General features: G+C 33.6%; 1 protein-coding gene across 1 annotated transcript; it reads right to left on the bottom strand.

Annotated features, from left to right (window-relative positions):
• Positions 1-12,666: 12,666 nt before the first annotated feature.
• Positions 12,667-13,677, bottom strand: LOC107417188 (signaling peptide TAXIMIN 2). The gene is made up of 2 exons (XM_016025779.4): positions 13,478-13,677; positions 12,667-13,069 (listed from the first exon to the last, which is right to left on the bottom strand). The coding sequence occupies exons 1-2, from the start codon at positions 13,573-13,575 to the stop codon at positions 12,946-12,948; spliced, it is 222 nt and encodes a 73-aa protein (XP_015881265.2). The 5' UTR covers positions 13,576-13,677; the 3' UTR covers positions 12,667-12,945.
• Between the last annotated feature and the right edge of the window lie 130,502 nt (positions 13,678-144,179).

Here is a 144,179-nt window from a genome sequence, read left to right as displayed (position 1 = left end):
TCGAGTTACAAAAGAATCTTGCTATGATGTCTAAACTCGTTGCAAATTTTAGAGTTCAAGCTGTACCTTGTGAATGGTGTGGAGTAAATCACTCAAGTGAAAGTTGTCAAGTGGGGAATTCTTTTGCTTCAGAAGACTCAATTGAAGACTTATCAAGAAGACAATATAATCAATTTGCAAATTTTGGGATTCAAGCTATAACATGTCAATGGTGTGGAGGCAATCATTTAAGTGAACATTGTCAAGTGGGAAATCCTTTTGCTCCGGAGGAGCAATTCGAAGACTTTCCCAACACATAATTCTGGATGGAGTGATCGACAAAGTTATTCAAGGTATGACAATTCAGATCTTTCAAGTTATCAAGTGAGTACATCTTTGATCGAGTGTATGGAAAGGCATAGGGAAACATTTTCTAAATGTTATGATGCGATTGGCAAGTTGCAAAATCAATATTCTCCAAGTACAAACTTTCAAGTTCAATTGGAGCAATCAATGACAACTTTTTCACAAGGATCTCAAGAAGACTTGGAAATTAACATGGAGATTACTTGTAATAAGCAAGTTGATGAATTTGAATCCTTTCAAGAGCCACATAATGATGACAAATTTGAGGAATATGAAGAGGTGTCTATAAGGAGTGAAATGCAGCAAGAATCTTCAATTTTGGATAATTTTAATGAGGTACACACACATGACCAAGATTGCCCACCACAAGAAGTTTCCCAACACACTATCATTAGTTCATGGGAATTTTCTAATTTTCCTTCAAATTCATTGCAAAAAGGGCTTAAGGATCATGAAGAGGATAAGTCAAGGAATCAATCAAGCCAAAATTTGGCCAAATCCGATGAGGATAAAGCTATGGCCGCACTTCAAGAAGATTGCTTACCAACAGAGACTAAATCTCAAATTCTCAAGCCAAATATTGAATTTTCAAGAGCCCAAGATGTATATCCATGCTCCAAAAATTCAATTGAGGTTGAATGCATCCCCAAAAGGAGACAAACAAAGCATTTTTGGACCTAAAAGAATCCAATCGTCCAAAAAGAAAGTTCAATTCATGCTTTTAGTTCAAATTGAGACTTATATAGGACAAGCAGTTAAAAGTTTGCTAAGGCCACAAGATTATCATCATGCACAATTTCCATATCATAAGCTTGGACAATATTATGAGGATGACATCATTTATATATTTAATCCAGGTTGAACATCAAAAGGATGAAGTCAAGCTAATGACTTTAAACAAGCGCTCTTGGGAGGCAACCCAAATTTCTTTCTTTACCTTATATTTATCTATTTATTTTAGTTGTTTTTAGTTGTTTTCTTGTTTTTAGGTTGTTTTGATGTGTTTTGTTTGAGTTTTTGCAAGGTTTTAAGATGTTTAGGTGTAAAAGAGCAAAAGACGAATGTTGAGAATTTCAAGTCTAAAGTTAGGTTTTTGGAGTATAACCACCTTGAATATGCATTGGAGTACATCAAATTGTATGGATACATGCCCTTCTTTTTGGCCGCATGGTGTGTAGGGAAAAAGCTACATGTAGGTTTTTCCTAAGTTTTCACATTACGAGGAACATTCCATGTCTTCAAAGGGGAGTATTTTTTACCTTTTATTTACTTTTGCTTTATTTTATGTTTTTCACAATGAGGACATTGTTCATTTTAAGTTTGGGGGTGAAAAGCATGCTTTGCATCTTTTAAATCTTGTCCATTTAAGTGTTTTTATAAGTTTTCAAAAATGTTAGTTTTAGTTTTTATTTTCCTTCATTATTAAAAAAAAAAAATTGTTTTTGTGGTGTTTTCTTAAGTACTTTAATGAGCCAATGATAAGACTATGATTGAAAATAAATTGGTTTTTAGATGGTGGATTTGTTTTTGTGTATGCTTAAATGCTTGAATTTATATTCACATATTGTTACTTTCAATAAATTTTGAGCACATAATCAATAATGCATAATTTAGATTGTGTTTTGAAGAAGGTTTGCATGAATTAGAGTACTTTATTATTAATTGAACTCTAGAACTTGCTTGATTATTGCTTGAGGCGAAATCCTAGGTGAATGCATTACTAAGAACATGATTTAGGCCATCTTTGTTTAAGTTTGAGCCTTTCAAGCCAACCTAATACATTATCTTCCACTAGTACCTTATTTGAGCCTTTAGGACGCATAAAGATGTATTAGAGCATTTTCTTCATTAAAGCACATTTACTTACCCTTTTTGAGCCTTAAATTTCTTTTTCCTACCTTGAACATACTACAAAGAGAGCTTTAATTGAATTGATATGAATATATGCTTGTGAGCTTGTTTGAGTGTTGAAAAAAGAAAAAAAAAAGTTTGGAGGTTAAGTATTTGGTGAATTTGGCTCTAGTATGTATTTTTGTGTAAATTGGAGGTTTGAATGTGCAATAAGAAGAAAAATAAGTTTGGGGGTTTAGTGGAAAAGAAAGAAAGAAAAAAAAAATAAAGAAAGAATATGTGTGATTTGAAGAATGTATGCACAATAAAAAGGAGAAAAAGGATATTGAAATTGAAGTTAAAATAAGAAAAGAAGTTCTAATAAAGAAACAAATTTTACAAGTAATTTATTCATTGATATTTAATTTAGCTTTCTTTCTTTGATTTATTATATCCTATCCTTTTTTTTCTTTAGCCTTATCCATTAGCCTTAACAATAGAAACCATGAAGTCCTAATGATTTAAGGTGGTGCATTAACCTACATTAGTGGAGAGTGATAATTAAGTCAAGCATATGGTAGTTCATACGTTATTATCAATCTCTAATTCCTGTAAATTTATTCAAGCATATGATAATTAAGTGTATAAATTGATTTCCACACACACACATTGGAAGTATCATATATGTTGGATAGAATATAAGGTATTGAGTTACATAATTACTTTGAAACCATTTGAAAAGTCATATGTTATACAATCTTTGAGGCACCTCATTAAAGTATCTCATGTTCTTTAAATAAAATTTCATTTTCTTATTCTTTTTCTTTGCTAGGGACTAGCAAATCTTAATTTCGGGGGTATTTGTTAGGTCTAAAATATTGATGATTTTATGCCATATTTATAGCTTAATATTTGTTAGTTTGTGTTAATATGTTATGGAAAGATACTTAATTATGTATTTTTCTTAATCTAGGTAAAAGAGGAAGAATTTTAAGAAAACAACCATAAAGATGGATTCCTTGGGTCGAATTATGGTGGGAAGCTAGATTTGAGCTCGAACGGACTAAGCATTAAAAAGATTCCAAAAAGATACCTTGAAGATTCCATAAAGATTCTATCGAGAATTTCATGGTGGAAGTGGATGTCATATGAATCATCACAATCTGAGGATTTCAAATGTCTCGTTATTTTTGGATTTCGAGATGGGAGCAAAGAGTTATCATCATTTAAAGTTTGGAATTTATAAAAAGGAATATTCTAGTTAAATCTCCACCATTGATCAAAAGAGGGAATTAAGGCAATTTGAGGGCCAAGATAAAAACAAGTGGCAATAATTGGTTAATTTATCATTAATGAGGCACATGTCATGTCACATGCTTCATTAAGGGTAAATTAGACTAATTAACTATTTTTTTAGGAGGAATTAGATAAAAGGAAAGTAGTAGAGAGCAAGTAATATACAGTTTCCTTTTTACACATGAAATTCATCCAACCCTTTTCATGGCCTAAAAAAGGTATCTTCCAAGACTCCCACATTGAAAATAAAGAGAGAAAAAGATTCCCAAGGTCCTATATATATAGCCCCCACCACATTGAAGGAAGATATACAAGTTTAGAGAGTTATTTAAGAGTTTTTAGGAGGCTTAAATAGAAACAAACCAAATTTTGGGAGTTTCTAAGATTCTCTTAAGGGTTCTAGGGTTTTAAAGTTATAGAGTTTTAGAAAATCAATTGGAGAGCTTGGAAGAGGCAGAGAGACGTGGGCTTGCTTGGAGAAGAAGGCTACGACTTTGAGAGCTCTTGGAGGATAATTTCTTCAATAGTTTTTATTCTCTTTTCCTTTCTCTTTAATTGTGAATCTTATTATTTTTAATAATGATGGATGTTTAAATTATTTTTACCATGAATTAATTTTCATAGCTAGGGCTATGATGTAGCCCTAACTATGAAGGTTTAATTATTTTAATATATGTTGAGTTTTATTTAATTAGTAATATGTTTTGTTAATAAATCATTGGTATACTCAATGCTTTCATAGGCCGGAAGGAATGAATGATTTTAATAATATTTGAACTTGGAAAAGGATAATATTATGGATCTCCAATGATTTACATGAATGCATAATTGATTGGAAAATAGTTATGTCTCATGCCATATTATTTGCTTAATCTATGCTTGATGAATTTGCATGATTTAATTTATAGGCCGGAAGGAATAAATTAGGTTATGTGAATATTATCAATTGTGAGTGGAAACTACTTTTGATTAATTTTGTGATTAAGTGTGGTTAACAAAATTACTAGTTAATTAAATTCACATATTTAAGTAATTAAATTGGAATAGTTAGTGGTGAAATCAAATGTCCTAGTATTCATAATTATTCAATTCTCTCTCTTACTTGAAATTGATCTAATTTTAATTGATTGCTTTTGTTTAATTTAGTTTATTTAGTTTTCAATTGCCATCTTAAATTTTAGTTCAAATATTATCAAAACCTAATTATCTTTGGTATTTAATTCTTAATCCCTTGGGTACGACAACCCTATTTTTCCACTTTATTACTTGAAAACGATTCGTGCACTTGCGAGTTGATTTTACACATCAATGTTGAGCAGGGAGATGCTCAAATATCAGAAGCTGCAAGACCATCACAGCAGTCAAATGATGTTTGAAGATCTGAATGAGGCCATATTCCATCAAAGAGATATTCAGAATCTCAATATATTATGCTTACTGAAGAGGGAGAGCCAGAGAGTTTTTAGGAAGCTAATTCCCATCAAGATAGAGAAAAATAGCAACATGCAATGCAAGATGAGATGGAATCTTTGTAGAAGAACCATACTTATGGGTTGGTTGAGCTTCCAAAAGAAAAGAAGGCACTGAAGAATAAATGGGTGTTCAAGCTCAAGAAAGATAGCAGTGGATATGTGGTGAAGCACAAAGCCCAATTGGTTGTCAAAGGATTCCTTCAGAAGAAATGACTTGATTTTGATGAGATTTTCTCACCAGTGGTAAAGATGAATTCGATATGAGTTATTCTTGGTTTAGTATTCTGTCAAGACCTAGAGATTGAGCAGATGGATGTGAAAATAGTGTTCCTTCATGGGATCTACATGAGGAGATTTATATGGAGCAACCAGAAGGTTTTGAGATTTTAAGGAAGGAGAACCTCGTTTGTAATCTAAAGAAGAGCTTGTATGGCCTCAAACAAGCACCTAGGCAGTGGTACAAGAAGTTTGACTCTTTTATGGTGAGTTAAGGATACAAGAAGATAGATGCAAACCAGTGTGTATATTCAGAGATTTCCAGATGGAAAATTCATTGCACTTTACCATATGTCGACGGCATGTTGATCATTGGAGAAGATGCGATGAAAATTAGTTAGCTGAAGAAGGAAATTTCTAAGTCATTTGATATGAAAGATTTGGGACCTGCTCAACAGATTTTAGGAATGTAAATAGTCCTAGATAGAAAGAATCACAAGTTATGACTATCTCAAGAGAAGTATGTCGAACGAGTGATAAAGAGATTCGGCATGGATAATGCCAAACTAGTCAGTATTCCATTAGCCAACCATTTCAAGTTGAGTAAGAGATCGTGCCCTTTATCCAAAGTAGAGATATAGGAGATGGCCTCAGATCCTTATTTTTCAGCGGTGGGAAGTTTGATGTATGCAATGGTGTGTACTAGATCAGACATTGCTCATGCAATTGGTACAGTGAGCAGATTTCTTTCAAATCCTGGAAGGGAATACTTGGAAAGCTGTCAGGGGGATTCTCAAGTATCTTAAGGGTACATCAAAAGTATGCTTATGTTATGGGAGAGGTGATCCAGTTCTAAAAGGCTATGCAGATGCAAATATGGCCAGAGATCTTGATAGTAGGAAATCTACTTTAGGTTATCTTTACATTTTTACAGGAGGAGCTGTGTCATGACAATCAAGATTGTCAAAATGTGTAGATTTATCTACGATAGAAGTAGAGTATATTGCCATAGCGGAAGCTGGTAAGGAGATATTATGGTTAAAGCATTTACTCCATGAACTGGGCATCAAGCAGAACGACTATAAGATATATTATGACAGCCAAAATGCTATGGATTTGAGCAAGAATTCAACATATCATTCCCGGACAAAGCATATTGATATCCGCTATCATTGAATACGCGACGTGATAAAGCATAAATTACTTAGATTGGTGAAGATTCATACAAAGGAGAATCCAGTAGATATGTTTACAAAAGTTATTACACTAGAGAAGTTGAAGCTGTGTAGAGACATAGCTGCTTTAGATGGTAGGTGACTAGCAAGTTTTTTGAAATGCGGCTGGAGAGAGAGAATTGTGGGGTGTCTAGCCTTTTCTCTTAAAGCCCAGCCCATTAAGGTTTTTCGACCCTAGAGAGCATTATAAATATATGCTTAATTTCAGTCTTGTATCATATAACACACATATTGGAGACAATATAGGTTTTTTGAGGCTACAAAAGAGCGTTTTAGAGAAGTTTTTTTGTGTATATATTTCATAGGAAATAATACATCTTTTTCTTCTCAATTTTCGTATTTTTTGTCTCTCTTTGTTTTTATGTTGGTTTTATGTGTTTTTCGTGATCAAAGGATCATAACATATGTTTAGTTCTTTGCGATCATGCATCCTTATTTCTCTCTTGAAGTTTGTAAAAATTTAAGATGGACAATGTCAGTCAGAAATCGGTGATGGAGTGAAAGAGGCCATACAGGAGAGATGGATTTTTTTTTTTAAATATTTTTTGGGAATACATTGCGTTTCTTAATTGGTGAGCATAAAAATGTATTTTGTGTTTGCATGCATATTTGTTTTCTTCGTATTTGTGTTTGATTATGTGATGTGATTCCGCTCGAGCCCGCACAACCAACAACCCGCTGGGGTGCTGACTCAATACGGATGAAGACCGGGCCAATCACTAGGGCTCAAGTTAAGAATTTTAAGGACAATATTGCTGATTTTATCCAGGGAATAATTCATGCTCAAAAGGGCTTGTCCATATCTGAAGAGCCAAGACCTATCCTAACCATACAAGTGGTGGAAGCCGATAAAGACCCGGGTAGCAGTTTTGGTGCAAATATGGATAACGGGCAGCATGAAATGGTTCCAACTCTTTATGGATTCAATACATATGTCTAAGAGGATACGGAATCAAGTCAAAGCAGCTTCCAAGGCATTCAAAAAGGGATTGTACGGTCAGCTTCAAATTTGGCCTGTTTTTTATTGTATTTTGTGCTGGCTTTACTGTATTTTGTTGAGTTGGCTTTTTCTTCCTCTTCCAAGCATGGGCAACGTGTGGGACTTCATATTCAGCTTATTTGGCATCCTAAAAAGTATATTGAAGCTGATTTGGAGCTCAAATTGGTCAAAGATTGGTCAAAGTCAACTTCGTCAAAAAGCTAATATTTTAGTTTCGTAATTTGTTTTTACTTTTTGTTTTAGGAAACTTCCATTACTTTTTAGTTTTTATTTATTTATTTGCTAGACAAATAAATTTAGGAAAGTTATTAATTTATTATTTGCATTATAAATTAATTAATTCCTAATTCAAAATAAAGGAATTAATTAATCCAAATTAGTTTAGGAAACTAGGAAAAAGTAAGCACTTTCCTTTTCTCTACTTTCTTTGTCTCCACACTTTGAGTCTGGTTTTGAATTTATTTTTTTAGGGTTTTTGCTTTGTAATCTTAGCCTATTTAAAGGCTTATTTTTCAATAAGAATGAAGCTTGAATTTTATACAGAAAATTAATTGTGAGAGTGAATTCTCTCTGTTCTCTTTGAACACCTAAAATACCATTAGTGGATGAGTGTTTTAGTTTGACTTATCAATAGGACATCCATCACCTATTGTGGCGTTTTCCTTATATACCAAGGTTTCTGATCACAGGTTGGTTAGGGGTCAAGGTGACCATTAAAACTTAAACATAATTAGATCCGAGCTAATATAATACGGGTTTAGGAGCAGGTCGTCCTAGGTTCGTATAATTATGTATTTAGTTTTTTTTTTTTAATTATTTTGGTTAGTGTTTGGTGATAAGTGTAACTATAGATTTAGGGAGTGTATTTAATTTAGAATTTAAAATATTTTAAAAATATTTAGAAGTTTAACGATATTCGATTTAGATTTTAAAAGAATTCATACAAGTTCAATAATATTAAATTTAAATTTTAATGGATTTTATAAAAATTTATTAAAATCCAGATGTATTCAATTAAGACTTTATAGAATTCTTTTAAAATCTACAGGTATTTAAAAAGTCATTGATTTTAAAATATTTTTAAAAAATGATGAATTTTAATGGATTTAAAAAAATTTTAAGAGTAAAATTGTAAAGAAAATTATCGATATGAGATTCAACGTTAACCTTAAAGATTATGTTAGATTCTTATAAATTCTTTATGAAAACTATAAAATTTTATGATAGTTTATTAAATCCTTTAAACTCTATAATTTATTTTAAATTCATTAAATTCTAAACTAAATACACCCCCTTAGTAAATTTATAAACTAATATTTTTGTCGCTAATGAGCTTTCATTATTTCATTAGTTTTTACCTTTTATAATTATAAGATATTATTAATTTATATCCACTAATAAGTGATCATGTTAGATGCCATGTTATTTGATTTATAATTTTGGTGAAGTTGTTAATGCTTTTAACATTACTTTTTGTTGTAGAGTTTTAGGATAACTTTACTATCACCAAATTTATAAATCAAAATTTTGACACTAATATATTATCATTATTTTATTGATTTATAATTTTGATGAAATTTTTGGTACATGTAGCATTTTTGTTTATTTTATGATTAATTTTTTGGATAATGCCATTATTTTGGATAAGTACTCTTTTACATTTTTTTTTTCAAACGTATTTTTTAAAGTTAACTAGATAAATTTAAAAACTAAACCAGAAAAAAAGATATGGATTAAAAACACATCTATCTTATTTATTGTATTATTTTTTATTATTTCCAAAATTTTTAAAAAAATATATTTATAAGGAAAAATAACATATTTATGATTTTTTAGATATTTTGAAAGTTCAATTTATTAAAATTGTTTTATTAGATAATTAAAAATATATGTATTTTAGATTAGATTATAATAATGGTTATCATTATTTATAAAAGAATTAAGGGTACTATGATTTTTACAATCTATAATTAAATTGGGAAAAACGCACATAAAGTAAGGGAGTTAAATTGGGAAAGTACCGCAAATAAAGTAAGGGAGTTTAGTGAAATGTTAGAAATTTGAGAGGTTGATTTGAATTTAGACTCTTTATTGGGATGGTCAGTGGAACATTCCAATAACAAAAAAAAAAAAAAAATTGATTAAGTGTCTCTAAAATATAAATAGAAAGGGATATTGATATAATCATACCTTAAATATATCAACTTACCCATAAAAAAAAATAATAATAATAATAATAATATATCAACTTTTATATTTTTATTTTAAATTATTTTTATGACACTTTGCACCCCGAAATACGGGAAAGCTTGCACCATTTGTCCTTTTTCCACTTTCTGTCAAAACTGCAACAAAAAAATTCATGCGCACACCACATGTCAATAATGCAGGGGCAAGACCCTTTTTTACTCCGTTTTGCTCACTCTCCTCTTTTCCCTTTCAATGGATTAGGTATTCTGGAACTGGAGATTGCGGAGATTGACAGAAAGTAGTCTAAATAAATCTACAACTTCGATTTTTTATTTCCTGACCAAAACAAACCTATAAAAATTGTACATAACTAGTCTAAACATATGGAGCCGAGAAATTCAATAGAAAAGCGATATGAAATATTAACTCGATCCAAAAAATAAAAAATAAATAAAGTTCTTTAAACCCAGACGGGGCACTCTGTGAGACATAATTATTTGCTTTTAAATATTTTTTTTTTCTTGCATTCCTTTTGGGGTTCCTATACAATGTGGGTTTCTGTGAAGTTGGCAATTTTATGTTTCTCCTTTTCTTTCTTTTGAATTTTATTAATTTTGAGTTAAAAGTTATTATTTTTTTAATGCTAAGTCGCGAGTTTTGTCAGATTCGTTTTTTTTTGTTTTTTTGTTTTCTTTGTTTTTGTTTTTGTTTTTTTTTTTTTTTTTTGGTGTGTGTGTGTGTGTGTGTGTGGCTATCTGTCAGATTCCGAACCTTCAATCCTTTCAGTTTAAATTATCTTCGTTCTTGGAGAAATTGCTTTAGATGGTGCGAATATGGTTGGGGGCATGTAATTCTTTGTCGTCGATTTCTTTGGGCTATGAAAAATTTGTGGATAGTTTTGTTCATTCTCATTCAAATCCATAAGAGGAGAAAATTACCTGGGTCAAGGTCTAAAAAACATAAAAAATTCAATGCCTAAGGTAGAGAGTAAAGAGCTATTAGATTTAGTAGAAGATTTTCAAATTACGAAAGGTGTAGAGGATTTTGACCGGTTTCAAAATTTCGATTTAAAATATAAAAATATTAATAAAAATATTAAAAAATATTGAATATTCATAAAAATTTATAAAAAATAATATAAATTTATTTTAAAAAATAAATTTTTATTAAAATTTTAGCATTAATTTATTTAAATAATTAATTATTAAATCGATTAAAAAAATTATAAAATTATTGAATAAATATTATATTTTTTTATTAATTTAATTTATAGTAAACAATAATAATTATGAATAAACTATTATTGATAAAAATATACTAAAAAATTATATATTCGATAAATTATTTATTAATTAAGATAAATAAATAATTATAATTATATTATATTTTATAAATATCATTTTAATACTCATAAAACTTTTATATAATTGAAAATTATTATTATCTTTTACGTTTTGATTTTAAAATATAAAATGTGAAAAATAATTATTAAAATATATATATCTTTAATAATTTTTTATGTAATTATTAATATATCAATGATAAAGATTTTGTATTAAATATAATTGTTTTTAATATTTAATATAGTATATTTTATTATTTTTTTTATCTATATTTATTTAATATTATTAATTTAAATACTGTCAATATCAATTCTATATAATATTATATTTTTATATTATTAAATATTTAAAAATAATTAAAATATTAAAAAAATTATCACTAAAATTAATTTGGTAAAATAATTTACTAACCATTAATAATTTTTTTGAATTTTTTATAAAAAAATTTAAAAAATTTCATAAATATTTTTAAAATTTTCATGGAAATTTTTAAAAATTTATATAAAATTTTTTGAAATTTTGATAAATATTATAAATTTTTTTTATGTTTTTCTTTAATATTTAAATTTTATTTTGATTTTTTAAAAATAAAATTTGAGAAAATTTTAAATATTTTACACTTTAACTTTGACAACATGAGAAAATCAATTTGACAGTAATGGATAATTTATAAACGATTAAGATTATACTCCGTCTGGTCAATCGTAATTTTTGGTGGTGGCAAAATCAGTTGAGGAGGACTGTTGGCCAATGGTGCAAATTTGTGAAAGAACTGTCTGACCCTACATTATTGTCAGTGCACGTGATTTTTTCTGTTACAGCTTTTGGCGGAAAATAGAAGAAAGGATCAACGGTGCAAGTTCGTGCAAAATGCCATAAAAAATGATTTAGAATGCAAAGTGCAAAAGCAATATAATTTGAGTGCAATAATGCCAATATTCCAAATATATATAAAAAAAAAATTAAAACAATTATTTTTATGAAATATATTTATTTATTTATTTATATATATTTTTATATTCATATTTGTTATTTACAATAACATTTTATACAATCTATTATATTTAAATTACTACAAAAATAGAATAGAATATAATATAACAAAAATTTTATTATAAATTTGCTATTTATAATATTTTATAAAAATAAATAATATATACTATAAATAAAAGAACATATTTTATAAAAATGATTTTTCAAAGTTTTCTTTTATATTTTAGAAATATTTGATCACTTGTTTTTAAGAGGTCTTTATGGTTTTTTTGTTAATTTTTAAAAATATTTACAAATTATTATTTTTATTTTTTGAAAAATTACATTTGCATTTTTATAATAATTTATGCAATTTTTTCTTTTACATAATCAAATTTTTTATTGGTTTTTTTTTTTTGGAATATTTGTTATATGTAAATATTTTAATTTTTATACGCAATTTTTTAATTTTTCTAACTTATTAAGAAAATAATACTTTTCCTTAATTATTATTTTTTGATTTTTTATTACTTTTTATTTTGAAACTTTGGCAACTTATATTTTAAATTATATAAAATTGTAGCTTATACCCTTAACTTCTGTTTAGTATTTGATAGAAAGATTAACGGTGTAAAGATTTTATGGGTTTGGAGTGTAAATTGTCAGAAAAAATTCTTTTAAATGCAAAATACAAATTTTGATAAAATTTGGATTTCAACAATATCAATTTTGTTAAAAATAAATTATGCAAAAATAAATCGACGAAGTGAACAAGTAGTACAGATTCAATATTTGTTTTTTTGGAAACTGATTCAAATCTTTGAATGAGTATGGTGTGCCAACTCATTCCCCATAATTAATTATAAAAAAAATAAAAATAAAGAATCTTCCCCTATAATTTCTATGGACCTCTCATCATCAGAAGATCATAATTACAAGGGCAAATCCAGAATAACCTCAAATTACCGACCTAGTCAAAACAAAAGAACAAACAATAGAAACATAATTCACGTAAGAACATTTTCAGAAACAAACCGAAATCAAAATCAACAGGGGATCTGACGAGTGAAGAATCGCATCACTTTAATGGGAAGCTTTATCAATGACACAGCCAAGTTTGCCAATCCAGCAAAGCAGAAGCAACAGGGGCACAAGCAACTCAGAACGGTTCTGCAAAATATGTTTACAAAATCAAATCAAAATCATAAAAAGATTGCTTTTCGTACCCAATAATCCTCCCAAAAGAACTTTGTAATTATTCAATGATATTTGATTTGAAAACTAAAACTAAACTAATTAAAGCTTGAAACCAATATCAAAGAAAAACCGATCTGAATATAGTTTAATGGATAAGAAAAAAGATATATAAGATAATCAAGACGAAGAAAACTGTATTATAGATCCGCAAATCTATTTTGAAAATAGCATTAAAATCATAAATCATTTCCTTAAAAAAGCCAAATCCAGAAATCCTTAGAAGATGTCATAAGAATTCAATGATCTTGGTTCCTTGAAAAGTCATCTAAACAGGCAAAAAAATTGAATTTATATGGGAATAAAGAAAGAAAGAAAACTCACCCAATAACCCAAACAACTGCACCAATTACAGATAAAAAAAGTGCAACAATGGCGAAAGGCAGTCCCAGCAAGAAACCCAATGGCCTGCAGTCAGCCATTATTGCTCTCTGTAACTCTCACCCTCACAACTCTTTCGCTGTCTTCGTCGACTTGATTTAATAGGTTCTAATCTCTGCTTTGAATATTCTTTGTGTGGGTTTTGGTGGAGAAATTGCCTTATATGAATCATGGATTCCGACTTTCTAAGAAAAAGCTACTCGTACGCGGTTCGGATTGAATAACTACCGTCCTCTTCTATTTGCGGATTGACGTAATTGGCCTTTAGTAACGAGATTTTCATTTGTTTTGTTTTGATGTGGGCCAGAATGAGTTGGGGATATTTTGGAGAATTTGCAATGAGAGAGAAGCTTCCACTCCTTATGACCGGAACAAAACAGCGTGTCGTTACTTCCACATGTTTTCCGCATTGACTATGAATCCTATCAGAATTGACTACATTTTTTTTTTTTTTTTTTTAAACAAGAATTGAAAGCATCTATAGAGGCTTTGAGCTTTGACCACATTGTTGCTTTTATTTTTACTTTCTTTCCATATTTTTAAATCTCCATTGGCTAATAGAGATTTTTCTTTTTCCCACCTCCATTGTGAAAAAGAAGTTTTTCTATAATAGCAAAAAGAAATTTATGTCCAAAAAATTAATGTAATAATAACAAGAAATTTTATGAACTTAGCTTTGCCAAGCTGTAACTCCGCTAAGACTACCTTTTGATATGTTTATAAGGGGTTAAGAGATGTTAGCTAACGCTATTTGATCACCATCATGAGATTTGCAGCTATTGTTATTATGGCTAATCAATATCTTGCCTTCATTCCGTCCGATTGAAGACTGAAATTTACATTTTCAAAGTTAAAGTTCCAACATTAATTTAGATGAAACTTGCTCCTTCTTCATTTGTAATTAAAAAAATATATGCTCAAAATTATCACTTTTAAGGTATATTATGCAGGATTATATATCATGACCCTTCCACGATTCCCTATTAGAATCCTAGGCTAGCCCTAACTGGGTAAAACTCCATTGGACCTCCTCACAGAAAATCCGACATCATTTCCTTAAGGGTTGGATTTGCTCCTAAAATTCCCACATGGAAAGCAAACTCAAAAGACATATCACTTTATTTCTTCTACCATACTATAAAGTTATTCCATAAAGGACAGCACTTCACTAATAAATAATATAGGAATAAACAACAAAATAAAGAATTTAATAATCAAAAAGCAATAATATTAAGAGCAAACTAAGTTTTAATTTAAATACATAATTAACACAAGTACAAGATAATAATGATAGAAATATTACAAGGGTTAAAAAAAAAAAAGTGTCTTCTCCAACACGTCAATGGATAGGAAACAAAAAATAAATAAATAAATAAGTTTGCACCCGGATGATCAATGTCTATTAATACTTGGGCCTAATAGAAATAATCAAAAATAATAATAATAAGATGCTAATCATACTAATGAGTGGCATCCAACTAAATATAAAATATATTATTATAAAGTAATGACAATAAATAAAAAATAAATGAATGAATAAATAAATAAAATTAAGGATTTTCTATCAAATCCCTCGCTATTTTACTCAGTTTTAAAAATTTCCCTTTTTAAAATTATTTTTGTAAAATCCATAATTTTTATATCCCCACAAATCAAAGTGGTAAATGAAAATATAAATAAATTAAAGCTAAGATAACATTAGAAATAATTCGAAAAGCAATTAATAATTTAAGACAAAATAAAATAAAATATAATTAAAATTTACGTAAGGAAATTTGATATAAAATAAAATAAAATCATGATAAAACAAATTAAATAATATAAATAACATAATGTGGTAAAATTGAATCCAACAATTTAAATAATTTAAAGCATAGTTTTAAATGGATTAATAACATGTTATCCTACGGCAAAGAGGGGACGACTGATATTCATTGTGCAAAATACATGCCAACTCTCTCTTCCTAAACTCCCACAGAATGGCTAAGCAATACTTGCGTGCTAATCAATAATATAAAGTACAAGACACTAATACTGTAAATGCATCTAAGATAGTGAAATTCGACAATAGTATACACCAAATTTTTACTAAACGAATATCAGGTTTTTAATACATTTTTCTAACCCCATAAATTTCCTCAGTTTTGTTCAAATAAAAAAAATCTTAAATCTACCAAATTTTTGTAAAATTATTTCTTTCCACAATAAACAAAAATTCACGTATATACATACATAGATATATTTTTGTGTGCAAATAATTTATTATGAATATTTTCTTCAAATCTATAAAATCAATTTATGCAAAATTAAATACATTAACAACATTATTTTTCATATCATAATTAATAAATATTTCTCTTTATTTTAAAACATACCACAAAATTTAAAGAAATTTAAATAATTTTGTAAACAATTTAATTTGCTTGAAAATAAAATTTAGAAAATGTACCGTGCACCTAAAAAATGTGGGTCACTTGGGATCCTCCATAGGGCTGGTCCCTCGATTCACATGGATGCTTAAAATATCAATAGAACATAATATCAATTAAAATAATATTTTAGTCAGGTATTTTATACATAGTTTATCAGATTATTGGCAGCTAAGTACCACAAACTTTGTCTAGATTGACAAATTGCACCCTAAACTTTTTTTCAAGCATTATGCACCCCAAACTTCTTAATTGCTTGCATCGTTGGCTCTTTTGTTAAAAATGCATCACGGAATGATCATATGTCGTGCACATGCTCATTAAGCAAGGGTAGATCAGGTAATTTTATTATTCTCAAGTTAGAAATTAGGGCTTCAAAAGTGGAATTTTAGCCCTAACCTGCTCAATTTCCTATACATCTCTTCACTATCGTAAATAATTGTTTAATCAAGTATCTGCCATAAATCCATTGTTGGAGGCTTGGAGACTTTTTATGTAAACAATTGTTACTGTTGCCTTACTAATTTTCCCTTTGTTGATTGTAAAATTTAGGCAATTCAAGAATTCTACCATCTGAAGGTGAAGAATGCAGTTGCTTACTGCCCAAAAATTAATATTTTAAAGAGGGCATTAGGATTAGCAGCTTCTTGAGATTTAGTTCCATTTGATAATGGCTCCATAGTTGTGGTAACAAAATCTAATTTTGAAGGTTATAACCCGAGTCTGGAATCAACTGATGAGGGAAGTGAGATATGGGCATATCTAAGTGTGGTCTACCATGTTCGAGTTGCCGGACAGGCAGCTTTGGTAAGAATAGCATGCTTTTGGCTTCGGTGCTGTGCACATAAGAATTATTTAGGGAAGAAGTTGGTTAAGGAGAGTAGTTGCTCTATTAGGGTTGACCATCTAGGAGGCATCAGTGTGGACATCCATGTCTAGTAATGAGAAAAATCACCAGAATTATATTCAATATGTTTTATATTATGTATCTTTCAAATCATTTTTAGACAGAAATCGAGAATAATGTTAATTGTAAACTGTTTTCCCCATGTAGATTGAGTTGTTATGGTGTTTGAGTCAAAACTGAAAAGATTGTGCATTTTGGTCCAAAGTAATGTTGCATACTTTCACCGCTAGAACTTAGCATCTCTTTTGATCAAAGTTGTATTCATAAAAATTATACTAACGACATTATATATGATAAAATCGAGACTAAAATTCCACTTTTGAAGCCTTACTAGAAAACCTAAGAACAGTGAAATTACCGGATCTACCATTGCTTGATGAGCACGTGTGCGACACATGATCATTTCATTATTGATACAAACCTAGGACGACTTGCGCCTAAACCCGTATTATATTAGCCTGGATCTAATTATGTTCAAGTTCTAATGGTCACCTTGATCCCTAACCAACTTGTGATTAGAAACTTTGGTATATAATGAGAATGCCACAATAGGTGATGGAAGGTCTATTGATAAGTTAAACTAAAACACTCATTCACTAATGGTGTTTTAAGTGTTCAAAAGAACAAAGCGAATTCAATCTCAGAAATAATTTTCTGTATAAAATTCAAGCTTGATTTCTTATTGAAAATAAGCCTTTAAATAGGCTTTGAATGAACAAAATAAAACTCTAAAAGGATTAGGAAATTTTGGCCAACATAGAATCTAATTAGGAAATTGCCTAATTTCACACTCTTGCCTATTCTAATTTGGATTAATTAATTCCCTTATTTTGAATTAGGAATTAATTAATTTACAATAAAAATAATGAAACAACAACTTTTCTAAATTGATTTTTCCAGAAAATAAATAAATAGAAACCAAATAAAAGACTAATTTCCTAAAACAAAAAGTCAAAATCAAATTAGGAAACTAGTTGACTAATTTGACTACTAAGGTATCTTTAACCAATCTCCAGCTTGTTTGGGCTCCAAATCAGCTTCCATATGCTTTTTAGGATGCCAAATAAGCTGTTCATGAAGTCTCACATGTTTCCATTGCTTGGAAGAAAGAGAAAAAGCCAATTCAGCAAAATACAGTAAAGCCAGCAAGCATTACAGCAATTTTCGACCAAATTTTGAAGCTGTCTGTAAAAGTCCGTACAAGTTGGTTTTGCCTCTGCCTTGATTTTTTCTATGACCTCTTAGTGATATTTATTGAATTCATAAAGAGTTGGAGCCATTTCTTAATGTCCGGACTCCATAAATGCACAAAAATTGCTACCCGGATCCGTATCGGTTTCAACCACTTGTATGCCCAAAATAGATCTTGGATATACGGGTATGGACAAGTGCTCTTAAGAATGAATTACCCCCTGGATAAAGGCAGCAAATTTTTTCCTAAACCTCTTAGCTTGAGCCCTAGTGATCGCCCTGGTCTTCATTCGTATCGGATCAGCAACCCAGCAGGTTGTCGGTTGTGCGGGTACGGATGGATTCACATCATTCCCCTCCTCTTGAAAATGATTTGTCCTCAAATCAAGATCATTACCTGTAGCAAAAGGAGATAGTTCAGCAACATTAAATGTGGCACTAACATTGTACTTACCTAGTAAGTAAAGTTTGTCGGCATTTTCATTGATTTGCTCCAAAATTTGAAAAAGTCTATCCCTTCGAGGCATAAGCTTTGACTTTTGTTTCTTTAGAAACCTTTCCTTTCTTAAGTGCAATCAAATCCAATCTCCTGGGTCAAACACTAACACAACAAAATCTAAAAATACATGCTTTATTATGGCAAAAATTACACTTTTTAAAAAGTTAGCAAATAATCTCTTCCAAATTTTCAAATTTTCTCAAAGTAAAGTCTCAACAAGGCAGATAAAGTTCTATACAACAAAAACATTTTTAAATAAGCATCTTTATGATTCATGACCAGCAATGACCAGCAATGCTTTCTTACTTAAGATAACTTTATTAATATCGCCAAAACTCAAATAAAAATTTTTATTTTACCTTTCTTTTCCTTTCTCACTCACGGATTCATTGAATTTTGCTTCACTCTTGGCTTTTGCACTAAATTCCTCACTCTTGGTGATGAGGATATGACTAGGAGCACCTTAAGATGGAGTTGAGAGCCACTTCAAATCTCTCCGGGACCAATAACCAAAGCTAGAGCAAAGCGGTTTAAAGAAACACTAAATTGTTTAATCCAAGAGGTGTTCACATATCAAAGAAGCATGTTCATTACTGAAGATGAACCAAAATTGGTCCATATGATTGGAACGGTGGATGCCAACATGAAAGAAAGTCTAACGCATGGAATCCAACAATATGGTGATGTGGCACATTTTGATGACATGGCACTTTTGCCACGTGGAAGATGATATGAGCCTACATGTCATTGGCTGAATTTTATAATTAGGAAATATTAGTTTTTATTTTATGTCTTGATTGGATTTTGGCATGTTGCTTATTTTATTTTCTGAATTTAGTTTTATTAGGTTTTTAAATTACTTTCTTATTCTTATTAGGAAACTAAGAAATAAATTAGGTTTTCTAAACCTAACCAAATTAGGTTTCCTAAACCTAACCACATTAGGTTTCCTAAACCTATCAAAATTAGGTTTACTAAAACTAATTTTGAATTTAGGAAAGTTTTTGTCATTTATTTTGCCTATTTAAAGGCACATAAGTCATGACTAAAATTCATATTACAATTTTGATTCAAAGTGGGAGTGATTCTCTTGGTTCTCTAAGAACTATATCAAACTTTTCAAGTTTTGCTTGTGGAGTTCAAATTTGACTTATCAATAGGTTATTCCATACCCTATTGTGGTGTCTTCACCATACCAAGGTTCTTACCTCACATATAGGTAATGGGTCGAGGCCTTCCATTGATAACTTGTAATTAGATGGTCTAATTTAATCTTTGTTACGGGTTTAGAGGTAGGTCGCTCTAGGTTCGTATCAATTTGGTATCAAAGCTAGTTTCTAATTACATGTTTGATCTATATATTTTTTTTCTTTTATTTCATTGTTTTTTTTTCTTGGTTTAGTTTTTACGATTTTTAGCATTAGGTTAGAATTGCATCTTTGATTTCTTTGGTTGTTCTTTGCATTTGGGTTGCTGTATTTTTCTTTGCATTATGTTTTTGTGTTCTTCTTCATTCATTCTGATAAGATCTTAGTTTAAAAAAAAAAAAAAAGCTGAATTTGTTTTCAAACCCTTGAGGACAACGAATTGGACTATTTTCATTAAAGTTTGGTGTGATTGAGATTTCTTTATTTTAGCTTGTTCTTTGTGCTTGAACCCCAAAAAAAAAAAAAAAAAAAAAAAAAAAAAAAAAAAAACAGGTAGTGAAATTTTTTTGGTTGATTTGAGGAGCACCAAAAGCAAGCCAAAATCAATACCAAAAATAAGGTTTGTTGAATATTCACTAATTCCACTTTGCAAATCTCATTCCAATTTGTTCCTCACATTCTAGTTTATTTTGTTTGTGCCAAATTTCTTGTTGAGCTTTCATCGTTGCCTTTTTCTTGTTACTTTTCATTCTATTTGTCTTGTAGCCATATTTTCATAACTGTTTGGTAGGTCTATTTGGATTGTTACTTGCTAGTTTGTTTTAGTTTGAAATTAGTTTGCAAAGAACCAAATAGAATTACTAGAGTGGTAAAAGGCAAGAGAGGTGAGAATTATAGAGGGTAAAAGCCGAACTATAACTAGAGTGCAAACACGAGTGAATTAAGACCTTAAATTTGAGCGAAACACGTGAGGGAGTGTTGTGAGGTCCTTTTTACTAACAAGTTTTGAAGAAAAATCATGTCACAAGACAAAAGCAAAGAAAGCATGGATGAAACTTCAGGTGTGGCTGATTCGAAGTTATACATTCAAGCCATGGTGGGAGAACTACAAAGAGCACTATGGTTGGAGATGGGGCAGATCCATGATAGGTTGGATAAGATGGAATCATCAATCCAAACGCCGCAGCAACGACCTCCACAAAGGTTTGCTCATGGACGTGGTAGAGGAAGAGATATTCCAAGAAGGGGAGATTGGGAACGAGTGGGAGATGACTATGAAGAAGAAGAAGAAGACATTGGTTTAGGAACCAATCAATTCCATGGGAGAGAAAGGTTAGACTGAGGCAATGACTATGGAGGAATTAAGATTAAAATACCATCATTCCAAGGTAAAAGTGATCCAGAAGCATATCTTGAGTGGGAGAAGAGAATTGAGATGGTATTTGAGTGTGTTAATTTGTTATGGAAAGATACTTAATTATGTATTTTTCTTAATTTAGGTAAAAGAGGAAGAATTTTAAGAAAACAACCATAAAAATGGATTCTTTGGGTCGAATTATGGTGGGAAGCAAGATTTGAGCTCGAACGAATTAAGCATTAAAAAGATTTCAAAAAGATACCTTGAAGATTCCATAAAGATTCTATCGGGAATTTCATGATAGAAGTGGATGTCATATGAATCATCAAGATCTGAGGATTTCAAATGTCTCGTTATTTTTGGATTTCGAGATGCGAGCAAAGAGTTATCATCATTTAAAGTTTGGAATTTATAAAAAATAATATTCTAGTTAAATCTCCACCATTGATCAAAAGAGGGAACCAAGGCAATTTGAGGGCCAAGATAAAAACAAGTGGCAATAATTGGTTAATTTATCACTAATGAGGCACATGTCATGTCACATGCTTCATTAAGGGTAAATTAGACTAATTAACTATTTTTTTAGGAGGAATTAGATAAAAGGAAAGTAGTAGAGAGCAAGTAATATACAGTTTCCTTTTCACATATGAAATTCGTCCAACCCTCTTCATGGCCTAAAAAAGGTATCTTCGAAGACTCCCACATTGAAAATAAAGAGAGAAAAAGATTTCCAAGGTCCTATATATATAGCCCCCACCACATTGAAGGAAGATATACAAGTTTAGAGAGTTATTTAAGAGCTTTTAGGAGGCTTAAATAGAAACAAACCAAATTTTGGGAGTTTCTAATATTCTCTTAAGGGTTCGAGGGTTTTAAAGTTTTAGAGTTTTAAAAGATCAATTGGAGAGCTTGGAGGAGGCAGAGAGACGTGGGCTTGCTTGGAGAAGAAGGCTACGACTTTGAGAGCTCTTGGAGGAGAATTTCTTCAATAGTTTTTATTCTCTTTTCCTTTCTCTTTAATTGTGAATCTTATTATTTTTAATAATTATGGATGTTGAAATTATTTTTATCATGAACTAATTTTCATAGCTAGGGCTATGATGTAGCCCTAACTATGAAGGTTTAATTATTTTAATATATGTTAAGTTTTATTTAATTAGTAATAAGTTTTGTTAATAAATCATTGGTATACTTAATGCTTTCATAGGCCGGAAGGAATGAATGATTTTAATAATATTTGAGCTTGGAAAAGGATAATATTATGGATCTCCAATGATTTACATGAATGCATAATTGATTGGAAAATAGTTATGTCTCATGCCATATTATTTGCTTAATCTATGCTTGATGAATTTGCATGATTTAATTTATAGGCCGGAAGGAATAAATTAGGTTATGTGAATATTATCAATTGTGAGTGGAAACTACTTTTGATTAATTTTGTGATTAAGTGTGGTTAACAAAATTACTAGTTAATTAAATTTATATATCTAAGTAATTAAATTGGAATAGTTAGTGGTGAAATCAAATGCCCTAGTATTCATAATTATTCTCTCTCTTACTTGAAATTGATCTAATTTTAATTGATTGCTTTTGTTTAATTTAGTTTATTTAGTTTTCAATTGCCATCTTAAATTTTAGTTCAAATATTACCAAAACCTAATTATCTTTGGTATTTAATTCTTAATCCCTTGGGTACGACAACCCTATTTTTCCACTTTATTACTTGAAAACGATTCGTGCACTTGCGAGTTGATTTTTACACATCAAGTTTTTGGCGCCGTTGCCGGGGATTAAGGCATTAATATTAATTCGGATTGGGTTTAGTAGTACTTTGAACATTGTTTTCTTATTTTAAATTTTTATATTTATTTCTTAATTTTGGTTTTAGTGTTGCATGCTAGGGTTTTAATTCTTTGCTTGTTTGGCCAACTTGCTTTGAAACCAAAATTGTATTTTTAATTTATTGGTGTCTAGGTTAAAAGTTATGCATACTTAGGATTTTTTCTTATTTTCAACTTTCTTTTATCTTTATTATTTTCAATTTTAGTTTGTATATTAGGGTTTAATTTTAATTGTTTGCTTGATAAACTTGCAATTAATTTGAATCTTTGTTTTGTTAGTGTTTTCGTTGTAGGAAAATCATGGAATATCAAGCTTTTGGTCATCAACCTTATTGGGATTATGGGGTGCCAACTAGTTCTCCAAGTGAAAATTTTATCGAGTTACAAAAGAATCTTACTATGATGTCTAAACTCGTTGCAAATTTTAGAGTTCAAGCTGTACCTTGTGAATGGTGTGGAGTAAATCACTCAAGTGAAAATTGTCAAGTGGGTAATCCTTTTGCTCTAGAAGACTCAATTGAAGACTTATCAAGACAATATAATCAAGTTGCAAATTTTGGGATTCAAGCTATAACATGTCAATGGTGTGGAGGCAATCATTTAAGTGAACATTGTCAAGTGGGAAATCCTTTTGCTCCGGAGGAGCCATTCGAAGACTTTCCCAACACATATAATTCTGGATGGAGTGATCGACAAAGTTATTCAAGGTATGACAATTCAGATCTTTCAAGTTATCAAGTGAGCACATCTTTGATCGAGTGTATGGAAAGGCATAGGGAAACATTTTCTAAATGTTATGATGCGATTGGCAAGTTGCAAAATCAATATTCTCCAAGTACAAACTTTCAAGTTCAATTGGAGCAACCAACGACAACTTTTTCACAAGGATCTAAAGAAGACTTGGAAATTAACATGGAGATTACTTGTAATAAGCAAGTTGATGAATTTGATTCCTTTCAAGAGCCACATAATGATGACAAATTTGAAGAACATGAAGAGGTGTCTATAAGGAGTGAAATGCAGCAAGAATCTTCAATTTTGGATAATTTTAATGAGGTCCACACACATGACCAAGATTGCCCACCACAAGAAGTTTCCCAACGCACTATCACTAGTTCATGGGAATTTTCTAATTTTCCTTCAAATTCATTGCAAAAAGGGCTTAAGGATCATGAAGAGGATAAGTCAAGGAATCAATCAAGCCAAAAGTTGGCCAAATCCGATGAGTATAAAGCTATGGCCGCACTTCAAGAAGATTGCTTACCAACAGAGACTAAATCTCAAATTTTCAAGCCAAATATTGAATTTTCAAGAGCCCAAGATGTATATCCATGCTCCAAAAATGCAATTGAGGTTGAATGCATCCCAAAAGGAGACAAACAAAGCATTTTTGGACCTAAAAGAATCCAATCTGCCGAAAAGAAAGTTCAATTCATGCTTTTAGTTCAAATTGAGACTTATATAGGACAAGGAGTTAAAAGTTTGCTAAGGCCACAAGATTATCATCATGCACAATTTCCATATCATAAGCTTGGACAATATTATGAGGATGACATCATTTATATATTTAATCCAGGTTGAACATCAAAAGGATGAAGTCAAGCTAATGACTTTAAACAAGCGCTCTTGGGAGGCAACCCAAGTTTCTTTCTTTACCTTATATTTATCTATTTATTTTAGTTGTTTTTAGTTGTTTTCTTGTTTTTAGGTTGATTTGATGTGTTTTGTTTGAGTTTTTGCAAGGGTTTAAGATGTTTAGGTGCAAAAGAGCAAAAGATGAATGTTGAGAATTTCAAGTCTAAAGTTAGGTTTTTGGAGTATAACCACCTTGAATATGCATTGGAGTACATCAAATTGTATGGGTACATTCCCTTCTTTTTGGCCGCAAGGTGTGTAGGGCAAATGCAACATGTAGGTTTTTCCTAAGTTTTCACATTACGAGGAACATTCCATGTCTTCAAAGGGGAGTATTCCTTACCTTTTATTTACTTTTGCTTTATTTTATGTTTTTGACAATGAGGACATTGTTCATTTTAAGTTTTGGGGTGAAAAGCATGCTTTGCATCTTTTAAATCTTGTCCATTTAAGTGTTTTTATAAGTTTTCAAAAATGTTAGTTTTAGTTTTTATTTTCCTTCATTATTAAAAAAAAAAATTGTTTTTGTGGTGTTTTCTTAAGTACTTTAATGAGCCAATGATAAGACTATGATTGAAAATAAATTGGTTTTTAGATGGTGGATTTGTTTTTGTGTATGCCGAAATGCTTGAATTCACATATTGTTACTTTCAATAAATTTTGAGCACATAATCAATAATGCATAATTTAGATTGTGTTTGAAGAAGGTTTGCATGAATTAGAGTACTTTATTATTAATTGAACTCTAGAACTTGCTTGATTATTGCTTGAGGCGAAATCCTATGTGGATGCATTACTAAGAATATGATTTAGGCCATCTTTGTTTAAGTTTGAGCCTTTCAAGCCAACCTAATACATTATCTTCCACTAGTACCTTATTTGAGCCTTTAGGATGCATAAAGATGTATTAGAGCCTTTTCTTCATTAAAGCACATTTACTTACCCTTTTTGAGCCTTAAATTTCTTTTTCCTACCTTGAACATACTACTACAAAGAGAGCTTTAATTGAATTGATATGAATATATGCTTGTGAGCTTGTTTGAGTGTTGAAAAAGAAAAAAATGAAAAAAAGGAAAGAAAAAAAAAATGAAGTTTGGAGGTTAAGAATTTGGTGAATTTGGCTCTAGTATGCATTTTTGTGTAAATTGGAGGTTTGAAGGTGCAATAAGAGGAAAAATAAGTTTGGGGGCTTAGTGGAAAAGAAAGAAAAAAAAAAGAAATAAAGAAAGAATTGTGTGATTTGAAGAATATATGCACAATAAAAAGGAGAAAAAGGATATTGAAATTGAAGTTAAAATAAGAAAAGAAGTTCTAATAAAGAAACAAATTTTACAAGTAATTTATTCATTGATATTTAATTTTAGCTTTCTTTCTTTGATTTATTATATCCTATCCTTTTCTTTCTTTAGCCTTATCCATTAGCATTAACAATAGAAACCATGAAGTCCTAATGATTTAAGGTGGTGCATTAACCTACATTAGTGGAGAGTGATAATTAAGTCAAGCATATGGTAGTTCATACGTTATTATCAATCTCTAATTCTTGTAAATTTATTCAAGCATATGATAATTAAGTGTATAAATTGATTTCCACACACACACATTGGAAGTATCATATATGTTGGATAGAATATAAGGTATTGAGTTACATAATTACTTTGAAACCATTTGAAAAGTCATATGTTATACAATCTTTGAGGCACCTCATTAAAGTATCTTATGTTCTTTAAATAAAATTTCATTTTCTTATTCTTTTTCTTTGCTAGGGACTAGCAAATCTTAAGTTTGGGGGTATTTGTTAGGTCTAAAATATTGATGATTTTATGCCATATTTATAGCTTAATATTTGTTAGTTTGTGTTAATTTGTTATGGAAAGATACTTAATTATGTATTTTTCTTAATTTAGGTAAAAGAGGAAGAATTTTAAGAAAACAACCATAAAAATGGATTCTTTGGGTCGAATTATGGTGGGAAGCAAGATTTGAGCTCGAACGAATTAAGCATTAAAAAGATTTCAAAAAGATACCTTGAAGATTCCATAAAGATTCTATCGGGAATTTCATGATAGAAGTGGATGTCATATGAATCATCAAGATCTGAGGATTTCAAATGTCTCGTTATTTTTGGATTTCGAGATGCGAGCAAAGAGTTATCATCATTTAAAGTTTGGAATTTATAAAAAATAATATTCTAGTTAAATCTCCACCATTGATCAAAAGAGGGAACCAAGGCAATTTGAGGGCCAAGATAAAAACAAGTGGCAATAATTGGTTAATTTATCACTAATGAGGCACATGTCATGTCACATGCTTCATTAAGGGTAAATTAGACTAATTAACTATTTTTTTAGGAGGAATTAGATAAAAGGAAAGTAGTAGAGAGCAAGTAATATACAGTTTCCTTTTCACATATGAAATTCGTCCAACCCTCTTCATGGCCTAAAAAAGGTATCTTCGAAGACTCCCACATTGAAAATAAAGAGAGAAAAAGATTTCCAAGGTCCTATATATATAGCCCCCACCACATTGAAGGAAGATATACAAGTTTAGAGAGTTATTTAAGAGCTTTTAGGAGGCTTAAATAGAAACAAACCAAATTTTGGGAGTTTCTAATATTCTCTTAAGGGTTCGAGGGTTTTAAAGTTTTAGAGTTTTAAAAGATCAATTGGAGAGCTTGGAGGAGGCAGAGAGACGTGGGCTTGCTTGGAGAAGAAGGCTACGACTTTGAGAGCTCTTGGAGGAGAATTTCTTCAATAGTTTTTATTCTCTTTTCCTTTCTCTTTAATTGTGAATCTTATTATTTTTAATAATTATGGATGTTGAAATTATTTTTATCATGAACTAATTTTCATAGCTAGGGCTATGATGTAGCCCTAACTATGAAGGTTTAATTATTTTAATATATGTTAAGTTTTATTTAATTAGTAATAAGTTTTGTTAATAAATCATTGGTATACTTAATGCTTTCATAGGCCGGAAGGAATGAATGATTTTAATAATATTTGAGCTTGGAAAAGGATAATATTATGGATCTCCAATGATTTACATGAATGCATAATTGATTGGAAAATAGTTATGTCTCATGCCATATTATTTGCTTAATCTATGCTTGATGAATTTGCATGATTTAATTTATAGGCCGGAAGGAATAAATTAGGTTATGTGAATATTATCAATTGTGAGTGGAAACTACTTTTGATTAATTTTGTGATTAAGTGTGGTTAACAAAATTACTAGTTAATTAAATTTATATATCTAAGTAATTAAATTGGAATAGTTAGTGGTGAAATCAAATGCCCTAGTATTCATAATTATTCTCTCTCTTACTTGAAATTGATCTAATTTTAATTGATTGCTTTTGTTTAATTTAGTTTATTTAGTTTTCAATTGCCATCTTAAATTTTAGTTCAAATATTACCAAAACCTAATTATCTTTGGTATTTAATTCTTAATCCCTTGGGTACGACAACCCTATTTTTCCACTTTATTACTTGAAAACGATTCGTGCACTTGCGAGTTGATTTTTACACATCAAGTTTTTGGCGCCGTTGCCGGGGATTAAGGCATTAATATTAATTCGGATTGGGTTTAGTAGTACTTTGAACATTGTTTTCTTATTTTAAATTTTTATATTTATTTCTTAATTTTGGTTTTAGTGTTGCATGCTAGGGTTTTAATTCTTTGCTTGTTTGGCCAACTTGCTTTGAAACCAAAATTGTATTTTTAATTTATTGGTGTCTAGGTTAAAAGTTATGCATACTTAGGATTTTTTCTTATTTTCAACTTTCTTTTATCTTTATTATTTTCAATTTTAGTTTGTATATTAGGGTTTAATTTTAATTGTTTGCTTGATAAACTTGCAATTAATTTGAATCTTTGTTTTGTTAGTGTTTTCGTTGTAGGAAAATCATGGAATATCAAGCTTTTGGTCATCAACCTTATTGGGATTATGGGGTGCCAACTAGTTCTCCAAGTGAAAATTTTATCGAGTTACAAAAGAATCTTACTATGATGTCTAAACTCGTTGCAAATTTTAGAGTTCAAGCTGTACCTTGTGAATGGTGTGGAGTAAATCACTCAAGTGAAAATTGTCAAGTGGGTAATCCTTTTGCTCTAGAAGACTCAATTGAAGACTTATCAAGACAATATAATCAAGTTGCAAATTTTGGGATTCAAGCTATAACATGTCAATGGTGTGGAGGCAATCATTTAAGTGAACATTGTCAAGTGGGAAATCCTTTTGCTCCGGAGGAGCCATTCGAAGACTTTCCCAACACATATAATTCTGGATGGAGTGATCGACAAAGTTATTCAAGGTATGACAATTCAGATCTTTCAAGTTATCAAGTGAGCACATCTTTGATCGAGTGTATGGAAAGGCATAGGGAAACATTTTCTAAATGTTATGATGCGATTGGCAAGTTGCAAAATCAATATTCTCCAAGTACAAACTTTCAAGTTCAATTGGAGCAACCAACGACAACTTTTTCACAAGGATCTAAAGAAGACTTGGAAATTAACATGGAGATTACTTGTAATAAGCAAGTTGATGAATTTGATTCCTTTCAAGAGCCACATAATGATGACAAATTTGAAGAACATGAAGAGGTGTCTATAAGGAGTGAAATGCAGCAAGAATCTTCAATTTTGGATAATTTTAATGAGGTCCACACACATGACCAAGATTGCCCACCACAAGAAGTTTCCCAACGCACTATCACTAGTTCATGGGAATTTTCTAATTTTCCTTCAAATTCATTGCAAAAAGGGCTTAAGGATCATGAAGAGGATAAGTCAAGGAATCAATCAAGCCAAAAGTTGGCCAAATCCGATGAGTATAAAGCTATGGCCGCACTTCAAGAAGATTGCTTACCAACAGAGACTAAATCTCAAATTTTCAAGCCAAATATTGAATTTTCAAGAGCCCAAGATGTATATCCATGCTCCAAAAATGCAATTGAGGTTGAATGCATCCCAAAAGGAGACAAACAAAGCATTTTTGGACCTAAAAGAATCCAATCTGCCGAAAAGAAAGTTCAATTCATGCTTTTAGTTCAAATTGAGACTTATATAGGACAAGGAGTTAAAAGTTTGCTAAGGCCACAAGATTATCATCATGCACAATTTCCATATCATAAGCTTGGACAATATTATGAGGATGACATCATTTATATATTTAATCCAGGTTGAACATCAAAAGGATGAAGTCAAGCTAATGACTTTAAACAAGCGCTCTTGGGAGGCAACCCAAGTTTCTTTCTTTACCTTATATTTATCTATTTATTTTAGTTGTTTTTAGTTGTTTTCTTGTTTTTAGGTTGATTTGATGTGTTTTGTTTGAGTTTTTGCAAGGGTTTAAGATGTTTAGGTGCAAAAGAGCAAAAGATGAATGTTGAGAATTTCAAGTCTAAAGTTAGGTTTTTGGAGTATAACCACCTTGAATATGCATTGGAGTACATCAAATTGTATGGGTACATTCCCTTCTTTTTGGCCGCAAGGTGTGTAGGGCAAATGCAACATGTAGGTTTTTCCTAAGTTTTCACATTACGAGGAACATTCCATGTCTTCAAAGGGGAGTATTCCTTACCTTTTATTTACTTTTGCTTTATTTTATGTTTTTGACAATGAGGACATTGTTCATTTTAAGTTTTGGGGTGAAAAGCATGCTTTGCATCTTTTAAATCTTGTCCATTTAAGTGTTTTTATAAGTTTTCAAAAATGTTAGTTTTAGTTTTTATTTTCCTTCATTATTAAAAAAAAAAATTGTTTTTGTGGTGTTTTCTTAAGTACTTTAATGAGCCAATGATAAGACTATGATTGAAAATAAATTGGTTTTTAGATGGTGGATTTGTTTTTGTGTATGCCGAAATGCTTGAATTCACATATTGTTACTTTCAATAAATTTTGAGCACATAATCAATAATGCATAATTTAGATTGTGTTTGAAGAAGGTTTGCATGAATTAGAGTACTTTATTATTAATTGAACTCTAGAACTTGCTTGATTATTGCTTGAGGCGAAATCCTATGTGGATGCATTACTAAGAATATGATTTAGGCCATCTTTGTTTAAGTTTGAGCCTTTCAAGCCAACCTAATACATTATCTTCCACTAGTACCTTATTTGAGCCTTTAGGATGCATAAAGATGTATTAGAGCCTTTTCTTCATTAAAGCACATTTACTTACCCTTTTTGAGCCTTAAATTTCTTTTTCCTACCTTGAACATACTACTACAAAGAGAGCTTTAATTGAATTGATATGAATATATGCTTGTGAGCTTGTTTGAGTGTTGAAAAAGAAAAAAATGAAAAAAAGGAAAGAAAAAAAAAATGAAGTTTGGAGGTTAAGAATTTGGTGAATTTGGCTCTAGTATGCATTTTTGTGTAAATTGGAGGTTTGAAGGTGCAATAAGAGGAAAAATAAGTTTGGGGGCTTAGTGGAAAAGAAAGAAAAAAAAAAGAAATAAAGAAAGAATTGTGTGATTTGAAGAATATATGCACAATAAAAAGGAGAAAAAGGATATTGAAATTGAAGTTAAAATAAGAAAAGAAGTTCTAATAAAGAAACAAATTTTACAAGTAATTTATTCATTGATATTTAATTTTAGCTTTCTTTCTTTGATTTATTATATCCTATCCTTTTCTTTCTTTAGCCTTATCCATTAGCATTAACAATAGAAACCATGAAGTCCTAATGATTTAAGGTGGTGCATTAACCTACATTAGTGGAGAGTGATAATTAAGTCAAGCATATGGTAGTTCATACGTTATTATCAATCTCTAATTCTTGTAAATTTATTCAAGCATATGATAATTAAGTGTATAAATTGATTTCCACACACACACATTGGAAGTATCATATATGTTGGATAGAATATAAGGTATTGAGTTACATAATTACTTTGAAACCATTTGAAAAGTCATATGTTATACAATCTTTGAGGCACCTCATTAAAGTATCTTATGTTCTTTAAATAAAATTTCATTTTCTTATTCTTTTTCTTTGCTAGGGACTAGCAAATCTTAAGTTTGGGGGTATTTGTTAGGTCTAAAATATTGATGATTTTATGCCATATTTATAGCTTAATATTTGTTAGTTTGTGTTAATTTGTTATGGAAAGATACTTAATTATGTATTTTTCTTAATTTAGGTAAAAGAGGAAGAATTTTAAGAAAACAACCATAAAAATGGATTCTTTGGGTCGAATTATGGTGGGAAGCAAGATTTGAGCTCGAACGAATTAAGCATTAAAAAGATTTCAAAAAGATACCTTGAAGATTCCATAAAGATTCTATCGGGAATTTCATGATAGAAGTGGATGTCATATGAATCATCAAGATCTGAGGATTTCAAATGTCTCGTTATTTTTGGATTTCGAGATGCGAGCAAAGAGTTATCATCATTTAAAGTTTGGAATTTATAAAAAATAATATTCTAGTTAAATCTCCACCATTGATCAAAAGAGGGAACCAAGGCAATTTGAGGGCCAAGATAAAAACAAGTGGCAATAATTGGTTAATTTATCACTAATGAGGCACATGTCATGTCACATGCTTCATTAAGGGTAAATTAGACTAATTAACTATTTTTTTAGGAGGAATTAGATAAAAGGAAAGTAGTAGAGAGCAAGTAATATACAGTTTCCTTTTCACATATGAAATTCGTCCAACCCTCTTCATGGCCTAAAAAAGGTATCTTCGAAGACTCCCACATTGAAAATAAAGAGAGAAAAAGATTTCCAAGGTCCTATATATATAGCCCCCACCACATTGAAGGAAGATATACAAGTTTAGAGAGTTATTTAAGAGCTTTTAGGAGGCTTAAATAGAAACAAACCAAATTTTGGGAGTTTCTAATATTCTCTTAAGGGTTCGAGGGTTTTAAAGTTTTAGAGTTTTAAAAGATCAATTGGAGAGCTTGGAGGAGGCAGAGAGACGTGGGCTTGCTTGGAGAAGAAGGCTACGACTTTGAGAGCTCTTGGAGGAGAATTTCTTCAATAGTTTTTATTCTCTTTTCCTTTCTCTTTAATTGTGAATCTTATTATTTTTAATAATTATGGATGTTGAAATTATTTTTATCATGAACTAATTTTCATAGCTAGGGCTATGATGTAGCCCTAACTATGAAGGTTTAATTATTTTAATATATGTTAAGTTTTATTTAATTAGTAATAAGTTTTGTTAATAAATCATTGGTATACTTAATGCTTTCATAGGCCGGAAGGAATGAATGATTTTAATAATATTTGAGCTTGGAAAAGGATAATATTATGGATCTCCAATGATTTACATGAATGCATAATTGATTGGAAAATAGTTATGTCTCATGCCATATTATTTGCTTAATCTATGCTTGATGAATTTGCATGATTTAATTTATAGGCCGGAAGGAATAAATTAGGTTATGTGAATATTATCAATTGTGAGTGGAAACTACTTTTGATTAATTTTGTGATTAAGTGTGGTTAACAAAATTACTAGTTAATTAAATTTATATATCTAAGTAATTAAATTGGAATAGTTAGTGGTGAAATCAAATGCCCTAGTATTCATAATTATTCTCTCTCTTACTTGAAATTGATCTAATTTTAATTGATTGCTTTTGTTTAATTTAGTTTATTTAGTTTTCAATTGCCATCTTAAATTTTAGTTCAAATATTACCAAAACCTAATTATCTTTGGTATTTAATTCTTAATCCCTTGGGTACGACAACCCTATTTTTCCACTTTATTACTTGAAAACGATTCGTGCACTTGCGAGTTGATTTTTACACATCAAGTTTTTGGCGCCGTTGCCGGGGATTAAGGCATTAATATTAATTCGGATTGGGTTTAGTAGTACTTTGAACATTGTTTTCTTATTTTAAATTTTTATATTTATTTCTTAATTTTGGTTTTAGTGTTGCATGCTAGGGTTTTAATTCTTTGCTTGTTTGGCCAACTTGCTTTGAAACCAAAATTGTATTTTTAATTTATTGGTGTCTAGGTTAAAAGTTATGCATACTTAGGATTTTTTCTTATTTTCAACTTTCTTTTATCTTTATTATTTTCAATTTTAGTTTGTATATTAGGGTTTAATTTTAATTGTTTGCTTGATAAACTTGCAATTAATTTGAATCTTTGTTTTGTTAGTGTTTTCGTTGTAGGAAAATCATGGAATATCAAGCTTTTGGTCATCAACCTTATTGGGATTATGGGGTGCCAACTAGTTCTCCAAGTGAAAATTTTATCGAGTTACAAAAGAATCTTACTATGATGTCTAAACTCGTTGCAAATTTTAGAGTTCAAGCTGTACCTTGTGAATGGTGTGGAGTAAATCACTCAAGTGAAAATTGTCAAGTGGGTAATCCTTTTGCTCTAGAAGACTCAATTGAAGACTTATCAAGACAATATAATCAAGTTGCAAATTTTGGGATTCAAGCTATAACATGTCAATGGTGTGGAGGCAATCATTTAAGTGAACATTGTCAAGTGGGAAATCCTTTTGCTCCGGAGGAGCCATTCGAAGACTTTCCCAACACATATAATTCTGGATGGAGTGATCGACAAAGTTATTCAAGGTATGACAATTCAGATCTTTCAAGTTATCAAGTGAGCACATCTTTGATCGAGTGTATGGAAAGGCATAGGGAAACATTTTCTAAATGTTATGATGCGATTGGCAAGTTGCAAAATCAATATTCTCCAAGTACAAACTTTCAAGTTCAATTGGAGCAACCAACGACAACTTTTTCACAAGGATCTAAAGAAGACTTGGAAATTAACATGGAGATTACTTGTAATAAGCAAGTTGATGAATTTGATTCCTTTCAAGAGCCACATAATGATGACAAATTTGAAGAACATGAAGAGGTGTCTATAAGGAGTGAAATGCAGCAAGAATCTTCAATTTTGGATAATTTTAATGAGGTCCACACACATGACCAAGATTGCCCACCACAAGAAGTTTCCCAACGCACTATCACTAGTTCATGGGAATTTTCTAATTTTCCTTCAAATTCATTGCAAAAAGGGCTTAAGGATCATGAAGAGGATAAGTCAAGGAATCAATCAAGCCAAAAGTTGGCCAAATCCGATGAGTATAAAGCTATGGCCGCACTTCAAGAAGATTGCTTACCAACAGAGACTAAATCTCAAATTTTCAAGCCAAATATTGAATTTTCAAGAGCCCAAGATGTATATCCATGCTCCAAAAATGCAATTGAGGTTGAATGCATCCCAAAAGGAGACAAACAAAGCATTTTTGGACCTAAAAGAATCCAATCTGCCGAAAAGAAAGTTCAATTCATGCTTTTAGTTCAAATTGAGACTTATATAGGACAAGGAGTTAAAAGTTTGCTAAGGCCACAAGATTATCATCATGCACAATTTCCATATCATAAGCTTGGACAATATTATGAGGATGACATCATTTATATATTTAATCCAGGTTGAACATCAAAAGGATGAAGTCAAGCTAATGACTTTAAACAAGCGCTCTTGGGAGGCAACCCAAGTTTCTTTCTTTACCTTATATTTATCTATTTATTTTAGTTGTTTTTAGTTGTTTTCTTGTTTTTAGGTTGATTTGATGTGTTTTGTTTGAGTTTTTGCAAGGGTTTAAGATGTTTAGGTGCAAAAGAGCAAAAGATGAATGTTGAGAATTTCAAGTCTAAAGTTAGGTTTTTGGAGTATAACCACCTTGAATATGCATTGGAGTACATCAAATTGTATGGGTACATTCCCTTCTTTTTGGCCGCAAGGTGTGTAGGGCAAATGCAACATGTAGGTTTTTCCTAAGTTTTCACATTACGAGGAACATTCCATGTCTTCAAAGGGGAGTATTCCTTACCTTTTATTTACTTTTGCTTTATTTTATGTTTTTGACAATGAGGACATTGTTCATTTTAAGTTTTGGGGTGAAAAGCATGCTTTGCATCTTTTAAATCTTGTCCATTTAAGTGTTTTTATAAGTTTTCAAAAATGTTAGTTTTAGTTTTTATTTTCCTTCATTATTAAAAAAAAAAATTGTTTTTGTGGTGTTTTCTTAAGTACTTTAATGAGCCAATGATAAGACTATGATTGAAAATAAATTGGTTTTTAGATGGTGGATTTGTTTTTGTGTATGCCGAAATGCTTGAATTCACATATTGTTACTTTCAATAAATTTTGAGCACATAATCAATAATGCATAATTTAGATTGTGTTTGAAGAAGGTTTGCATGAATTAGAGTACTTTATTATTAATTGAACTCTAGAACTTGCTTGATTATTGCTTGAGGCGAAATCCTATGTGGATGCATTACTAAGAATATGATTTAGGCCATCTTTGTTTAAGTTTGAGCCTTTCAAGCCAACCTAATACATTATCTTCCACTAGTACCTTATTTGAGCCTTTAGGATGCATAAAGATGTATTAGAGCCTTTTCTTCATTAAAGCACATTTACTTACCCTTTTTGAGCCTTAAATTTCTTTTTCCTACCTTGAACATACTACTACAAAGAGAGCTTTAATTGAATTGATATGAATATATGCTTGTGAGCTTGTTTGAGTGTTGAAAAAGAAAAAAATGAAAAAAAGGAAAGAAAAAAAAAATGAAGTTTGGAGGTTAAGAATTTGGTGAATTTGGCTCTAGTATGCATTTTTGTGTAAATTGGAGGTTTGAAGGTGCAATAAGAGGAAAAATAAGTTTGGGGGCTTAGTGGAAAAGAAAGAAAAAAAAAAGAAATAAAGAAAGAATTGTGTGATTTGAAGAATATATGCACAATAAAAAGGAGAAAAAGGATATTGAAATTGAAGTTAAAATAAGAAAAGAAGTTCTAATAAAGAAACAAATTTTACAAGTAATTTATTCATTGATATTTAATTTTAGCTTTCTTTCTTTGATTTATTATATCCTATCCTTTTCTTTCTTTAGCCTTATCCATTAGCATTAACAATAGAAACCATGAAGTCCTAATGATTTAAGGTGGTGCATTAACCTACATTAGTGGAGAGTGATAATTAAGTCAAGCATATGGTAGTTCATACGTTATTATCAATCTCTAATTCTTGTAAATTTATTCAAGCATATGATAATTAAGTGTATAAATTGATTTCCACACACACACATTGGAAGTATCATATATGTTGGATAGAATATAAGGTATTGAGTTACATAATTACTTTGAAACCATTTGAAAAGTCATATGTTATACAATCTTTGAGGCACCTCATTAAAGTATCTTATGTTCTTTAAATAAAATTTCATTTTCTTATTCTTTTTCTTTGCTAGGGACTAGCAAATCTTAAGTTTGGGGGTATTTGTTAGGTCTAAAATATTGATGATTTTATGCCATATTTATAGCTTAATATTTGTTAGTTTGTGTTAATTTGTTATGGAAAGATACTTAATTATGTATTTTTCTTAATTTAGGTAAAAGAGGAAGAATTTTAAGAAAACAACCATAAAAATGGATTCTTTGGGTCGAATTATGGTGGGAAGCAAGATTTGAGCTCGAACGAATTAAGCATTAAAAAGATTTCAAAAAGATACCTTGAAGATTCCATAAAGATTCTATCGGGAATTTCATGATAGAAGTGGATGTCATATGAATCATCAAGATCTGAGGATTTCAAATGTCTCGTTATTTTTGGATTTCGAGATGCGAGCAAAGAGTTATCATCATTTAAAGTTTGGAATTTATAAAAAATAATATTCTAGTTAAATCTCCACCATTGATCAAAAGAGGGAACCAAGGCAATTTGAGGGCCAAGATAAAAACAAGTGGCAATAATTGGTTAATTTATCACTAATGAGGCACATGTCATGTCACATGCTTCATTAAGGGTAAATTAGACTAATTAACTATTTTTTTAGGAGGAATTAGATAAAAGGAAAGTAGTAGAGAGCAAGTAATATACAGTTTCCTTTTCACATATGAAATTCGTCCAACCCTCTTCATGGCCTAAAAAAGGTATCTTCGAAGACTCCCACATTGAAAATAAAGAGAGAAAAAGATTTCCAAGGTCCTATATATATAGCCCCCACCACATTGAAGGAAGATATACAAGTTTAGAGAGTTATTTAAGAGCTTTTAGGAGGCTTAAATAGAAACAAACCAAATTTTGGGAGTTTCTAATATTCTCTTAAGGGTTCGAGGGTTTTAAAGTTTTAGAGTTTTAAAAGATCAATTGGAGAGCTTGGAGGAGGCAGAGAGACGTGGGCTTGCTTGGAGAAGAAGGCTACGACTTTGAGAGCTCTTGGAGGAGAATTTCTTCAATAGTTTTTATTCTCTTTTCCTTTCTCTTTAATTGTGAATCTTATTATTTTTAATAATTATGGATGTTGAAATTATTTTTATCATGAACTAATTTTCATAGCTAGGGCTATGATGTAGCCCTAACTATGAAGGTTTAATTATTTTAATATATGTTAAGTTTTATTTAATTAGTAATAAGTTTTGTTAATAAATCATTGGTATACTTAATGCTTTCATAGGCCGGAAGGAATGAATGATTTTAATAATATTTGAGCTTGGAAAAGGATAATATTATGGATCTCCAATGATTTACATGAATGCATAATTGATTGGAAAATAGTTATGTCTCATGCCATATTATTTGCTTAATCTATGCTTGATGAATTTGCATGATTTAATTTATAGGCCGGAAGGAATAAATTAGGTTATGTGAATATTATCAATTGTGAGTGGAAACTACTTTTGATTAATTTTGTGATTAAGTGTGGTTAACAAAATTACTAGTTAATTAAATTTATATATCTAAGTAATTAAATTGGAATAGTTAGTGGTGAAATCAAATGCCCTAGTATTCATAATTATTCTCTCTCTTACTTGAAATTGATCTAATTTTAATTGATTGCTTTTGTTTAATTTAGTTTATTTAGTTTTCAATTGCCATCTTAAATTTTAGTTCAAATATTACCAAAACCTAATTATCTTTGGTATTTAATTCTTAATCCCTTGGGTACGACAACCCTATTTTTCCACTTTATTACTTGAAAACGATTCGTGCACTTGCGAGTTGATTTTTACACATCAAGTTTTTGGCGCCGTTGCCGGGGATTAAGGCATTAATATTAATTCGGATTGGGTTTAGTAGTACTTTGAACATTGTTTTCTTATTTTAAATTTTTATATTTATTTCTTAATTTTGGTTTTAGTGTTGCATGCTAGGGTTTTAATTCTTTGCTTGTTTGGCCAACTTGCTTTGAAACCAAAATTGTATTTTTAATTTATTGGTGTCTAGGTTAAAAGTTATGCATACTTAGGATTTTTTCTTATTTTCAACTTTCTTTTATCTTTATTATTTTCAATTTTAGTTTGTATATTAGGGTTTAATTTTAATTGTTTGCTTGATAAACTTGCAATTAATTTGAATCTTTGTTTTGTTAGTGTTTTCGTTGTAGGAAAATCATGGAATATCAAGCTTTTGGTCATCAACCTTATTGGGATTATGGGGTGCCAACTAGTTCTCCAAGTGAAAATTTTATCGAGTTACAAAAGAATCTTACTATGATGTCTAAACTCGTTGCAAATTTTAGAGTTCAAGCTGTACCTTGTGAATGGTGTGGAGTAAATCACTCAAGTGAAAATTGTCAAGTGGGTAATCCTTTTGCTCTAGAAGACTCAATTGAAGACTTATCAAGACAATATAATCAAGTTGCAAATTTTGGGATTCAAGCTATAACATGTCAATGGTGTGGAGGCAATCATTTAAGTGAACATTGTCAAGTGGGAAATCCTTTTGCTCCGGAGGAGCCATTCGAAGACTTTCCCAACACATATAATTCTGGATGGAGTGATCGACAAAGTTATTCAAGGTATGACAATTCAGATCTTTCAAGTTATCAAGTGAGCACATCTTTGATCGAGTGTATGGAAAGGCATAGGGAAACATTTTCTAAATGTTATGATGCGATTGGCAAGTTGCAAAATCAATATTCTCCAAGTACAAACTTTCAAGTTCAATTGGAGCAACCAACGACAACTTTTTCACAAGGATCTAAAGAAGACTTGGAAATTAACATGGAGATTACTTGTAATAAGCAAGTTGATGAATTTGATTCCTTTCAAGAGCCACATAATGATGACAAATTTGAAGAACATGAAGAGGTGTCTATAAGGAGTGAAATGCAGCAAGAATCTTCAATTTTGGATAATTTTAATGAGGTCCACACACATGACCAAGATTGCCCACCACAAGAAGTTTCCCAACGCACTATCACTAGTTCATGGGAATTTTCTAATTTTCCTTCAAATTCATTGCAAAAAGGGCTTAAGGATCATGAAGAGGATAAGTCAAGGAATCAATCAAGCCAAAAGTTGGCCAAATCCGATGAGTATAAAGCTATGGCCGCACTTCAAGAAGATTGCTTACCAACAGAGACTAAATCTCAAATTTTCAAGCCAAATATTGAATTTTCAAGAGCCCAAGATGTATATCCATGCTCCAAAAATGCAATTGAGGTTGAATGCATCCCAAAAGGAGACAAACAAAGCATTTTTGGACCTAAAAGAATCCAATCTGCCGAAAAGAAAGTTCAATTCATGCTTTTAGTTCAAATTGAGACTTATATAGGACAAGGAGTTAAAAGTTTGCTAAGGCCACAAGATTATCATCATGCACAATTTCCATATCATAAGCTTGGACAATATTATGAGGATGACATCATTTATATATTTAATCCAGGTTGAACATCAAAAGGATGAAGTCAAGCTAATGACTTTAAACAAGCGCTCTTGGGAGGCAACCCAAGTTTCTTTCTTTACCTTATATTTATCTATTTATTTTAGTTGTTTTTAGTTGTTTTCTTGTTTTTAGGTTGATTTGATGTGTTTTGTTTGAGTTTTTGCAAGGGTTTAAGATGTTTAGGTGCAAAAGAGCAAAAGATGAATGTTGAGAATTTCAAGTCTAAAGTTAGGTTTTTGGAGTATAACCACCTTGAATATGCATTGGAGTACATCAAATTGTATGGGTACATTCCCTTCTTTTTGGCCGCAAGGTGTGTAGGGCAAATGCAACATGTAGGTTTTTCCTAAGTTTTCACATTACGAGGAACATTCCATGTCTTCAAAGGGGAGTATTCCTTACCTTTTATTTACTTTTGCTTTATTTTATGTTTTTGACAATGAGGACATTGTTCATTTTAAGTTTTGGGGTGAAAAGCATGCTTTGCATCTTTTAAATCTTGTCCATTTAAGTGTTTTTATAAGTTTTCAAAAATGTTAGTTTTAGTTTTTATTTTCCTTCATTATTAAAAAAAAAAATTGTTTTTGTGGTGTTTTCTTAAGTACTTTAATGAGCCAATGATAAGACTATGATTGAAAATAAATTGGTTTTTAGATGGTGGATTTGTTTTTGTGTATGCCGAAATGCTTGAATTCACATATTGTTACTTTCAATAAATTTTGAGCACATAATCAATAATGCATAATTTAGATTGTGTTTGAAGAAGGTTTGCATGAATTAGAGTACTTTATTATTAATTGAACTCTAGAACTTGCTTGATTATTGCTTGAGGCGAAATCCTATGTGGATGCATTACTAAGAATATGATTTAGGCCATCTTTGTTTAAGTTTGAGCCTTTCAAGCCAACCTAATACATTATCTTCCACTAGTACCTTATTTGAGCCTTTAGGATGCATAAAGATGTATTAGAGCCTTTTCTTCATTAAAGCACATTTACTTACCCTTTTTGAGCCTTAAATTTCTTTTTCCTACCTTGAACATACTACTACAAAGAGAGCTTTAATTGAATTGATATGAATATATGCTTGTGAGCTTGTTTGAGTGTTGAAAAAGAAAAAAATGAAAAAAAGGAAAGAAAAAAAAAATGAAGTTTGGAGGTTAAGAATTTGGTGAATTTGGCTCTAGTATGCATTTTTGTGTAAATTGGAGGTTTGAAGGTGCAATAAGAGGAAAAATAAGTTTGGGGGCTTAGTGGAAAAGAAAGAAAAAAAAAAGAAATAAAGAAAGAATTGTGTGATTTGAAGAATATATGCACAATAAAAAGGAGAAAAAGGATATTGAAATTGAAGTTAAAATAAGAAAAGAAGTTCTAATAAAGAAACAAATTTTACAAGTAATTTATTCATTGATATTTAATTTTAGCTTTCTTTCTTTGATTTATTATATCCTATCCTTTTCTTTCTTTAGCCTTATCCATTAGCATTAACAATAGAAACCATGAAGTCCTAATGATTTAAGGTGGTGCATTAACCTACATTAGTGGAGAGTGATAATTAAGTCAAGCATATGGTAGTTCATACGTTATTATCAATCTCTAATTCTTGTAAATTTATTCAAGCATATGATAATTAAGTGTATAAATTGATTTCCACACACACACATTGGAAGTATCATATATGTTGGATAGAATATAAGGTATTGAGTTACATAATTACTTTGAAACCATTTGAAAAGTCATATGTTATACAATCTTTGAGGCACCTCATTAAAGTATCTTATGTTCTTTAAATAAAATTTCATTTTCTTATTCTTTTTCTTTGCTAGGGACTAGCAAATCTTAAGTTTGGGGGTATTTGTTAGGTCTAAAATATTGATGATTTTATGCCATATTTATAGCTTAATATTTGTTAGTTTGTGTTAATTTGTTATGGAAAGATACTTAATTATGTATTTTTCTTAATTTAGGTAAAAGAGGAAGAATTTTAAGAAAACAACCATAAAAATGGATTCTTTGGGTCGAATTATGGTGGGAAGCAAGATTTGAGCTCGAACGAATTAAGCATTAAAAAGATTTCAAAAAGATACCTTGAAGATTCCATAAAGATTCTATCGGGAATTTCATGATAGAAGTGGATGTCATATGAATCATCAAGATCTGAGGATTTCAAATGTCTCGTTATTTTTGGATTTCGAGATGCGAGCAAAGAGTTATCATCATTTAAAGTTTGGAATTTATAAAAAATAATATTCTAGTTAAATCTCCACCATTGATCAAAAGAGGGAACCAAGGCAATTTGAGGGCCAAGATAAAAACAAGTGGCAATAATTGGTTAATTTATCACTAATGAGGCACATGTCATGTCACATGCTTCATTAAGGGTAAATTAGACTAATTAACTATTTTTTTAGGAGGAATTAGATAAAAGGAAAGTAGTAGAGAGCAAGTAATATACAGTTTCCTTTTCACATATGAAATTCGTCCAACCCTCTTCATGGCCTAAAAAAGGTATCTTCGAAGACTCCCACATTGAAAATAAAGAGAGAAAAAGATTTCCAAGGTCCTATATATATAGCCCCCACCACATTGAAGGAAGATATACAAGTTTAGAGAGTTATTTAAGAGCTTTTAGGAGGCTTAAATAGAAACAAACCAAATTTTGGGAGTTTCTAATATTCTCTTAAGGGTTCGAGGGTTTTAAAGTTTTAGAGTTTTAAAAGATCAATTGGAGAGCTTGGAGGAGGCAGAGAGACGTGGGCTTGCTTGGAGAAGAAGGCTACGACTTTGAGAGCTCTTGGAGGAGAATTTCTTCAATAGTTTTTATTCTCTTTTCCTTTCTCTTTAATTGTGAATCTTATTATTTTTAATAATTATGGATGTTGAAATTATTTTTATCATGAACTAATTTTCATAGCTAGGGCTATGATGTAGCCCTAACTATGAAGGTTTAATTATTTTAATATATGTTAAGTTTTATTTAATTAGTAATAAGTTTTGTTAATAAATCATTGGTATACTTAATGCTTTCATAGGCCGGAAGGAATGAATGATTTTAATAATATTTGAGCTTGGAAAAGGATAATATTATGGATCTCCAATGATTTACATGAATGCATAATTGATTGGAAAATAGTTATGTCTCATGCCATATTATTTGCTTAATCTATGCTTGATGAATTTGCATGATTTAATTTATAGGCCGGAAGGAATAAATTAGGTTATGTGAATATTATCAATTGTGAGTGGAAACTACTTTTGATTAATTTTGTGATTAAGTGTGGTTAACAAAATTACTAGTTAATTAAATTTATATATCTAAGTAATTAAATTGGAATAGTTAGTGGTGAAATCAAATGCCCTAGTATTCATAATTATTCTCTCTCTTACTTGAAATTGATCTAATTTTAATTGATTGCTTTTGTTTAATTTAGTTTATTTAGTTTTCAATTGCCATCTTAAATTTTAGTTCAAATATTACCAAAACCTAATTATCTTTGGTATTTAATTCTTAATCCCTTGGGTACGACAACCCTATTTTTCCACTTTATTACTTGAAAACGATTCGTGCACTTGCGAGTTGATTTTTACACATCAAGTTTTTGGCGCCGTTGCCGGGGATTAAGGCATTAATATTAATTCGGATTGGGTTTAGTAGTACTTTGAACATTGTTTTCTTATTTTAAATTTTTATATTTATTTCTTAATTTTGGTTTTAGTGTTGCATGCTAGGGTTTTAATTCTTTGCTTGTTTGGCCAACTTGCTTTGAAACCAAAATTGTATTTTTAATTTATTGGTGTCTAGGTTAAAAGTTATGCATACTTAGGATTTTTTCTTATTTTCAACTTTCTTTTATCTTTATTATTTTCAATTTTAGTTTGTATATTAGGGTTTAATTTTAATTGTTTGCTTGATAAACTTGCAATTAATTTGAATCTTTGTTTTGTTAGTGTTTTCGTTGTAGGAAAATCATGGAATATCAAGCTTTTGGTCATCAACCTTATTGGGATTATGGGGTGCCAACTAGTTCTCCAAGTGAAAATTTTATCGAGTTACAAAAGAATCTTACTATGATGTCTAAACTCGTTGCAAATTTTAGAGTTCAAGCTGTACCTTGTGAATGGTGTGGAGTAAATCACTCAAGTGAAAATTGTCAAGTGGGTAATCCTTTTGCTCTAGAAGACTCAATTGAAGACTTATCAAGACAATATAATCAAGTTGCAAATTTTGGGATTCAAGCTATAACATGTCAATGGTGTGGAGGCAATCATTTAAGTGAACATTGTCAAGTGGGAAATCCTTTTGCTCCGGAGGAGCCATTCGAAGACTTTCCCAACACATATAATTCTGGATGGAGTGATCGACAAAGTTATTCAAGGTATGACAATTCAGATCTTTCAAGTTATCAAGTGAGCACATCTTTGATCGAGTGTATGGAAAGGCATAGGGAAACATTTTCTAAATGTTATGATGCGATTGGCAAGTTGCAAAATCAATATTCTCCAAGTACAAACTTTCAAGTTCAATTGGAGCAACCAACGACAACTTTTTCACAAGGATCTAAAGAAGACTTGGAAATTAACATGGAGATTACTTGTAATAAGCAAGTTGATGAATTTGATTCCTTTCAAGAGCCACATAATGATGACAAATTTGAAGAACATGAAGAGGTGTCTATAAGGAGTGAAATGCAGCAAGAATCTTCAATTTTGGATAATTTTAATGAGGTCCACACACATGACCAAGATTGCCCACCACAAGAAGTTTCCCAACGCACTATCACTAGTTCATGGGAATTTTCTAATTTTCCTTCAAATTCATTGCAAAAAGGGCTTAAGGATCATGAAGAGGATAAGTCAAGGAATCAATCAAGCCAAAAGTTGGCCAAATCCGATGAGTATAAAGCTATGGCCGCACTTCAAGAAGATTGCTTACCAACAGAGACTAAATCTCAAATTTTCAAGCCAAATATTGAATTTTCAAGAGCCCAAGATGTATATCCATGCTCCAAAAATGCAATTGAGGTTGAATGCATCCCAAAAGGAGACAAACAAAGCATTTTTGGACCTAAAAGAATCCAATCTGCCGAAAAGAAAGTTCAATTCATGCTTTTAGTTCAAATTGAGACTTATATAGGACAAGGAGTTAAAAGTTTGCTAAGGCCACAAGATTATCATCATGCACAATTTCCATATCATAAGCTTGGACAATATTATGAGGATGACATCATTTATATATTTAATCCAGGTTGAACATCAAAAGGATGAAGTCAAGCTAATGACTTTAAACAAGCGCTCTTGGGAGGCAACCCAAGTTTCTTTCTTTACCTTATATTTATCTATTTATTTTAGTTGTTTTTAGTTGTTTTCTTGTTTTTAGGTTGATTTGATGTGTTTTGTTTGAGTTTTTGCAAGGGTTTAAGATGTTTAGGTGCAAAAGAGCAAAAGATGAATGTTGAGAATTTCAAGTCTAAAGTTAGGTTTTTGGAGTATAACCACCTTGAATATGCATTGGAGTACATCAAATTGTATGGGTACATTCCCTTCTTTTTGGCCGCAAGGTGTGTAGGGCAAATGCAACATGTAGGTTTTTCCTAAGTTTTCACATTACGAGGAACATTCCATGTCTTCAAAGGGGAGTATTCCTTACCTTTTATTTACTTTTGCTTTATTTTATGTTTTTGACAATGAGGACATTGTTCATTTTAAGTTTTGGGGTGAAAAGCATGCTTTGCATCTTTTAAATCTTGTCCATTTAAGTGTTTTTATAAGTTTTCAAAAATGTTAGTTTTAGTTTTTATTTTCCTTCATTATTAAAAAAAAAAATTGTTTTTGTGGTGTTTTCTTAAGTACTTTAATGAGCCAATGATAAGACTATGATTGAAAATAAATTGGTTTTTAGATGGTGGATTTGTTTTTGTGTATGCCGAAATGCTTGAATTCACATATTGTTACTTTCAATAAATTTTGAGCACATAATCAATAATGCATAATTTAGATTGTGTTTGAAGAAGGTTTGCATGAATTAGAGTACTTTATTATTAATTGAACTCTAGAACTTGCTTGATTATTGCTTGAGGCGAAATCCTATGTGGATGCATTACTAAGAATATGATTTAGGCCATCTTTGTTTAAGTTTGAGCCTTTCAAGCCAACCTAATACATTATCTTCCACTAGTACCTTATTTGAGCCTTTAGGATGCATAAAGATGTATTAGAGCCTTTTCTTCATTAAAGCACATTTACTTACCCTTTTTGAGCCTTAAATTTCTTTTTCCTACCTTGAACATACTACTACAAAGAGAGCTTTAATTGAATTGATATGAATATATGCTTGTGAGCTTGTTTGAGTGTTGAAAAAGAAAAAAATGAAAAAAAGGAAAGAAAAAAAAAATGAAGTTTGGAGGTTAAGAATTTGGTGAATTTGGCTCTAGTATGCATTTTTGTGTAAATTGGAGGTTTGAAGGTGCAATAAGAGGAAAAATAAGTTTGGGGGCTTAGTGGAAAAGAAAGAAAAAAAAAAAGAAATAAAGAAAGAATTGTGTGATTTGAAGAATATATGCACAATAAAAAGGAGAAAAAGGATATTGAAATTGAAGTTAAAATAAGAAAAGAAGTTCTAATAAAGAAACAAATTTTACAAGTAATTTATTCATTGATATTTAATTTTAGCTTTCTTTCTTTGATTTATTATATCCTATCCTTTTCTTTCTTTAGTCTTATCCATTAGCATTAACAATAGAAACCATGAAGTCCTAATGATTTAAGGTGGTGCATTAACCTACATTAGTGGAGAGTGATAATTAAGTCAAGCATATGGTAGTTCATACGTTATTATCAATCTCTAATTCTTGTAAATTTATTCAAGCATATGATAATTAAGTGTATAAATTGATTTCCACACACACACATTGGAAGTATCATATATGTTGGATAGAATATAAGGTATTGAGTTACATAATTACTTTGAAACCATTTGAAAAGTCATATGTTATACAATCTTTGAGGCACCTCATTAAAGTATCTTATGTTCTTTAAATAAAATTTCATTTTCTTATTCTTTTTCTTTGCTAGGGACTAGCAAATCTTAAGTTTGGGGGTATTTGTTAGGTCTAAAATATTGATGATTTTATGCCATATTTATAGCTTAATATTTGTTAGTTTGTGTTAATTTGTTATGGAAAGATACTTAATTATGTATTTTTCTTAATTTAGGTAAAAGAGGAAGAATTTTAAGAAAACAACCATAAAAATGGATTCTTTGGGTCGAATTATGGTGGGAAGCAAGATTTGAGCTCGAACGAATTAAGCATTAAAAAGATTTCAAAAAGATACCTTGAAGATTCCATAAAGATTCTATCGGGAATTTCATGATAGAAGTGGATGTCATATGAATCATCAAGATCTGAGGATTTCAAATGTCTCGTTATTTTTGGATTTCGAGATGCGAGCAAAGAGTTATCATCATTTAAAGTTTGGAATTTATAAAAAATAATATTCTAGTTAAATCTCCACCATTGATCAAAAGAGGGAACCAAGGCAATTTGAGGGCCAAGATAAAAACAAGTGGCAATAATTGGTTAATTTATCACTAATGAGGCACATGTCATGTCACATGCTTCATTAAGGGTAAATTAGACTAATTAACTATTTTTTTAGGAGGAATTAGATAAAAGGAAAGTAGTAGAGAGCAAGTAATATACAGTTTCCTTTTCACATATGAAATTCGTCCAACCCTCTTCATAGCCTAAAAAAGGTATCTTCGAAGACTCCCACATTGAAAATAAAGAGAGAAAAAGATTTCCAAGGTCCTATATATATAGCCCCCACCACATTGAAGGAAGATATACAAGTTTAGAGAGTTATTTAAGAGCTTTTAGGAGGCTTAAATAGAAACAAACCAAATTTTGGGAGTTTCTAATATTCTCTTAAGGGTTCGAGGGTTTTAAAGTTTTAGAGTTTTAAAAGATCAATTGGAGAGCTTGGAGGAGGCAGAGAGACGTGGGCTTGCTTGGAGAAGAAGGCTACGACTTTGAGAGCTCTTGGAGGAGAATTTCTTCAATAGTTTTTATTCTCTTTTCCTTTCTCTTTAATTGTGAATCTTATTATTTTTAATAATTATGGATGTTGAAATTATTTTTATCATGAACTAATTTTCATAGCTAGGGCTATGATGTAGCCCTAACTATGAAGGTTTAATTATTTTAATATATGTTAAGTTTTATTTAATTAGTAATAAGTTTTGTTAATAAATCATTGGTATACTTAATGCTTTCATAGGCCGGAAGGAATGAATGATTTTAATAATATTTGAGCTTGGAAAAGGATAATATTATGGATCTCCAATGATTTACATGAATGCATAATTGATTGGAAAATAGTTATGTCTCATGCCATATTATTTGCTTAATCTATGCTTGATGAATTTGCATGATTTAATTTATAGGCCGGAAGGAATAAATTAGGTTATGTGAATATTATCAATTGTGAGTGGAAACTACTTTTGATTAATTTTGTGATTAAGTGTGGTTAACAAAATTACTAGTTAATTAAATTTACATATCTAAGTAATTAAATTGGAATAGTTAGTGGTGAAATCAAATGCCCTAGTATTCATAATTATTCTCTCTCTTACTTGAAATTGATCTAATTTTAATTGATTGCTTTTGTTTAATTTAGTTTATTTAGTTTTCAATTGCCATCTTAAATTTTAGTTCAAATATTACCAAAACCTAATTATCTTTGGTATTTAATTCTTAATCCCTTGGGTACGACAACCCTATTTTTCCACTTTATTACTTGAAAACGATTCGTGCACTTGCGAGTTGATTTTTACACATCAAGGGCCAATGTTGAGGAGGATAGGGAGGCTACAATGGCACGTTTCTTGGCTATTTGAATAGGGAAATAGCAAATCAAGTGGACTTGCATCATTATGTGGAGATTGAGTAGATGTTGCACATGGCCATCAAAGTAGAGCAATAACTCAAAAGGAGGGGCACCACAAGACCTAGTATTGCTCAAAATACTTGGAAAGCAAGCCCAATCACATGGAAACCCAATCAGCCTAAGTTTGAAGATAAAGCCACCACACAGCCTAAATTTGAAGTTAAGGCCGAACCATCCTCATCCAAGCAAGTAAGTAAATTCGATTCATCTTCAACTAGATATCGAGATATCATGTGCTTTAAATGTCAAGGCAGGGGTCATATTGCAAGTCAATGTCCAAATAAGAGGGTCATGGTGATTCGGAAAAGTGGAGACATTGAAACTGCAGAGGAAGAGTCAGACAATGAATCCATGCCACCATTGGAAGATGTTGGTGATGAAGACGAAGGAGATTACAAATATCCAGTTGGTGGGGACTTGTCATTGGTTGCTAGAAGAGCTTTAACTGTGTATAAAGATGAGAAGGAAGTGCAACAAGAGAACATCTTTCATACTAAGTGTAGAGTCAATGATAAGGTATGTAGTATGATTATTGATGGTGGGAGTTGTACTAATGTTGCTAGTGTTACTATGGTTAAAAAACCAGGTTTACCCACTATGAAGCATCCACAACCATATAAGCTACAATGACTTAATGATTGTGGAGAGTTGAAGGTGAATAGGCAAGTGAAGATTGCATTCTCTATTGGTGATTATGAAGATGAGGTTATTTCTGATATGGTACCAATGCAAGCTGGTTATTTGCTTTTGGGACATCCGTGGCAATTTGATAGAGATACTAATCATCATGGTCGTACTAATAAGATTGTCTTCAACTTCAATGGTGAATGGTGCTTATGCCAATGACTCTTAAACAAGTTTTTGATGATCAATTGGCTCTACAAAGGAGGGAGGCCGAAAAGCACCCACGGCTTCAACAACTATTCAAGGGAAGAAGACCATGCAAGAACAACTAGTAGGTAAGTGTCCTAAACTCCAATTAGAAGGGGAAGAAAGGGAGAAACACGATAGTGTGAGAAAGTTTGAAAAAGCCGAGTGTGAGAAAAAACAAATGGAACCCATGAGTGAGAAAGAAAAAGAGAGGAAAGAAAAGAAAAAAGAAAATTTTTATGTTAGCTTAGGTGAGCTTAAAAAGGCATTTGTGAGTAATAAACCTATGCTAAACATGATTTATAAAGATATTTATTTAAAGATGTTTTTGTTGTATAAAACTTTATCTGCATTGCTGAGAGCTTTACTTAGTGGTGGTCTAAAAATTTGGAAAAGATTATTTGCTAATATTAAAAAGTGTGATTTTTGTCGACATGAGCTTGTATTTCTAGGATTTTTTATGATAGTGTTTGACCCAGGAGATTTGGTTTGGTTGCACCTAAGAAAAGAGAGGTTTCCAGAGCAACAAAGGTCAAGGCTTATGCTGCATGGGGATGGACCTTTTCAAGTTTTGGAGCAGATAAATGAAAATGCTTACAAACTTGACTTATTAGGTGAGTATAATATAAGTGCCACCTTTAATGTTGATGATTTATCTTCTTTTTATGCAGGTGATGATTTGAGGACAAATCATTTTCAAAAGGAGGGGAATGATGAGGACATGACTAGGAGCACCTTAAGATGGAGTTGAGAGCCACTTCAAATCTCTACGGGACCCATAACCAAAGCTAGAGCAAAGCGGTTTAAAGAAGCACTAAATGGTTTAATCCAAGAGGTGTTCACATATCAAAGAAGCATGTTCATTACTAAAGATGAACCAAAATTTGTCTATATGATTGGAACGGTGGATGCCAACATGAAAGAAAGTCTAATGCATAGAATTCAACAATATGGTGATGTGGCACGTTTTAATGACATGGCACTTTTGCCGTGTGGAGGATGATATGCGCCTACATGGCATTGGCTGAATTTTATAATTAGAAAATATGAGTTTTTATTTTATGTCTTGATTGGATTTTGGCATGTTGCCTATTTTATTTTATGAATTTAGTTTTATTAGGTTTTTGAATTACTTTCCTATTCTTATTAGGAAACTAGGAGATAAATTAGGTTTCCTAAACCTAACCACATTAGGTTTCCTAAACCTAACCAAATTAGGTTTCCTAAACCTAGCTACATTAGGTTTCCTAAACCTATCAAAATTAGGTTTCCTAAACCTAATTTTCGTCCATAATTATTTTTAGCAAATTTAGGAAAGCTTTGTAATTTATTTTGCCTATTTAAAGGCACACGAGTCATGAATAAAATTCATATTACAATTTTGATTGAAGAACTATATCGAACTTTTCAAGCTTTGCTTGTGGAGTTCAAATTTGACTTATCAATAGGTTATTCCACATCCTATTATGGCGTCTTTACCATACCAAGGTTCTTACCTCACATATAGATAATGGATCAAGGTCTTCCATTGATAACTTGTAATTAGACGGTCTAATTCAATCTTTGTTACGGGTTTAGAGGCAGGTCGCTCTAGGTTCGTATCACTCGGCTTTGTTTAAATTTTTCCACTCAACCTGGGTTTTAGAGCATTTACCTTGTTGGTCTTGCACAGCTTGGACTCCTTGGATGGGTGTTGTTGCCATGGGGGCCATGCTAGTTCTCTCCTGGAGTTGTTTGGCCACCCTCCTTTGTTGTATTTGTATTTGATCTTTGTACACCTCTTTAGGAGTTAATGCCTTAGCTTGACCTTCTTACCTTTAAATCTAAAAACAATACTATTTTCTCTACCATAATGAATAACATCTCTATCAAATTGCCAAGGCCTACCAAGTAAAATATGTCCCACATGCATAGGCATAACATCATACAAAACCACATTCACATATTTATCAATGTTGAATTTTACTTTGGCTTGTTTACTAACTGTCATCTCACCACTATCATTAAGCCATTGTAACATATAGGATTCTGGATGTTTAATTGTTGTCAAGCCTAATTTGTCTACCACAAGATTACTAATTACATTGGTACAACTTTCACTATCAATAATCATACTACAAATCTTACCTTGGATTTCACGTCGGGTGTGGAAGATGTTCTCTCTTTGAATTTGGTCCTCATCTTTGTATACGGTTAGAATCTTCCATGCTACTAAACTCAAATCATCCCTAGATGCCTTGAGAGTTTCGGATTCATCATGCCCATCATCTCCAATTTCTCCATCTTCAATTTCAGTTTCAGCATCACTTTCTTCACTTTTGGATTCTAGTTTGCCATTACCTTTCAGCACCATCATCCTCCTATTCGGGCATTGGCTAGTGATGTGTCCTCGTCCCTTGCACTTAAAACACACAATTTCATGAGTTTTAGAAGGTTTAAGATTAGATTTTCATTCACTTTTGTGTGCTTGGACAAATTCAGTTCTAGTCTCTCTCCTTGGCCGATTTGAACTTTCTTCTCCAACTTTCGGCTTTGGGTTGTTTTCAAAGGTAGGATTGTTTCTCCAGCCACTTGGATTTGATCTTCCACTATTTGAAACTCCCCCAAACCATGAGTTTACACCCCTCCTCTTGAATTGATGCTCTAATTTAATAGCCACATGTAACATCTCCTCCAATTCCACATATTGTTGCAATTCTAGTTGATTTGCTATTTCACGATTCAAACCACCAAGAAACCTTGCCATGGTTGCTTCTCTATCTTCATTCATACTTAATCTCATCATAAGCATCTCCATCTCCTCATAATAATCCTCCACGAACCTACTTTCTTGAGATAAGGATTGAAGCCTTTGATGCAGCAACCTATGATAGTGTGATGGTACGAATCGCTTTCTCATGGCTCCTTTCATTTGTCGCCATATAGTGATCAAGTCATCACCAACTCTCCTTCTGGTGTTTTGCTCATTGGTCCACCATTGGAGTGCATAATGACGAAACTCCATTGCTGCCAACTTCACCTTCTTAGCCTCCGAATAATTATGACAATAAAAAATCATCTCCATTCTCTTCTCCCTTTCCAAATATGCCTCCGGATCACATTTTCCCATGAAAGGTGGAATGTTTATCTTGATATTCCCTAGATCATCAACTTCATTCCTTGCTGGTTTCCCATGAATTGGCCTTTCTTGAGGTTCAAAAATTTCATCAAACTCCTCATCCAAGTCATCTTCAAACTTACTTCCCTCAAATTCCTCTCTTGGTCACCCTCGGCCCCTCCTTGACCTCAACCTCGACCTCCATGAGCTTCTAACCTTATATTCGGCCCTCCTTGTGATGTTTCTATCCTATCCATCCTTTCATCTATGTTATCAAATCGGGCATTCATTCAGTGCAATTGCTCCAATATAGCCCTCATGTCCGTTTGCTCGCCACTCCCCGTAGCTTGGGAACCACCATGGAATCCTACGGACTCTTCTTCATTAATTTTTAAAGGTGGATCTCCTCTTCTCAACCTTGAATATGCTATGTTAGTATAAATAATGCAAAATAAAATAAATTCTCACCAAATATCACTCCCTCACGTGTTTCACTCAATCAAGGTCTCGACACTCGTGTTTTCACATTAGTTTCGGCTTTTACCATCTTTTAAGTTAACAAACTCTTGCCTTTTTCCACTCAATGAATTATCTCAAAGTTTTAACTAAAACACCCACAAAACAGCAATTAAATCACAAGTATGTTTTTATTTAACTTATCAACAAAACAGTAGTAAAAGCAAGCAATACCGAATGAATTGGAGAAATCTAGTTTTCAGCTTTTATAGGCAAAATAAGGAAAATTAACAAGGAAAATTTTGGAATTTTTAAGAACTGGACCAGATGGTAAGTAATAAAGAGTCAAGAATAAAAATTTAAAATAGAATTCCAAACATGAACAGGAATCAATTTGAACAAAATTAAAGAATAGTGTTGGTTGTTGTTCTTGTAATTCTAGTTTTGTATAAATTCTTTTAACTAATTTTAATCCAAATAATTTAAGCACCCAAAATTTAAATATCCAGCATCAAAAATAATTCTCCAGCAACTCCAAATATTGAATAAATAATCAACAAAATAGCAGCTCCAAGAAATTTCCAGCAACAAATTTCAACACCAAATTCAACAAACCAATTTTTTTTTATTTTTTTTAAATTCGGCTTTTCTTCTTTTTTTTTTAAAAAAAAAATTTTAAAAATTTTTTTTTACTCACAGAACATAAATCAACTGCAGTAGCAAGAATCAACACCTAAATTACAATTCCAAGACCAAATAATCACCAAACCCGTGACCTCTAACAAAATACAAAAGTGCAGTTTTTTTTTTTTTTAATCTGTTCGGCTTTTTTTTTTTTTTTTTTTGAATATATGAATGCAAATATTTCAGACTAAAATAGCAAAGAAAAATCAACAAAAATCAAAATTAACAAGAACAATAATGAAAGACAACCAACAAACGAGGAAGCAAAAATACAGTAAAACTAGGAAATCCTAATTCAACTAGGAATGAATTTTTTTGTTTTTTGTTTTTTTTTATAAATATACAGAATGTGTATGATGATAGAAGCAACTTTAACCTAATGCTAAAATTGTAGATTAACACAAAAACAAATAAAGCAAATAAAGATAGATCAAACCTGAACAAAATTTGGCTCTGATACCAAATGATACGAATCTAGGACGACCTGCGCCTAAACCCGTATTATATTAGCTTGGATCTAATTATATTCAAGTTCTAATGGTCACCTTAACCCCTAATAAACTTGTGATTAGAAACTTTGGTATATAATGAAGACGCCACAATAGGTGATGGAAAGCCTATTGATAAGTCAAACTAAAACACTCATTCACTAATGGTGTTTTAGGTGTTCAAAAGAACAAAGAGAATTCAATCTCAGAAATAATTTTCTGTATAAAATTCAAGCTTGATTTCTCATTGAAAATAAGCCTTTAAATAGGCTTTGAATGAACAAAATAAAACCCTAAAAGGATTAGGAAATTTTGGCCAACATAGAATCCAAGTAGGAAATTGCCTAATTTCACACCCTTTCCTAATTTAATTTGGATGAATTAATTCCCTTATTTTGAATTAGGAATTAATTAATTTATAATGAAAATAATAAAATAATAAATTTCCTAAGTTGATTTTTCCAGTAAATAAATAAATAGAAACCAAATAAAACACTAATTTCCTAAAACAAAAAGTCAAAATTAAATTAGAAAACTAGTTGACTAGTTTGACTACCAAGATCTTTGACCAATCTCCAGCTTGTTTGGGCTCCAAATTAGCTTCCATATGTTTTTAGGATGCCAAATAGGCTTTTCATGAAGTCCCACCTGTTTCCATAGCTTGGAAGAAACAGAAAAAGCCAACTCAGCAAAATACAGTAAAGCCAGCAAGCAATAAAACAATTTTCGACCAAATTTTGAAGCTGTCCGTACAAGTCTGTACAAGTTGGTTTTACTTCTACCTTAACTTGTTTCCATGACCTCTTAGTGATATTTATTGAATCCATAAAGAGTTGGAACCATTTCTTGCTGCCGGGACTCCATAAATACACCAAAACCGCTACCCGGGTCCGTATCGGCTTCCACCACTTGTATGCCCAAAACAGGTTTGAGTCTTTGGTATGGAAAAATGCTCTTGAGAATGAATTACCCCCTGGATAAAGGCAGCAAAGTTATCCCTAAACCTCTTAGCTTGAGCCCTAGTGATCGGTCCGATCTTTATCCGTATCGGATTAGCAACCCAGCGGGTTGTTGGTTGTGCGGGCATAGATGGATTCACATTAATTATGCATTTTTAACAGAAGAACCAACGATGCAAGCAAATAGGAAGTTTAGGGTGCATAATGCCAGGAAAAAAAAATTTGGGATGCAATGTATCAACCTCGACAAAGTTCGAGGTGCTTAGCTGCCAATATCCCTAATGTATCCAGAGGAGGCAACACAAACTTTAACCAAAATTGACAATATATATACAAAAAATGAAGCTTATGATATAAGGATCAAAGATTGAATCTTATTTTTGGAGATGTAGCTAACAGTGGCCAGGACCTGATTAGGAAGACTCGGATAATTTAATGTCTTTGGATCTCATGATCTAGCAAGAATTGGGCAAAGCATGCCTTGGATTTGAACCCAAGGAGGTCAAAATAAGAGGAAAAGGGTGAAGGATTTGTTGGAAAATCATCGAAACGAAGGGAACTGGCAAGCTACCATTTTCGCCGTAATATTCATCCAGCACCAATACATCCGGTGGCCACTGGCCATCAAACTTGGCGGGAAGGATGGCCAGTGAATGGGTGACTCAATAGTGGATGTGGTGAGATTTTGGGTAGCCGGAGAGTGAGAAATTGATAGACAAACCAAATAATGCTGTCATAAAAAATCGTCTTGTTCTTAGTGCGTCATCAGCTTGATCGCCTTAAAACTTGGCCCGCTAGTCGGTTGTGGGACAGGCATTGTCGGGGGTTAACTTGTGCACACGATCCTTGATTAGGGGATGGCTAATGTTGGTTTGCCTATTCTTTTCTCTCTCTTTCTCTCTTTCTCCCTTTTTCTCTCTCCCTCATTCTCCTCTTTCTCTTTTGTACCCTCTCCTTTCGCCAGTCAATAAAGGCCTCCCTTGGTGCCTTGTGCACTCATAGGAATGGCTAGAATTATGACAAGTCGCATATGTAGTTGGGGCATTGTGCACAGGTTTTTCACAAGTGTCAAATTATACTCGATAAAATCAGTCTTGGGAAAAATTAATTAAATTTCACAAGTCCATAACCTTTTAACCATAAGTCCAAATCAAGCGTGCCCTAGTCTATGAACTTATATTGAATAGTACTTTACAATAGCATACAAGTTAAAACCAGAATCCATAAAAATATAAAGTCAAACTTGGCATCGTTTGATCAGTTCGGACCATTACTTGTTTTGTTCATAACTTTTGAAACACAGCTCCTTTTTCAGCATGCTACTAGGTGATGAACTATAGTCAATGCGTACTCTGCCATAGTACGTGCAAAATTCTACCTATAGTAAAAACTCAACCATGGAGCCCACTCAGTTAACCCTGGTCAACTCTAGTCAAACTCAGTTAATGCGCGAAAAAATTCTGATGTACGTTGGGACAGGGTGTTACAATCTACCTCTCTTATAAAAAATTTTGTCCATAAAATTTTACACGTTGATTATCGGGATGTCTTATTACATAGCTTTTGCTACTCGTGATCCAAGATTTGCATTGACTGCTCCACATAGACAGGTCTTCTCTCAGCTCAATGTCGAGTATCTCAAGCATGTGTGAAGGATCCAAAATGTATTTCTACAACATCGAAACATGAAACATGTTGTGCACTTGTGCTAGCTTCTTTGGTAGTGCCAATCTGTACTATTGAGCCAATTCTTTCAATTATTTCATTTGGGCTTATATAGTGAGGACTTAGCTTCCTTAGTCAACCAAAGTGCACAACTTCAAGAAAACCCAATCACTGACTTTGAATTCAAGCTCTTTCTTGTGCATATTTGCCTAGATTTTCTATTGATCCTGTGCAGTTTTTAATTTTTCTCATATGACTCTCACCTTGTCCATGGTCATCTGTAAGTAATGAGACCTAAACCACATTATCCATCATAAGGAGCTTTTCTTTATCCACTTCACTCTAGCATAGCGGGGTCCAGCACTGTTTCCTATACAATGCTTTTTACAGTGACATATCAATGCCTGCTTGATAACTATTATTGTATACAAACTCCACCAATGGTAGTTATATGTCCTACCTTCCTTTGAATTGCATGATGCATGCTCTTAGAATATCCTCAAAATTTTATATAGTCCACTTTGATTGTCCATCAGTCTGCTAGTGTTGAAATTAAGCCTTACTCCAAGTGCATTTGCTAAGTTCCACCACAATCTAGAAGTAAAGTGCGGATCTTGATTGGATATGATGTTAATAGGTACTCCATGAAAACTCACTATATGAATTACAAATAGCTCAGCCAACTTTTCTAGAAAGAACCATTCCTACATAGGTAGGAAGTACACTAATTTAGTGAGTCGGTCAATGATCACCTAAATACTGTTGTACCTCTTTGCTCTGGGAGGGAGTTTAAACATGAAGTCCAAAGTGAGATGCTTCTACTTCCATACGGGGATAGACAACTATTGGAGTTGTCTTGAAGGTCTTTGCCTTTCTGCCTTCACTTGTTGACAAATCAAACACTTCGACACAAACTCCATCATTTCCCTTTTTATGCTGATCCACCAGTAGTACTTTACCAATTTTTGGCATATCTTGTTCCTCCCTAGATGCATTGCGTACATCGAACTATACGCTTCCTCCAAGATCTCCCTCTTAACCTCAGGTATGTTGGGAACACAAAGCCTGCCTCTGAACACTTGGGCTCATGGCCCTTCTAATAGAGAACTCTCGGTTAATCCCTTCCTGCACCTTACTTTTGATTATCCTTAGCTTAGGATAGGCTTCCAAAATGCAATCCCTTAGCACTAGCTGCATCTGAAAACTTGCCAAGAGTACTTCAGAATGATGCATGTCAGCTTTCTTGTCAGGGGAAGTTGGACTGATTTCCATAGGTGAAGGATCCAATAACTTTTCTACTCAAAGCATCAACTAACATTAGCCTTGCTTGGGTTATAGTCAATCATGCAATTATAATCCTTTAATAGCTTTATCCACCTCTTTTGCTTTATATTTAACTCATTTTGAGTGAAGATATACATGAACATTTTGTGGTCGATGTAGATCTGGCAGGTGGCCCCGTACAAGTAGTGCCTCTAGATTTTCAAGGCGAAAACTACTACTGCAAGCTTTAAATCATGGGGTCGATGAACTCATGCTTCTTCAACTGTTGTGAAGCATATGCAACTACCTTTTGGTTCTGCATTAGTACACAACCCAATCCTAGATAGGATTGATCATAATAAACTTCAAAACACTTGTTCCCATTTGGTAAAGTTAGGATAGGAGTTGATGTCAAGTTTTCCTTTAGTTTTTAGAAGCTCCGCTCACATTGATCCGTCTATTCAAGTTTCAAGTTAGGTAGTGGATTGGCCCTGCTATCTTAGAAAACCCTTTTCTGTAATGGTGATACTATCTTTCTAAGCCAAGGAAACTCTGCACTTCCATCACTATAGTAGGCTCCTAATTTAACATGGCTTTCATCTTCTTGGGATCCATATAGATGCCATGTGCTGATACTATGTGCTCGAGGAAACCAAATCTATTTAGCCAAAATTCACACTTGTTAAACTTGGCATATAGTTGATGCTGCCTTAGGGTCTGAAGCACTCTCCTTAATGTTTCACATGCTTTTCTTTGCTTCTCAAATAGACCAAAATATCATCTATGAACATGATGATGAAACATTTTAAATATAGGTGAAACATACAGTTTATTAAATCCATGAAGGCCACTGAGACATTTGTAAGCCTAAATGACATCACTAAAAAGTTGTAGTGCTCGTACTGCATTTTGAAAGGCACTCTAGGGGACGTTTGATTCCTTGATTCTCAACTGATGGTACCCAAACCTTAAATCAATCTTGGAGAACATTTTGGCCCCTTGGAGTTGATCAAATTGGTTATCAATCCTCGGTAACGAGTAATAGTTTGGAATGATCACTTTATTAAGTTACCTGTAGTCAATGCATAACCTCAGGCTACCATCCTTCTTTTTTACAAATAGAACTGGTGCTCCCAAAGTAACACACTAGGTTTGATAACGTTATTGTCCACTAGCTATTATAACTGAGTCTTTAATTCCCTTAACTTTGCCGGTGCCATTCCATACGGCGATAAAAAGATAAGAATGGTACCTAGAACCAAATCGTTGGGAAAATTGATCTCCTTCTCCAGTATAACTCTGATAACTCATAAGGAAATACATAAAAAAAGATTCTTACCATAGGCACATCTTCCAACGTTATACCATCTATTTGGGTGTCAATCATATGAGCGAGATACCCTTGGCAACCTTAGGGAGGGTCCCCTATACTCTCCACGGAGCATCACCTTTGGTAAGCAAGATGCTTAATTGTCACTTCTTTGTTGTAGCAATCCACGGAGGTGATGTGTAAAATCAACTCGCAAGTGCACAAATCATTTTCAAGTAATAAAGTGGAAAGATAGGGTTGTCGTACCCAAGGGATTAAGAATTAAGTATTAAAGATAATTAGGTTTTGGTAATACTTGACTTAACAATTAAAATGGCAACTAAAAATTAAACAAACTAAATTAAACAAAAGCAATCAATTAAAATTGAATCAATTTCAAGTAAGAGAGTAAAATTAATAATTATAAATACTAGGGCATTCGATTTCACCATTAAATATTCCAATTTAATTACTTAAATATGTAAATTGAATTAACTAGTAATTTTGTTAACTAGACTTAATCACAAAATTAATCAAAAGTAGTTTCCACTCATAATTGATAATATTCACATAACCTAATTTATTCATTCCGGCCTATAAATTAAATCACGCAAATTCATTAAGCAAATAATATGGCGTAAGACATAATTACTTTCCAATCAATTATGCATTCATGTAAATCATTGTAGATCCATAATATTATTATCTTCAAGCCCAAATATTATTAAAATCATTCATTCCTTTTGGCCTATGAAAACATTAAACATACCAATGATTTATTAACAAAATATATTACTAATTAAATAAAATTCGACATATATTAAAGTGACTAAATCTTCATAGTTAGGGTTGCATCATAGCCCTAGCTATGAAAATTAGTTCATGGCAAAAATATATTCAACATCCATAATTATTAAAAACAATAAGGTTCATAATTAAAGAGATAAGAGAAGATAATAAAAACTATTAAAGAAATCCTCTAAAAGCTCTCCAAGTCGCGGCCTTCTTCTTCAAGCCAGCCTACGTCTATGCTTTCTCAAAGCTTTCCAATTGATCTCCCAAAACTTTAAAACTCTAAAATCTTAAAACGCTTAAGAGAATTTAAGAAACTTCCAAAATTTGGTTTGTTTCTATTCAAGCCTTCTAAAAGCTCTTAAATAACTTTCTAAACTTGTATATCTTCCTTCAATGAAGTGGGCCTATATGTATAAGACATTGGAAACATTTTTCTCTCTTTATTTTCAATGTGAGAGTCTTGCAAGATGCGTTTTTTATGCCATCAAGAGGGTTGGACGAATTTCATGTGCAAAAAGGAAACTTGATATTACTTACTTTCCACTACTTTCCGTTTCTCTTATTCCTTCTAAAAAAATAGTTAATTAGTCTAATTTACTCTTACTAAAGCATGTGATATGACATGTGACTCATTAAATGATAAATTGATCAATTATCGCCACTTATCCTAATCTTGGCCCTTGAATTGTCTTATTCTCTCTCTTAATCAATTGTGGAGATCTAATTAGAATTTTTCCTTTATAAATTCCAAAACTTCAAATGATGATGTCTTTTTGCTTGCACCTCGAAATGCAAAAATAATGTGATATTTGAAATGAGGATTCATATGACATCCACTTTTACCATGAAATTCCTGACAGAATCTTTAAGGAATCTTTTTAAAATCTTTTTAATGCTTGGTCCGTTTGAGCTCTATTCTTGCTTCCCACCATAATTCGTCCCAAAAGAATCCATTTTTATGGTTGTTTTCTTGAATTGTTCATCCTTCACCTAAATTAAGAAAAATACATAATTAAGTATCTTCTCATAACAAATTAACACAAACTAAAAAATATTAATCTATAAATATGGCATAAAGTCATCAACATTTTAGGCATAATAGGATGCATGATTTGTAGCAAGCTAATCCATGCTTAGGATCACTTTTAGCCCGAAAAGATCTAATAAAATCAAGTTTGCTTCCATCACTTGATCTTTAATGTAGAAGAGGCAACCCTTAAGCATTTGACTAGGCCATTATGACTTTCCTATAGGGGTGGTGATCTCTAGTTTACATCTTAGAGGGATTAGAGTTATTCCAACTCAAGCAATGAATTTACTCGAGAGAAGGAATGTGTAGCTCTCGGATCTATAAATACAAGGGCATTGTTGCTAAAAATGTTCAAAGTACATGTGACCACTTCGGGTGTGGTTAAAGCCTCTCACTGTGTCATCGCAAACACTTGGCCTTGACCTATTTGTTATGGCCTCTGTTATTTACCTTTGTGTGGTCTTATGGACTGTTGTGCTGACCCTGATGAACTTAGCCCTCATCATAAGGATTTCCATCTTCTTATAATAGTCCTCCACACTCCTATTTCCTTGAGACAAGCTTTACAGTTTCTGAAAAATTCTTCTATAGTAATGGCAGGTACGAAACACTTCCTCATCAAAGCCTTTAAATCCTCCCATGTATCTATCGGTCTTTGACCCGCTCGCCTCCTAGAAAGTGTCTCTTTGTCCCTGATGAGGACATGACCAAGAGCCCTTCAAGATGGAGCCCAAATCCACTTCAAATGTCTACAGGACCCATAACCCGAGCACGAACAAAGAGATTCAAAGAGGCACTAAATGGTTTAATCCAGGAGGTGTTTGCAACCCAAGGAAGCAAGGTCATTAGTGAAGATGAACTAAAATTGGTCCATATGATTGGGATGGTGGATGCCAACGTGAAAGAGAGTTTAACGCATGGACTTCTACAACATGGTGATGTGGCATCATATGGTGACATGGCATCCAGCTAAGCTTGTTCAAATTTTATAATTAGGAAAATAATAATTTTTATTTATGTTTTGATTGGATTTTGGCATGTTGCCTATTTAGTTTCCTAATTTAGTTTTTATTAGGTTTTTAAATTACTTTCCTAATTTTATTAGAGTTGAATTGATCGAAGAATTAAAGGCCATTCAAATTAGGAAACTAGGTGCAAAATTAGGTTTCCTAAACCTAACCACATTAGGTTTCCTAAACCTAACCAAATTAGGTTTCCTAAACCTAACCACATTAGGTTTTCTAAACCTATCAAAATTAGGTTTCCTTTATTATTCCACCTTTAGCTTTAGTAAATTTAGGAAAGCTTTGTAATTTATTTTGCCTATTTAAAGGCACTTAGGTCATGAATAAAGAGGAGATTACAATTTTGATTCAAAGTGAGAGTGATTCTCTTGGTTCTCTAACAACTATATCGAACTTTTTCAAGCTTTGTATGTGGAGTTCAAATTTGACTTATCAATAGGTTATTCTGCGCCCTATTGTGGCGTCTTCACTATACCAAGGTTGTTACCTTAAATATAGGTAACGGGTCGAGGTCTTCCATTGAGAACTTGTAATTAGATGGTCCTAATTCAATCTTTGTTATGTGTTTAGAGGCAGGTCGCTCTAGGTTCGTATCAATTTGGTATCAGAGCTAGTTTCTAATTACAGGTTTGATCCATCTATCTTTGTTGTCTGATTTTGTTCTTTGTTCTTCGTTTTGTTTGATTTTTTTTTTTTTGGTTGTCTCATCTGTTTGCTCATTGTGTTCTTCTTTGCATCTTTTCTTTTGTTTGTTCTTCTTCATTCTTCACTCATCCAATCGCACCAAACCGAACGGTCATTAAAAAAAAAAAAAAAATCGAATTTGTTTTACAACCCTTGAGAACAACGAATTCGTCCATTCTCATTGAAGTTTTGTGCGATTGAGGTTTCTTTCAATTTATAAAGCTTGTTCTTTTTGTTGAACGCAAAAAAAAAAAAAAAAAAAAATTTGTTCTTGTGGTTTGTGGCAATGAATTATTAAAATTTTTTTAGCTGATTTGAGGAGTACCAAAAAACAAGCCAAAATCAATACCGAAGGTAAGGTTTGTTGAATATTCACTAATTCCATTTTGCAAATCTCATTCCAATTTGTTCCTCACATTCTAGTTTCTTTTATTCTTGCTAAATTTCTTGTTGAGCTTTCATCGTTGCCTTTTTCTTGTTACTTTTCTTTCTATTTGTCTTTTTAGCCTTATTTTCATAATTGTTCGGTAGGTCTATTTGGATTGTTACTTGCTAATTTGTTTTAGTTTGAAATTAGTTTGCAAAGAACCAAATAGAATTACCAGAGTGGTAAAAGGCAAGAGAGGTGAGAATTATAGAGGGTAAAAACCGAACTATAACTAGAGTACAAACACGAGTGACCTTGAATTTGAGCGAGACACGTGAGGGAGTGTTGTGAGGCCTTTCTTTTTTTACTAACAAATTTTGCAGAAAAATCATGTCACAAGGCAAAAGCAAAGAAAGCATGGATGAAACTCCAGGTGTGGCTGATCCGAAGTTATACATTCAAGTCATGGTGGGAGAACTATAAAGAGCACAACGGTTGGAGATGGGACAGATCCATTATAGGTTGGATAGGATGGAATCATCAATCCAAACACCACGGCCACAACCTCCACAAAGGTTTGCTCATGGACGTGGTAGAGGAAGAAATACTCCAAGAAGGGAAGAATGGGAAGGTGTGGGAGATGACTATGAGGAAGAAGAGGAAGATATTGGTTCGGGAACCAACCAATTCCGTAGGAGAGAGAGGTTAGACTGAGGCAGTGACTATGGAGGAATTAAGATGAAAAAACCATCATTTCAAGGTAAAAGTGATCCAGAAGCATATCTCGAGTAGGAGAAGAGGATTGAGATGGTATTTGATTGTCAGAACTACTCCGAGGCAAAAAAGGTGAAATTAGCCGCTGTTAAATTCATGGACAATGCTATTGGATGGTGGGACAAAGAGACACTTTCTAGGAGGCGAGCAGGACAAAGACCTATAGATACATAGGAGGAGATGAAGGCTTTGATAAGGAAGCGTTTTGTACATAGCCATTACTATAGGAGCATTGTTCAGAAATTACAAAGCTTGTCTCAAGGAAATAAAAGTGTGGAGGACTATTATAAGGAGATGGAAATCCTTATGATGAGGGCTAATGTTGAGGAGGATAGGGAGGCTACAATGGAACGTTTCTTGGCTGGTTTGAATAGGAAAATAGCAAATCAAGTGGACTTGCACCATTATGTGGAGATTGAGGAGATGCTGCACATCAAAATAGAGCAACAACTCAAGAGGAGGGGTACCACAAGACCTACTATTGCTCAACACACTTGGAAAGCAAGCCTATCCACATGGAAACCAAATCAGCCTAAGTTTGAAGATAAAGCCACCACATGGCCTAAATTCGAAGTTAAGGCCGAACCGTCCTCATCTAAGCAATAAGTAAATCCGATTCATTTTCAACTAGAAATCGAGATATCATGTGCTTTAAATGTCAAGGCAGGGGTCATATTGCAAGTCAATGTCCTAATAAAAGGGTCATGGTGATTCGAGAAAGTGGAGACATTGAAACTGAAGAAGAAGAGTCGGACAATGAATCCATGCCACCATTGGAGGATGTTGGTGATGAAGATGAAGAAGATTGCAAGTATCCAGTTGGAGGGAACTTATCATTGGTTGCTAGAAGAGCTTTAACTGTGTATAAAGATGAGAAGGAAGTGCAACGGGAGAACATCTTTCATACTAGGTGTAGAGTTGGATAAGGTATGTAGTATGATTATTGATGGTAGGAGTTGTACTAATGTTGCTAGTGTTACTATGGTTGAAAAACTAGGTTTACCCACTATGAAGCATCCACAACCATATAAGCTACAATGGCTTAATGATTGTGGAGAGTTGAAGGTGAATAGGCAAGTGAAGATTGCATTCTCTATTGGTGATTATGAAGATGAGGTTATTTCTGATGTGGTACCAATGCAAGCTGGTTATTTGCTTTTGGGACATCCGTGGCAATTTGATAGAGATACTAATCATCATGGTCGTACTAATAAGATTGTCTTCAACTTCAAGGGTAAACGAGTGGTGCTTATGCCGATGACTCCTAAACAAGTTTTTGATGATCAATTGGCTTTACAAAGGCGGAGAGAAGCTGAACAACAACACAATCAAACTGTATCCAACCACCAAGAGAACAAAAAGAGTGGTGAGGTAAAAAGAAAAGAAAAAGAGTGGAAAGATAAAAATGAGTTTTTATGCAAAACTGAAGAAGCTTTTTTGTTGTAGAAAGCCTATGATTGTAATGATGTACAAAGAAGCATATATGAATTATTAACTAACCCTGTTGAATCTGTTTTGCCTACTTCTATTGTTTCTCTTTTGCAGCAGTTCGATGATGTCTTTCCCGAGGAGATTCCAAGTCGTTTACCACCGATTAGAGGGATCGAACATCAAATTGATTTTGTGCCAGGATAAACAATTCCAAACCGACCGGCTTATAGGAGTAATCCAGAGGAGACAAAGGAACTTCAAAGGTAGGAAAGTGAATTGTTTGAAAAGGGGTATGTTAGAGAGAGCATGAGTCCATGTGCTGTACCTGTTTTATTAGTCCCTAAGAAAGATGGAACGTGGAGAATGTGTGTAGATTGTAGGGCTATTAACAATATAACTGTCAAATATCGTCACCCTGTTCCTAGGTTAGATGATATGCTTGATGAATTGTATAGTGCATGTATGTTTTCAAAAATTGATCTTAAAAGTGGTTATCATCAAATTTGTATGAAGGAAGGTGATGACTGGAAAACAACATTTAAAACAAAGCAGGGTTTGTATGAGTGGTTGGTTATGCCATTTGGATTAACTAATGCACCAAGCACTTTCATGAGATTAATGAAGCATGTCATTCGTCCATTTATTGGGAAATTTGTGGTTGTTGATTTTGATAATATTCTTGTATCTAGTAGAAATTTAGATAAGCATGTAGAACATCTTAGGATAGTTTGAGGAGTGCTTAGGAAGGAAAAATTATTTGCTAACCTTAAGAAGTATGATTTTTGCAATGATGAACTTGTATTTCTAGAATTTGTTGTGAAAGTGTTTGACCCAAGAGATTAGGTTTGGTTGCACATGAGGAAGTTGAGGTTTCCAAAACAACGAAAGCCAAAGGTTATGCCACATGGAGATGGTCCATTCCAAGTATTGGAGAGACTTAATGACAATGCTTACAAATTAGATCTTCGAGGTGAGTATAATGTAAGTGCTACTTTTAATGTCACTGATTTATCTCCTTTTTGCGTAGGTTACGATTTGAGGACAAATCCTTTTCAAGAGGAGGGGAATGATGAGGACATGACCAAGAACCCTTCAAGATGGAGCCTAGATCCACTTCAAATGTCTACAGGACCCATAACTCGAGCACGAGCAAAGAGATTGAAGGAGGCACTAAATGGTTTAATCCAGGAGGTGTTTACAACCCAAGGAAGCAAGTTCATTAGTGAAGATGAACTAAAATTGGTCCATATGATTGGATGGTGGATGCCAATGTGAAAAAGAGTTTAACGCATGGACTTCTACAACATTGTGATGTGGCATCATATGGTGACATGGCATTCAACTAAGCTTGGCCAAATTTTATAATTAGAAAAATATTAATTTTTATTTATGTTTTGATTGGATTTTGGGATGTTGCCTATTTACTTTCCTAATTTAGTTTTTATTAGGTTTTTAAATTACTTTCCTAATTTTATTAGAGTTGAATTGATCAAGAATTAAAGGCAATTCAAATTAGGAAACTAGGAGCTAAATTAGGTTTCCTAAACCTAACCACATTAGGTTTCCTATACCTAACCAAATTAGGTTTCCTAAACTTAATCACATTAGGTTTCCTAAACCTAATTTTCGTCCATTATTATTCCACCTTTATTTTTAGCAAATTTAGGAAAGCTTTGTTAGTTATCATGCCTATTTAAAGGCACATAAGTCATGAATAAAGAGGAGATTACAATTTTGATTCAAAGTGAGAGTGAATCTCTTGGTTCTCAAAGAACTATATCGAACATTTTCAAGCTTTGTTTGTGGAGTTCAAATTCAACTAATCAGTAGGTTATTCCGCACCCTATTGTGGCGTCTTCACTATACCAAGGTTCTTACCTCAAATATAGGTAACGGGTTGAGGTCTTCCATTGATAACTTGTAATTAGACGGTTCTAATTCAATCTTTGTTACGGGTTTAGAGGCAGGTCTCTCTAGGTTCGTATCAGTCCCACCATCCAATAGCGTAGTCCATGAATTCAACAGTGGCTAATCTAACCTTTTTAGCCTTGGAATAGTTTTGACAATCAAATACCATCTCAATCCTGTCTCCCACTCGAGATATGCTTCTGGATCACTTTTACCTTGGGAAAATGGTATTTTCATCTTAATTCCGCCATAGTCATTGCCTCGATTTAACCTCTCTCTCCCACGGAATTGATTGGTTCCCAACCAATGTCTTCCTCTTCTTCCGCATAGTCATCTCCCACTCATTTCCAATCTTCCCTTCTTGGAGTATTTCTTCCTCTACCACGTCTATGAGCAAACCTTTGTGGAGGTTGTGGTTGCGGCATTTGGATTGATAATTCCGTCCTATCCAACCAATCATGGATCTGCCCCATCTCCAACCGTAGTGCTCTTTGAAGTTCTCCCACCATGGCTTGAATGTATAACTTCAGATCAGCCACACCTGGAGTTTCATCCATGCTTTCTTTGCTTTTGTCTTATGACATGATTTTTTTGCAAAATTTGTTAGTAAAACAAAACCCTCACAACACACCCTCACGTGTTTTGCTCAAATTCATGGTCACTCGTGTTTGTCCTTTTGTTTCTTATGTTTAGGCTCATTTGGTAGCTTATTTACACGAGCTTTCTTACCCATTTCCAAAGTAAACCAAACTAATTAAGCAATACTCCATAACTTTGAAAATTAACAAATGAACTCAAAGACTTCCAAATACTTCAAGAAATTCAACACAACACTTCAAATTCAACCACCAAAGCTCACCTTGAACTTTTCTCAAACACCTTTAGGCATAAATTCTCGACTAACTTGATCAAATCCAATTCAACTTTCCAAATTGGCAGAAAACAAAAATTAAAGGTAACAATCTTCAAAATCAACAAAAATCCAATACCTAATCCAAATTACAACCAAAAAAAATAAAAAATTAAATTCTCCATCAATACAAGACCAATTCAGCATTACAAAAATCCAACTCGCCTTTAACTCCATCTTTAAATAACTCAATTCAAGGCTTAGAAGGAGTCGCTTACTTGGTGATCCAAACCCAAAGAAGCTTAAAAAATCATCAGTACTGGTTACTGATACGAACCTAGGATGACCAGCTCCTAAACCTGTAACAAAGATTGATTTAAACCGTCTAATTACAAGTTATCAATGGAAGACCTCGACCCGTTACCTATATTTGAGGTAAGAACCTTTGTATGGTGAAGACGCCATAATAGTGATACGAACCTAGGACGACCTGCTCCTAAACCCGTATTATATTAGCCTAGATCTTTAATTAAGTTCAAGTTCTAATGGAATGGACCTCAACCCCTAACCAACCTGTGGTTAGAAACCTTGGTATAATGTAGACGCCACAATAGGGGATGGAAAACCTATTGATAAGTCAAGCTAAAACAACCAATTCTCTAATGGTGTTTTAGGTGTTCTCAAAGAACAACGAGATAATTAATCTCACAAGTATTTTCTCAATCAAATCAAAGTTGTATTCTTCTTGAAAAATAAGCCTTTAAATAGGCTTTGAAAGAAACAAAATAAACCCTAAAAACCCTAGATAAAATCGGCCACACACATAAAGAAACCTAGTTGGCCGCAACTATACTTCCTTTCCTAATCTAAGTTTGATTAATTAATTCCTTTATATTAAATTAGGAATTAATTAATTTACAATAAAATAAAAACCTTCCAAAAGTTATTTGTCCAGAAAATAAATAAATAAATAAACCAAAAAGAAAGAAAAGTCAATCCCAAATTAGGTAACGGGTTGACTTTGACATCTAGGCGGAATTATATCTTCAACCGAGCTAACTTATGCCTGCCTATTGTCCGAGCTAACTTATGGCCTATCCGAGCTAACTGATGTCTGTCCGAACTAAATTGTATCTAGCCGAGCTAAGTTGTATCTGGCCGAGCTAAGTTACATTCGGTGTCTGAAGTCCGAGATCAGATGTCCGAGGTAAGACTCGTCCGAGATCAGATGTCCGAGGCAAGACTCCGAGTCAGAGATCAGATGTCCGAGGCAAGGCTCCGAGTCAGAGATCAGATGTCCGAGGCAAGACTCTGATATTCGAGACAAGGGTGTCCGATATAAAATGTCCGATATATGAGTATTCGATGTATTAGCCTCCACCACTTGGATACTTAAAACAGGTCTTTTATCTTCAGGCATGGACAAGCCCTTTTGAGAATGAATTACTCTCTGGATAAAGGCAGCAAGGTTATCCTTAAACCTCTTAGCTTGAGCCCTAGTGATCGGTCCAGTCTTCATCTGTATCGGATCAGTACCCTAACGAGTTGTCGGTGGTGCGAGCTCGGGCGGGTTTGCATCATTCCCCTCCTCTTGAAAAGGATTTGTCCTCAAATCGAAGTCATCACCTGTAGCAAAAGGAGATAAATCAGCAACATTAAAGGTGGCACTAACACTATGCTCACCCGGTAAATCAAGTTTGTAAGCATTGTCGTTTATCCTCTCCAAAACTTGGAAAGGTCCATCGCCCCTCGGCATGAGTTTGGATTTCCTTTGTTCAGGAAACCTTTCTTTCCTTAAATGCAGCCACACCCAATCTCCAGGTTCAAACACCATTGATTTTCGGCCTTGATTAGCCACCTTTGCATATTGCTCGGTCCTCCTCTCAATATTTGCTCGTGCCTTCTCATGAATCTGCTTTACAAATTCAGCTTTTTGTTTTCCATCTAGATTAGCACACTCACTTAAAGGTAAAGGTGTTAAATCTAATGGAGTCAAAGGATTAAAACCATAAACAATTTCAAATGGAGTAAATTTAGTTGCTGAATGTAAAGATCTATTATATGCAAATTCAACATGTGGCAAACATTCTTCCCAAGTTCTTAAATTCCTACTAATTAATGCTCTCAACAATACAGACAAAGTTCTATTTACTACTTCGGTTTGTCCATCAGTTTGTGGATGACAAGTAGTTGAGAATAAAAGCTTAGTACCTAATTTAGCCCACAAAGTTTTCCAAAAATAGCTTAAGAACTTAGCATCCCTATCCGAAACAATAGTTTTTGGCATTCCATGCAATCTCACAATTTCCTTGAAAAATAAATTATCAATATTGGATGCATCATCAGTTTTGTTACATGCAATAAAATGTGCCATCTTAGAAAACCTATCCACTACAACAAAAATTGAATCCTTACCTGTCCTTGACCTAGGCAACCCAAGAATAAAATCCATAGACAAATCTACCCAAGGATAGGTAGGAATCGGCAAAGGCTTATACAATCCATGCGGCTTCAATGTTGATTTTGTTTTTCGGCACTTTAAACATCTTTCACAAATTCTCTCAACATCTCTCCTCATGTTAGGCCAATAAAAATGTTCTTGCAGCAAGGATAAAGTTTTCAAAATACCAAAATGACCCATCAAACCACCCCCATGTCCTTCCCGAACCAATAATTCCCTAATACTACAACTAGGCACAAAAAGTTTGTTCTCCTTAAACAAATATCCCTCAAATATGTAAAATTTATTAAATCCATGTTTCAAACAGGTTCTAAAAATTTCTCCAAAGTCACTATCATGCTCATAAAGTTCTTTCAATTGTTCAAATCCAAGCAATCTAGCATCTAATGTAGAAAAGAGTACATACCTTCGGGATAATGCATCGGCAACCACATTTTCTTTACCTTTTTTGTAGCGGATCACATAGGGAAAGGTTTCAATAAATTCAATCCACTTGGCATGCCTTCGGTTGAGCTTTCCTTGACCTTTGATATGCTTCAAAGACTCATGATCCGTATGAATCACAAACTCCTTTGGCATAAGATAATGCTGCCACGTCTCCAAAGCATACATCTCCTTGTCATAAGTCGGGTAGTTTAGGGCAGCTCCATTTAATTTTTCACTAAAGTAGACTATGGGTCTTCCTTCTTGCATTAAGACAGCTCCAATACCTACACCAGAAGCATCACACTCAATTTCAAAAGTCTTAGAAAAATTTGGCAAAACTAACAAAGGTGCATTACACAATTTTTCTTTCAACAAATTAAAAGATTTTTCTTGTACTTCCCCCCATTTGAAGCCGACATTCTTCTTGACAACTTCATTCAATGGTGCTGCTATGGTACTAAAATCCTTGACGAATCTTCTATAAAAGCTTGCCAAGCCATGAAAGCTCCTCACTTGGGTGATAGAAGTAGGAACCGGCCACTCTTGAATTGCCTTCACCTTAGCTTGGTCAACTTTGATTCCTGCAGCACTTACTACAAATCCTAGAAACCCAAGCTCATCTTTGTAAAATTCACATTTTTTAATGTTAGCAAACAATCTTTCCTTTCCAAGAACTTGCAAAACTTGTCTAAGTTGGTCCACATGGTCATCCAAATTTCGGCTATATATTAGAATGTCATCAAAATAAACAACCATAAATTTACCAATAAATGGACGCATTACATGATTCATAAGCCTCATGAAAGTACTAGGTGCATTGGATAATCCAAAAGGCATAACTAACCATTCATACAGCCCATATTTAGTTTTAAATGCGGTTTTCCATTCATCACCTTCTTTCATTCTAATTTGATGATAACCACTCCTAAGATCAATTTTAGTAAACATGCAAGCACCATGCAACTCATCAAGCATATCATCTAATCTAGGAATGGGATGCCTATATTTGATAGTAATGTTATTTATAGCCCTACAATCAACACACATTCTCCAAGAACCATCCTTTTTAGGTACCAACAAAACAGGAACAGCACATGGACTTAAACTCTTACGAATGTATCCTTTATCAAGCAAATCACTTACCTGTTTTTGCAGCTCCTTTGTTTCCTCGGGATTGCTCCTATAAGCTGGTCTATTTGGTATGGCAGCTCCTGGAACAAAGTCAATTTGATGTTCTATCCCTCGAATAGGTGGTAGTCCACTTGGAATTTCATTTAGGAAGACATCTCCAAATTCCTTCAAAAGAGAAATCATTGAACTTGTCAATTCAAGTTCTTCAAAGTTAGTTTGATCATTAAAATAATTTTCTTTATAAATCATGAACAGCAAAGGTTTCTTGCACTCAATAACCTTATTAATATCCCCTAAACTCAAATAAAAATTGCTACTTAACCTTTCTTTTCTTTCTTTTTCTCTTTTTCCCTTGGATTGGCGCAAACCTTCGGATTTTCCTTCCTTCTCCAAGCTCTCGGGTTTGCTGCTTTCTTTCCCCTCTCTTTCAGTTTTTCCTTGATCTTTCCACTCAATATGAGCCTTAGAAACCTTACCTTGATCAGCAACCTCAATCTTACCTTCTTGAAAGGATGGTGAAGCCGTTGGTGCCATACTTGCTTTTTCCTTGAGCTTTTCGGCTTCTCTCCTTTGTTGCATTTGTAATTGGTCTTTGTAAACCTCTTTAGGAGATAATGGTTCCAGCTTGACCTTCTTCCCTTTAAACCTGAAAACAATACTATTTTCTCGACCAAAATGAGTAGCATCTTTATCAAATTGCCATGGTCTACCTAATAGTATATGTCCAGCAATCATGGGAACAATATCACACAAGACTACATCCTCATATCTACCTATACTAAATTTTACTTTGGCTTGTTTATTTACCCTCATCTCACCACTATCATTTAACCATTCTAACCTATAGGGCTCTGGATGTTTAATTGTTTTCAAGCCTAATTTATCAACTACAAGATTACTTATCACATTAGTACAACTCCCACTATCTATAATCATGCTACAAATTTTACCTTGTATTTCGCAGCAAGTGTGGAAGATGTTTTCTCTTTGTATCTGCTCTTCATCTTTGTAGACAGCAAGTACTCTCCTTGAAACCAAGCTCAACTCGGCATTAGATGTATCTACAGGTTCGGCTTCATCTTCATTGCAATCCTCCTCTTGCTCGGTTTCAACTTCACTTTCTTCACTCGCAGATTCCAGCTCACCGTCACCCTTTAATACCATGATTCTTCTATTTGGGCACTGGCTGGCTATGTGTCCTCTTCCTTGGCACTTAAAACAAATTATTTCTCTGGATTTTTGAGGTTTAGGATCAGATTTTATCTAACCTTTAATGGCTTGAACAGATTCAGCTTTAAGTTCCCTTCTTGGCCGGTTAGTAGCTTCTTCACCAAGCTTCGGCTTCAGCTTGCTTTCATAAGTGGAATTGTTTTTCCAGCCACTTGAACTTGCCCTTCCACTACTAGAAACTCCTCCAAACCGTGTGCCAACACCCCTCCTCTTGAATTGGTTCTCAAGCTTAATTGCTACATGCAACATCTCCAATTCCAAGTATTGTTGTAATTCAAGTTGGTTGACAATGTCACGGTTCAAACCACCAAGAAATCTCGCCATTGTTGCCTCCCTATCCTCATTCATATTCACCCTCATCATTAACATCTCCATCTCTTTGTAATAATCCTCCACGGACCTGCTTCCTTGAGACAAAGATTGAAGCCTTTGATGCAGCAACCTATGGTAATGGGATGGCACAAACCGCTTTCTCATGGCTCATTTCATTTGTCGCCATGTTGTAATCAAGTCATCACCAACTCTCCTTCGGATGCTTTGCTCATTTGTCTACCATTAGATTGCATAATGGGCAAACTCCATTGCTGCCAACTTCACCTTCTTACCTTCCGAATAGTTGTGGCAGTCAAAAATCATCTCCATTTTTTCTTCCCACTCCAAATAAGCTTCGGGATCACTTTTACCCATAAAAGGTGGGATGTTAACCTTGATATTTCCCAAATCATCATCTGTATCTTCCCTCCTATATCTTCCATGGCCAGCTCTATCTTGGACATCAAAAGTTTCGTCCATACCTTCTTCGAAGTCTCCACCGAATGGCTCCTCATCAAATTCCTCTCTTGGTCTCTCGCGACCTCCTCGTCCTCGGCCTCGCCCTCCATGGAATTCTTGCCTATTTCTTGTGTTCGGAATTCCTTGGGAAACTTCTAGCCTCCCCATTATTTAATTCATATGCTCAACTTGAGCACTAACCCGCTGTATTGACTCCAAAACAGCTCTCATGTCCACTTGATCTCCACTCCCGGTAGCTCGGGCATCACCATGGAATGCTACGGACTCCTCCTCATTGACCCTCAAGGGTGGATCTCCTCTTCTTATTCTAGAATCTGCCATGTTAGTATAATAATGCAATAGAAATAAAATAGGACCTTACCAATTTCACTCCTTTACATGTTTCACTCAAATAAGGACTCGACACTCGTGTTTGCAAACTTGTTTCGGCTTTTACCCTCTTTTAAGCTCACACACTCTTGCCTTTTTCCACTCAATGAATTATCTCAAAGTTCTAATTAAAACACCCACAAAACAGAAATTAGATCACTAGTATGTTTTAATTAAACTTATCAACAAAACAGTAAGCAAAAATAAACAAATACCGAACGGAATGAAAATACCTATTTTCGGTTTTTCTAGACAAAAAAAAAACACATAAAATAATGGGAAAACGTTGGAATTTTTAAAAACTGCACCAGATGGTAGTAGATTATGAGTTCAAGAATAAAATTCCAGAAAAAGAAATTCAAATACGAACAAGAATCAAATTGAACAAAAATATAGAATAGTTGTTGGTTGTTGTTCTTGTAATTCAAGTTTTGTATCAAATCCTTTAACTAATTTTAATCCAAATAATTTAAGCACCCAAAATCCAAATATCCAGCAGCAAAAAAATAATTTCCCAGCAACTCAAATAAATAATCAAAAAAACCCAGCAGCTCCAACAAATTTCCAGCAAACAAATCAAACTCCAACAAACCGAAATTTTTTTTTTTTTTTATTCGGCTTTACCTCTTCTTTTTTTTTTTTTTTTCACTCACAGAACATAAACAACTGCAGTAGCAAGAATAATTACCAAAATTACAATTCCAACTCCAAAACAAACACCAAACCCGTGACCTCCAAATAAACACAAATGTGCAGTTTTTTTTTTTTTTTTTAAATGTTGCTGCAAACTCTTTTTTTTTTTTTGAATAGATGAATGCAAATATTTAAGACTAAAACAGCAAAGAAAAATCAACAAAAACCAAATTAACAAGAACAATGATAAAAGACAACCAACAAACTAGGAAACAAAAATACGATAAAACTAGGGAATCCTAATTCAACTAGGAATGAAATTTTTTTTTTTTTTAAGATGCAGAACGTGTATGGGATGGATGCAACCTTAACCTAATGCTAAAATTGCAGAATAACACAAAAACAAATAAAACAAATAAAGATAGATCAAACCTGAACAAAATTTAGCTCTGATACCAAATGATAAGAACCTAGGACGACCTGCTGCTAAACCCGTATTATATTAGCCCGGATCTTTAATTAAGTTCAAGTTCTAATGGAATGGACCTCAACCCCTAACCAACCTGTGGTTAGAAACCTTGGTATAATGTAGACGCCACAATAGGGGATGGAAAACCTATTGATAAGTCAAGCTAAAACAACCAATTCTCTAATGGTGTTTTAGGTGTTCTCAAAGAACAAAGAGATAATTAATCTCACAAGTATTTTCTCAATCAAATCAAAGTTGTATTCTTCTTGAAAAATAAGCCTTTAAATAGGCTTTGAAAGAAACAAAATAAACCCTAAAAACCCTAGATAAAATCGGCCACACACATAAAGAAACCTAGTTGGCCGCAACTATACTTCCTTTCCTAATCTAAGTTTGATTAATTAATTCCTTTATATTAAATTAGGAATTAATTAATTTACAATAAAATAAAAACCTTCCAAAAGTTATTTGTCCAGAAAATTAATTTACATCTAGGCGGAATTATATCTTCAACCGAGCTAACTTATGCTTGCCTGTTGTCCGAGCTAACTTATGGCCTATCCGAGCTAATTGATGTCTGTCCGAACTAAGTTGTATCTGGCCGAGCTAACGGATGTCTATCCGAGCTAAGTTGTATCTGGCCGAGCTAAGTTACATCCGGTGTCTGAAGTCCGAGATCAGATGTCTGAGGTAAGACTCGTCCGAGATCAGATGTCCGAGGCAAGACTCCGAGTCAGAGATCAGATGTCCGAGGCAAGGCTCCGAGTCAGAGATCAGATGTTCAAGGCAAGACTCCGATGTCCGAGACAAGGGTGTCCGATATAAAATGTCCGATATATGAGTATCCGATGTATTAGCCTCCACCACTTGGATACTTAAAACAGGTCTTTTATCTTCAGGGATGGACAAGCCCTTTTGAGAATGAATTACTCTCTGGATAAAGGCAGCAAGGTTATCCTTAAACCTCTTAGCTTGAGCCCTAGTGATCGGTCCAGTCTTCATCTGTATCGGATCAGTACCCAAGCGAGTTGTCGGTGGTGCGAACTTGGGCGGGTTTGCATCAAATAGGGTGTGGAGTAACCTATTGATAAGTCAAATTTGAACTCTACAAGCAAAGCTTGAAAACGTTTGATACGGTTCTTAGAGAACCAAGAGAATCACTCTCACTTTGAATCAAAATTGTAATATGATCTTTATTCATGACTTATGTGCCTTTAAATAGCCAAAAATAAATTACAAAACTTTCCTACATTTACTAACAATAAAGGTGGTAGAAAATTAGGTTTAGGAAACCTAATTTGGTTAGGTTTAGGAAACCTTATTTATTTAGGTTTAGGAAATCTAATGTGGCTACTAGTGTCCTAATTTGAATGGCCTTTAATTTTTTGACCAATTCAACTCTAATAAAATTAGGAAAGTAAATTAAAATCCTAATAAAATTAAATTAGGAATGTAAATAGGCAACATGCCAAAATCTAATTAAGTCAAATAAAAATTAATGTTTTCCTAATCATAAAATTTGGCCAAGCTTAGTTGGATGCCATGTCACCATATGATGCCACATCACCATGTTGTAGAAGTCCATGCGTTAAACACTCTTTCACGTTGGCGTCCACCATTCCAATCATATGGACCAATTTTAGTTCATCTTCAATAATGAACTTGCTTCCTTGGGTTGTAAACACCTCCTATATTAAACCGTTTAGTGCCTCTCTAAATCTCTTTGCTCGTGCTCTGGTTATTGGTCCTGTAGAGATTTGAAGTGGATTTGGACTCCATCCTGAAGTGCTCTTGGTCATGTCCTCATCAGTTACCTAAAGCTCCTTTAATGAACTCTCCAAAGTAGGGAAAATTGAAGAAAATTTGACAATTCTTGCAAATTCTTGGAAAATTTTGAAATAGCCTTGTATTCTTTGAAACTATGACCAAGAAATTTGACTTTACAATTGAAAATCAAGTATTAAGAGAATATGATATGAACCTAGGTCGACTTGCTCCTAAACCCTGTATTATATTAGTCCGGATTAAAAAATTAAGTTCAAGTTTTTATGGTCACCTCAACCCCTAATCAACCTGTGGCTAAAAACCTTGATATATGATGAAGATGTCACAATAGATGATGGATGTCCTATTGACAAGTCTAACTAAAACACCCACTCTCTAATGGTGTTTTAGGTGTTCAAAGAGAACAAAGAGAATTCTTTCTCACAAATAACTTTTTGTATAATATTTAAGCTGATTTCTCATTGAAAATAAGCCTTTAATTAGGCTTTGAAAGAACAAAATAAAATCCTAAAAGAATAATTAAAACCTTCCATAGAGATTAGCAAACCAAGCTTGGCTGATAGTCACCTTCATTTACTAAACTAATTTTTATTAATTAATTCATTTATTCTGAATTATGATTAATTAATTTACAGTCAAAATAATTAAATTCTAACTTTCCTAAGTTGATTTTTCCATAAAATAAACAAATAAAAACAAAATAAAAGATAATTTTCTAAAACAAAAAGTCAAATTCAAATTATGAAACTAGTTGACTAGTTTGACCACTAAGCTATCTTTGACCAATTTTCATCTTGTAAATGCTCCAAATTATCTCTCGTATGCCATGTAGGGTGCCAAATAGGATTACTAATGATTCCCATATGTTTCCCTTGATTGGAACAGAGAGAAAATGATTAATTACCAAAATACAGTAAAGTCAGTGGCAAATACAGCAAATTCAGCCAACAATCCCTTCCATGTTCAAATGGCTTCTTTGGTTGCTTTTGCTTCTGCCTTAACTTGATTCCATGACCTCTTAGTGGTATCAATTGAGTTCAAGAAGTGTTAAACCCATTCCTTGCTGCCCGAAGTCCATAAGTGTACTAAAACAGCTACCCGAGTCCATATCAATCTCCACCATTTGGATGTTTAAAACAGGCATTGAATCTTCAGGTATTGATAAGCCCTCTTGAGAATTGATAAATCCTTGTACGAAGCCAACTAGAATGTCTTTGAATTATCTAGCTTGTGCCTCAGTGATTGGTACAGACTTCATTTGTAAAGGATCAGCACCCCAACGAGTAGTCAGTTGTACGGGTATCCGCGGATTCTCATCATTCCCCTCATCTTGAAAAGGATTTTCCCTCAAATCATAATCATCACTTACAGCAAATGAAGATAAGTCAGCAGCATTAAATGTAGCACTCACATTATACTCACATGGAAGGTCAAGTTTGTAGGCATTTTCATTTACCCTCTCCAAACACAAGCTTTGACTTTCATTGTTTTGAAAAACTTTCCTTGCTTAAGTACAACCAAATTCAATCTTCTGGGTCAAACATTATCATAAGAAATCCTTGAAATACAGGCTCATTTCGGCAAAAATCACACTTTTTAATATTAGCAAACAATCTTTCTTTCCTAAGTACTTCTAAAACTAGTCTCTAAGATGTCCTACATGATCTTCTAATCTCTACTATATACAAGAATATCATCAAAGTAAATAACCACAAACTTTCTAATGAATGGATGCATAACATGGTTCATTAGTCTCATGAAAGTGGTAAATGCATTAGTTAAACCAAAGTGCATTACTAACCACCCATATAAAGCATATTTTGTTTTAAATGCAGTTTTCCACTCATCACCTTCTTTCCTTTTAATTTGATAATACCCACTCCTAAGATCAATTTTAGAAAATCTACATTCACCATGTAATTCATTTAACCTAGAAATTGGATGTCTATACTTAATGGTTATATTATTTATAGCTTTACAATCCACACACATGTGACATGATCCATCTATCTTAGGTACTAACAAAACAAGAACAGCACATAGACTCATGCTCTCATGAATATAACCTTTTTTAAGTAGCTCACTTACCTACTTATGTAGCTCCTTTGTTGATGAGAATCTGCTCAAACTCGTAGAACCGACTACCCACTCGGGCATTAATCCAATATAGATGAAGATCACGCCAATCACTAGAGCACAAGCCAAGAGATTTAAAAACAACCTCACTGAATTCATATAGGAAGTTATCAATTCACAAAAGCGTTTATCCATATCCAAAGATACAAGACCATTTTATATATCCAGGTGGTGAAGGCCGATACGGACTCGGATAGCTATTTTAGTGTAATTATGGACTCCGTGCAGCACGGAATGGGTTCAATACTTATTGAATTCAATTAATATCATGAAGAGGTCATGGAATAAAGACAAGGAAGAATCAAAAGCAACTAATATGTGATTTGGGCATGAAAGAACTTTTGGGCTGAAAATGCTGTATTTGCTGCTGACTTTACTGTATTTTGTTGATTCGGCATTTTCTCTTTGTTTCAATCAAGGGCAACGTGTGGGAATCAATATCAATCCTATTTGGCATCCTACAAGTCATATTGGATCTGGTTTGGAGCCTTAACAAGCTGGATATTGATCAAAGTTAGCTTACTTGGTAAACTAGTCAACTAGTTTCCTAATTTGAGTTTGACTTTTTGTTTTAAGAAACTACCTTGTATTTTGATTTTATTTATTTATTTGCTGGAAAAATTACTTTAGGAAAGTTATAATTTTATTATCTTGATTGCAAATTAATTAATTCCTTTTTCAAAATTGAGGAATTAATTAATACAAATTAGATTAAGAAAGGATGTGAAATTAGGCAATTTCCTAATTTGATTCTATGTTGGCCAAAATTTCCTTATCCTTCAAGGGTTTTATTTTGTCCTTTCAAAGCCTATTTAAAGACTTATTTTCAATGAGAAATCAGCTTACATATTATATAGAAAATTATTTGTGAGAAAGAATTCTCTTTATTCTGTTTGAACACATAAAACACCATTAGAGAGTGAGTGTTTTAGTTTGACTTATCAGTAGGGCATCATCACCTATTATGATGTCTTCATCATATATAAAGGTTTCTAATCACAAGTTGATTTGAGGTTGAGGTGACCATAAGAACTTGAACTTAATTTTTTTCCAGGCTAATATAATACGAGTCTAGGCGCGAGTTGACCTAGGTTTGTATCATTTGGTATTAGAGACAAGATTTTGTTCAGGTTTGATCTATCTTTATTTGCTTTATTTTTTTTTGGGTTATTTTACAATTTTGACATTAGGTTAAGGTTGCATCTATCCTACACGTTCTGCATATAAAAAGAAAAAAAAAATCTCATTCCTAGTTAAATTAAGTTTCCTTGTCTTACCATATTTTTGCTTCCTAGTTTGTTGGTTGTTTTTCATCATTATTCTTGTTAATTTGATTTAGTGTTTATTTTTTTATTTTTTGTTTTAATCTTAATTAGTTGCATTCATATATTCAGGAAAAAAAAAAAAAAGAGAGTGTTTTGAAACCATATAGCAAAAAAACCTCAAGAAATTATTCATTTTGTTATTATTGAATGAGGTCTTGGGTTTGGTGGAATTTTGGTGTTGGTATTGCAATTTTGTTGTTGATTCTTGCTACTGAGGCTGTGTTTAAGTTCTATGAGTGAATAAAAAAAGAAAAGAAATGCCAAATAAAAAAAAGAAACAAATATTAAAAAACAAAAGCCAAAAGGCCAAGTAAAAAAAAAAAAAAATTACACAAAAGGCTGGTTTGTTGAAATTTGGAGTTTGAATTTGTTTGAACTGGAATTTTGAATTGTGAAATTTGAAGTTGTTGGAAATTCAATTTTTCTGTTAGATATTTGAATTTTGAGTGCTAAAATTATTTGGATTAAAATTGGTAGAGGATTTGACACAAAAACATAAATTACAAGAACAACAATCAACAACTATTTTTAATTTTGTTTGAATGGATTCTTGTTCATTGTTTGAAACTTTTTGCCATATTTTATCCTTGAATTATTGGGTTATTAATATTCTGGTCAGCTTTTTATTCATTCTGAAAATTTGCTTGTTGATTTACCTTGTTTCTTTTGCTTAGAAAGGCCGAGATTATGTTTTATCAATCTGCTTGATATTTGCTTATTTTTGCTTGCTGTTTTATTGATAAGTTTAAATTAAGGTACACTTGTAATCTAGTTGTTATTTAAGTGTGTTTTAATTAGAACTTTGAGTAAATTCTTTGAGCAGAAAAAGGCAAGAGCATGTGAGCTTAAAAGAGGGTTAAAAGCTTAAATTAGTGTGCAAATATGAGTGTCGAGACCTTGTTTTAGTGAAACACGTGAGGAAGTGAATTTGGTGAGAACTTTTGTATTCTTTTTGCTAATATGATAGATCCAAGGATAAGGAGAGGAGATGGTTCATTGAGAATTAATGATAAGGAATCCATGGGATTCAAAGGAGATTCTAGAGCAACGGGAAGTGGAGGCGAATATACCGACATGATGGCAATCATGGAACAACTCCAACGAATGAATGCTGGCTTTGATCACCTAGATCAAAGATTGGATAGAGTTGAGAACTCACAAGGTGGGCCGAATCCATGGAGAATATCACATGGAAGTCGAGGACAAGGATAAGGTGGTCGTGGACACCTTAGGAAGGAGTTTGATGAAGGTCATTTTAGAGATAATCTTGAAGAAGAAATTGATGATATTTTTGCATTCCAAGGAAGGACAACCCGTGGGAGACCAACAGGGAATGAGGATGATGATCTTGGGAATATTAAGTTCAACATAACAACTTTCATGTATGAAAAAGTGATCCAGAGGTGTACCTAGTGTTAGGTCTAAAATATTGATGATTTTATGCCATATTTATAGCTTAATATTTGTTAGTTTGTGTTAATTTGTTATGGAAAGATACTTAATTATGTATTTTTCTTAATCTATGTAAAAGAGGAAGAATTTTAAGAAAGCAACCATAAAAATGGATTCTTTGGGTCGAATTATGGTGGGAAGCAAGATTTGAGCTCGAACGAACTAAGCATTAAAAAGATTCCAAAAAGATACCTTGAAGATTCCATAAAGATTCTATCGGGAATTTCATGATGGAAGTGGATGTCATATGAATCATCACGATCTGAGGATTTCAAATGTCTCGTTATTTTTGGATTTCGAGGTGCGAGCAAAGAGTTATCATCATTTAAAGTTTGGAATTTATAAAAAGGAATATTCTAGTTAAATCTCCACCATTGATCAAAACAGGGAATCAAGGCAATTTGAGGGCCAAGATAAAAACAAGTGGCAATAATTGGTTAATTTATCATTAATGAGGCACATGTCATGTCACATGCTTCATTAAGGGTAAATTAGACTAATTAACTATTTTTTTTAGGAGGAATTAGATAAAAGGAAAGTAGTAGAGAGCAAGTAATATACAGTTTCCTTTCTACATATGAAATTCGTCCAACCCTTTTCATGGCCTAAAAAAGGTATCTTCCAAGACTCCCACATTGAAAATAAAGAGAGAAAAAGATTCCCAAGGTCCTATATATATAGCCCCCACCACATTGAAGGAAGATATACAAGTTTAGAGAGTTATTTAAGAGCTTTTAGGAGGCTTAAATAGAAACAACCCAAATTTTGGGAATTTCTATGATTCTCTTAAGGGTTCTAGAGTTTTAAAGTTTTAGAGTTTTAGAAGATCAATTGGAGAGCTTGGAGGAGGCAGAGAGACGTGGGCTTGCTTGGAGAAGAAGGCTACGACTTTGAGAGCTCTTGGAGGAGAATTTCTTCAATAGTTTTTATTCTCTTTTCCTTTCTCTTTAATTGTGAATCCTGTTATTTTTAATAATTATGGATGTTGAAATTATTTTTACCATGAACTAATTTTCATAGCTAGGGCTATGATGTAGCCCTAACTATGAAGGTTTAATTATTTTAACATATGTTGAGTTTTATTTAATTAGTAATATGTATTGTTAATAAATCATTGGTATACTTAATGCTTTCATAGGCCGGAAGGAATGAATGATTTTAATAATATTTGAGCTTGGAAAAGGATGATATTATGGATCTCCAATGATTTACATGAATGCATAATTGATTGGAAAATAGTTATGTCTCATGCCATATTATTTGCTTAATCTATGCTTGATGAATTTGCATGATTTAATTTATAGGCTGGAAGGAATAAATTAGGTTATGTGAATATTATCAATTGTGAGTGGAAATTACTTTTGATTAATTTTGTGATTAAGTATGGTTAACAAAATTACTAGTTAATTAAATTCACATATTTAAGTAATTAAATTGGAATAGTTAGTGGTGAAATCAAATGCCCTAGTATTCATAATTATTCAATTCTCTCTCTTACTTGAAATTGATCTAATTTTAATTGATTGCTTTTGTTTAATTTAGTTTATTTAGTTTTCAATTGCCATCTTAAATTTTAGTTCAAATATTATCAAAACCTAATTATCTTTGGTACTTAATACTTAATCCCTTGGGTACGACAACCCTATTTTTCCACTTTATTACTTGAAAACGATTCGTGCACTTGCGAGTTGATTTTACACATTACCTAGAATGGGAAGAGCGAATGGAGATGATAGTTAACTGTCATGACTATTCAGAGGCTAAAAAAGTTAAATTGGTAGCTTTAGCATTTGGCCATTATACACTCCAATAGTGGACAAATGAGCAAAGTATCCGAAGGAGAATAAGTGATGAATTTATTACTACTTGGCGACAAATGCAAAGAGCCATAAGGAAGCGATTTGTACCGACTCATTACCATAAGTTGCTATATTTTGGACTTCAATCTTTAATATAAGGAAGCATGACCGTGGAGGATTACTTCAAGGAGATGGAGATGCTTATGATGAGATTAGGTATGAATGAGGATCGTGAGGTAACCATGGCAAAGTTTTTAGGTGGTTTGAATTGCGAGATAGCCAACCAAGTGGAGCTTTAACAATATGTAGAATTGGAGGAGATGCTTCATGTGGCTATCAAGATTGAATATCAATTCAAGATGAGGGGTACAAGCTCATGGTTTGGAGGAGTTACAAATAGCGGGAGGTCAAATCCAAATGCTTGGAGAAACAGTCCCATCTACCAATTTCCATCTTACTTTGGGCAAATCCTAGTTTCCTAATTTGAATGGCCTTTAATTTTTTCACCAATTCAACTCTAATAAAATTAGGAAAGTAATTTAAAAACCTAATAAAAACTAAATTAGGAAAGTAAATAGGCAACATGCCAAAATCCAAGCAAAACATAAATAAAAATTAATGTTTTTCTAATTATAAAAGTCGGCCAAGCTTAGTTGGAAGCCATGTAGGCGCATATCACCCTCCACGTGGCAAAAATGCGATGTCATCGTAGGATGCCACATCACCATCCATGTCATCAAAACTTGCCACATCACCATATGTTGCAGGATGCCTTGCGTTAAGCTCTCTTTCATGTTAGCATCTACTGTTCCAATCATATGGACCAATTTTGGTTCATCTTCAGTAATGAACATGGTTCCTTGATATGTGAGCGCCTCTTGGATTAAACCGCTTTGCTCTAGCTTTGGTTATTGGTCCCATAGAGATTTGTCCTCAAATCATCACCTGCACAAAAAGGAGATAAATCAGCAACATTAAAGGTAGCACTTACTTGGTTGTTCTTGCATGGCCTTGTTCCCTTGAATAGTTGTCAAAGCTGTGGGTGCTATACTGGCCTTTCTTTAAGCTTTTTGGCCTCCCTCCTTTATAGAGCCAATTGATCATCAAAAACTTATTTAAGAGTCATTAGCATAAGCAACACTCGTTTACCTTTGAAGTTAAAGACAATCTTGTTAGTGAAACCATGATGGTTAGGATCTCTATCAAATTGTCATGGTCGTCCCAAAAGTAATTGGCCAGCTTGCATTGGCACCACATCACAAATAACCTCATCTTCATAATCACCAACAGAGAATGCAATCTTCACTTGCTTGTTCACTTTCAACTCTCCACAATCATTAAGCCATTGTAGCTTATATGGTTTTAGATGCTTCATAGTGGGTAAACCTAGTTTTTCAACAATAGTAACACTAGCAACTTTAGTACAACTCCCACCATAAATAATCATATTACATACCATATCCTTGACTTTGCACCTAGTATGAAAGATGTTCTCCTATTGCACTTCCTTCTCATCTTTGTACACAGTTAGAGCTCTACTAGCAACCAATGATAAGTCCCCATGAACCGGATACTTGAAATCATCTTCGTCTTCACATTCATCACCAATGTCCTCCAATGGTGGCATGGATTCATGATTTGACTCTTTCTCTTCAGATTCAATGTCTTCACTTTCCTAAATCACCATGGCCCTCTTATTTGGACATTGACTCGCAATTTGACCCTTGCCCTGACATTTAAAGCACATGATATCTCGATTTCTAGTTGAAGATGAATCGGATTTATTTACTTGCTTGGATGAGGATGGTTCAGCCTTAACTTCGGATTTAGGCCGTGTGGTGGCTTTATCTTCAAACTCGGGCTGATTTGGTTTCCATGTGGATGGGCTTACTTTCCAAATGTTTTGAGGAATACTAGGTCTTGTGGTACCCCTCCTCTTGAGTTATTGCTTTACTGTGATGGCCATGTGCAACATCTCCTCAATCCCTAAATAATGATGCCAATCCACTTGATTTGCTATTTGCTTATTCAAACCAGCTAAGAAACGTGCCATTGTAGCCTCCCTATCCTCCTCAACATTAGCCTTCATCATAAGGATTTCCATCTCCTTATAATAGTCCTCCACACTCCTATTTCCTTGAGACAAGCTTTGTAGTTTCTGAAAAATGCTTCTATAGTAATGGCTAGGTATGAAACACTTCCTCATCAAAGCCTTCATATCCTCCCATGTATCTATAGGTCTTTGACCCGCTCACCTCCGAGAAAGTGTCTGTTTGTCCCACCATCCAATAACGTAGTTCGTGAATTTAACAGCGGCTAATTTAACCTTTTTAGCCTTAGAGTAGTTCTGACAATCAAATACCATCTCAATCCTCTTCTCCCACTCAAGATATGCTTTTGGATCACTTTTACCTTAGAAAGGTGGTATTTTCATCTTAATTCCTCCATAGTCATTGCGTCGTTATAACCTCTCTCTCCCACGGAATTGATTGGTTCCCCAACCAATGTCTTCCTCTTTTTCCTCATAGTCATCTCCCATTTGTTCCCAATTTTCCCTTCTTGGAGTATTTCTTCCTATACCACGTCCATGAGCAAACCTTTGTGGAGGTTGTGGTTGCAGCATTTGGATTGATGATTCCATCTTATCCAACCGATCATGGATCTGCCTCATCTCCAACCGTAGTGCTTTTTGAAGTTCTCCCACCTTGGCTTGAATGTATAACTTCGGATAAGCCACACCTGGAGTTTCATCTACGCTTTCTTTTACTTTTGTCTTGTAACGTGATTTTTCTGCAAAATTTGATAGTAAAAAACCAAAACCTCACAACACTCCCTCATGTGTTTCGCTCAAATTCAAGGTCACTCGTGTTTGTATTCTATTTATAGTTCGGCTTTTACCATCTATAATTCTCACCTCTTTTGCCTTTTACCACTCTAGTAATTCTATTTAGTTCTTTGCAAACTAATTTCAAACTAAAACAAACTAGCAAGTAACAATCCAAATAGACCTACAAAATAGTTATGATAATAAGGCTAAAAAGACAAATAGAATGAAAAGTAACAAGAAAAAGGCAACGATAAAAGATTTGATTTTGAAAAAGAAATTTGGCACAAACAAAAGAAACTAGAATGTGAAGAAGAAATTGGAATGAGATTTGCAAAGTGGAATTAGTGAATATTCAACAAACTTTATTTTTGGTATTGACTTTGGCTTGTTTTTTATGCTCCTCAAATCAACCAAAAAAAATTTCACTACCTGTTTTCTCTTTAAATCGCAATAATTCAATGCCACAAGCCACAAAAAGAAGATAAAATTTAAGAATGAATTTTATACTCAAGCATTTTAAGAATTTAAGAGAAATTGTTTTATTTTTTTATTATTTTTTTTTTGTGTTCAAGCAAAAAGAACAAGCTTTATCAAACTACAGAAATCTCAATAGCACCAAAATTCAATGAAAATTGACCAATCCGTTGACCTCAAAGGTTTGAAAACAAGTTCGGCTAATTTGTTTTTTTTTAATGTCCATTTAGTTTGGAATGATCAGATGAGTGAAGATGAACAAACAAACAAAAAGATGCAAGGAAGAATGCACTGATCAAATGGATGATACAACCAAAGAAAATCAAAGAAAACGAAGAACAAAAAAAGAAATAATGACAACAAAGATAGATAGGTCAAACCTGTAATTAGAAACTAGCTCTGATACCCAATTGATATGAATCTAGGACGACCTGCTCTTAAACCCATAACAAAGATTGATTTAGACTGTCTAATTACAAGTTATCAATGGAAGACCTCGACCCGTTACCTATATTTAAGGTAAGAACCTTGGTATGGTGAAAACGCCACAATAGGATTCGGAATAACCTATTGATAAGTCAAATTTGAACTCCACAAGCAAAGCTTAAAAAAATTCAATATAGTTCTTAGAGAACCAAGAGAATCACTCTCACTTTGAATCAAAATTGTAATCTGATCTTTATTCATGACTTTTTATGCCTTTAAATAGACAAAATAAATTACAAAGGCTTACTAAATTTTCTAAAAATAATAATGGATGAAAATTAGGTTTAGGAAACCTAGTTTCCTAATTTGAATGGCCTTTGATTTTTTGACCAATTCAACTCTAATAAAATTAGAAAAGTAATTTAAAAACCTAATTAAAACTAAATTAGGAAAGTAAATAGGCAACATGCAAAAATCCAATCAAGACATAAATAAAAATTAATGTTTCCCTAATTATAAAATTCGGCCAGGCTTAGTTGGAAGCCATGTAGGCGCATATCACCCTCCACGTGGCAAAAGTGCCATGTCACCATCTATGTCATCAAAACTTGCCACATATCCATGTTGTAGGATTCCTTGCGTTAAGCTCTCTTTCATGTTGGCATCCGCCGTTCCAATCATATGGACCAATTTTTGTTCATCTTCAGTAATAAACATGGTTCCTTGATATGTGAACACCTCTTGGATTAAACCATTTAGTGCTTCTTTAAACTGCTTTGCTCTAGCTCTGGTTGTTGGTCCCATAGAATTTTGAAGTGGCTTTCGACTCCATCTTAAGGTGCTCCTAGTCATGTCCTCATAAGAAGATGTGTGCACAAATGTGATGAATGACCGGCCTTGCTTCTACCTTGGCATGATTTTTATGGCCCCTTAGAGTGCTCAATCACATTCATAAGTTAACAAATTCATTCCTTGCTGCCCAGAGTCCATAGAAGCACCAAAATAGCTTATTGGGCCCATTTTCGCCTTCATAAGATGGGCTTTGGATCTTCGGGTATTATTATGCCCTCTTGGGATTTAATAAGACCTTGAATGAAGCTAACTAGTCTGTCTTTAAATCTTTTAACTTGTGACCTTGTTATTGGCCCCATCTTTAATTGTACAAGATTAGCACGCCAGCGGGTAGCTAGTTGTACAGGTACGGGCAGATTTTTATCACACAACTTCATGACTAATTCAACGAAAGCATTTTAAACAATCTCACAATGGCTTATCTTACAAAAATTTAGCTGCTTCAAAGCATTTACAACTTCAATCTTATCACAAGATTGCACTTTATTTGAAAATTTCATATTATTTAAAATATCAAACTTCACATTGACATTATCAACCCTTAAAGTAAGATTTCCATGTTGAACAATAATTAAAGTTTCATCTATCACTAAAAATGGCCTACCTAAGATAATATGCACATCTTTATCAACAGTCATATCTAGCACCACAAAATAAACCAAAAAAAAAAAATGAATTTTCCACTTTCACCAGGACATCATAAACAACACCATATGGGGCAGATAGATATCAATCTACCATTTAAAGAGTAATATATTGGACAGTTTCACATTTCAAAGCTATTTTAAACTTCAAATCATCAATTGTACAAGGTATTATAAAACCTCTAAGATCTTTAAGCTTTTTAGGTTACTCTTTCTTAATAATAAAACTACACTTCTTCATGAAAGAAATGGTTTATACACTTTTAGCTTTCTCTATTTATACATAATCTCCTTTAAGAACTTTGCACAATCAGATATCCTTTGCAATGCCTAAACCAATGGTATATTCACATGAGTCTTTTTAGAAACATTTAAAAATTTGGCAAAGCGAGGTAACATTTATAAACCAATTATACAACTTCTTCTGAAACATTTTTTCCAAATAAAATGAAAGAGATGTGACAAGAGGTTTTAAAGAAATATATATAGAACCTAAGAAAACCTTAAAATTAGGCTTCAAAGACTTATCATTCATAGACTTATCTTTCTTAGCAACGATCTTCTTGAAATCAACAATACTACCTTGCTTTGCACCAACAAAACACATTTTCTCAACTATTTCACCAACATCATAACTTTCAATGAAATCACATTTTGAAGTATAATAATTATCACAAGCATTCTCACAAACTCTAATAGACTTGGAATCAACAACACAAGGGTTTTTAACATAAGCACCAACCTTATGAACAAGGAAATTCTTATCAACAGTAGTGATAGAACTTTTCTAAACAATATTGCTCTTCTTAACATTAGACAGGAGAATTGTAAACAAACATGCCTCATTTAAATTGAGGAACATCAGACACTCTTCTATCTTTTAACTCAATGGACAGAGTTTACTTAAGATTAGGCTCGGTATCACTAGGAAAAAATCCAATAAACTTCTTATTAATTTCTAAGCTAGTTACCTAAATTAGGACAATATGTCTTAATTGCATCAATTCTAGCTTCATTCTTATTAAATCTTACTTTGGTCTTAGCAACGAATGAAATAAATTAAGTCCTCAATTGATGATTTCTCCTTTTAAGCTTAGAAAGCCTAGTGTTGTATTAGCAAACATTCCTTTGGCTAGATAGAGACAAAATTTCATGCCTCCTCATAGTAGGATTATTGTAATTAGGCAAATTATTGGTAGACCTAAAAACATAATTTCTACTTTGATTCATTAGAAATTGACATTGCTCAATCTTTGCTTCACTCGATGGACTGGTAACTTGAGAAAAAACCTTCAATGGGAAGAAAACTTTATTGAAAGTATCTAGTGTTGAAAAGGTGGTAATCTTGCCACCTTGTGCAAGCCAAAGTTCACCAATGTTTGCACCATCTTTCTTTCTTTACAAGAGACATTTTGTTGAATGTCTTAAAGAAATATTTATGTCTATGTTTTATGCTCCTTTTAATATCTTTTCATGCCTAATTTTTGTTGTATTTAGCTTATGAATTGTCTTTTTGGTGGGTATTGATTTTGTTTTGTAAAATGGTTATGTGCTGGAAATTGTGTTTCCAGCAACATAGGTCCATTGTTGGGGCTGAAATATTCTGGATTTTTAGAACCAGGTAATGTTTTTGGACACGTTGTAATAAACATGTAAAAGAAAATATATATAAAGAAGAATGACTCAAAAAGGACCTTAGAAGCCCAAGATATGTAGGTTGCAAGTTGATATAACTGCTGAGATTTCCAACAGTTATGGCCCACGGGTTTGAGATGAATTGGAGGCCTTACCCAATTCTTTTGGACCTGATCTTTTGCAGATTTCATCCTTAATATTTCAACCATATGTCAAAATTCAAGTAATTTGGATGAAGATATCCCAGCCTGCCATCAGGTCAAAGTAGCATTATCTGATTTGGTGGAGACAATCTTTTGAAGTTCAAAATCTCACCAAACTTTGTTGTATATAAACATTTTGTATCAGATTATTGGATGGGAAATATGTATTTTGTGAACTTTAAAGACTTCATTTTGACGTCACACACATTTCACATGTGTGAGATAAGTTTTGTACCAATATAATACAACAATTAAATGAAAAACAAAATGAATTGTGCTGTCTAGTTTGTGTGGCCTACTTTAGCATCTTCTCTTCTTTTTCATCTTATTCTTTTTCCTTCCAAACTAAAACCCTAACAAACCTCAACATCACCATACCAAAAATAAACATAAAAATCACTTAAATGCCGAATTGAAAACTGGATTAAAGGTTTTGCACAGTGTACACTCTTAGCCAAGTGAACCCAAAAACCACACCAAACTCCAACATGGTATCAGAGCTTTGTTTGAACCACTGAGAGACCTTTTGGGCTGTCTTTCTAGCATATTTTCATGTGAGAGAACCCCCCATTTCATTCGTTTCATTTTTTGTTTGAAGTGGTATAAAAATCTAGCTAGAAAATTCACCCAAAATCCAACCGAAGAGTTACTTTCTTAAAAATTTGGTTGTGTCATGGCTTCTCAAAGTTTTGCGCCACCCATTCCACCAAAACTACTCCATTTGGAGCATAGAGATGAAAGCCTACCTACAAGCCTTTGGACTTTGGGTGATGGACGAATGTTATGAAGTTGAAGAGTTGAGAGAAAATGCCACACAAGCACAAAGACTTACATATGAGACCAAGATAGCCAAAGGATTCAAGGCCTTGACAGCCCTTCATTCTTTATGAGTGACTCCATCTTCACTAGAATCATGTCTTGTACAAGAGCTAGAGAAGTTTGGTTAAAGTTGCAAGAAGAATTTCAAGGAAATACTAGGTGATGAGGACATGACCAAGAGCCCTTCAAGATGGCGCCCAGATCCACTTCAAATGTCTACAGGACCCATAACCTGAGCACGAGCAAAGAGATTGAAAAAGGCACTAAATGGTTTAATCCAAGAGGTGTTTTCGACCCAAGGAAGCAAGTTCATTAGTGAAGATGAACTAAAATTGGTCCATATGATTGGGATGGTGGATGCCAACGTGAAAGAGAGTTTAATGCATGGACTTCTACAACATGGTGATGTGGCATCATATGGTGACATGGCATCCAACTAAGCTTGGCCAAATTTTATAATTAGGAAAATATTAATTTTTATTTATGTTTTGATTGGATTTTGGCATGTTGCCTATTTACTTTCCTAATTTAGTTTTTATTAGGTTTTTAAATTACTTTCCTAATTTTATTAAAGTTGAATTGGTCAGAGAATTAAAGGCCATTCAAATTAGGAAACTAGGAGCTAAGTTAGGTTTCCTAAACCTAACCACATTAGGTTTCCTAAAACTAACCAAATTAGATTTCCTAAACCTAATTTTCGTCCATTATTATTCCACCTTTACTTTTAGCAAATTTAAAAAAGCTTTGTAATTTGTTTTGCCTATTTAAAGGCACGTAAGTCATGAGTAAAGGGGAGACTACAATTTTGATTCAAAGTGAGAGTGATTCTCTTGGTTCTTTAAGAACTATATCGAACTTTTTCAAGCTTTGTTTGTGGAGTTCAAATTTGACTCATCAATAGGTTATTCCACACCCTATTATGGCGTCTTCACTATACCAAGGTTCTTACCTCAAATATAGGTAATGGGTCGAGGTCTTCCATTAATAACTTGTAATTAGACGGTTCTAATTCAATCTTTGTTACGAGTTTAGAGGCAGGTCGCTCTAGGTTCGTATCACTAGGACTAGACAAATGCAAGTTTTGAACCTAAGAAGAGAGTTTGAAAAATTTAGAATGAAAGAAAATGAGTTGGTTAAGGATTTCATCGATAGACTACTAAAGATTGTGAACCAAATTAGAGCCCTTGGTGAACCATTGACTGACCAAAGGGTTGTAGAGAAGGTATTGTCAAGCTTACTTGAAAATTTTGAAGCTAAGATTTCTTCCCTTGAGGAATCAAGGAATCTTAGTGAGATTACTTTGAGCGAGCTTATCAATGCCCTCCAAGTAACCAAACAAAGAAGAGCCATAAAAAAGGAAGAGTCTTGGGAAAGTACTTTTATGTCTAGTCAAAGCAAAAAGAACAATAAAAAGGACAACAACAAGAATAAAGGAGGAACCGGCTATGGACGTTTTAACAAGAACAACAACAATTTCAATAAGAAGAACAATGTATGGCAGCAACATGGAGGACAATGACAAAACCATGGAGGTTATCTACCATGCCCCCATTGCAAGAAGCATGACATGCACAAAACAAGTGCTTTTAGAGACCGGATGTAACTTGTGACAAATGTGGGCAAAGAGGACATGTTGGCAAAGTATGCAAGCAAGGAAGGCAGCAGGCAAATGTTGTGAATGAGGAGGCCGAGATCTTATTTGTAGTTACATGCCTTAAAGCTACAAGTAGTGGTTTTTGTTGGTAGATAGTGGTTGTTCACACCACATGACTTTTGAAGAAACCAACTTTATAGAGCTTGACCGATCCTACAAGACAAGAGTAAAGATTTGGAATGGAAGCTTCATGGACGTAGAAGGAAAATGAGAAATCTCATTGAACACCAATAAAGGTACAAAACTTATCCAAAATGTTCTATATGTGCCTTCATTGTGTGAAAACTTGTTGAGTGCTGCACAATTGGTTTTGATGGTTGTTTGATATCGAACCCTTGTGGAAATGAGGTGTTTAAAGTTGTCTTGGAAGATAAAAGCTAGAGGTTGAATTTACTAGATAGTAAACAAGCATTGAGAAGCAAAGTTGAGGCCATTTCTCAACTTTGGCATAAAAGGCTTGGTCACTCTAGTTATGGTGCATTGAAGAATACAAATGCTTTGGTGTATGATATGCCTTTAATTGATGATGTTTTTAGTATGTGTGAAGTTTGTCAACTTGGAAAATCCATTAGGCTGCCATTTCCTAAAAATGGTGCATAAAGGGCCAAATAAAGTTAGAACTCATAGGGTGTCCTGTGTTGGGTTTATTTTCTCACATACAAGTCACAAGATCTAGAAAAATTTATGGAATTCAAGAAGTTAGTTGAAAATCAAAGTAGGTCCACTTTAAAGTGCTTGAGGTCTAATAATGGTGGTGAATATACTAGCCTAGGTCTTGAAGATTTTTGTAAAGAAAGTGGTGTAATTCATCAATTTACCACACCATAAAAAAATGGGGTGTGTGAGAGGAAGAATAAAACATTGATGGAAATGGCTAGGTGTATGATATATGGAAAGAACATGCAAAGAAATTTTGGGTCGAGGCTATCTATACTAGTTCCTACATTTACAACCGATGCTTCACCGAATCCATTGAAGACAGGACACCCTATGAGTTGTGGTTTGAAGAGAAACCATCTTTGGAGAATGTAAAATTATTTGGTAATGTATTTTCTCCATGTTCACTCACACATGAGCGATAAGCTTGACAAGAAAGCAAATGTTGGCGTCTTGATGGGATATAGTGAGGTTGCCAGAGGTTTTAGGGTCTATAACCTAGAGACCAAGAAGCTTGTGGTAACTAGAAATTTGAAGATTGATGAGAATGCAAAATGGGATTGAAGTACAAAGGAGCTATTGATGAATGAGGATAAGCCATGGTTCCAAGAAGAAAATTAAAAAAGAAATGCTAAAAACAACAATGATGAAGACAATGAGGAGAATGATGATCTATTCCAAGAAACCATTGGAGCCGATTTGGAGGTTGGTGACGGTATTAGAGGGGAGAGATCTTTGTCTGAGATTTATGAAAGGTGTAACGTTGCACTTGGTGACCATACATGGGTTCAAGAGGCTTTGATGAAGAAAGAGTGGAAGGAAGCAATGGATGTGGAAATGGAGATGATTGAGAAGAATGAGACTTGGCCTCTAGTCACTAAATCGAAAAACAAGAAAGCAATTGGTGCCAAATGGATCTTTAGAACCAAATACGATCTGGATGGCACCATTTTCAAACATAAGGCAAGGTTGGTGGTCAAGGGTTATGTACAACAAGCTGGAGTTGACTATGGGGAAATGTTTGCACCAGTAGCAAGGATGGAAACCATTAGACTCATCCTTGCTCTTTCGGCCACCAAGCATTGTAGTGTGTTTCGCTAGGATGAAAAATTGGCATTCTTGAATGGTGTGATCCAAGAAGAAGTGAATGTGAAGCAACCCGAGGGCTATGTGGTTCACGATCATGAAGATAAGGTTTATAAGCTTCACAAAGGCTTATATGGCCTTAAGCAAGCACCTAGGGCTTGGTATGGAAGGATTGATGGCTACTTGCTTGGACATGGCTTTAGGTGGAGCCAAAATGAACCCACCTTGTATGTGACGATTGAGGAAAGCATGATAGTGGTCTCTTTGTATGTGGATGACTTGTTGGTCACCAGTGAGGACTCAAGGATCGTGGATAAGCTAAGGCATGAACTTGAGGAGGAGTTTGAGATGTCTAGCTTGGGTCTCATGAATTACTTCCTTGGTGTGGAAGTAATGCAATGTCAAAAAGGAATATCTATATCATAAGAAAGGTACATCAAGGATCTCTTGAAGAATGCAATCCAATGAGCACTCCAATGATCTAAGGAAGAAGTACCAAAAGGAGGATAGCACATCGAAGGTAAATCCTACTCTTTATTGATCCTTGATTCATAGTTTGCTTTATGTGTGCTCATCTAGACCGAATATTATGTATGCTGTGTGTGTGCTTTCAAGATGCATGCAAGTACCCACCCAAGCTCATCTTAAAGATGCCAAAATAATTCTTAGGTATCTTCAGGATACTGGTGATTATGGAGTTTGGTATGAAGCAAAGGATGAGTTGAAGCTTGTTGGCTATTCGGATAGTGATTGGGCGAGCTGCATTGATGATATGAGGAGTACTTCGAGCTTCTTATTTTCACTTGGGAGTGATCCTTTCTCATGGAATGCAAAGAAGCAAAGCACAACAGCTCAAAGTATCGTGGAAGTCGAATACATACTTGTGCAAACCAATGTATATGGTTAAGGATGTTAATGGGAGATCTTGGTCATACTCAAGAAGATCCAACCATCATCAAATGTGACAACACTTCAATAATTTCAATAGCTAAAAACCCAGTAAACCATGAAAGAACAAAACATATTCCAGTGAAATATCATTCCTTGAAGGAGTTTGAAGATCTTGGAAAAGTCTCTTTGGAGTATATGAATTCGAAGGAGAATCTTACAGATGTGTTCACAAAGCCACTTGGCAAGACCAAATTTGAGGCATTGAGGACTCTCTTTAATGTCTCTAGCAAGATTACGAAGGAGGAGTATTGAAAAGGCGGTAATCTTGCCACCTTGTGCTAACCAACGTTCTCCAAGCTTTGCACCATGCAAGCAATTTGGATGAAGATATCCCAGCTTTCCATCAGGTTAAAATAGCATTACCTGATTTAGTGGAGACAGTCTTTTAAAGTTCAAAACCTCACCAACTTTTTCCATATTTGTGCACTCACATGTGAGCTGGTATTTGAACGTTTTGTAACAGATTATTAGGTGGAAAATATGTATTTTTTGAATTATAAAGACTTCTTTTTTTGTCTCACACATTTCACATGTGTGAGACAAGTTTTGTACCAATATAATACAACAACGAAATGAAAAACAAAATGAATCATGCTGTCTAGATAGCATACCAAAAATAAATACAAAAATCACCTAAATGCCAAACCGAAAACCGAATTAAAGGTTGTGCACAAAAGTAACACCTTCTGTACAACACTCTTGGCCAAGTGAACCCAAAAACCACACCAAACTCTAACAGCTAGTTGGTGTGACAAAGCATCCGCTTTAGATACCAAGCTTATAAACGCCTCTAACTTAAATAAACCATTAAATTTCTTCAATTTCTTCTATGTTGGTCAATTATAAAAATTAGAAGGTAATTCTTCCAATAAAGAACAGGCAAGAAAGAACCTCCAGTTGAGTTATCTATAGTAGATTTTGTCTTATCATGTAAGCTATTATAAAAAGAAATATCAATAAACACCCAATCTTTATAGCCAAGTTATGGACACCTTATCAATAAATCTTTGAATGTTTACTACGTCTCAAGCAATGGCTCATAATGTTGTTGTTTGAATAGGCTAATTTCGCTCCCCAATTGTGAAGATTTGGAAGGAGGACAGAACATGTTCAAAAATTTCTCCACCATCTCCTCTTATCATTTGAATGGCATATTTCTAACACCATTCATTTTGATCGTATCCATACCTTGTAAGAACATAGAAAGATAAGGATTTGGATCCTCACTACCAAAACAACCAAATGAGTTTTGTTGCACCATTGTAATCAAACCAGGGTTCAACTCAAAATTGTTTCCATTAATAGGTTGACCAGGAATTCCTAAAAGATGCTTAAATGTCAATGGCTTGAAACAATCTCTAACAGAATAAGAATATGAAGGAGCTTCATTGCTATTGTTCTCCACCATAGCTTCTTCTGTATGTCTAACAATTTATGCTCTCTTCTTACTTTCCTTAGACTGCAAAACATTTTCTCTACTTCTGGATTGTAAAGTATATTGGAGTTTGGTGTGGTTTTGGGTTCACTTGTTCAAGAGTGTTGTACACAAGGTGTTAGTCTTGTGTACAAGTTTTAATTCGGATTTTGAATTGGTGTTTAGGTGATTTTGGTGTTTGTTTGTGCTATGGTGATATTGAGGTTTGTTAGGGTTTTACTTTGGAAGGAAAAAGAAGAAGATAAGATACTAAGTTAGGCCACACACACTAGACAGCTCAATTTTTTTTTTCATTTCATTTTTCTATTAAAATTTTCCACCCAATACAAAACGTTCAAATACCAGCTACATATGTAAGTGTACAAAGATGGTAAAGGTTGGTGGAAAGTTGAATTCCAAAAATTATTTCCTTCCAAGTCGAGTAAAGCTCCTTTGACTTGATGGAAGGCTGGAATATCTTCATCTAAATTGCTTTAGTTTTGACATGTGGCATGTTGAAATATTAAAGACGAAATCTATAGAAGACTAAACCCAAAGGAATTGGGTAAAGCCTCCAATTCATCTAAAATCTGTGGGCCATAACTGCTAGAAATCACAATAGTTACGCCAATTGAAGCCTGCATATCTTGGGCCTTCCAAGTCCTTTTTGAGTCATTCTTTTTGCTATATTTTCTTTTATAAGTCGATTAAAGCATATCAAAAATTCATAACCTGGTGTAAGGAACACAAAATACACCAGCCCCACAATGGATCTATGTTGTTGGAAATACAATTTTTAGCACATAGACATTTCGCAAAACAAAATCAGTACATAATAAGAGACAATTCTTGAACTAAATACAACAAAACTTAGGCATCAAAAGATATTAAAACAAGCATAAAATAAAGACCTAATTATTGCTTTAAGATGTTCAACAAAATATTTCTTGTGAAGAAAGAAAGAGGGTGCAAACTTTGGTGAACTTTGGTTTGCACTGTTAAAGTTCGATGTTGAAGGTGTTAGTCTTGTGCACAACCTTTAATCCAGTTTGCGGTTTGGTATTTAGGTGATTTTTGTGTTTGTTTTTTGTATAGTGATATTGAGGTTTGTTAGGGTTTTAGTTTGGAAGAAAGAAGATGAAGAAGAGGAAAGATGCTAAAGTGGGCCACACAAATTAGATAGTACAATTCTTTTTTTTTTTTCATTTCATTGTTGTATTATATTGGTACAAAATGTAACAGCCCAGACCACCGGCCTCAAGATATTGTCCACTTTGGGGCCGGCCCGCACGGTTTTGCTCTTCCCGACCCTAGTACAACGGTGGGTCACAGGAAAAGGCCTCTTGAAGGGAAAGGTATCCACATGCTTATAAGCAATGCTTCGTTCCCCTTTCCAACCGATGTGGGATGTTACAATTCACCCTCCTTAGGGCCCAGCGTCCTTGCTGGCACACCGATCCGAGTCCGGCTCTGATACCACTGTAATAGCCCAGACCACCCGCCTCAAAATATTGTCCGCTTTGGGCCCAGCCCGCACGGTTTTGCTCTTCCTGACCCTAGTATAACGGTGGGTCATAGGAAAAGGCCTCTTGAAGGGAAAGGTATCCACACGCTTATAAGCCATGCTTCGTTCCCCTTTCCAACCGATGTGGGATGTTACACAAAACTTGTCTCACACATATGAAATGTGTGTGAGACCAAACAAGAAGTCTTCAAAATTCAAAAAAATACATATTTTCACCCAAAAATCGGATACAAAACGTTGAAAAACCAGCTGCACATGTAAGTGTACAAATATGCCAATGGTTGGTGAGATTTTGAACTTCAAAAGATTGTCTCCACGAAATCGGATAAGGCTACTTTGTCCTGATTGAAGGCTAGGATATCTTCATCTAAATTGCTTGAATTTTGACATGTGGCATGTTGAAATATTAAGGATGAAATGTGGAGAAGACCATGTCCAAAAGAATTGGGTAACGCCTCCAATTCATCTCAAACCCGTGGGCCATAACTGTTGGAAATCTCAACAGTTATGCCAACTTGCAACATGCATGTCTTGGCCTTCTCAAGTCCTTTTTGAGTTATTCTTTTTGAAATATTTTCTTTTACATGAGTAGTACACCATATCCAAAAACCATAACTTGGTTCTAAAAATCCAGAATATGCCAGTCCCAATAATGGACCTATGTTGCTAGAAACACAATTTTCAGCTCATAGCTATTTTACAAAACAAAATCAATACTCAACAAAGAGACAATCCTTAAGCCAAATACCAAAATATTTAGGCATTCAAAAGAAATTAAAAGGAACATAAAACATAGATATAAATATTGCCTTAAGACATTCAACAAAATATTTATTATAAAGAAAGAAAGAGGGTGCAAACCTTGGTGAACTTTGGATTGCACAAGGTGGCAAGATTACCATCTTTTCCACATGCACAAGGTGGCAAGATTTTCAATTTTTCAACACTCCTCCTTTGTAATCTTGCTAGAGACATTAAGGAGAGTCCTCAATGCCTTAATTCTAGTCTTTTCAAGTGGTTTAGTGAAGGCATTTGCAAAGATCTCCTCAAAATTCACATACTTCAAAGAAACTTCTCCAAGATCTTCAAACTCCCTCAAGGAATGATCTTCAAACATTTGCAAGGAATATGTTTTGTTCATCCATGTTGTACTGGGATCTTGGCTATCAAAATTGCTGAAATGTTGTCACATCTAATGATGGTTGGACATTCTTGAGTATGGTCAAGATCTCCCATCAACTTCCATAACCATATACATTAGTTTGCACAAATTAAACAAGCAATGTATTCGGCTTTTATGGTACATTGAGTCATTGTGCTTTGCTTCTTTGCATTCCATGAGAAAGGACCACTCCCAAGTGAAAGCAAGTAGCCCGAAGTACTCCTCATATCATCAATGTAGCCTGCCCAATCACTAACTGAATAGCCAACAAGCTACAACTCATCATTTGCTTCATACCAAACGCTATAATCACTAGTGCCTTAAGATACCTAAGAACTCTTTTGGCACCTCTAAGATGCGTTTAGGAGGGTTCTTGCATGTATCTTGAAAGCACACACATGGCATATATAATATTCGGCCTAGATGAGCACACATAAAGCAAACTACCGGTCAATGATCAATTAAGAGTAGGATTTACCTTCGATGTGCTATCCTCTTTTGGTACTTCTCTCCTCGGATCATTGGAGTGCTCATTGGATTGCATTCTTCAAGATTAAGCTTCTTCAAGAGATCCTTGATGTGCTTTTCTTATGATATAAATATTCCTCTTTGGCATTGCATTACCTCCATGCCACGGAAGTAATTCATGAAACCTAAGCTAGACATCTCAAACTCCTCCTCAAGTTCATACCTTAGCTTATCCACATTCCTTGAGTCCTCACCGGTGACCAGGAAGTCATCCACATACAAACAAACAAGTATCATACTTCTTTCAATCTTCACATATAAGGTGGGTTCATTTTGGCTCCTGTTAAAGCCATGTCCAAGCACGTAGCCACCAATCCTTCCATACTAAGCCTTAGGTACTTGCTTAAGACCATATAAGGCTTTGTGAAGCTTATGAACCTTATCTCCATACCCTTGAACCACATAGCCCTCGGGTTGATTCGCATGCACTTCCTCTTGCAACACACTATTCAAGAGTATGAATTTCACATCCAAGTGAAACACACTTCATTGCTTAGAAGTCGAAAGAGTAAGGATGAGTCTAACAGATTCCATTCTTATTATGGGTGCAAAAGTCTCCCCATAGTCAACTCTGGCTTGTTGTGCATAACCCTTGACCACCAACCTTGCCTTGTATTTGCAAATGGTGCTATCCAGATTGTATAAAGTTTTAAAGATCCATTTGACACCATTACTTTCTTATTTTTTGATTTAGTGACCAAGAACCATGTCTCATTCTTCTAAATCATCTCCATTTCCACATATCTATACTAGTTTGCATTTTCATCAATCTTCACATCTTTAGTTACCATACGCTTTTTGGTCACTAGGTTATAGACCCTAAAACCTTTGGTAACCTCACTATGTCCCACCAAGACATCACCATTTTCTGTCTTATCAAGCTTATCTCCCATGCATGAGTGAACATAGAGAAAGAACACACTACCAAACACTTTAACATTATTCAAGGATGGTTTCTCTCTAAACCACAACTCATAGGATGTCTTACCTTTAATGGATTTGGTGAAGCATTGGTTTTGAATGTTAGAACTAGTATAGATAGCCTTGGCCCAAAAATATTTTGGCGTATTGTTTCCATGTATCATACAGCTAGCCATCTCCGTCAATGTTACACCATTTTCTTTTGGTGTGTATGGTGTGGTAAATTGATGAATTAGACCACTTTCTTTACGAAAATCTTCAAGAGCTAGGCTAGTATATTCACCACCATTGGTTATCTTTAAGCACTTCAAAGTGGGACTTTGATTTTCAACCAACTTCATAAATTCCATAAATTTTTTTAGAACTTGTGACTTGTGTGTGAGAAAAAAACCCAACATATCCTAGAGTAGTCATCAATAAAGGTGAGAAAGTATCTACAACTACTCAAGGAAGAAACACTCATACGACCACACACATCCGAATGAATAAGTTGTAACTTCTCCTTGGCTCTCCATGCACTAGTCTTAGGAAATGGCAACCTAGTGGACTTTCCAATTTGACAAACTTCACAAACATTTTTGTATCATCAATAAAAGGCATATCATTCACAAAAGCATTAGTATTCTTACACCATAACTAGAGTGACCAAGCCTCTTATGCCAAAGTTGAGAAATGTACTAAACTTTGCCTTTCAAAGCTTATTTACTATCTATTAAATTCATCCTATAGCTTTTATCTTTAAAGGCAACTTTAAACACCTCATTTCTAAACGCATCCGATATCAAACAACCATCATAAACAAAGTTCAAAACATATCCCTTTTCAACCAATTGTGCAACACTCAACAAGTTTTCACATAATGAAGGCACATATAGAACATTTGAATAAGTTCTGTAACTTTATTGGTGTTCAATGAGATTCCTCATTTTCCTTCTATATCCATGAAGCTTCCATTCCCAATCTTCACCTTTATCTTATAGGATTGGTCAAGTTCCACAAAGTTGGTATCTTCAAAAATCATGTGGTGTGGCAACCACTGTCTACCAACCATCCAAGATCACTACTTAAAGCTTCGAGCCATATAGCCATAAATAAGGTCTCAGCCTCCTCATTCACAACATTTGCTTATTGTCATCGTTGCTAGGGTACTCAGCCAACATGTCCTCTTTGCCCACATTTGTAACAAGTAGCACCCATTCTCCAAAAGCACTTGTTTGGTGCATGTCCATACTTTTTCCAATGGGGGCATGGTGGATAACCCCTATGGTTTTGTTGTTGTCCTCTTTGTTGTGGCCTTGCATTGTTGTTGTTATTGAAATTGTTGTTGTTGTTGTTGTTGAAACCTCCATAGCTGATTCCTCCTTTGTTCTTTTTCTTATCCTTTTTGTTCTTTTTTTTTGCTTTGACTAGACATTAAATCACTTTCCAAAGACTCCTCCTGATATGAACCTAGAACGACCTGCCTCTAAACCCGTAACAAAGATTGAATTAGGACCGTCTAATTACAAGTTATGAATGGAAGACCTCGACCCGTTACCTATATTTCAGATAAGAACCTTGGTATAGTGAAAATGCCACAATAGGGTACGGAATAACCTATTGATTAGTCAAATTTGAACTCCACAAACAAAGCTTGAAAAAGTTCGATATAGTTCTTAGAGAACCAAGAGAATCACTCTCACTTTGAATCAAAATTGTAATCTCCCCTTTATTCGTGACTTATGTGCCTTTAAATAGGCAAAATAAATTACAAAGCTTTCCCAAATTTGCTAAAAGTAAAGGTGGAATAATAATGGACGAAAATTAGGTTTAGGAAACCTAATTTTGATAGGTTTAGGAAACCTAATGTGGTTAGGTTTAGGAAACCTAATTTTGATAGGTTTAGGAAACCTAATGTGGTTAGGTTTAGGAAACCTAATTTTGATAGGTTTAGGAAACCTAATGTGGTTAGGTTTAGGAAACCTAATTTAGCTCCTAGTTTTCTAATTTGAATGGCCTTCAATTTTTTGACCAATTCAACTCTAATAGAATTAGGAAAGTAATTTAAAAACCTAATAAAAACTAAATTAGAAAAGTAAATAGGCAACATGCCAAAATCCAATCAAAACATAAATAAAAGTTAATATTTTCCGAATTATAAAATATGGCCAAGCTTAGTTGGATGCCATGTCACCATATGATGCCACATCACCATGTTGTAGAAGTCCATGCGTTAAACTCTCTTTCACGTTGGCATCCACCATCCCAATCATATGGACCAATTTTAATTCATCTTCACTAATGAACTTGCTTCCTTGGGTTGAAAACACCTCTTCGATTAAACCATTTAGTGCCTCTTTCAATCTCTTTGCTCGTCCTCGGGTTATGGGTCCTGTAGACATTTGAAGTGGATCTGGGCGCCATCTTGAAGGGCTCTTGGTCATGTCCTCATCACATTGGATGAGAGAGAGGCCGAATTATGATGCTCCATGTCACCAAGTAGCTTCCATGTCATAGTCCTTGTCACCAAGGTGCTTAGTTTTCTTAAAACTTGATATGGCTAATACACTTTAAATAACACATTTTGGTGTCTTTGTGCACCAACTTATCTAGCCTAAATTTACACAAAATTGGTAGGACAAAATACAAGCAAAAATACAAAGCAATCTAGGTTATGACTTCTCGACCAAGGCATTTCAGCTTGGTCATGGGTTTGCCTTGCTTGGTCTTGAGTTTGTATGGTTCATGGCTAATAATTGCCATGATTCTCTAACAGAAAGAAGCTCCCGAGATACTTCATGTTGAGGAAGTTTTACGTGAAAAGCATCTAGCTATTTCCACAGCTTCCCGAGTTATTGACAAAGCCTAAGTTACATCTTCAAATCCTCTTGTCGGTTCTGCAAACGTGGTTGGTTCTTCTGCGAGTAAAGGGGAAAATACTATTCCTCTGACGAAAGTAAGATTGAAAGGCATCGGAGATGTTCGAAAGACTTTTTAGTTTGAGTCGTCCAATGGAAAAGAAGTTGTAATTACTTTTCCTGATGGCTTTTTGGTTAGTAAGTCCGATCAAGATCGGCTTAACCTCACTGTGGCAACCATTGCTCATCTCGATTTAATGGTTCAAAACTGCACAGTGGTTGCTGAAAGAGTTAAAACTTTGGAAGATAATGTGAAAAGGTTGTCCATTTTAAACTTGTCTTTATCTTAGAAGAACTGAGAGGTTGAAGCTGGATTGAATGCCAAGGAGAAGCTTGCCATGGTTGAAGGAGAATGAGATAAATTGTATTCTAAATATGTGTCTTTGAAGAGGTATTTGAAGGAGAAAATAGTAGTAGTAGAAACCAATGCTGAAGCACTGTAAGAAAAAACCAATGAGGCCTTAAAGCTTTCTAGAGATTTGAAGAAAGCTATGACTTTAGCAAGCCTTATCAAGGCTGATTGCTCGAATAAAGGCTACTGTCATGGTTCGAGCGAGTGCAAAAAGAAGTATGCAGTCGAGGGTCCTTCACCTTCATCTTCCGATGCTTTTTTATCAAGTGATGCTGTTTACAATCTTTCGAATATTGAAAGTGAAGAGGAGATTTTGGGTCCAAACCGTGGTGAAGCTTCTACAAGGGATTCCAAGCTTACTGCAAATCCTGATACAGAAGTGACGAATGCTAGCTCGGTTCCTTCTAATTCGATGAATCCGAATGTAATGAACAATAGCTCGGTTCCTTTTAGGTTGGAAGATCCGAAGTCTTCGATCATGGTTGATGAAGACGAGAACCTTGACGTCAGGGCTGAAAATTCTTAACTTGCTCTTTTTTTCCTTCTTTTTTTTTAATATTTGGGCAAACAGATAAATATAATCATTATCTTGGTTTTTGTTTAAATTCAAATTCTTAGTAGCTTTATCTGCTGCAAAATTTGAAATCCCCTTTAGGCTGTTTATTTATAGATTGGATTGCCATATTGAAGTCATGCTTTCTTTTAACAAATGATTGGTTTTTGTTTTATTGTTGAATCAAGCTTTTGACTTGGCAAAATGTGTTGGAACCTAAAAAAGCTCCATCTTTTGCTCTTGTGCTTGCTTAGATAATAAAATGGGAGCCAGATCTTTCGATTTACATTCTAGAATGAATCTATGATTTTCACATTGTTGCTTTTGCATAACTTCTCCAAAGCTTGATTGGATAATAAAAATACTATCGCAATGTTCTCTTAAAGATCAATGCTTTAGATTCTGATGGCCCTTCTTCAAGTTTGATGAATACCTGTTGAATAAGGCATCGAAGTTCTAAGCATTTTGGTTCTTCGGCAAGAAGGGATCCAACTGAGAAGTGGATTTATTCATCTATTCTACGGTGGAAAACTTTTGTCCTTCGACTTCCAAAGATGATTTTGAGCAGCTGGTGAAATTGTATGACACCGATGTTTCAGGAATTTTTGTAACTCTATGCTTCAGAACTTATCTTTCTTTTGTAGACTTTGTAGCTTTTATGAAATACTCAAGCTTACTATTGTAATTGAGTGTCTGAGTTTATTTTGTAATTGATTTATTCATAAATAGAATAAAACTTTATGTTTGTTGAAAATGAATTTGATTTGATATCTTTGTGTGATCATATTTATGTCACTATGTTATATTCCAACTTCGAGTCTTCCGATCTTTAAGTCGGAAAATTGGTATAAAAACAATTGCTTTATATTTAATACTAGCTGTACGTTTATCATTTTCACCCTTCTATTTGGTGAGGTTAAACCTAATAGTTTATATGCCTTGACCTGGAAGAGGTGATTTACGTAATGTTACTCCTCAACATTTTGTTGCGTTTGTGTTTGGTCACTTGTCTTTTTTATGGGACATACGTTGTAACTCTTTTTGTTGCTCAACTATATCTAGTTAAACCCTTCGACATGAACCGAATTATCTCTCACTTGGTGTGTACATGCTGAGCTATCTTTAGTTAATGTAGTCTGAGACTAGTTTGAAGCTTTTATGTGGAGGCTCGATTTTATTTCTTTTAGGTCAAACATTCCTTCCGTGTGACATTCCACATTTCTTGATAACGTCATGACGTTTTGATTTTCAAGGATCATCACAATTGGTGATAATTATGACAATAACTATGATTATCCAGATATGAAAAGATGTGAGTAAATCAGAACATGAAAGGGCGTTACGTACGTGTACGACGTAAATTGTTTCTCTACTTTCAAGGTGCGTGTTTAGCCGTAGATTTTAAGGATGTGTGTTCTAAGGATATGTAAATATTGGGTGAGGCAGTTATGATGTTGTTCTATAAATGTAGCGTTGCTTTTTGGGTTTGTTGTCTACCTTCTTTGTTGTTCTTCTTCTTCTCTTTCTTTTTTCTGTGTTAGAAAAATTGTAGCTTTGGTTATCTTTGCCTGGCCAAGGCAATGAGATCATCATTTCCAGTATCTTCTACATTTTAACTGAAGAATGATCTTTGGAATACTTAGGAGATGCTAGCACTCATGATCTTATTCTCTCGGTGATAGCTATAAGGTATTGGCAATGTTGATCTCAATGGTCGAGGGCTTGTAATAGAGTCCTCGATCTTCTAGGGTGGTCTTATATTTCCGTGGGAAGTGTGAGTAATTTCACTTCCAAATCAACAAAATAATCCACACTTCTCTTATATTGCGAAACCACCCAACTACTTCTTGAATTCCAGCATGATTATTGATGGAATTTGAGAGGTAGTCATATCTCAAAAATATTTCCCAGTGATTACAGTTGTTCTGGAGAGATATTTTTGATTGTCAGAGGAGATGAGGAAGAAAGAGAAGTGGAGTCTTTCTTTAGAGGAGAAATCCTTCAAAAGATGAAAACCACTGATTCGAGATAGCCCTTTCTCATTTGACGAAATATGAAAGTTGTAGAAGAAGTGATATCTGAAGAAGAAAACTGTAAAAGCCGTTGATCCGATATATATATATATATATATTTTTATGTATACCCAATCTTCTGGGTTTTGTAGCTCTGCTTTAGTAAATTTTACTGAAAATAGATAAATTCTTTTTTTTTTCTTTCAATGCCTCTGCTGTGTCTTTTAAAGAAACTCTTTATTTTGTTGCTTTAAGGAATGTAATACAAAATTTATCATAATGTAAATACATCGTTTACAATTTGTGGCACTCGATCTTCAAAAGAAAGAAGTTGAGTGGTAAATCCTTAGATTTTCTAAATGCTAGTTTTTGGAAATAGTTTTGCCTTTTAGGTTATGAATTTTGTACATTCCTGGCCGAACTACCAAGATAACTTTATAAGGTCCTTTGCCAGTTTGGCCCAAGTTTTCCCACATTGCGCTCTTTTTCCCCTTGAAAAACTTTCTTAACAACTAAGTCACCAACTTGAAAAGTCAAAGGCTTGATCATTGAGTTATAATGCTTTGCTACTACTTGCTAATATTGGGCGAGTATGATGGATGCAGTTTCCCTCATCTTTTTAGTTTTGTCAAGTGCCTGGTTCATCATCTGGTCATTATGCTGGCTGACGTTTTGTTTGTGAGTAAATTCCTTTATGATATCTCAGTTGGTATCACTGCTTTGGCTCCATAAATGAGAGGGAATGGAATTTTTTTTGTTGGTGCTCTTATGGTCGTCTTATAAAAGCCCACAGAACTCCTGAAAGTTCTTCGGCCCACCAACTTTTCGAGTCCACAAGTTGCTTGTTAAGAGTATTTAATATACTCTTGTTTGATGCTTCGGCCTGGCCATTCCCCTGTGGATGTCTTGGTGAAGAATATCAAAGCTCTATGTTCCATTCCTTGCAAAAATCTCTGAATCATTTGTTGATGAATTGGGACCCGTTGTTTGAAATTATTACCCTTGATAATCCAAATCTGCATATGAAGAACTTCCACATCAAGTTTGTCAGATGCGACTCTTTGACTTTCAAATATGCCTCAGCCTCAATCCATTTCGAGTAATAGTTGGTCACTATAAGGATGAACCTCCTTTGTCTTGAAGCCATAGGGAACGGTCCCATTATATCAAGCCCCCACTGTATGAAAGGCCAAAGACTTGATAAACTTGTGAGTTCATTTGCTGGCTTGTGGTGTAAGGGTGTAAACCTTTGGCATTTGTCACATTCTCTCACGTACCGTGTAGCACTATTTTCCGAGATAGCGCTCTTCCTCCAGAATGATTGCCACAATGACCTTCATGTACTTCGTTCAGCCTTGACTTTTAAGGCTGCAGTTGGTCCAAACACTTTAGTAAAGGCCCTTGATATGACCTCTGATAGAGCCCTTGAGAAAGCAATATTTAGCTAATTTAATTCTTAATTTCCTTGCTTCAGACTTGTCTGATGCCTGAATGCCATTGTTTAGGTACTCTGTAATTGGAGTCATCCAACTTTCTTCAACAACTTGTTCGTTAACTGAGAGATTCACTTCTTCAGTTATACTTTTGCCCGGAAGGTATTCTATGGGAACAGTCCTTTTTCAATTGGATTTGACCAAGGAAGTTATATTTGCTAAAGCGTCTGTATGACTGTTTTCATCTTTCAGCAGTTGTTTTATTTCGGCTTCTTCAAATCTTCCCAGTATCTGTTTTATCTTCTGCAAATAAGCTACCATTACTGGGTTAGTTGCCATAAAGTTTCCACTCACCTGGTTTACTACGTGTGCCGAATCGCTGCGTATCTTTAGCCTCTTCGCTCCGAATTTGTAGGTTAGATTTAATCCTGCAATCAATGCCTTGTACTTTGTCTTATCGTTTGAGGCTTGAAATCTGAATTGAAGAGACTGTTCGACAAATTCCCCAGTTGGAGCTTCTAGTAGAATTTCTACTCCCAAGCCTCTTTCATTTGAAGATCCATCAACGAATAGGTTCAATGATTCAGTGCTTCCTTACATGGATCCTTCTTGTGATTTAGCTTCCAATACTGTAAATTCAGCTAAAAAATCTGCCAGTACTTGGGATTTGATGGCCGACTTTGGGATGTACTCAATTCCATGATCTGCTGATTCTGCTGCCCAGATCGCCATTCTTCCTGTTAGATCAGGCTTGTGTAGTAGAGATCATATGGGATATGCTGATACAACCTCTACTTTGTTGCTCTGAAAATATGGTTTGATCTTTTGAGTTATTACTACTAGTGCCAAAATTAGTTTCTCCATGTTTGTGCATCTGGTCTTAATATCTGACAAAATCTTACTTACATAGAAGATTGGATGTTGTCTTTTTCCTTTAGTTTTTGTCAAAACTGAGCTGAATGCCTTATCCGATACTACAAGATACAACTATAGTACATCTCTGGGATTGGGTTTAACCAAAAAGGGAGGTGAACCGATATACGCCTTTAATTCTTGAAATGCTGCTTCACATTCATCTGTCCAAATGAAATCTTTACATCTTTTAAGGATGTTGAAGAATTTATACTTTTGTCTGAGGACCTTGATCTGAATCGCTTTAAAGCTACAATTTTTCCATTTAGCTTCATTACCTCTTTTTTGGTTTGAGGAGAGGGCATGTCAATCAAAGCTTTTATTTTACTTGGGTTTGCTTCAATCCCTCTTTGAGTGACTACATGTCCGAGAAACATCCCTCCTAGAAACCCAAAGGTACACTTTGTTGGGTTCAACTTTTCCTATACTTTTCTAACACGTTGAAAGCAATGATGAAAATATTGGTATCTATGGAAATGTCGAGGGTATGATTTTGGGGAAATATCGATAGAAATGTGATGAGATTATTAATATAGTAAAATAATATAAAAAATATAATAATTAGAATACAATGATAGTAAAATAATTTATAAATATTAAAAATGATTTTAAGTAAAGAAAATACAGTTTTTGTTAGCATCAAAATATAAAAAAATGTAATAGATACATGAAATTCTTAAATACAATTTATAATACATCATTAATATAAAAAATAATCTTTAATGTTTTAAATTGGTGATCATATTCAGATGTTTTTGCAAATATAACAATGGGTATTTCAACTTGTTATATCAGAAAGTTTTTTTATATAATTATGGATATGCCAAGCATATATATTTAAAAAGTTTTTTTGTGAGTATTAATAAAGGCAATAAATGGTTCCCCTATTTGTATTGGCATTAAAAAAAAAAAAATTTGACTTGAGTTTCCTATTTACTACTTCAATACTAGAAAAGATTAAAGAAAGGCATATCATTTATTTATAAATTACTAATTAGCTAAAAAAGGTTAAGCTTTTTAGTAAAAAAACACAATTCGATCTGAACTTTTAGCCTTGTACAAGTACAATATTACCAATGTCTCAATTTTTTTTTTTCAATTCAAAAATATTAAAGAAGCGGGTTTAGTATTCGAAGCACTGGATTTTTGTTTATAACGCTTCCATTTGATTTTGCAAAGCAAAGATTTGCTCATCTTGGGTTGGAAGATTATCTTGGGAGGCCACTTTTATTGTCAACAGTATCTGATTTGTTTTACTTCCCCTACCTGGTGTGCCAAACTGTTGATGTTGAAATTCTGCTGGCCTCCAACTTAGCAAAATTCTAACACGGGGGTTGAGGATATGGCAACTGGAGCAAAACTCATACACCTGCAAGATAGGAGAATGAATGATAGGCCACCTAGGCACCAGTGTGGTACCAACCGAAGGCACTCTGACACTCAAGTTAGACCATGACCTATAGAAGTTGAATTTTTTAGTGTTGGTTGATTTCTCATACCTTGGAATGGGTTGCCTTTTTATCTTTTATAGCAATTTGAGTTTGAATATGTTTTGAATATGTTGGATAATATAATCCTAGTGATACGAACCTAGAGCGACCTGCCTCTAAACCCGTAACAAAGATTGAATTAGGACCGCCTAATTACAAGTTATCAATGGAAGACCTCGACCCATTACTTATATTTGAGGTAAGAACCTTGGTATAGTGAAGACGCCATAATAGGATGCGGAATAACCTATTGATAAGTCAAATTTGAAATCCACAAACAAAGCTTGAAAAAATTCGATATAGTTCTTAGAGAACCAAGAGAATCACTCTCACTTTGAATCAAAATTGTAATCTCCCCTTTATTCATGACTTATGTGCCTTTTAAATAGGCAAAAATTTATAAAGCTTTTTTAAATTTGCTAAAAGTAAAGGTGGAATAATAATGGACAAAAATTAGGTTTAGGAAGCCTAATTTTGATAGGTTTAGGAAGCCTAATTTTGATAGGTTTAGGAAACCTAATTTTGATAGGTTTAGGAAACCTAATGTGATTAGGTTTAGGAAACCTAATGTGGTTAGGTTTAGGTAACCTAATATGGTTAGGTTTAGGAAACCTAATTTAGCTCCTAGTTTCCTAATTTGAATGGCCTTTAATTCTTTGACCAATTCAACTCTAATAAAATTAGGAAAGTAAATAGGCAACATGCCAAAATCCAATCAAAACATAAATAAAAATTAATATTTTCCGAATTATAAAATTTGGCCAAGCTTAGTTGGATGCCATGTCACCATATGATGCCACATAACCATGTTGTAGAAGTCCATGCGTTAAACTCTCTTTCACGTTGGCATCCACCATCCCAATCATATGAACCAATTTTAGTTCATCTTCACTAATGAAGTTGCTTCCTTGGGTTGAAAACACCTCATGGATTAAACCATTTAGTGCCTCTTTCAATCTCTTTGCTCGTGCTCAGGTTATGGGTCCTGTAGACATTTGAAGTGGATCTGGGCTCCCTCTTGAAGGGCTCTTGGTCATGTCCTCATCATTCCCCTCCTCTTGAAAAGGATTTGTCCTCAAATCGTCACCTGCACAAAAACGAGATAAATCAGCGACATTAAAAGTAGCACTTACATTATACTCACCTGGAAGATCCAACTTGTAGGCATTGTCATTAAGTCTCTCCAATATTTGGAATGGACCATCTCTACGCGGCATGAGTTTAGACTTTCGTTGTTTTGGAAACCTCGGCTTCCTTATGTGCAACCAAACCCAATCTCCTAGGTCAAACACTTTCAAAACAAATTCTAGAGATACAAGTTCATCTTTGCAAAAATCACACTTAAGGTTAGCAAATAATCTTTCCTTCCTAAGCACTCCTAAAATTATCCTAAGATGCTCTACATGCTTACCTAAATTTCTAATATATACAAGAATATCATCAAAATCAACAACCAAAAATTTCCCAATAAATGGACGCATGACATGCTTCATTAATCTCATGAAAGTGCTAGGTGCATTAGTTAATCCAAATGGCATAACCACTCATATAAACCATGCTTTGTTTTAAATGCTGTTTTCCTCTTATCACCTTATTTCATGAGAATTTGATGATAACCACTCTTAAGATCAATTTTTGAAAACATTCATGCACCATACAATTCATCAAGCATATCATCTAACCTAGGAATAGAGTGACGATATTTGGCAGTTATATTGTTAATAGCCCTACAATCTACACACATTCTCCATGTTCCATCTTTCTTAGGGACTAATAACACAGGTACAGCACATGGACTCATGCTCTCTCTAACATAACCCTTTTCAAGCAATTCACTTACCTGCCTTTGAAGTTCCTTTGTCTCCTCTGGATTACTCCTATAAGTCGGCCGGTTTGGAATTGTTGATCCTGGAACAAAATCAATTTGATGTTCAATCCCTCTAATCGGTGGTAACCCACTTGGAATCTCCTCGGGAAAGACATCATCGAACTGCTGCAAAAGAGAAACAATAGAACTTGGCAAAACAGATTCATTAGGGTTAGTTAAATGATTCATATATGCTTCTTTGTACATCATTACAATCATAGGCTTTCTACAACAAAAAAGCTTCTTCATCTCACTTTGTTTTGCATAAAAACTCTCTTTTTTCTTTCCACTCTTTTTTCATTTCCTTTTCACTCACACTCTCATCCTCACCACTCTTTTTCTTCGCTTGGTGGTTGGATATAGTTTGGTTGTGTTGTTGTTCAGCTTCTCTCCACGTTTGTAAAGCCAATTGATCATCAAAAACTTGTTTAGGAGTCATCGGCATAAGCACCACTCGTTTACCCTTGATATTGAAGACAACCTTATTAGTTCGACCATGATGATTAGTATCTCTATCAAATTGCCGTCGACGTCCTAAAAGCAAATGACCACATCACAAATAACCTCATCTTCATAATCACCAATAGAGAATGCAATCTTCACTTGCCTATTCACCTTCAACTCTCCACAATCATTAACCATTGCAGCTTATATGGTTCTCGATGCTTCATAGTGGATAAACCTAGCTTTTCAACCATAGTAAGACTAGCAACATTAGTACAACTTCCTCCATCAATAATCATACTACATACCTTATCCTTGACTTTGCACCTGGTATGAAAGATGTTCTCTCGTTGCACTTCCTTTTCATCTTTATACACAGTTAAAGCTGTTCTAGCAACCAATGACAAGTTCCCTCCAACAGGATACTTATAATCTTCTTCATCTTCATCACCAACATCCTCCAATGGTGGCATGGGTTCATTGTCCGACTCTTCTTCTTCAGTTTCAATGTCTCCACTTTCCTGAATCACCATTACCCTCTTGTTAGGACATTGACTTGCAATATGACCCCTGCCTTGACATTTAAAGCACATGATATCTCGATTTCTAATTGAAGATGAATTGGATTTACTTACTTGCTTAGATGAGGATGGTTCGGCCTTAACTTCGAATTAGGCCGTGTGGTGGCTTTATCTTCAAACTTGGGCTGATTTGGTTTCCATGTGGATGGGCTTGCTTTCCAAGTGTGTTGAGCGATACTAGGTCTTATGGTACCCCTCCTCTTAAGTTGTTGCTCTACTTTGATGGCCATATGCAGCATCTCCTCAATCTCCACATAATGGTGCAAGTCCACTTGATTTGCTATTTCCCTATTCAAACCAGCCAAGAAACCAGCCATTGTAGCCTCCCTATCCTCCTCAACATTAGCCCTCATCATAAGGATTTCGATCTCCTTATAATAGTCCTCCACACTTCTATTTCCTTGAGACAAGCTTTTTAATTTCTGAAAAATGCTCCTATAGTAATGGCTAGGTACAAAACGCTTCCTCATCAAAGCCTTCATCTCCTCCCATGTATCTATAGGCCTTTATCCTGCTCGCCTCCTAGAAAGTGTCTCTTTGTCCGACCATCCACTAGCATAGTCCGTGAATTCAACAGCGACTAAATTCACCTTTTTTGCTTCGGAGTAGTTCTGACAATCAAATACCATCTCAATCCTCTTCTCCCACTCGAGATATGTTTCTGGATCACTTTTACCTTGGAATGATGGTATTTTCATCTTAATTCCTCCATAGTCACTGTCTCGGTCTAACCTCTCTCTCCCACGGAGTTGGTTGGTTCCCGAACCAATGTCTTCCTCTTCTTCCTCATAGTCATCTCCCACACGTTCCCATTCTTCCCTTCTTGGAGTATTTCTTCCTCTACCATGTCCATGAACAAACATTTGTGGAGGTTGTGGCTGCGGTGTTTTGATTGATGATTCCATCCTATCCAGCCTATCATGGATCTGCCCCATCTCCAACCGTAGTGCTCTTTGAAGTTCTCCCACCATGTCTTGAACTTCGGATCAGCCACACCTGGAGTTTCATCCATGCTTTCGTTGCTTTTGTCTTGTGACATGATTTTTTTGCAAAATTTGTTAGTAAAAAAGAAAGGCCTCACAACACTCCCTCACGTGTCTCACTCAAATTCAAGGTCACTCATGTTTGTACTCTACTTATAGTTCGGCTTTTACCCTCTATAATTCTCACCTCTCTTGCCTTTTACCACTCTAGTAATTCTATTTGGTTCTTTGTAAACTAAATTCAAACTAAAACAAACTAGCAAGTAACAATCCCAAATAGACCTACCAAACAGTTATGAAAATAAGGCTACAAGACAAATAGAATGAAAAGTAACAAGAAAAAGGCAACGAAAGCTCAACAAGAAATTTTGCGAGAACAGAAGAAACTAGAATGTGAGGAACAAATTGGAATGAGATTTGCAAAATGGAATTAGTGAATATTCAACAAACCTTATCTTCGGTATTGATTTTGGCTTGTTTTTGGTGCTCCTCAAATCAGCTAAAAAAATTTCACTACCTGATTTCTCTTCAAATCTCAATAATTCAATGCCACAAACCACAAGAACAATTGTTTTTTTTTTTTTCACTCACACAACATAAAACAACTGCAGTAGCAAAGATCAACACCAAAAATTACAATTCCACACTAAAAATCCACCAAACATGTGGCCTCCAACAAAAACAAAAGTGCATGCGTTAGGACCGTCTCTAATTAGAAACTAGCTCTGATACCGAATTGATACGAACCTAGAGTGACCTGCCTCTAAACCTATAACAAAGATTGAATTAGGACCATCTAATTACAAGTTATCAATGGAAGACCTCGACCTGTTACCGAACCTTGGTATAGTGAAGACGCCACAATAGGGTGCGGAATTAATAGTGAAGACGCCACATGCCAAAATCCAATCAAAACATAAATAAAAATTAATATTTTCCTAATTATAAAATTTTTCCAAGCTTAGTTGGATGCCATGCCACCATATGATGCCACATCACCATGTTGTAGAAGTCCATGCGTTAAACTCTCTTTCACGTTGGCATCCACCTTCCCAATCATATGGACCAATTTTAGTTCATCTTCACTAATGAACTTGCTTCCTTGGGTTGAAAACACCTCATGGATTAAACCATTTAGTGCCTCTTTCAATCTCTTTACTCGTGCTCGGGTTATGGGTCCTGTAGACATTTGAAGTGGATCTGGGCTCCCTCTTGAAGGGCTCTTGGTCATGCCCTCATCACCTAGGAGGATTTTAGAGGTTCTATTGACTCAATTTAATTTTGAGTTGATTTCTTCCCGAAGAGAATCTTGGTTGTTACCTTACCTGTTTGACTCCCTGTCTTCAGGTCTTGTTAACAGAAACTCGATACTTATTCAAAGATAGTTTGACTTGTGTCTTTTATCTTCAATAGTCAATATTTACGTCGGATGTTGGATATGAGTTACCTTGGATCTTGTGGAGTTATCTCGGATGACTTTTATTCTATCTATACTTATTGAGCTAACCTCCTTTACCAAGGCTTTGTTACCGTTATAACACTTTTTGATGACGTGTAACATACTGTGAATTTTCATGATGTGTCATAGGTTCATTTTTTTACCCATACAGAGCCCATCTAGTTTATGGAGGTCTGGTAGGGATTTTCTGAAAGTATTGATAGAAAATAAGTTTCACAAAGCTTAAGTTATATCATTGATGTGTGGAATTCATATACTGTTTACAAAAGCTATAGATATGCTACAAAAAACCACCGTGATATGCATAGGTGGTGACATACAAGTGAAACATATAGACGATTGTTTATCTACAATAATAACTCTTCACCTAATTTATGAGAATCCGCCTGTTCCTGCACAACCAACACCCTATTTTTCCACATTATTACTTGAAAACGATTCGTGCACTTGCGAGTTGATTTTACACATCAAGCTTTTGGCACCGTTGCCAGGGATTAAGACATTAATATTAATTCGGATTGGGTTTAGTATTACTTTAAACATTGTCTTCTTATTTTAAATTTTTATATTTATTTCTTTATTTTGGTTTCAGTGTTGCATGCTAGGGTTTTAATTCTTTGCTTGTTTGGCCAACTTGCTTTGAATTTTTAATACTTTTTGTGGTACTTGAAACCAAAATTGTATTTTTAAATTTATTGGTGTCTAGGTTAAAAGTTATGCATACTTAGGGGTTTTTCTTATTTTCAACTTTTGTTTATCTTTATTATTTTCAATTTTAGTTTGTATATTAGGGTTTAATTTTAATTGTTTGCTTTATAAACTTACAATTAATTTGAACCTTTGTTTTGCTAGTGTTTTCTTTTTAGGAAAATCACATAATATCAAGCTTATGGTCATCAACCTTATTGGGGTGCCAACTAGTTCTCCAAGTGAAAATTTTATCGAGTTACAAAAGAATCTTGCTCTCATGTCTAAACTCGTTGCAAATTTTAAAGTTCAAACTGTATCTTGTGAATGGTGTGGAGTAAATTACTTAAGCGAAAATTGTCAAGTGAGGAATCCTTTTGCTTTGGAAGATTCGATTGAAGACTTATCAAGACAATATAATCAAGTTGCAAATTTTGGGATTCAAGTTATAACATGTCAATGGTGTGGAGGCAATCATTTAAGTGAACCTTGTCAACTGGGAAATCCTTTTGCTCCGGAAGATTCATTCGAAGACTTTCCAAAGCATAATTTTTATTCCAACACATATAATTCTGGATGGAGTTATCGACAAAATTATTCAAGATATGACAATTCAGATCTTTCAAGTTATCAAGTGAGCACATCTTTGATCGAGTGTATGGAAAGGCATAGGGAAACATTATCTAAATGTTATGATGCGATTGGCAAGTTGCAAAATCAATATTCTCCAAGTACAAATTTTCAAGTTCAATTGGGGCAACCAATGACAACTTTTTCACAAGAATCTCAAGAAGACTTGGAAACTAACATGGAGATTACGTGTAATAAGCAAGTTGATGAATTTGAATCCTTTCAAGAGCCACATAATGATGACAAATTTGAGGAACATGAAGAGGTGTCTATAAGGAGTGAAATGCAACAAGAATCTTCAATTTTGGATAATTTTAATGAGGTACACACTGATGGAATTTGGTGTAGGTTTATGTTGTTGTACCCGATAGCATAATCATTTAAGGTGTTAGTCAAGAATGATTGTTGTTGGTTCTTGGTTCTTGATTTTGTTTTTTTTTTTGGGGTTTGTTAAGGTTTTGTTCTGGTTTTAATGGAGGTTTAGGGTTCTTGAGAAGGTTGTTAGCTTTTTGGGAAGAAGAAGAAACCAAAATGTAGTAGTTGAGAGAGAGAACCAAAAATGTTGTTTTTCAAAATCTATTTTTTGAATATTTTCTTTCTCAACGTTTTTCATTACAATTTTCATACTTTTAAATACATCAAAAAGACAATAAGTCATGCTGCCATATTGAGCAATAAATACAAAAGCATTAAAAGTAACCAACCAAGCCAAAGGTTATGCCACATGGAGATGGTCCATTCCAAGTATTGGAGAGACTTAATGACAATGCCTACAAGTTGGATCTTCCAGGTGAGTATAATGTGAGTGCTACTTTTAATATCACTCATTTATCTCCTTTTTGTGCAGGTGACGATTTGAGGACAAATCCTTTTCAATAGGAGGGGAATGATGAGGACATGACCAAGAGCCCTTCAAGATGGCGCCCAGATCCACTTTAAATGCCTACAGGACCCATAACCCGAGCACGAGCAAAGAGATTGAAAGAGGCACTAAATGGTCTCATCTAAGAGGTGTTTTCAACCCAAGGAAGCAAGTTCATTAGTGAAGATGAACTAAAATTGGTCCATATGATTGGTATGGTGGATGCCAACGTGAAAGAGAGTTTAACGCATGGACTTATACAACATTGTGATGTGTCATCATATGGTGACATGGCATCCAACTAAGTTTGGCCAAATTTTATAATTAGGAAAATATTAATTTTTATTTATGTTTTGATTGGATTTTGGCATGTTGCCTATTTACTTTCCTAATTTAGTTTTTATTAGGTTTTTAAATTACTTTCCTAATTTTATTAGAGTTGAATTGGTCAAAGAATTAAAGGCTATTCAAATTAGGAAACTAGGAGCTAAATTAGGTTTCCTAAACCTAACCACATTAGGTTTCCCAAACCTAACCAAATTAGGTTTCCCAAACCTAAGCAAATTAGGTTTCCCAAACCTAATCACATTAGGTTTCCTAAACCTATCAAAATTAGGTTTCCTAAACCTAATTTTCGTCCATTATTATTCCACCTTTACTTTTAGCAAATTTAGAAAAGCTTTGTAACTTATTTTGCCTATTTAAAGGTACATAAGTCATGAACAAAAGGGAGATTACAATTTTGATTCAAAGTGAGAGTGATTCTCTTGGTTCTCTAAGAAATATACCGAACTTTTTCAAGCTTTGTTTGTGGAGTTCAAATTTGACTTATCAATAGGTTATTTCGCACCCTTTTGTGGCGTCTTCACTATACCAAGGTTCTTACCTCAAATATAGGTAACGGGTCGAGGTCTTCCATTAATAACTTGTAATTAGACGGTCCTAATTCAATCTTTGTTACGGGTTTAGAGGCAAGTCACTCTAGGTTCGTATCACAATGCATGAAAGGACATGTGTCATCATGCATGAAGACTACTTCAACATGAAGCACCTAATGAGGCAGCAACGCTTGTCAACAAATTAAGAAGCATGGTGAAAAGCTACCTTGCACATGTGATTTGCTTCACCATGAAGGACTTGTTTTATATTGATGTTAAAACTGGCCATGGTGTGCTTTCACACCTATTTTGTATGCTATAAGTATGTATTATATCTCAATGAATGAATGGTATTGAATTTTGGAGAAAGTACATTAGTTTCCAATTTTGAAACCAAGAGGTTTACAAACCGACCAAAACTGGAAAATTTTTCCAGTAGCTTATTCAAACAAGCCGAGTACATCTAAAATCTAAATCAATTCCAAACTTTGAAAACCCTGTTCTCTTTAGATAACCTTGCCCTAATCCTTTCAGATTGGTATCAGAGCTTTGTTTTTATAAATCCTTGTTCAAAAACTGATTGAAAACTCAAAAAACATAAATAGGCTTCAATGGAATCCTCACACTTTTCAACACCCTCACCTCTTATCTTTGATGGCCAAAATTATCCTGTTTGGGCAATCAAAATGAGAGCCCATCTTCAAGCTTATGACCTTTGGGAGCTTTTTGAGGTTGATTACAAGGTAGAACCATTAAGGGAAAGTGCCACTGTGAATCAAATCAAACTTCATAGTGAAGAAAATGCAAGACCTTACAAAACTTTCACAGCAATACAAGCTGCTGTTACCGATGACATCTTCACTGGAATTATGACTTGTACAACACCCAGACAAGCTTGGGAAAAGCTTCAAGAAGAGTTCCAAGGAAGTACAAGATCAAGACAAATGCAGCAGCTCAACCATAAAAGAGAATTTAAAAATTTGAAGATGTTGGAGCTTAAAACCGTGAAGGAGTTTTCCAACAAACTTATAAAGATTGTCAACCAAATCCGGTTACATGGTGAATCTTTTCCAAACCAAAGGTATGTTGAAAAGATCCTTATATGTCTTCTAGAGAAATACGAAGCAAAGATCTCAACTTTTGAGGAAACAAGAGATCTTATAGAACTCATAGTTGCTGAATTGATCAATGCCTTGCAAGCCACGGAACAAAAGAGGAGTATTCGGCTACAAGCTGAATCAAGCTTAATTGAAGCAGCCCTTGCAGCAAATAAAAAAGGCAAATCAATCTAGTAACCAAGACCTTTTCAAGGGAAAAATAAAGGCAAGGAGACCACCAACCAAGGAGGGAACAAGATGAGCTATGGTCCTTGCATAATATGTAAGAAGCAAGGACACACGGCCAAGATATGCTGGTGGAGACCAAATTCTCAATGTAAGATTTGCAAGCAATTCGATCACATGGAAAGAGTTTGTAGGCAAAGGAACCAAAGGCAAGAGGCAAGACAAGCTCATGAACCCGAAGAATCAAATGGATAGCATGAGCATACTTTCACAGTAACTTCCAATCTTGCAACCACAACCAAAGACTAATGGATTTTGGACAGCGGGTGCACAAATCATATGTGCAACAACCGTGACTTCTTTATCAAGTTCAACTCAAGAATTGCAACAAAAATCAAGATAGCAAATGGACAAATCATGGAGGCACAGGGAAAAGAAGATTTGGTCATTAAAACACTAAAAGGTACAATTCAAATAAGCAATGTTTTATATGAACCAAATCTGTCCAAAAATCTACTAAGTGTGCCACAACTTATGAAGAAAGGATACATTTTGAAGTTCTTATATAAAAGTTGTGAAATATCTAAGGATAACAAAATTGTATTAGTTATCCATATGAAGGAAAATAGCCTTGTAATTGATTATAATCAACAAAATCGAATGGCTATGAATACCAAAGTCCAAGAAGATTCAAGACTATAGCATAGAAGGCTCGGCCATTGCAACTATGCCACCATGAAGCAAATGCATACTCAACAAATCATTGAGAATTTACCACAAATCCATGAAGATGAAGTTGTTTGCCAAACATGTCAACTTGGCAAAATCAAAAGACAACAATTTCCTCTGACAACACTTGGCAAAGCAAAGGAAAAGTTACAAATGGTGCATTCGGATTTGTGTGGACCAATGAATGAACCAACTCATTCCGGGAGGAAATATTTTATCATCTTTCTTGATGATTATTCAAGAAAATGCTGGATATACTTCCTCAAACAAAAATCAGAAGCAGCAGCTACATTTGAAGAGTTTAAAACACTTGTAGAAAACCAACCAAAAACAACCATCAAGATGATTCGAACCAACAATGGTGGAGAGTGCATATTCAAAGCTTTCCAAGATATTTGCAAGACAAATGGCATCATACATCAAATCACTACTCCATACACACCACAAAAAAATGGAGTGAGTGAAAGGAAGAATAGAACCATCATGGAGATGTCAAGATGCTTGCTGCTCGAAAAGTGCTTGCCAAAGAAATTTTGGGCCGAAGCTGCCAATACAAGTGTATTACCTTCTAAACCTACTTCCAAGTAAGGCAGTTGAGTCTAAAACTCCAAATGAATTGTGGTATGGTTTTAAACCTTCAATTTCTTACTTAAAAGTCTTTGGAAGTATTTGTTATATGCATGTCCATGACTCTAAAAGAACCAAGCTTGATAAGAAAGCAAGTACTGGTATATTTGTAGGCTATAGCTCGGTTTCAAAGGGCTATAGATTTTTTTATATATCTAAGATGCAGGTTGCTGTCTCTAGAGATGTTATTGTAGATGAGAACTCATATTGGAGTTGGAAGGAGCATAAAGTGGAAAAAAATACTTATATTCAATCAAGAACTCCTTCCACCGATCAAAGTGATTTTGATGTTGTCAATGATAATAAAGATGATGATGACCCAGCCAGTGAAGATTATGTAGGGAAGAGAGACACAAAATCAATTACAAAATACTATGCAGTGCAAGGATGGCAACACCTGATCCTACAACATATAGTGAAGCTTCACAACATAAAGAATGGCAAGCTGCAATAGTGGAGGAGCTTCACATGATAGAAAAGAACAAAACTTGGAGTTTGATGCTGAGACCAAAGAAAGGACATGTAATATGTGTCAAATGGGTTTTAAGAACCTAAACCCTAACGGCACGTTGAACAAACACAAAGCAAGGCTAGTTGTAAAAGGCTATGTTCAACAATATGGTATAGATTACATGGCGACTTTTGCACCGATGGCAAGACATGAAACAATTCGGCTTCTACTTGCATATGCAGCCAATAATTGTTGGAAAATATACCATTTGGATGTGAAATCAGCTTTTCTAAATGGTAAAAAAGAAGAGGTATATGTTGAACAACCTGAAGGCTTTGTCATAGAAGGAGAGAAGGAGAAAGTGTACAAACTTCATAAAGCCTTGTACGGGCTTAAACAAGCTCCAAGAGCTTGGTATGCAAGAATTGATGACTACCTCACTCATGAAGGCTTTTCAAGAAGTTATAGTGAGCCTACACTCTATATCAAAGCCAACTCACATGAAGATGCAATGGTAATCTCTCTTTATGTTGATGATTTGCTTATAATAGGTTGCAATACCGAAAGCATTCAAAAGTTCAAAGATAAAGTGATGGAAACCTTCGAGATGTCCGACTTTTGCTTAATGAATTACTTTCTAGGTTTGGAGATCAAGCAAACAAGTAAAGGTATAATTCTATCTCAAGAAAAATATGCTTTGAATTTGCTTGCTAAGTTTCAACTAGAAAATGCTAAGATTGTTAAAACACCAATGATCCAAAATGCCAAGTTCGAACTAGATGATGGAAGTGAGAAAGTGAATGCTTTGATTTATAGAAGCTTAATCGGTAGCTTGCTTTATTTGTGTGCTTCAAGATCTGATATTATGTATGTTGTAAGTGTGCTATCAAGATCCATGAGTGCACTATCACAAAACCATTACCAAGCTGCAAAAAGAGTCCTAAGATATGTAAAGGGCATGGTAACCTTTGGAATTCCATATAAGCTCGGAAATATGTGTGAATTAGTTGGCTATTGTGAGAGTGATTGGGCAGGTAGCTTGGACTACATGAAGAGCACCTCAAGATATTTGTTTATATTTAATTCAGATCCATTTTCATGGAGTTCACATAAGCAAGGAACCACGGCACAATCAACAGCAGAAGCTGAATGATGTGTAAAATCAATTCGCAAGTGCACAAATCGTTTTCAAGTAATAAAGTGGAAAAATAGGGTTGTCGTACCCAAGGGATTAAGAATTAAGTACCAAAGATAATTAGGTTTTGATAATATTTGAACTAAAATTTAAGATGGCAATTAAAAATAAATAAACTAAATTAAACAAAAGCAATCAATTTAAATTAGATCAATTTCAAATAAAGAGAGAGTTAAATTAATAATTATGAATACTAGGGCATTTGATTTCATCACTAACCATTCCAATTTAATTACTTAAATGTGTAAATTTAATTAACTAGTAATTTTGTTAACCACACTTAATCAAAAGTAGTTTCCACTCACAATTGATAATATTCACATAACCAAATTTACTCCATCCGGCCTATAAATTAAATCATGCAAATTCATCAAGCATAGATTAAGCAAATAAAATGGCATGAGACATAACTATTTTCCTATCAATTATGCATGCACGAAAAACATTGGAGATCCATAATATTATCCTTTTCTAAGCTCAAATATTATTAAAATCAATCATTCCTTCCAGCCTACGAAAGCATTAAGCATACCAATGATTTATTAACAAAACATATTACTAACTAAATAAAACTCAACATATATTGAAATAATTAAACCTTCATAGTTAGGGCTACATCATAGCCCTAGCTATGAAATTAGTTCATGGCAAAAATAATTTCAACATCCATAATTATAAAAAAACAATAATTTTCACAATTAAAGAGAAAGAGAAGAGAATAAAACTCTCCAATTGATCTACTAAAACTCTAAAATTTTAAAACCCTAGAACCCTTAAGAGAACCTTAGAAACTCCCAAAATTTGGTTTGTTTCTATTTAAGCCTCCTAAAAACTCTTAAATAACTCTCTAAACGTATATCTCTCCCTTCAATGTGGTGGGGGCTATATATATAGACCTTAGGAACCCTTTTCTCTCTTTATTTTCAATGTGGGAGTCTTAGAAGATACCTTTTTAGGCCATCAAAAGGGTTGGACGAATTTCATGTTTAAAAAGGAAACTTGATATTACTGCTCTCCAATACTTTCCTTTTCTCTAATTCTTTCTAAAAAAATAGTTAATTAGTCTAATTACCCATAATGAAACATGTGACATGACATGTGCCTCATTAATAATAAATTAACCAAGTATCCCCACTTGTCCTAATCTTGGCCCTTGGATTGCCTTGATTCTCTCTCTTAATCCATGATGGATATTTAACTAGAAATATTCCTTTTTATAAATTTCAAACTTTAAATGATGAAATCTTTTTACTTGCACCTCGAAATCCAAAACTATTGTGATATTTGAAATCGTCAGATCGTGAGGATTCATATGACATCCACTTCCATCATGAAATTCCCGACAAAATCTTTATGGAATCTTCTTGGAATTTTTTCAATGCTTGATCCATTTGAGCTCAATCTTGCTTTCCACCATAATTCAACCCAAGGAATCCATTTTTATGGCTGATTTGTTAAAATTCTTCCTCTTTCACCTAGATTAAGAAAAATACATAATTGAGTATCTTTTCATAACAAATTAACACAAACTAACAAATATTAAGCTATAAATATGGTATAAAATCATCAATATTTTAGACCTAACACTGAATACATCTCGGTGGCAGGAAAATCAAACCAAGCAATTTGGTTAAGAAAATTGCTTGATGATTTAGGTTGCAAGCAAACAAATGCAACCACCATTTATTATGATAACACTTCAGCCATTGCCATCACCAAAAATCTAGTACAACACAAAAGAACCAAGCACATCCCTATGAAGTACCATAGCCTCCGTGAGCTACTTGGTAAACAAGGATGATGACAAGAAAGCTACTTCGTGACATGGAGCTTCATCATTCGGCCTCTCTCTCATCCAATGCATGAAATGACTTGTGTCATCATGCATGAGGACTACTTCAACATGAAGCACCTAGGGAGGTAGCAACACTTGTCAATAAATTAAGAAGTATGGTGAAAAGTTACCTTTGCACATGTGATTTGCTTCACCATGAAGGACTTTGCACATGTGCTAAAACCGGCCATGGTGTGCTTTCACCATGTGATTTGCACATGTGCTAAAACCAGCCATGGTGTGCTTTCACACCTATTTTGTATGCTACAGGTATGTATTACATCGCAGTGAATGTATGGTATTGAATTTTGGAGAAAATACCTTAGTTTCCAATTTTGAAACCAAGAGAAACACAAATTGGCCAAAAGTGAAAAAATTTTCCAGCAGCTTATTCAAACAAGCCGAGTACATCTAGACTCCAAATCAATTCCCAACTTTGAGAACCTTGTTCTCTTTAGATTAACCTTACCCTAATCCTTTCACTTTCCTTTTCTACGCTTTTGCTTTCTTAGCTTCCCTTATCCTCTAGAGCCTGGACGGGTCCATATCAACCACAGTTCTTCCACAAGCCATATGGATACGAGCTTTTTCGAAGTTCTTGGTTGTAAGAATTGTGGGCAACGAGAGACTTCCTACTATTGCCAGCTAAATCGAAGTGACGATCTATTCCTCAGAATATTCTGGAGGAGTATTTAAATCAGGATCTACAAAAGGGAAAACAAGTAATCAAAACTAAGCAAGAAATGTCTATGTCTGCACAAAGACACAAATAATGAAAGGCTCACCAAAATTAAAATTCCAAGCTGTCCTAACTGGCCTTCAATTTAGGACTTCACAAGGACTCACCCAAAACAAAGAAGTATTTTTTCTTCCAATATTTGTCACCAGAAGAAATTTATGTGAATAGTTTCTTATTTTGGTGAACATGTAAGATGTATTGATGATAGTCCCAAGAATTTTCTCTAACCTCATACCACATCAATAGAGTGTTTACTTTGAGTTTGATGTTATAGAGATTTATCAAGATTTGGGTAGCCAAAAGAACACACCATGTGTTAGGCATTAGTTAACTAGGGGCAGGATTGAAATACGAAAGAAACTCCCTTATGAAAGTAGGTAGGGGAAAGCAAAGCCCTAAGTCAAGGAAATATTCATACATATATATATACCCAGCTCGATATGATGGCGCACGATCACTACCCTCAACCAGAGATAGCCTTAATTGAGTTGGGAATCCTATCTTTAACTTGGATACTGTTAAGGTCGTCCACAGATTTAAAGGGTAAGTCTATTCGCCTTTACCTAAGGGAACAGATTCATCATCCTCATCATCTTCCTCTAATTCTTCAAAAGGAATAGGATCATGAATATGCTTAGTTCTAGTTTCGGCCCGAGACACATCAAGGTCATCATCAAAAGAAGAAGTGATGCAAACCTAGAATGACTTGCCTCTAAACCTGTAACAAAGATTGATTTGGACCGTCTAATTACAAATTATCAATGGAAGACCTCGACCCTTACCTGTATTTGAGGTAAGAACCTTGGTATGGTGAAGATGCCATAATAAGGTGTGGAATAACCTATTGATAAGTCAAATTTGAACCCCACAAGCAAAGCTTAAAAAGTTTGATATAGTTCTTAGAGAACCAAGAGAATCACTTTTACTTTGAATCAAAATTGTAATCTGATTTTTATTTATGACTTTTGTGCCTTTAAATAAGCAAAATAAATTACAAAGCCTTCCTAAATTTGCTAAAAGTAATAATGGATGAAATTTGGCTCCTAGTTTGCTAATTTGAATGGCCTTTAATTCTTTGACCAATTCAACTCTAATAAAATTAGAAAAGTAATTTAAAAACCTAATAAAAACTAAATTAGGAAAGTAAATAGGCAACATGCCAAAATCCAATCAAGACATAAATAAAAATTAATGTATTCCTAATTATAAAATTCGACCAAGCTTAGTTGGAAGCCATGTAGGCGCATATCACCCTCCACGTGGCAAAAGTGCAATGTCACCATAGGATGCCACATCACCATTCATGTCATCAAAACTTGCCACATCACCATGTTGTAGGATTCCTTGCGTTAAGCTCTCTTTCATGTTGGCATCCACCATTCCAATCATATTGACCAATTTTGGTTTATCTTCAGTAATGAACATGCTTCCTTGATATGTGAACACCTTTTAGTTTAAACCATTTAGTAGTTCTTTAAACCGCTTTGCTCTAGATCTGGTTATTGGTCCCATAGAGATTTGGAGTGGCTATCGACTCCTTCTTAAGGTGCTCTTAGTCATGTCCTCATCATTCCCCTCCTCTTGAAAAGGATTTGTCCTCAAATCATCACTTGAACAAAAAGGAGATAAATCAACAACGTTAAATGTAGCACTTACATTATACTCACTTAGTAAATCAAGTTTGTAAGCACTCCCATTAATCTACTCCAATACTTGAAAAGGTTCATCCCCATGCGGCATAAGCTTCAACTTTCGTTGATTTGGAAACCTCTCTTTTCTTAGGTGCAACCAAACCAAATCTCCTGGGTAAAACACTATCATAACAAATCTTAAAAATACAAGCTCATGTCAGTAAAAATCACACTTTTTAATATTAGTAGATAACCTCTCCCAAATTTTTAAATTTCCACTGAGTAAAGCTCTCGGCAATGCAGATAAAGTTCTATACAACAAAAACATCTTTAAATAAATATCTTTATAAATCATGTTCAGCATATGTTTATTACTCACAAATGCCTTTTTAAACTCACCTAAGCTAACATAAAAATTTTCTTTTTTCTTTTCTTTCCTTTCTTTTTCTTTCTCACTCACGAGTTCCATTTGTTTTCTCTCACACTCGGCTTTTTCAAACTTTCTCACACTCTCGGGTTTCTCACTTTCTTTCCTTCTAATTGGAGTTTAGGACACTTACCTGGTTGTTCTTGCATAGCCTTGTTCCCTTGAATAGTTGTTGAATCCGTGGGTGCTATAGTAGCCTTTTCTTTAAGCTTTTCAGCCTCCTTCCTTTGTAGAGCCAGCTTGATCATCAAAAACTTATTTAGGAGTTATTGGCATAAGCACCACTCATTTACCCTTGAAGTTAAAGACAATCTGGTTAGTGCGACCATGATGGTTAGTATCTCTATCAAATTGCCAGGGTCGTCCCAAAAGCAAATGGCCAGCTTGCATTGGCACCACATCACAGATAATCTCATCTTCATAATCACCAATTGAGAATGCAACCTTCACTTGCTTGTTGATGTGTAAAATCAACTCGCAAGTGCACGAATCGTTTTCAAGTAATAAAGTGGAAAAATAGGGTTGTCGTACCCAAGGGATTAAGAATTAAATACCAAAGATAATTAGGTTTTGGTAATATTTAAACTAAAATTTAAGATGACAATTGAAAACTAAATAAACTAAATTAAACAAAAGCAATCAATTAAAATTAGATCAATTTCAAGTAAGAGAGAGAATAATTATGAATACTAGGGCATTTGATTTCACAACTAACTATTCCAATTTAATTACTTAAATATGTGAATTTAATTAACTAGTAATTTTGTTAACCACACTTAATCACAAAATTAATCAAAAGTAGTTTCCACTCACAATTGATAATATTCACATAACCTAATTTATTCCTTCCGGCCTATAAATTAAATCATGCAAATTCATCAAGCATAGATTAAGCAAATAATATGGCATGAGACATAACTATTTTCCAATCAATTATGCATTCATGTAAATCATTGGAGATCCATAATATTATCCTTTTCCAAGCTCAAATATTATTAAAATCATTCATTCCTTCCGGCCTATGAAAGCATTAAGTATACCAATGATTTATTAACAAAACATATTACTAATTAAATAAAACTCAACATATATTAAAATAATTAAACCTTCATAGTTAGGGCTACATCATAGCCCTAGCTATGAAAATTAGTTCATGGTAAAAATAATTTCAACATCCATAATTATTAAAAATAATAAGATTCACAATTAAAGAGAAAGGAAAAGAGAATAAAAACTATTGAAGAAATTCTCTTCCAAGAGCTCTCAAAGTCGTAGCCTTCTTCTCCAAGCAAGCCCACGTCTCTCTGCCTCCTCCAAGCTCTCCAATTGATCTTCTAAAACTCTAAAACTTTAAAACCCTAGAACCCTTAAGAGAATCTTAGAAACTCCCAAAATTTGGTTTGTTTCTATTTAAGTCTCCTAAAAGCTCTTAAATAACTCTCTAAACTTGTATATCTTCCTTCAATGTGGTGGGGGCTATATATATAGGACCTTGGGAATCTTTTTCTCTCTTTATTTTCAATGTGGGAGTCTTGGAAGATACCTTTTTTAGGCCATGAAAAGGGTTGGACGAATTTCATGTGTAAAAAGGAAACTGTATATTACTTGCTCTCTACTACTTTCCTTCTATCTAATTCCTCTTAAAGAAATAGTTAATTAGTCTAATTTACCCTTAATGAAGCATGTGACATGACATGTGCCTCATTAATGATAAATTAACCAATTATTGCCACTTGTTTTTATTTTGGCCCTCAAATTGCCTTGATTCCCTCTTTTGATCAATGGTGGAGATTTAACTAGAATATTATTTTTTATAAATTCTAAACTTTAAATGATGATAACTCTTTGCTCGCACCTCGAAATCCAAAAATAACGAGACATTTGAAATCCTCAGATCTTGATGATTTATATGACATCCACTTCCATCATGAAATTCCCGATAGAATCTTTCTTTATGGAATCTTCAAGGTATCTTTTTGGAATCTTTTTAATGCTTAGTCCGTTCGAGCTCAAATCTTGCTTCCCACCATAATTCGACCCAAGGAATCCATTTTTATGGTTGTTTCCTTAAAATTCTTCCTCTTTTACCTAGATTAAGAAAAATATATAATTAAGTATCTTTCCATAACAAATTAACACAAACTAACAAATATTAAGCTATAAATATGGCATAAAATCATCAATATTTTAGACTAACACTTGTTCACCTTCAACTCTCCATAATCATTAAGCCATTGTTGCTTATATGGTTTTGGATGCTTCATAGTGGGTAAACCTCGTTTTTCAACCATAGTAAAACTAGCAACATTAGTACAACTCCCACCATCAATAATCATACTACATACCTTATCCTTGACTTTACACCTAGTATGAAAGATGTTCTACCGTTGCACTTCCTTCTCATCTTTGTACATAGTTAGAGCTCTCCTAGCAACCAATGATAAGTCCCCGCAAACTAGATACTTGTAATCATCTTCATCTTCATCACTAACATCCTCCGATGGTGGCATGGATTCATTATCTGACTCTTCCTCTTCAGATTCAATTTCTCCACTTTCTTGAATTACCATGACCCTTTTATTTGGACATTGACTTGCAATATGACCCCTGCCTTGACATTTAAAGCATATGATATCTTGATTTCTAATTGAAGATGAATATGATTTACTTACTTGCTTGGATGAGGATGGTTTGGCCTCAGCTTCAAATTTAAGCCGTGTGGTGGCTTTATCTTCAAACTTGGGCTGATTGGGTTTCCATGTGGATGGACTTGCTTTCCAAGTGCTTTAAGCAATACTAGGTCTTGTTGTACCCCTCCTTTTGAGTTGTTGCTCTAGTTTGATGGCCATGTGCAACATCTCCTCAATCTCCACATAATGATGCAAATCCATTTGATTTGCTATTTCCCTATTCAAACCAGCCAAGAAACGTGCCATTGTAGCCTCCCTATCCTCCTCAACATTAGTCCTCATCATAAAGATTTCTATCTCCTTATAATAGACTTCCGCAGTCCTATTTTCTTGAGACAAGCTTTGTAGCTTCTGAAAAATGCTCCTATAGTAATGGATAGGTACAAAACGGTTCCTCATCAAAGCCTTCATCTCTTCCCATGTATCAATAGGTCTTTGATCCGCTCGCCTCCTAGAAAGTATCTCTTTGTCCCACCATCCAATAGCATAGTTTGTGAATTCAACAGCGGCTAATTTAACATTTTTAGCCTTCGAATAGTTCTGACAATCAAATTCCATCTCAATCCTCTTCTCCCACTTAAGATAAGCTTCTAGATCACTTTTACCTTGGAATGATGGTATTTTCATCTTAATTCCTCCATAGTCATTGCCTCGGTCAAATCTTTCTCTCCCACAGAATTGATTGGTACCCGAACCAATGTCTTCTTCTTCCTCCGAATAGTCATCTCTAATTCACTTCAAGTCTTCCTTTTTTGGAGAATGTCTTCCCCTACCATGACCATGAGTGAATCTTTGTGGTGGTCGTTGCTGCGGCATTTGGATTGATGGTTCCATCCTATCCAACCTATCATGGATCTGCCTCATCTCCAACCGTAGTGCTATTTGGAGTTCTCCCACCATGGCTTGAATGTATAACTTTGGATCAGCCACATCTGGAGTTTCGTCCATGCTTTTTTTGCTTTTGTCTTGTGACATGATTTTTTTGCAAAATTTGTTAGTAATAAAAAGGACCTCACAACACTCCCTCACGTGTTTCACTCAAATTCAAGGTCTCAATACACTCGTGTTTGTACTCTAGTTATAGTTCAGCTTTTACCCTCGATAATTCTCACCTCTCTTACCTTTTACCACTCTAGTAATTCTATTTGGTTCTTTGCAAACTAATTTCAAGCTAACTCAAACTAACTCAAACTAGCAAGTAACAATCCAAATAGACCTACCAAGCAATTATGAAAATAAGGTTAAGAAGATAAATAGAACGAAAAGTAACAAGAAAAAGGCATCGATGATAGATTTGATTTTCAACAAGAAATTTGACAGAAACACTAGAAACTAGAATGTTAAGAACAAATTGGAATCAGATTTGCAAAGTGGAATTAGTGAATATTCAACAAACCTTATTTTCAGTATTGATTTTGGTTTGTTTTTTGTGCTCCTCAAATCAACCAAAAAAAAAATTTCACTATCTGTTTTCTCTTGAAATCTTAATAATTCAATGTCACAAACCACAAGAACAAGAAAAATTTTACGAACGAATCTTTTTTTTTTTTTTTTTTGCGTTCAAGTAACAATAACAATCTTTATCAAACTATAGTAATACCAATCGCACCGACCTTTAATGAAAACACACCAAGCCATCGACCACAAGGGTTAGGATGCAAAGAAAAACAAAGAATTTTTTTTTTTTTAATATATGTAAGGTATGATTGGATGAATGAAGAGGACCAAAAAAAGAAAAGGTGCAAAGAACGCAGTGACCAAACGGATAAGACAACCAAAAAAATCAAAGATGCAATTTCTAACCTAATGCTAAAATCGCAGAAAGCCAAGAACAAAGAAAAACAATGAAAACAAAGATAGATAGATCAAACCTGTAATTAGAAACTAGCTCTGATACCAAATTGATACGAACCTAAAACAACTTGCCTCTAAACCCGTAACAAAGATGGATTTCGACCGTCTCATTACAAATTATCAATGGAAGACATCGACCGTTATCTATATTTGAGGTAACAACCTTGGTATGGTGAAGAAGCCACAATAGTGATGTGATTCCGCCCGAGCCCGCTCAACTGATAACCCGCTAGGGTGCTAACCCGACACAGATGAAGACTAGGCCAATCACAAGAGCTCAAATTAAGAGATTTAAGGACAACCTGGGAGAATTTATACAGGGGGTAATCAAATCTCAATAGAGCTTGTCCATACTTGAAGATGCAAAGCCTATTCTAAACATCCAAGTGGTGGAAGCCGATACGGACCTGGATAGCAATTTTGGTGCAAATATGGACAACGGGCAGCATGAAATGGTTTCAAATCTTTATGGATTCAATACATATGTCTAAGAGGATATGGAATCAAGTCAAGGAAGTTTCAAAGGCGAATAAAAAGGGGTTGTACGGACAGCTTCAAATTTGGCCTGTTTTTTATTGTATTTTGTGCTGGCTTTACTGTATTTTGCTGAGTTAGCTTTTCCTTCCTCTTCCAAGCATGGGCAACATGTGGGACTTCATATTCAGCTTATTTGGCATCCTACAAAGCATATTGAAGCTGATTTGGAGTCAATTTGGTCAAAGATTGGTCAAAGTCAACTTAGTGAAAAAGCTGTATTATAGTTTCCTAATTTGATTCTACTTTTTGTTTTAGGAAATTACCATTACTTTTTAGTTTTTATTTATTTATTTTCTGGAACAATAAGTTTAGGAAAGTTATTATTTTATTATTTTCATTGTAAATTAATTAATTCCTAATTCAAAATAAAGGAATTAATTAATCCAAATTAGATTAGGAAAGGAGTGAGAATTTCGGCCACCATATGAAACTACTTTGTATGGCCGGTTTTCCCTTTGTTTTTAGGGTTTTATTTCATGGCTTTGTAGCCTATTTAAAGGCTTATTTTTCAATAAGAAGGAAGCTTGAATTTTATACAGAAAAGTATTTGTGAGATTGAATTCTCTTTGTTCTTTTGAACACCTAAAACACCATTAGTGGCGTCTTCCTTATATACCAAGGTTTCTAATCACAGGTTGGTTAGGGGTCAAGGTGACCATTAGAACTTGAACATAATTAGATCCAGACTAATATAATACGGGTTTGGGAGCAGGTCGTCCTAGGTTCGTATCATTTGGTATCAGAGCCAAATTTTTTTCAGGTTTGATCTATCTTTATTTGTTTTATTTCTTTTTGTTTTATTCTGCAATTTTAGCATTAGGTTAAGGTTGCATCCATCCCATACATGTTCTCCATCTTAAAAAATAAAAAAATAAAAAAAAATTTCAATTCCTAGTTGAATTAGGATTTCCTAGTTTTATCGTATTTTTGTTTCCTACTTTGTTGGTTGTTTTTCATCATTGTTCTTGTTAATTTTGGCTTTTGTTGATTTTTCTTTGTTGTTTTAGTCTTAAATATTTGCATTCATATATTCAAAAAAAAAAAAAAAAGAAGGGTTTGCAGCAACATATAAAAAAAAAAAAAAATTGTACAATTTGAATTTTTGATTGGGAGGTCACGGGTTTGGTGTTTGTTTAGGAGTTGGAATTGCAATTTTGGTAATTATTCTTGCTACTGTAGTTGTTTATGTTCTGTGAGTGAAAAAAAAAAAAAAAAAAAAGAGGTAAAGCTGAATAAAAAGAAAAAAAAAAAGACAAATATTTCAGTTTATTGGAGTTTGATTTGTTTGCTGGAAATTTGTTGGAGCTGCTGGTTTTTTTTATTATTTATTCAATATTTGAGTTGCTGGGGAATTATTTTTTCTGCTGGATATTTGGATTTTGGGTGCTTAAATTATTTGGATTAAAATTAGATAAGGGAATTGATACAAAACTTGAATTACAAGAACAACAACCAACACTATTCTATATTTTTGTTCAATTTGATTCTTGTTCGTATTTGAATTTATTTTTCTACAATTTTATTCCTGAATTCATAATCTCTTACCATCTGGTCTAGTTCTTAAAAATTCCAAAGATTTCTCCTTAATTTGCTTTACTTTGCCTAGAAAAGCCGAAAATTAGGTTTTATTGAATTCTTCAATATTGCCTACTTTTTAGCTACTGTTTTGTTAATAAGTTTAATTAAAACATACTTGTGATCTATTTGTTGTTTTGTGGGTGTTTTAATTAGAACTTTGAGATAATTCATTACAAGAACTTTGAGATAATTCATTAAGAGGAAAAAGGCAAGAGAGTGTGAGCACAAAAGAGGGTTAAAAGCCGAAACTAGTGTGAAAACACGAGTGTCGAGACCTTGATTGAGTGAAACACGTGAGGGAGTGATATTTGGTGAGAATTTATTTTATTTTGCATTATTTATACTAACATGGCAGATACAAGAGTGAGAAGAGGAGATCCACCTTTAAGAATTACTGAAGAAGAGTCCGTAGGATTCCATGGCAGTTCCCAAGCTACGGGGAGTGGTGAGCAAACGGACATGAGGGCTATATTGGAGCAATTGCAGTGGATGAGTGCCCAATTTGACAATATAGGTCAAATGATGGACATGATGGAAACATCACAAAGAGGGCCGAATATAAGATTGGATGCTCATGGAGGATGAGGTCAAGGTCGAGGAGGCCGAGGGCAACCAAGAAAGGAGTTAGACGAGGAAAATTTCGTAGATGACTTTGAAGAAGGAATGGATGAAAAACTTGCTGTCCAAGATAGGCTAGGTTGTGGGAGGCATAGGAGAGAGGATGTAGATGATGATCTTGGCAACATCAAGGTAAACATCCCACCATTCATGGGTAAAAGTGATCCGGAAGCATATTTGAAATGGGAAGAGAGAATGGAGATGATCTTTAATTGTCATAATTATTCAGAGGCTAAGAAGGTGAAATTGGCTGCAATGGAGTTTGGCCATTATGCACTCCAATGGTGGACCAATGAGCAAAATACCCGAAGGAGAGTTGGTGATGACTTGATCACTACATGGTGCCAATTGAAGGGAGCCATAAGGAAGCGGTTCGTGCCATCACATTATCATAGGTTGCTGCATCAAAGGCTTCAATCCCTATCTCAAGGAAGTAGGTCCATGAAGGATTATTACAAGGAGATTACAATTTTGATTCAAAGTGAGAGTGATTCTCTTGGTTCTCTAAGAACTATATCGAACTTTTTCAAGCTTTGTTTGTGGAGTTTAAATTTGACTTATCAATAGGTTATTCCGCACCCTATTATGGCGTCTTCACTATACCAAGGTTCTTACCTCAAATATAGGTAACGGGTCGAGGTCTTCCATTAATAACTTGTAATTAGACGGTCCTAATTCAATCTTTGTTATGGGTATAGAGGCAGGTCACTCTAGGTTCATATCAAATAGGGTGCAGAATAACCTATTGATAAGTCAAATTTGATCCTCACAAGCAAAGCTTGAAAAGTTCGATATAGTTCTTAGAGAACCAAGAGAATCACTTTCACTTTGAATCAAAATTATAATCTGATTTTTATTTATGATTTTTGTGCCTTTAAATAGGCAAAATAAATTACAAAGCCTTCCTAAATTTGCTAAAAACAATAATGGAGGAAAATTAGATTTAGGAAACCTAATTTGGCTTCTATTTTCCTAATTTGAATGGCCTTTAATTCTTTCACCAATTCAACTCTAATAAAATTAGGAAAGTAATTTAAAAACCTAATAAAAACTAAATTAGGAAGGTAAATAAGCAACATGCCAAAATCCAATCAAGACATAAATAAAAATTAATGTTTTTCCTAATTATAAAATTCAGTCAAGCTTAGTTGGAAGTCATGTAGGCGCATATCACCCTCCACATGGCAAAAATGCAATGTCACCATAGGATGTCACGTCACCATCCATGTCATCAAAACTTGCCACATCACCATGTTGTCAGATTCCTTGCGTTAAGCTCTCTTTCATGTTGGCATCCACCGTTCCAATCATATGGACTAATTTAGGTTCATCTTCAGTAATGAACATGCTTCCTTGATATGTGAACATCTCTTAGATTAAAACTATTTAGTGCTTCTTTGAACTGCTTTGCTCTAGCTCTGGTTATTGGTCCCGTAGAGATTTGGAGTGGCTCTCCACTCCTTCTTAAGGTGCTCCTAGTCATGTTCTCATCAAGACGGTTTGCTACTTGGTAAAATTTTCAGTATTATCCTTAAAAGTTAACATTTTAGCTAAGAAAAAGGCAGACGCACAACAATGAAAAGGAAAAGTTAAATTAAAGGTAATGGCAAGAGAACTAACCCGAAGTCAAAAGAAAATCTTCAAAAGCATCAAACGCAAACACTATATGACAAGGAAAAGAAGTGAACGCTCAAGGACCCACGCCAAATCTATGAATGGCACTGTTTCAAGAAAATAATAAAGAAGATTTTTCTAGGTTTCCACAAGACGTTGGGGTACGAAATAAAAGAAGAAAATCCTCTTATATCAACGAAAGATGGTAACCGTTCATTTTGCATCCAACGGTTCAGACTGAAAATGCCTTTTCCAAGGAAATTGAAAAGACGTATCTTGAACGCATGTCAAAAGCCGTAAAGGTGAAAAGGCTCTAATAAACGAGGTATTTTAATTCAGGTTACAACTCATCCAAGTGAAGCAACCAATCACTCGCAAGAGTTCGGCCGGTCGGGGGGGGGGGCTAACTGTATGGGTAAAATAATGAACCGATAACACATCATGAAAATCAAATTGCCGTGTGTGATGATCGAAGTTATTCAAAGCTATACATCATCAGTATGTTACACATCATCAAAAAGTGTTATACCGGCAACAAAGCCTCAGTAAAAGAGGTTAGCTTAGTAAGTATAGACAGAATAAAAGTCATTCGAGATAACTCCTCAAGATTCGACGTCCGACATAAATATTGACTACTGAAGATAAAAGACACAAGTCAAACTATCTTTAAATAAATATCGGGATTCTGTTAACAAGACCCTAAAGACCAGGAGTCAAACGATTCTCTTCAGAAGGAAATCAACTAAAAATTGAATCGAGTCAACATAACCCCCAAAATCCTCCTAGGATTATGCTCTCCAACATATTCAAACTTAAATTACTATAAAAGATAAAAAGGCAACCCATTCCAAGGTATGAGAAATCAACCAATACTAAAAACTTCAACTACTATAATTCATCATCTAACTTGAGCGTCAGAGTGCCTTTGGCTGGTACCACACCAGTGCCTAGGTGACCTGTCGTTCATTCTCATGTCTCACAGGTGTATGCATTTTGCTCCAGTTTCCATATCCTCAACCCCCGTGTCAGAATTTCGCTGAGTTGAAGGCCAGCTGAATTTCAACATCAACAGGCTCCGTATTAAATTAACGAGCCATTAAGGGCCATGTGGGTCCCACAGAGGGGTTGTAGTTTAATGGACCACGAGGATGTAGTTAAGTGGAGATGGTTGTGTAAAGTCACAAATTGCTCATATACTACTCCTTAAATATGAATATGTATGTGGACTTAGAATCTAAAAGGCAACTTGGGTAGTATTTTAGAGAGACACCTAATAGATTAGTGGATCAGAATAGTAAAAACCTCTAATTTTTTTTTAATTTAAAACATATTTTATGATGTTAAGATATTATCTGTTACACATAATTTAAATGTTTTAATTTTGTAGGAATATGTATACCAAAGGAAATAATAATCACCGTTTATATAAACTTAACATTGGTAATATGGTGTATGTTCTATTAGTTTTTATTTTTTTTAAAGGTATTATTACCCTTTTACTAATAGGTAGGTTTGTAGTATGAAAAATTTATTAAAAACGTAAGGCAGATAAAAAATAAATAAATAAATGTTGTGTGGTTAAAACCACTCTAAAACTAATATTTTATTATATATATATATATATATATTCCCAATTTTGCACCCTGGAGAATTGGTCATTGGATAAAATTTCCTTATATTTTTCTTCGAATTCTTGTCAGTAAAACTTTTATGTTTGTTTTACTGGAGTTATTTCTTACACAGTCATTAAAGAAAACTGTGAAAATGATGGAGAGATAATCACTATTGGAATTGATGGAAACTTGCATGTCGCTATTACAAACGGCTCTCGGTCTTTGTCTATATATATAGGTATATATACACATGAACGTATTTCTAACTTAAAAGGATGCATTTCTAACCAAAATGCTGCTCACCACATAACCTCTATAGAAACTTATAGCCTAAAAGACAAAAAGTTCTTCTCCACATATATCTACAATTGCCTTTGGCCACATTCATAATTAATATATCATGTCCCCTACCAGACAAACCTAGATTTTGTTTAATCACCTACTCTGCCATTGTAAATGTGAAATTTATTGAGAATGCCAAACCTATTCAATTCTTCAAATTCCACCAATCTTATACCGCTGATCGTCGTGTTATTCTTTTGGCTAGAACTTAATGGGGTATATTAAACGATATACATAATTCATTTAACAAATAAATAAATAAATAAAATAAAGTAAAACTAAGACATTTTTGTCATTATATGTTTGGTCATTATATTTTTTGCGACAAAAAAAATGTTCTGTCTGGCTACAATTATCACCAAACATTGATTAGAATGATCCAATGACATAATCATTTCTTCATAAATTAATTTTGATTACAAGGTATGGAAATGTACATTTCCAATAGAGATAATAATTTTATTATACAATTAATTTTAACTATTACATATAACTAATTGTTATGACAAAAATCATTTACCAATTGCTAGTAATGGTTTTAGCCATAACTTTTTTGTGACTAAATACTTAGGGAAAATTATAAAATATCCCCTCGTTTTTTACCCATGTTTCAATTTGTCCCTTATACTTTATTTTTTTTATTTTTTATTTTGGGGAGTAATTCCCCCCAAAATTATAATATCAAATTGCCCCGACTCTTTTTTTTTTTTTTTTTTTATCTTGATAGAATTGGACAAAATTGATGTTGTAAATATTCAAATTAACTACTTATATAAACAATATATATTAGTTATAACTTTTGCTTAATAACATTGGTAAATTAAATTAGTATATATGGGTGTTATTGTTCAACTTTAACTTAAAACAAGTTATAATTTTAACATATATTGGTCCTCTAAATAGTTAATATGAATACTGAATAGTCATTAAAATAGTTTCATGGGAAAATTACTTTTAAAAAAACATTGCGGCCCGACTGAAACATGGATGAAAAAGTTGAAGGGGGTGTTTTGTAATTTTCTTTAAATATTTTTAATCATGTTATTCAATTTCGTTTTGTCACAAAATTTTTCAAAATTAAGAAATAATATATCTTTTAATAATTTGTGCCGTATTTATACCTTTTTTTATAATATATCATTTTTGAGGACTCCAATTGAAGGCAATTGGTGGATTATATGTTAGTCGAAAAGATGTACTGGCTATGCGGAGTAGAATCTTTCAAATCCCTCACCCAAAATAATATTTTTGACAATCCTTTTTCTTTTTGGTAAAAATAGTTGCGGTAAAAATATTTCCACAATCCATTAATTTGTCAAACATGTGAAACTTCAAATGTCAGAAACTTGTCTTTACAAAATAAAAACGACAAACTTGTTATTGTGAAAGAGGACAAGATTTCTTCAATCGAAAAAAAGAAAAAAGATTATCATAATCTTTTTTTTTTTTTTTGGGGTAAAAGTATTACCACAATCCATTAAATTGCCAAACATGTGAAACTTCGAATGTCAAAACTTTTATTTTTCATAAAAACAAAAAAAGTGACAAACTTTTTAGTGTGAAGGAGGACAAAATTTCTTCGATCAAAAAAAAAAATAAAATAAAATAAAATAAAATAAAAGCACAACGTCCCGGTGGAGATGGCAATTTTCTTTTGATTTATATTGGTTTTCCATGGTGTTTACAATCGCATGTAGCTCATGTCATTGGATATGTCGTGCCTGTGGCCCGCCGCTGAATTAGTATCACTTACCTCTACAGAAAAACACAAACAAGCCCCACTTTGGCCAAGCCACTAAAAATGTAAATGCTAAGTTAAGAAGGTCCACATACCTCACCGATATTTTAGTCACGCTGAAATACCTCAGCCAGATCTCTACTTCATTTCAATCATAAATATTGGTACCAGTCACGATTTATCCAAATCCGCTTAATTAGTATCACTTACCTCTACAGAAAAACACAAACAAGCCCCACTTTGGCCAAGCCACTAAAAATGTAAATGCTAAGTTAAGAAGGTCCATATACCTCACCAATATTTTAGTCACGCTGAAATACCTCAGCCAGATCTCTACTTCATTTCAATCATAAATATTGGTACCAGTCACGATTGATCCAAATATATATATATATATATATATAATCCGGCTACCATTAGGATATCATAATAAAAAATTATACAAATATCAATGTCCTGCAATATATTACTGGTGGAGAAATATTTTATAGAACATTGGTATCCATATAAAATTCCATCAGAGTAGTTTGATGATAGAAATTTTCTATATACATATATTGGTATCATAATACATTAATACATATAAAAAATCTCATCAACAAATATATATCTATCGAATTGTACGTATGTAAACATATATAAAGGAATATTACTTCTGAACTTCTTGAAGTTTATATTAATTATAATTTAATCTTTTAAATTTTAAAAATTACAATCGATACCACGTGAAGAGGTGTAGATAATACTAGTGTTTAGCCCATGCAATGCATGGAAAATGTACCGTAATAAATTATTTCAATAATTATAAATAAAAAGTTAAAATTTTAATCAAATCAAATATTAAAGTATTGTATAAATCATATTCCACAAATAAAATTTTTAATTAGAATATATATAAATTTAAAAATTAAAAATTAATATAATTTTCAAATTTTTTGGCACGATAAATATGATTATTACTTCTAGATAACTATTATTCTCACATAAAAATTCAACCACAAAAGAACTTAAGTTTGTTTTATTTGAAAAAATGAAAAAATATATATCAAAGCTTATCCAATGATATATGTAAATAAGATTATAATTTAATATTTAAAATAATTATGAATGAAATAATTTCTGACTCTGAAGCACAATATAAATGAACTTGCTCTCCTTCTCATAAGTTTCTTAACGCTTAACATTGATACTAACAACAACCTTTTCAATAATATTTTCAACAAAATTGACAAAAAAATCAATTATAAAAACATAAATCATTGCATAATCAACTTTATACTTATCAAACAATTTGTATTCATCATATTCAATCGCACTTAATATTTTATATCATTAAATTTTCATCTATAACATCTATAATATTAGACTTTCGCATAACATCTATATCTATGTCAATATTTTGTTTACTTTTCCTTTCTTCCTTTTTTTTTTTTTTTACCTTTTCTATTCTTTGTACTTTTTAACCTTTTTTACTATTTTCCAACATCTTTTTCTTTTTTTATTTCTCTCTCTATTCATGGAGCTGTTAGGCTTTCAATAAAACATAATTTTGAATTTCAATTTATTTTTTAATTCAATTTTTGACTTTTAAATTTTGATTTTTGAAATTTAATATTTTAAAATATAAATTTAAAATATATCTTTATCTCTCCATCAAAGTATAAATTTCAAATATAACTTATTTTTCCATATAAAATATTTAATTTGATTAGATAAAGAATTTTATTTAAATGAAATAATTGTGTTCCCATAAATCTCTTCCATTATCTAATATATATATATATATATTTTTTTTTTCTTTTAATTTTAATGATCTTTCCTTATATATATATATATTTTTTTTTTCTTTTTAAAATGTTTTTAATAAAACAATTATTTTCATTAAAATTTATAGCTCATTATTTCTATTCACAATTATTTGTATCATATATAGAATATTTTACTTTGTACATATTAGTCAAATTCTGTATGAATATGTATATTTATGAGTAATAAAAACCATGTCTTGACATATTTTCTTGAAAAATATTCAATAA

This window comes from Ziziphus jujuba, chromosome 4 (genome assembly GCF_031755915.1).
Source record: "Ziziphus jujuba cultivar Dongzao chromosome 4, ASM3175591v1".
Classification (NCBI taxonomy): domain Eukaryota; kingdom Viridiplantae; phylum Streptophyta; class Magnoliopsida; order Rosales; family Rhamnaceae; genus Ziziphus; species Ziziphus jujuba.
Note: the sequence above shows the minus strand (reverse complement) of the source record. Positions and strands in the feature narration are given on the sequence as shown.

What these genes read in the sequence shown, in the direction of transcription:
- LOC107417188 (XM_016025779.4), bottom strand. Translation starts at nt 13,575, where the DNA reads ATGGCTGACTGCAGGCCATTGGGTTTCTTGCTGGGACTGCCTTTCGCC. An exon ending in GCAGTTGTTTGGGTTATTGG is followed by an intron (nt 13,070 to 13,477) that starts GTGAGTTTTCTT and finishes CATATTTTGCAG; the next exon opens with AACCGTTCTGAGTTGCTTGT.